This window comes from Diceros bicornis, chromosome 10, assembly GCF_020826845.1.
Source record: "Diceros bicornis minor isolate mBicDic1 chromosome 10, mDicBic1.mat.cur, whole genome shotgun sequence".
Classification (NCBI taxonomy): Eukaryota; Metazoa; Chordata; class Mammalia; order Perissodactyla; family Rhinocerotidae; genus Diceros; species Diceros bicornis.
Window position 1 is genome coordinate 31,695,631 of NC_080749.1, and position 144,179 is coordinate 31,839,809.

Genomic DNA, 144,179 nt, shown 5'->3' on the forward strand with positions numbered 1-144,179 from the left:
GAAAGGGGTGGAAATGGAAGTCGCCTCTTGCTTTTGAGGTACACCGTATTAGAAGGGTCCAAAGCAGTGCTACTTGCTTCCCACCCCCACCACCACCCCAATACCTGACAGAATTTTAAGAATTCTTGCTAAAACTGTTCTTCCAATTTTTGGTTTTTGCACCTCTGCCTTCAGGCATTAGTCTAAGTAAGGCAAATGCAACTAATAAGACACGTGTGTGTGTATCCATATTTCCTTAACCCCATTCCAGACAGCTAAGCGTTTCTTAGTGTGTCAAGTTCAGTCCAGTGATCTTTCTACCTACAGAAGGAGTTCTCTGAAGAAACTCCTCAGAGTTCTTCCAAATGGACTTCTGGTGGCCACTCCTGCCATTTTGCACAATAAATACACATCAATGGTCAAAAACGTATCAGGCAGCTGTTCATCAAACTTGGCCATAAATGCTAAATTCTCATCTCTACTCAAGTATGAGACTCCCCTTCCTACATAATATTATATTTTTTTCTCTATGAAAATGTTGGGATAAGAGGTATTCCCTATTCCTGAAATATTTTCTATCACATGTACAGATCTGAGCTACTAGTAGAAAACATCTTAAAGATCTGACCAGCAAGATAGTGTGTGGGAAGCATCTAAGTGGATGGAGTTCACATTTTAAGTCTAAACATAGGGCTTTGTTTGAATCTAGGCACTGCCATTTAGAAACGATGTAGCTTTGGACAAGTGTTTTAACTGCATTGAATCTTGGTATCTACGTTGTAAAATGTGAATAATCATAAGATTGTCCATTTTACCTAACCAACAGCATTATTGTATTAAATAATACCATACAATATTAGTCCTCCCAACAGGTAGACAAACCAAGAGACTAGTAGGGTAGGTATGAGGATAGTGATTTCCTCATGTCTTTATGTGCCTACTGTGCTAAGCCCTTGACATCCATTACTGATCATCCTCATTTATACCCTGCAAGGGAGGTATTATTAACTGCTGAGGCTTATTCTTTGCCCAAGAGCATACAGCTAGTACATGACAGAGTATTTAAGTATTTAAGCCAGATTTGCCTGATGTTAGAGCCTTCCTCTTTTCACTATATATTGCTGCTTCTACATAAATATATTCTGCTTGTTATTGGTATTTGTCTGCTGGATTCAGAGCTCTTGAAAGCAGTATCTAGGTCTTTTTTCTCAGTACCCACAGTGCTTAGAAGCACAAGGCCTGGCCAAACAAACAAACAAAAAGTTTAATAAATATCTGTTGGCTTTATGAACAAATGAATAAACAAACAATGAATTGTTTCTACTGTATTCTGAACTCTAGGCTACATAAATAATGTGACACCGTCAGTACCTTGAAATGTGAAAGGACACCCTCAACATAAACAACTGTATTAGAGTAACCACAGACTTTTTAAAACATAGCAATACTGACATTCATTGCCAGCTAGAACCAATTCCATTAATCAGAAGGAAAAAAAAAAGTTTTTACATCCTGCTGCCTGAGAAACAAAATTGATTTAATACCTTTTGAAAATTTTAAGCTATCTCAAAATCTTGGGTAAAAAAAAAAAAGTCACGCATTGGTATTTTAAACTAAAGTAAGAAATAATGTATATGTTCGTGCAGTGTCAAGGCTGTGATTTTCCAATAGTTTTGCATTCCTCTAACTAAAATGCTATCTACATCTCACAACTTATGGGTGAAAAGATTGTGCAACAAAATTGGGCAGAATCCATCACTCACAACCCATGCCAACTTGACTCACTCTCTGGAACACAGGAACTAGGTAAAATTTATGGGAAAATGTTAAAATCAGAACTGACTGCTCCTGATGCATATCTCCTAGGAGAGCTAGCTCTTTCCCCTGCGATTTCTTTAAGTCTCCAGGCAGCATGAAAGCATTTGTGTTCATCTTCTCTCTCCAGCAGGCCAAAGTCAAGGTTAGCGTTTTTGAGTAACTGCTGTACACATGCATGGAACGAGGTACTTCCTCCAATCATCACAAGAACCGTAAGAGACAGATGATCTATTCCCATTTTAAAAATGGGAACACTGAAGCTGGGAGAGCCTAAGTAACCCGATCAAGTTTGTGCATTTAGTAAACGATGGAACTGGGATTCAAACCCAGTCTGACTGATTCCAAAGCCACAGCTGCTCCTCCAGAAGGAGAAGGGATAGCTTAGCAGTACTAGAGATTTTTAAGTCATCGAATTAAAAGTAAAACATAAGGTGGAGTAAGAGAAAACAGTTGTTTAAATTTTGTTTTAGGATGAGGGATTCATGGGAGAGAATGAGAATTGGGGGGGTGGGGGGTGGAGATTATTTTTGAAGCCATTTGAAATAGGTCCACTGATTTCCAGCATTCTATATGAACTTTGGGAGAGGAGAGGGGATAAAAGTTTAAAAATGCTTTCCCAGGGGCCGGCCCCATGGCGTAGCGGTTTGGCTCACGCGCTCCGCTGCTGGCGGCTGGGGTTCGGATCCTGGGCGCGCACCGAGGCACCACTTGTCGGGCCATGCTGTGGCGGTGTCTCATGTAGAGTGAAGGAGGATGGGCATGGATGTTGGCCCGGGGCCGGTCTTCCTCGGCAAAAACAGGAGGAGGATTGGGAGGAGGATTGGCATGGATGTTGGCTCAGGGCTGATCTTCCACACCAAAAAAAAAAAAAAAAAATGCTTTCCCAAGTGCAACAGGTCTAAAAATGCATTCCTTGTTCTATACATTCTGCAATAACACAATCTTTCAGATTTCTGAAGCTCAAGCAATTGCCAGTGGCATTCAACCTGCCTATAACTTTGTGGCCTGCACAAAATGCAGAAGAAACACTGGGAAAGAAAAACTCCACTCACAGTCGAGTGCTCAACTCAGTCCTGAGAATCTCTCCTCGACATTCTTCACGCCTGACTGTTCATTGGCCTCACCCTTAGCTACTCAGCTTGCTCTGCTTTCTTCCTTTTTTGCCCCAACTCATTTTTAGGTGATATTTTCCTACTTTTCTTAGCTACAAGCTTGGCTTCTCTTGATAGTACTTATAGATTTTTATTATCTAACCCCAGTTGTGCTATTTCAAGATACCTCCCCACCTCCCTGCCTCAGTTACAAGAATCTTCTACCCTAGAATCACCTGTTCAGGCAACAATCCAGCTTTGTTCACATCAGAGACCTGAGCAAAAAGCATCTCCATGTTAATGACTTAGATCAACAGTTCTCAAACCTGGCTACATAATCATGCGGAAAACAACCTCCAAGAGTGGAGTTCAGGCATAAATACAGTGAGACCTTTCAACTACAGGACAATGCTTGTACTGTGATGACTCTTTTGAAAAGCTCCTTGAAGCTGGTGTCCTAGGGAAAACTCTCCCAACCAATGAGCCCAAGTTCTTATCTGAATTGTGTCTCTGCCTCAGGCTATTGCTCTGGCATGCCAACACACTGCATGACAAGTTCAGGGGATGACATGAAAACTTCATGGCAGTTCCTGTGTATCATTCAAAACAACCAGTTGGGTAACTGACTGGAATTTTCCATGCCAGTGGGTGATTGGTGGCCCATTGACACAGGTGCATGATGACTTCCCCTCTTGGTTAGTCCACTTGTCAGGAGGTCGGGCAGCATCTGAGGATCACCTGTCATCTGCAGAAATAAGTGATGCGAGTGTCAAATTCTACCCTTTATCCCTACAACTCCTCAGGACGTGAGTTGCAAACTCAGATACCCAAGGAGTCAAGCAGGTGATGTAAAATGGCTAAAGGGGTCCGGGGGGTGACCCTAGCTAGCTAGAGAGCCCATGCTCCACCAAGTGGGTAGATAATGCTCAGCTCCTGCTGGCTGTTGTCATGCAGGAATGTGGGCTTTATGCTGCCTCTGGATTCATCTTACTATTTTCTGCATAGTTATACACACAGATGCTTCCAATATCAACTTCTGGTGACCACAGCACCTATTTAAAAATCTGAATTTTAAAATCTAGAATTCAAAGCCCTCCATCAAATGACTCTTTCATAAATCTCGAACCTCACAATTTTTACTCTCCAATTTGGATTTCTGACGTTTTTCAAATACTCCTTCTTTCTGATTCTGCACAAGACTTGCTGATTGCTGATTTCTATCTCATTGCTTCACTTGTGTCAGTTTTCCTAGCTGATCTGATCTCTCCATTCCCCTCTATTCCGTGGATCCAGTCCTTCACCTCTTCGCTTCCTTTCCTCTTGCGTCACTATTCCTCCAACTACCCATTGTCTTCTCACTGTCCCCCAAGACCTTTCAAATGTTCTTCTCTTCCTTTTGCTCAAGTCTAAAGTTCCATTCCCTTGAAAAATACAAAGCTACCACCTAAAACTACCAAATGACCACCTCTGCCCTCTGACTTGGTAAGGAACATCATTAACATGTTATATAAAGAAAAGTTACTGGAATAAGCATACCAAAGCTCTATAACATCCTGCCCTTCATTCAGTAATGCCACAAATTTAGTCACATCCTTCATATCTGTGATATATACCACATTTTTATGTGATGTGAATGCACTTATACCCTCATCCCCAAACAACAGTGACTCAGCAAAAGTTGACAATCTCTCTGCATTAACATACAGCTCACAGACCTTTTTTTTTTTTTTTTTTTAAGCCATAAGCCTAAAGTATTACAGAGATATCAAAACATTATTTCCCTGCTTCTTGCACTTTGCATCTCTGGGAATATTTTCCCTCAACAAGGCTTGTAGAAAAGATCTTAAGAGAAAAAAATTTCTAAACACTACCTAGGCAAAATTAAAATTAAGTGATGACATTTGGATTGCCCTATTCTTCAGATCATAAGTCATCATTAAAATTGCTACAGTTTGTCTAGCTACTTGCTAAAGAAATATGGCCACTGGGGCTAGATGCTAAATCAAATAAAATTTAATATCCTTTGAAATCACCATAATTTCAGAGTAAATGTAAATGGAAAAACCATAAGTTACATTGATTAATTTGAGCATGTCCAATTTTTATAGGAAACTTTTGCTTATAACATAAGAAACAAAAAAATTTTTATCGGGGGCTGGCCTGGTGGTGTAGTGGTTAAGTTCCAGCATTCCACTTCAGCAGCCCGGGGTTCACTGGTTTGGATCCTGGGCACGGACCTACTCACCGCTCATCAAGCCATGCTGAGGCAGCGTCCCATATAGAAGGGCTACAACTCCACAACTATGATACACAACTAGGTACTGGGACTTTGGAGAGAAAAAAGAAAAAGAGGAAGATTGGCAACAGATGCTAGCACAGGGCCAATCTTCCTCAAAATAAAGAAAAAATTTATCTAAAAGTCATGAGTTGATATACATAGCATTAAGTTGATTTTTTAAGCAATAGAGTTCTAAAAACTGGATTCTGTTTTTAAGTATAATGTTACATAACTGTAGCTCTAGATCAGGTAAAACACAAAATAAACACGGAAATTTTCTTTTTTTCTTAAGGATACTATTCTTGAAGCTCATAAAATGTCTCTTTTTATTTGCTTATTTTCTGTTGATATTTTCAAAACTCTCAAATTTTCAGACCCAATTCTGCCTAGGTTTAGAAGACCACTGGACTTTTCTTAGGCTTTTCACTGCTAACCAAGAAATAAGATATATTCAATTTAATAATTTTTTTAAAAGACACACAAAAAAAATGAGCTTGACAATACATTAGGGGCTCTTCAGATTATTTGTCAAAATATTTCACCCCTATTTTTCAGACCAGTATATTAAGTTATGTAATTATTTAACTTTTTTTTTTTTTGAAGATCTCAAATAACTTTTGTGAACTTTCTATGGTGCAGTAAGATGTTTTCTCATTATAGACAGGAAAAAGCAAGAGTAACCCAGGATATTGAAATAAGTCATTGAAAGAACTGAGTTTATCTGTTTTGCCACAGGACTTCTAAGCAAGTCTGGAGTATAAAGTTTTTACTCAAATACATTAAGCATGTTTCAGATCCCTGGAGGTTTCTGAGATAGTGAATGTGTCTCAGTAATACTCAAAATAGGGCAAGCTATGTGCTCTAGGGTAAACAAGAGGCCTACAGAGAGCAAGAAAAAAGGGTTTGAGGGTAGTGTTAAGGAATGTCAGTGCAACACGACAGAATAGACTGTAGCAGATGCTTCTGGGTCTCATTATCAGCAGTTTGGGAGTTAAAAAAAAGATGCCCTACTACAACACATGCATTTACATACTCAGGTACAATCAAGAGACACTATAGAACAGTATTTCTCAAAGGCTGGTCCTCCAACCGTCTGAATCAGAATCACCTGTGCCGCTTGTCCCAGACCTACAAAATCAGAATTTCTTTGCATAGAACCCAGGAATCAGCATTTTAAAAAGCTCCCTCAAGGATTTCTAAGTGCACCAAACTTGGAAAAGCACTACAGGTACATGAAAAGATGTTCAACATCACTAATCATCAGGGAAATGCTAATCAAAACCACAATAAGATATCATTTCACACCTGTTAGAATGACTATCATCAACAAGACAAGAGATTGGTCTGGCCCGGTGGTGTAGTGGTTAAGCTCACATGCTCTGCTTCAGTGGCCCGGGGTTCTCGGCTTTGGATCCTGGGTGAGGACCTACACGCTGCTCACCAAGCCAAGTGGTAGCATCCCGCATACAAAATGGAGGAAGATTGGCACAGATATTAGCTCAGGGACAATCTTCCTCACCAAAAAATAAACAAAAAAAAAAAAAAAGACAAGAGATAAGCATTGGTGAGGATGTGGTGAAAAGGGAACCCTAGTGCACTGTTGGTAGGAATGTAAATTGGTGCAGCCACTATGGAAAACAATACGGAGGTTCCTCAGAAAATTAATAATATAACTATGATATGATCCAACAATCTCGCTTCTGGGTCTGTATCCAAAGGAAATGAAAACAGAATCTCAAAGAGATATCTGCATTCCCATGTTCATTGCAGCATTGTTCACAATAGCCAAAATATAGAAACAACTTAAGTGTCCATCAATGGAAGAATGGATAAAGAAATTTGGCATATATATACAATGGAATATTATTCAGCCATGAGAAAGAAGGAAATCCTGTTGTTTGAGACAACAGGGATGGACCTTGAGGGCTAAATGAAATAAGCCAGGCAGAGAAAGACAAATACTACCCGGTATCACTTATATGTGGAATCTAAAAAGAAAATCAAACTCATAGAAACAGAATAGAAAAGTAGTTTCCAGGGGCTGTAGGGAGAGGTTAGTAAAAGGGTACAAACTTTCAGCTATAAGAAGAATAAGGACTGAGGATCTAACCTAAAGCATTGTGACATAGTTGATAACACTGTATTGTATAACTGAAATTTGCTGAAAGAGCAGAACTTAAATGTTCTCACCAAAAAAACAAATAAATAAACATGTGAGGTGATGGATGTGTTAATTAACTAGATGATGGGGGAAGGATCCTTTCACAAGGTATACATGTGTCAAATCACCATGATGTACACTTTAAATATCTTACAATTTTATATGTCAGTGATACCTCAATCACACTGAAATTAAAAAAAAAATACTACAAGCATTGGCCTTTGGGAAACTTGGTTTGAACCTCAGCTCTCTGAGATGAAAATGGGAACAATAATAGTGCCTGCCTCTTAGGACCATTGTGAGAATTAACTAAATGAGATAATGTGTGTGAGGCACGAAAAGAAGGTTCTCCATAATTGGTGCTGTTAATATTCCACATCAGCGTCCTCCACACACAAGTACTCCCACAGACTGGCAGCTCCTGGGCCATGATAGGGATGAGAATCAGAATTCTGAGAAAGGTGTTGAGACACCTGAGTTTTCCGCCTGCTGCTGCAGGTGCTGAAGCATCCCCACAGCAGCACCATTCAATTGCCTCTTTGCAAACCAAGGTTCAATTTGACATGAATCAGGGCACTAATACATTTACAGACATACCACAAGTGATGGGCCTCTCTGCTTTGATGAATTAGGAATCAAGGCTGATTTACATAATGTTTAGAAAGCTCACAAACTTCATATTTTGTCTAAAATAATTGTGATTCTCCAAGGTTTTCCCAACTGTGCCAATTTGGCTGGAGCCATTGCTTGGATTGCCAGCCTGCATCCAGATTTCTCAGTCTAATCTTTGGCAGGATCCTACTCACTCCAGTTTCGGGACCAAGTGACTGGCAGCAGCCCAACAGCCCAAGTACGTATTCCTGCCAAATCAACACTAGCCAGGAACAGCCTTCAAGAATGTGAAACAAAAGAGACTTCAGTTCTTCCCCTCAATGCAGAACTCAACTGAGTTGGCCACCCTGCATCTGGTCAAAGGGACATCTTCACTCCTCCAGACCACTCACTCCTTCTCCTGCACGGCTAAAGATGCCCTTACAGGCAACACGGAGGCAGAGTGGAAAACATCCCATCATGCCCTGTAATTCAGATATTAAAAAGGAAGGGGAAAAAGTTGGGTCAAATTGGTTCATGTCATATAAAAATAACATCCAGTCATTGATCATTCTTTTATGTGTCTTGGTCATACAGGGATTATGTAGATGGCAGAAAGTGAAGTGCAGACTCTTGATTATTTGAATAATTGATCAGTAGTTACAGTCCAACTTATCAGTTCACTTTAAGTCCTAAATTATCTTTCTGTGCTGCCTACCTTGATCAATAGACCATAAAATTGCCAAATCCCCACTTCATTTTATAATCTATGCTAATAAATATAACTGTGGCAGCACAGTCAGTAAACGTCACAATTCTGAGCATAATTATTTCATATTGCCTCTTTCAAACATTGGAATACTAAAGATATAGATCTTTAGCCACAAGAGCTATATTAGGAAATCATCTTGATCCAGCTTCTAGCAATCTAGTCCAGCAAAGTGAAATCCAGAACAAGCACCAACAAGCCTGGAACTTAGCTATCATTAGAATACATAAGTTATTCTTTGCTTTTTTTTCAAAATATGTGGACTATTTAATCATTAACAGGGGAAAATGATATTTCCTTCTGTTTTACTACAATTCAAGTAATTTGGCAATATATTAACAACTTCTTTCCAAAGGTTTTTTTCCAGGGCTATTTTCAACATTTGACCTGAAAGATAGCATTCATATCTCAGCTCCAATAGTCTCAGATTTGACGAATTAGGTTATCTTGTTACAGGCTTAATAGTATTTTCTCCTGCATCTATTCTAAGACCCCTGCTAAGGTAGAAAAAGTTTTCTGAAACTCAACAAGGAAAAGAAGTCAGTATGAATAAATGGTATATTACATATATAGCAAATTAAATATACAAATACAGTATGTGCAAATATTAGATAGTAGATATGCATATTTTAAAATGTATGCAGATTAATTAAAAAAGAAGAGCTGTAGAAGTTTGCAATGTTTGGTTCACATCTTTGGGATTCACGGCATGAGATGCCCTCTGCCCTTTGCAGTCAGAAAAGCAAATTGTGTCTAGCCAGACAGACCATGTCAAAGCAGTGTTGAAAACACCTGAAGCTAATTATCCTAGGGGACATCAAAAGAAATACTTGGAAAATGCAAAATTTAGTCAACTTTTTCGTTTGCCACAATTCCAAGTGTGACCTCATTTTAGCACCGACTTGGCCAAATAATGATGTGCATTGAACACCTGAGACGGCCGAGGTAACCAGTCACCCAGCTGCTTTGACATCATCTTAACTCAAACACAATATGTATATTTTCAATCAATTTACTTTGGATTCATTTTTACATGGGAAACATGGTCAGTGTTCCATGAACACATTTTCAGAGGAAAGATTGCTATAAATATGATGTGATAATGACTAGAATGTTTCAGAGAAGGACAGGAGGAGAAAAGAAGACAAGTGCAAACTCTCATAAAATTTAAAATAAACTGTGAACTAAGACTTGGCATTTCATCATTTTTAAACCGAAATCTAATTAGTAAGTTCTGTCCTTTAAAAGAATGTTGCAAGCTTTTTCTTAAATAAATATTCAATTCAAGCTTTGAAAGAGTAATGCTTAAGACTTGCTATGACAATAAATTCAGCTTTCAAAATTTGAAAAAAACAATATGAGGTAAGAACAACATAGACAGATAAATAGATAGGAGATAAATTTGAGAAGTCTCATTTTAAAAACACAGGTTTTGATTCTGGATATGTATTAATTATTTATAATTTAAACCTCCTCTTTAAAAACCGATTTCAGACTTAGAAGAAAACTGTCAGTACAAAAAATGTTTTAGGTGATGAAGAAGAAAATACCTCCTAGCCTTCTAAAATAATTTCCACAACTGAGCTTTAAAATTTAGTCTTGAGTTTCCTGGAAGCAAAGCAAAAAAATAAAAAAGAAAAAGAAAGAGAGAAAAGCAATATATATACTATATACTTCTAGTTATTAATAAAGCAAACATTAGTTCTTTAAGAGAGAAAGTTTTTCCCACCAACCAAATCTGGAAGTGACTTACTTTATTAGTTTCCATGTAAGGCACAATCAAAAGATAATAGAAAAAATTTCAATGATGATTTTACAAAGAATTAAGAAATCGATATTCTCTATATTAGTGCTTGTTATATTGAGCATCAATCAAATAGAGAACTTAACAGTTAAACCTAACTCGTGGTTTTATGTCAATATAATATACTAGATCAAACCTAAGACCTTAGGAATATACATGCTCAAAGTCTGTCTCCCTTAATTACTAGCTGAATAATACTGTAAAAATTTCCTTAACTTCTCAGAGACTGTTTCACCATTTGTAAAATAAGATGATAATACCTACAATTTGAATACAATGCTTGATTTTATGATTAAATGAAATAAATCATATAACGCATCTAGCTTCTTGCCTGGTAGAAAATAAAAACTTTGCATAAACTTTCTGGTAAAAGCTCAATGAAAGATAAAACTTGGAATATAGTAAGAGATAGATGGACAGAAGGTTATTTTGACTCTTCTTGAATATCATTTGTTTCTGCAAGAAGCTATAAAATTGTCAGTTCAGGTTAAACTCTGGAAAATGCCTAGAGCATCAATATTCTGTTTGGCTAGTTGAAGGCAAAAGATTTGAGCCTTGTTTATATAATAACTATACAAGTCCAGAGATTTTTGTTTGAGTTCAGGAGCAACAAACATTTTAGGTCTTTAACCTGTAAAAGAATTCTCTTGAAAATCCACTTAGTTTTCTGTAATTATGTCAAAGCTGTACCTAATAATAAATTGATCCTTTATTTCCTCTGTATGTTCTCCCTTGGGGAGTCCTCATAAGATGGCAGGAGGGCCTTATCTAAGTGATCAAGGTAGGGATTGAGTATTCTTAACATCATCCAATTCCTGGGAATAGAGACCAGGACAGAAGCTCAATTCTGTGAACATGGACTATGGAAAGAGGAAGGTTGGTATGGATGACTTGACAAGTAGAATTCAATGCAAGGATGGGACAATATATTTTATTAATTCCGGAGTCAGTATGTTAGTATCCACTGACAGTGTAAGTATAAGCTAGGCACAGGCCTTCTATACTTAAAACAAAAAACAAAAAAAGACTCCATTCTCAAAAAATATAAAATCCAATAGAGAAAACTAGACAGTAAAATAATCTCACTTGTATTCTAAAGATAAACAGCTTACAGGAAGCAAGGTATAGTGAAAAGAATTTGAACTACAGAGAAAAAGAAAACTGTGTTCTTAACCCATTTTAGCTATCTTCTAGGATTTGGCTCAAATTGGGTTAAATCTCTGGACCTCAGTTTCCTCTTCTGTGTCTTTCAGTTCATTGCAAAAATTAAAGATGATATACACAAAGCGCTTAGTGCAGTCCTGACACACGGACAACACAATATTATTAGCTGAAAGATGCTAAAAGATGAAGAGACTGACAATTTTTGTCAAGAACTGGTAAATAACTTGAAGACTCAGTTCTATAAATACACCACCAGGATTTTGAATGTTAGTAATTCTATTTTGAGTAAAATAAATAAATACACTTATCGAAATCCATCCTCTTAAGTCCTTATTAGAGAGTAGGGACAGGGGGTTTGGCAGCACATTGAGAAGCAGGAATCAATCATCAAAAAGAATCAATGGAAATAGATTCTACATAAGAGCCTTGAGTAAAAAGAGATGGACTGAGGAAGCAGGCAGTATCCTCTTTTCATAGCCCAGGTTATGGGAAGGTACATATCACTAACACCTCACTAAGAGTTAGCTTCTGGCATCAGGGGTATTCCCAAAAGTTTAGTTTTAATTTTTGTTTTGTTTGGTTTTGTTTTTAATCCAAAACAGCTCTCAGCCTCCTGAGAATTTCTATAATGAATTTCTTATACCCAGGAAACAATTTCCGTAGCCTCTGTGAACACATGATGAGTGGGGTTAATTGGGGAGACTTGCATTGAATACATAGATTCAGAGATTCTCGATGCTCATTTGATGAAAAGTAGTGGGAAAAAATAGTCAGTGTCAACGGTGACTATACAGCATCACCCAGTCCTTTCTTTCTTGGCTTTAATCCCAATAGATTTCTGCGAAGCATCAGACCTGGGGAAAAAATTGACATGGCCCCACACCCAAAAAAACAAAACTGGCAGGCTTCTAAGGTAGAGAAGCCTTAAAATAACCCTGGGCCTGCAAGTCACCTGCAAGTTTGACTGCCAAGAGAATTGGCCCAGTTGGCATTCACATCCAGTGACCTACCAGTGAGAACACAGTGACAGAATCCTGCTGGCCTGCCTATAACTAAAGAGGTGGTTTCCATCCAGGGCATCTGCCGCATTGTTAAGCAAAACCATATGGAGAGGCATGTTTAGAGGGACTGAGGTTATTTATACTCACAATGGAATGTCCATATTGGGGTCTTAACATAGCATAGGAAATCCTCTTGTGATGCCATACCTAAAGTCCCATTTGTTCACATAGATGAGTGAAGAGTCATTTTTACCGAAAAAGTGATACTCAAATTCAGAATGCCATGATAAATTGGATCTAAGGGAAAAAGTCTAAGCTATTTTGTGACAGCAGCACTTTCCACATGTTTTATGTTAATATCTCATGCTGGCAAAGTACTTTGTCCTATTTTTTATATGATTTTTAAAGAGAAAAGTGCCCATTTTCTCTATAAGTTTTATAAAAAAAGGCCTCCTTAGACTCTCCTCTCTAAGAAATTGGGTCAATGAAGGGGAATAAAATATTAAAAGCACTTTAAGAGGAAAAGGGGCATAGCTATCCAAATTAGTGTCTTGATCATTTTATTATATCTATTATAGGTTACAGTAAATGCATAGACCTTGTAATAAATATATCTGAAAGAAAGACACCTAGTCTATGGCTATACCACCCTAAATACACCTGATCTCATCTGAAAGACACCTAAAACTTATCTGAAACTTTACTATAGATATCTTTATAATGTTTTTCCAATTATTGGAAAAGATATTGATACTTGCTATGACTGACTCATTTTCTTTTCATGAATGGTAATGAGCATATATTATTGACGATGAGCATACATTACTGCATTTTATCTATTTGTACTATCCATGCTTACCATCATCATAACTACTCCATACAGCAAAACTTACAGAGGAAGTGATCAGAAAATACTCCCTCACTTGGTCCTTCTATTGTGGAAGTGGGAATCTGGCTACATAGAGTTACTAAAACTAGCTGTCTTCCTGGGTAGCTTGCTCCCTCATTTTATTCACCTTAGAAATTTTAAGTTTGTCTGAGAGATGTGTAGAGAGGAATAAAATATTCAAGCAATAATCTTCAAGACAGGGTACACTTTTCCACCACTCTGCCTTTGCATTGTTCTTGTTTTCCTTAGTGATGACCTCCAATTTTTTCTACTCATTGAAAACGTTCACATCCTTCAAGGCTATTCTTCTTTGGAATTACAATCTGCTTTGTATGATAGTTATACGTGTATAGAACTATCTCCCTCAACTAGATTATAAACCCTCACAGAACATATCTTAGTCATCTTTCTCTGGGAGCTGAATGGATCTGGTGAGGGAAACCATAGAACGGCAGAGGCAAGCAAGCACCTTGTGCAAAAGGAAGAATCATGTTTGTGTTCACTTGACCTTTCTTGGATTATAATCCCAATGAGGTAGTTTCTGCTGATTCTGCAGTGTTTCTTATACCATTTTTTTTTAATTTTATTTATTTTTTCCCCCAAAGCCCCAGTAGATAGTTGTATGTCATAGCTGCACATCCTTCTAGTTGCTGTATGTGGGACACGGCCTCAGCATGGCCGGAGAAGTGGTGCGTCAGTGCGTGCCCGGGATCCGAACCCGGGCCGCCAGCAGTGGAGCGCACACACTTAACCACCAAGCCATGGGCCTGGCCCTCTTATACCATTTTATTCTTTAGGAATCTCAGGTAATTAAGGCTATAGACAACAAAATAAATGTGTTTAGGGTACAAATTATTAACTTCCCTTAATCTCACTCATTGTATAATAGCCAATACTTATTGAGTACTTAGTATATATAAGACACTTTCTAAGTGCTTGATATAGATTCTCATTCGAGTCTCTCACACACAAAAATGTTATGGAGTGGACACTGTTATTATCCCCTTTCACAGATGAGGAAACTGAGGATAAAATTATGTAAAGTAAAAAAGTAGTAGAAGCAGGATTAGAATCCATGTCTGTCAACTTCAAAATCCTATACATCAAAATAGTAATAAAAATCATATTACTGTGATGATTTCTAAAAATATATTCTAATAATAAAATGCACTTTAAATATTTAACTGAACTGCTTACAATCTACCAGGTGACCTAAGAAATACATATTTATCTAAAAGAAGAGAAATAGAGGGCCAGCCCAGTAGCCTAGTGGTTAAGTTTGGCACACTCTGCTTCAGCAGCCTGGGTTTGGTTTCCAGGCACAGACCTACACCACTCGTCAGTGGCCATGCTATGGTGTCAACTCACATACAAAATAGAGGAAGATTGGCATGGATGTTAGCTCAGGGTGAATCTTCCTCAGCAGAAAAAAAAAAGAGAGAGAGAGAGAGAAAGAAGAGAAATAAAAAGTATTATGAGAAGCAGAGGATTATTTTTGAACAGGTGAATCAGAGACAACTTCTCGAGAGAGGTGGAGATTATAAAGGGTAAGGAGTAAATAAAGCTATGACATTTGGGAATTGGGAATTGGGGCATTCCAGGAAAATGGAATGTAAATGCACACAAATGGAACACTGTGAAGTATGTATTTTTGAATGTCCTTGGTTCTGTCTGCAGGAGCTATGGCACTTATAAGGATAGAGAGGTCTTGAATACCATGCTAGGGAATGTGAATTGTATTCCATTGGTAATGTGGACTCATTAAGGTCAAGCTGTGCTTTAAAATGAATTGATGTGGTTTAACATAAAATAAATTGATCTAGTGGTTGTGTGAAGTTGAGTTAACACTAGGAGTGGCTGAAGGAGAGGAAATAATTTAATCCACCTCTCTAAGTAAAAATAATGAGAGTCTGGGTTGCAGCAGAGGAATGAAAGGAAGGATTACACCTTGCAGAAATGAATCCTTTAGGGCTATCTACCTAGAGTCTATTCAAAGATAATACCAGAGTTTTATCTCTAATAATTGGCAAATAAAATATTTAGTTTGAGAAGAAAATATTAAATTTATTTGGTATATGTTGAAATTAAGATGCCAACCAGAGACTCAGGACTATCTGGCCTGTTGTTGGAACTGAATTATTAGTAAGTGGTCAGGTGATTTGAGAAAAAGGAATATGAAAGTGTTCTAGGGAGAGCTGATCACTGAAATGCAGGGAATGGATTAAACAATGGCTTATACTTACACACCTTTCCTTTCTTCATCTTATTTCTATATTATTGTGTACCGAGAGTGTTTCAAAAACTAAGGTGAGGTCTTTTTTTACAAGATTTCACTAATTTTAATCCAGAAAAGAAAGAAATACATAGTCCATGTTTGGATTATAAAACACAAATATATTCTACATTCCCGATATTTAGAAAACAAAAGGAAGAGGAACCCAGCCCTATGACTTCAAAGTTCATGAAAACATATTGAAAATCATGCCTTGAGGCAACAGGAGAAAGCGTGTTAATTGATAATTTGCAGAACTCCCAGCATCAACCCACAAGTGAGGAACACTAGAGAAACAATGTGCCCTTCCATATTAATTGACTTCAATCCTTTGAGCATACTGTCTAATGAATAGATCAGGGTGAAACAGTGGACAGCTGGATACCAGAGAAGCATGTGATAGAACTGCATGACACACAGATTGATTTACAAGATCAAAAACATAGCTTAGGGGAAGAACTCTTGGAATGGATTACAGATTGGCTTGGGGACAGGAAACTATTGTCAGCCAGAGGGAAGGGACTTGGTGGCAGGCGGCTAATAAGCAGGGGCCAATCATTTGGTCTTCCCATGCATGTCTGTGAGATTTGTGTGCAGGATTTTTGGACAGTTTAAACTTCACTTGTAGAAATTGAACTGAGGTAGTAACTCTTGCTAGGTGGAAAAGAGATGATTAGAATTGTTCAGCTAGAAATAGGAATCCCAAAGGAGGCCCTTCATTGAAGCCCACTAGTTGTTTGCCCCAATCCCCAATGATATTAATACGGAAATTCAGGGTAAGCATTTAAAAACCTTTATAGCAATTTGACAGAGTATCTTACGTCTGTTGAACTTAACAATAAAAAATTTGGAGGTTTTGTTTTGTACATCTTTATTTCATTTTTCTAATTCAATTTTATCGTATTTTATACTTAAAAAATTTGTAACAGTTTGGAAGTTAAAAAAAGAACTGGTCCTTCACCACAGATTGTTTGAGAAACACTGGCGTCAAAGTACATCTTTTGGTCAGTCATTGGGATTGAGGCACTTGATTTGGGCTGAAATAACTGGGTTGAGATTTTCAAGCAAGGTATTTTTCAGGGAAATTCCCTCGGATAGCAAAAAAAGACTGATGCATTTTGAGAATCTTATGAATGAATGATTCTGATGCAGTGGGTCTTGGGCCAAGGAATCTTTATTTTTTAAAGTTCTTTGGGTGACTTTTATGATCATACTGGTTTGGAAACACATCACAAGAAGCCAACAGTGCTCTCTACATGGTGGTTCCTTTGTTCAAATCATGAAAAAAAAAGGTCTCAAAATTCTGAATCAGACAAATATGATTTTTTTTTGTGATTCTTTGCTTGAGAGCAAAGTCATAGAAGGTATCAGGCATCATATTAAAAAACATATCCCAACAATGGGGTGAGGGGAATTGTGGTGGCTGCCATCAGACTGACAAAGTGGGAGCCTGGAGGAACTTGCCAGTTGAGTTGCCTCTCACAGCCACGTCTGGGGCCTGAGAACACGAGCTCCCTACTCCAGTCTCACCCTCACACTCGTGCCCTGACGCAATGGCACTGCTCACCACCTCCCTCTTTCTTTCTTTCTTCTCCCCTTCCCATTTCCCCTTTCCTTCTGCCTCTCTTTTTCTCTTTCTCTCTTCCTACATTCCTTTCTGGTGGTCCAGCTTTTGGTTAAGATTTGGTGCTCTCAATGCAACAGCCCGGGTTCATTTCCGGGTCAGAGAACCACACCGCCATTTGCCAGTTGTCATACTGTGGCGGCTGCATGTTGCTGTGATGCTGAAAGCTGTGCCGCTGTATTTCAAACACCAGCAGGGTCACCCATGGCGGACAGGTTTCAGCGGAGCTTCCAGACTAAGAAAGACGGGGAAGAAGGACCTGACCACCCACTTCCAAGAAAATTGGCCCTGAAAACCCTATGAATAGCAGTGAAACATTGTCTGATATAGTGCCACAAGGTGAGAGGATGCCGCAAAAAGATGGGGCAGGGTTCCACTCTGCCGTACACAGGGTCACTAGGAGTCAGAATCCAGTTGAAGGCACTAACAACAAACATTTCTTTCATCCGCTTTCTTTCTTCCTTTGATTTTCTTATGGTTATCCCATCTTTCCCGCTTCCTCTTCCCCTTCTGTTTCTTCATTCTCCTTTCTTTAATTTATTCATTGACTGTTTCAATAAATATGTATTAGTACCTCCTCTGTGCAAGAGTATGTAAGAGCTGGGGATTAGAGGACAGGTCAGGCACCAGCTATGCCTTCAATCTGTTACAATGACTGCCCAGTTAATCGATGTATTGATAAAGCAGTGAACTCTTCCTCCAGTACCAGAATAATTAACTAACTCCTGTTTATTTTTTTTTTCTTTTCCTTCCTGGCCAAACACAACAAAAGTAAGCTTCTGACTCTTGTGAAGACCCACCTTTGGGACCACAGCACACCAAGAGTTAGCCCTAGATCTACTCTTATGTGTACATAAATTCTCAGTTGCTATTTGCTTTACTAGGACAGAGAGGATTTTTTTTCTTTAGCTTCTAAGCCAAGATCTTTCCCTTCTTATTCTCTTATGATAGATACCCTGAACTTCTTCACACTTTTTCCCTTCTACCTTGCCATGTCCACAATAATGGCCAGCCCCACTGCCTTGCTTTTATCCCAAGGTTGAGACCCTAAGTCTTGCAAGTTATAGCTTGAAACGGCTCTGATATATAGGCACTCATACTATGCAAATGTAAGCCCACAGATTTGTATTTCTACCTGTTTGGTTATCTATTGCTGCGTTACAAATTATCCCAAAATAAAGCAGCTTAAAACAAGAAACATGCATTATCTCATATGGTTACTGTGGCTCAGAAGCCCAGGAGCATCTTAACTGGATGGTTCTGGCTCAGGGGCTCTCACGAGGTTGCAGTCAAGATGTCAGCTGGGCTGCAATCATCTGAAGGGTTGACTGGGGCTAAAGGATGCATTTCCAAGATGGTTCAATTGCATGACTGTTGGCTGGAGACCTCAGTTTATTGCAGACTGTTGACAGGAGGCCTTCATACTTTGCTACATGAACCTCTCATAGAGCTACTTAAGTGTTCTTACCACACAGCAGCTCGCATCCCCCAAAGCAGGAGATCTGAGGAAAGTGCAAGGAGGAAACCCCAATGCCTTTTGTGACCAAGTATCAGAAGTTGTCACTCCCACTTTAATTTTTTAGATGTGAGTCACTAAATCCAAACTACACTCAAAGGGAGGCTAATTAGGCTCTGCCACCTGAAGGGAGGAATGGCAATAATAGTAAAGAATAAATGACATTTCAGTATACTTGCCTCCTTCATATGATTATACTCTATATCTCAATCACTGCCAAATCTTTTTTTTTAATCTCTTGCTTAAAATTCATTCAGTTCATATGTAATTCTAGGATCAAAATCTCATTCATCATTTGAATAATTTAATATCTTTCTCTTATGATCTCTTTATCTCTGATATAACTCCTCTTCATAAACCTATATCAACTTGACCAAAATAATCTCAGTGCTTCCACTTACTAAGAACCACAACAGCCTGCCCATCCCAGTTTTCTCATTAGCTCACCAATGCTTTGCAAATCAAATATATACAATTGCTTCTTAGAATCAAGCTTTGCCCTTAAACTAAAACTTTTATTTCCTTTTTCTCTCTCATGCCAACAAAAGAACTGTTAGCCCCTGCTTTCGTAAGTCTCAGTAAAAGCCATGATCAATCAAACTGAAGTTCAGACAAAACAGGGGCAGCCTAGGAAGTATTGTTTTAAGTCTAAAAGAGTCTCTCCTGACTGGACATCAAGTGAAAGGAGAACTATATCTGTTCTGTTGACTGATGGATGTCTAGTACCTGAAACAATGCCTGGCACACAGGGGCTCATAAACAATATTTACTAACCATAACAACAAATAAAAGTGAGTGAGTGGATAAGTGAGTTGAATGAAATATCCTCTGCAGAGTTCGCCCTCAAAGATTGTCCCTGACAAGTTTGGTGCCCACCTTCTGCCACATTTCCCAGGCTACAATACCACAACTTGTCTCTCCTGCATGTCCTCCTCTTGGGGCCAATATCTGTTTATTCATTTTCATTTACTCATTTACTCACTACTCTTTCACTGTAAAGCAGGTATGTGCAAATCCATGGACTTATTTAGGAGCCATATTATTCTCAATTAAAAAATAAATTCTCATAATTTAAATTGTGGCACCCAAGAGAAAATATATATAATATTACTGAAAATATTGGATTTGTGGTGAAAATCGTATAGGTAGTCTGAAAACCAGTTACATCACTGATACTCATACCCCAGACCCACTCAGTAACATAAACCAAATTAGAGCCTCTCTACTTTTTTCTTTCTATCCAAAAAATGAGTTTAATTCATTTGCTTAACAAAGATTTATTATGTTTTTTATGTAGATATCTAGGAATAATCAAAATAGATATGGTTACTGTTCTCCCAAGAAACTCAGTTTAGTTTTGTGGCAAGTCACACAAAAATGTATGCAATTACAACTTATTTCTCAACCAAATTAAAATTTTGGATTTAAGAAAAAAAAAAAGAAAATACGATCTGATGAAAAGAATATATAGAAAATATGTTATCTCCCCATTACAATTAACATCTCAAGATGGACTATATTGACATAAAGTTAAAACCACTGCTTAGGGGACAAGTAAAATCATTCAATGCACACTGGATGGTGACCATTTATGCTGATTATGCTCATGGTGTTAGAGGCTCTCACTTATTTAAATCTGCTGAAAACTAGTTCCATACAGCTTCAATTCATGCCAACACGATAGGATATTTGAAGGGATATCTTCTATATGGCTAAATACTATCTGGAATAATTTGAAAGTAAAAGTTAAGTATTCTGCAGTCACAAAAGGAGTTAAGTTAGCAGGATCGAAATCTTGATCATTATATAGAGAGGAGGCTGTCAAACTTCATCTAAGAATCCGAGAGTGCCCTGGCAAGACTTAGATTTCACTCTCAAAACTGATGATTTAAGGGAAGTTTAATAAAAGGGTTAGTTACAAATGGAATGGGGAAGGTATAAGAAAACATAAGGGATCATGCAGTACCCCAGAGCTGGGAGTAACAGGTGTCCTTACCCCTTAGGCCTGCAGGGGCAAGGAGAGAACTGGAGGCAGAGAGACGGTGCAGAGACGGCATCTGACAGAAGCTGTGACCTTTGGTTTACGAAAGTAACCAGTACCTAGCAAACCCACAGGAACCAGGAAATAAGTTCCCTAACTTTACTGTCCTCCCTCAGAACTCATGCTAGTGCTCCCCATTATTCAAACAGTGAGAAAGCAGAAGGGAAGGGAGACGATGACATTCATTCCAGTCAGCATCTTTAGGCACAGTGGTGGGAGAAGTGTGAAGTTGATCTGGAGTAGCAAGCAGAGGATATCCAGCAGACCACAATCACTTTCACTCCTTAACAACCACTTTGATCCTTTGCCCAGACAAGAAATTTGTCTCCCCAACAAAGTCCCATCAGCTACTTATCATGGCCACGTTCCTACCTGAAACCTAAATCATGAGCCATCACCAGTTCTTTTTTCAATGTCAGGTAGTAGGGAAGGAATAAAGGAGAAAAAGAAGCAACTAATTAACATAAAATAGAGGTGCTGCAGTCCCTGCTTCTAAAACTGGTCACAAGGTCTGTGTTAGTAGTCACAGCTGCCACTATCTATTCTTACCCTATGTCAGTATCTCAGTTGGATGAGGTTCTTTAGATAGTGAGATGATCCAAATCATTATTCTGGGGTGAATATGAATCCTTGGTGATCTTCTCTTTATTGGGTTGTCATGGCTTTCCATTGACCAGGACTACTGAGCAAGAAAAGATACTAAGAGATACCCTAGTGAGTGGTCTGGGTTCTAAATATAGTTCTCTTTGCCCTTATTGTGTAGCAGCACCCCAATTTGCCCCTAGTAATTGGTATATCTACCTCAGCCAGAATAGTGATTCCTTTCTCTGTCCTCTGATTCAGAAACATGAAGAGCCAGGAGGCAGACACAGCTTCCACCAGAGAACACAGCCATCGTTTTGGATAATGGGCACATCATGAGACCAGTCACACTTCCTTTGCTGTAAAATATGTTCTCTAGTTGGAAGCCATGTTGGGTGGAATATCATGATAAGGCAGAAATGTAAGTCAACAAATGCTAATGCTGGCCAAAGTTCTTCGAGCAGAAAAGGCAAAACTGTTCCTGAAATTTGAGAATATTCCTATGAAAACAAAGCCTTGATTTAGCCATGAGGGAAAGGATCAAATTTAATCAACTGGCTACCAGGTAGCCAGATGAATCCTCCAGGAATTGTTACTATATCAGGGCTCAATTTCAGACTCTCTTGGCAGGTGGGCAATCAACAGTGATAGTAGCAAGAAGAGCCTTGGTGAGGATATGTTGTTGAGTTTATAGGGTTTATTTTCCAAATAGTCTTATAAGATAGAAGAGATTCAGAGAAAAAGTTAAGGAAGTGCCTACCCACTCTGGCTTAACTTCTCTCCTAAAGTACGATATCCAGACACTCTAAAGTTTTCCAAGAAAGGAGATGGTGGGTCTCTTATTCAAGTAAAGGCAGTAGACAGGAAAACATACGAAGACTCAGCAGACTCCTGTCTATGAGGATAATCTCTTTGTCTTGCAAATTTTGGAGGTTATTAGTTGTCATTAAAAGAGAGGGTGAGTAGGAGATGTTGTATATCAGGTTAGTCACAATCCCTCTGACCTCCTTTCCAGCATGTGTTTCTGTGCTACAGACGTTTTCCTCTAAAACTGTGGTCCATGGAGCAGAAGTATTGGCATCACCTGTGATCCTGTTGGCACTGACCACCAGACCTACTAAATCAGAATCTGCATCTTAACAGATCTCCAGGTGATTCATATATACACATTGCATTCCGACTCCTTTAGTCTCCTTTGTAGCTAGAGTTCCTCATATGACTTACATTCTGCCAAGCAGATACACCTGTATGTGCACAAGATTTAGAGTAATAAAGTGAACAATCTCGTATAGCAGTAGTTTTCAAACTCTAGCCTGCATCAGAAACACAAATCATCAGGCCTTATCCTCAGAGCATCTGATTCAATAGGTCTGGGGTGGGGTCTGAGAATTTGCATATCTAACAAGTTACCAAGTAAGCCGATGCTGCTGCCAAGGATCACACTTTGAAAACTACTCTCAAAGGATGTGGAGAGAAGGGAACTCTCATACACTGCTGGTGGGAGTGCAAACTGGTGCAGCCACTGTGGAAAACAGTATGGAGATTCCTCAAAAAATCAAGGATAGAACTACCATATGATCCAGCTATTCCACTGTTGGGTATTTATCCAAAGAACTTGAAAACACCAATTTGTAAAGGTACATGCACCCCCTGTGTTCATTGCAGTGTTATTCACAATAGCCAAGACTTGGAAGCAACCTAAGTGCCCATCAAGGGACGAATGGATAAAGAAGATGTGGTATATATACACAATGGAATACTACTCAGCCATAAGAAACCATGAAATCCAGCCATTTGTGACAACATGGATAGACATTTCGGGTATTATGCAAAGTGAAATAAGTCAGAGGGAGAAGGTCAAATACCGTATGATTTCCCTCATTAAGTAGTAGATAATAACAACAATAAACAAACACATAGAGACAGAGATTGGATTGGTGGTTACCAGAGGGGAAGGGGGGAGGGGGAGGGCGAAAGGATTAATTTGGCACATGTGTGTGGTGATGGGTTGTAATTAGTATTTGGGTGGTGAACATGATGTAATCTATGCAGCAATAGAAGTATAATTATGTACACCTGAAATTTATACAATGATATAAACCAATGTTACTGCAATAAAAAAGAAAAAAAAAAAGAAAAAAGAAAACTACTCTCAAAAAGCCTAGTGGCAGGGGTGTTTGGTTTTTCTGAGGCCAGCAGTGGTAGGGGCACAGGCCCAGCATAACATCTTCCTGATCGTGGCAGAGGCACTGGGTTCCAAGGCCAATGGCAACAGCAGCTTCCTTAACGAGCCAGTTTTCAGTGTGATTCTGGGCATCATTCCCAGAATCTCAGCCTAGAGTCTGTACATCTAGCTCTCCCAATAATTCTGTGAACTATCATAAATCTCTTTCCAAGTAAACTTGCTGGGTCAGATACTGTTGCCTACAACTAAGAACCCTGGCCAATGGAGGTCTTAAATATGCTTAATAAAGAAATTTTAGGGACTGTATTTATTGTTGAGCTCTGTTCACCTCTTAGTTCATTCAGGCAGCAATAACAAAATACCACAAAACAATGGTATTATAACCACTAAGATGGCAGCTTATAAACAACAGAAATTGATTTCTCACAGGTCTGGAGGTTGGAAGTCCAAGATCGGAGTGCCAGCATGGATGGGTGAGGGCCTTCGTCCAGGTGAGACTTCTCATTGTATCCTCACATGGCAGAAGGGACAAGCAAAGTACCTCTTTAATAAAGGCACTCATAAGGCCCTACCTCCTAATACCATCACCTTGAAGGAAAGGATTTCAACATATGAATTTTGGGGGAATAGATTCACACCATAACACCTGGGTAGGTCAGCAGATAGAAGGAATAAGCCTTAGTCAAAAATAAAGAATATATAAAAACAGTGTCTCCTGAGTCAGATGTTTTGGGAACCTAATCAGAGTAACAGGTGACTATATGGAGCATGAGTCCAGGATAGGAGAGGAACACTCAGCATCTGGCATTATCAAGAAGGCCTAAACTCAATACTTGAGGCACGAGTAGAACCTGCATTATGTAAACCTTAACATGGTGATCAATGAAGATCACATTTTTAATATCCATTGAGAAATAGTCTCTATTGGGTATCCACACTATATCATGAAGCAGTAATGAAAGGCCTGACTTCTGATCATGTATAAACATACATTTAAAATAATCTTTCACAGAAAATGGAGCTAATAATATGTACTAAATAGACCTTCTCTTAGATGCAGGGCTTGCTACTGAGTTATAATGATACCATTAAAGAGTACTGGCTCCCCAAATACCACCAACACAGCCTGTTGATGGTTTGTTGTTGACTTCCAGGAAAAGCTGAGTTTGTTGCTTACCATGTAAGGGAAGATACCACCCTGACAGTGATTTGGCAGTGTCTCAGAGAGGCAAGATCAGAATTTATTGAGAAATTGAGAAGTTTGGGTTAAGATGGTCTTTCAGTTTGGGGGTTGGGTTGGAGACAGGGGGTTGGTTAGGGTTGGGTAAGGATCATGAAACAGCAAGGCAAGGAATTTTGAGGCAAGAGGCTCAAAGAATTTGAGGGTGCAAACTGTCTATTGAAGCTTTCCATTGAAGACTTAAAGCCAATAGCCTGGGCAAGAGTTCTATAAAATAATAAAGTTATGTTAATATAGACAGTACGCTGTGGGGGAAAGCAGTTTCAGTCTTCAGTGTCCAAGCTTTGTGTGCATGTTAGGGGGAGGGTAAATTATTTTGGTTCTCATATCCTACTAGAAAGTGAAATTCTCATATTCCACTAGAAAGTGAAATCCTTCAGGGAAGGAACCTTCTGCTACCAGTGCCTAGTAAGTACCTGGGACTCAATAAATGTTGGGAGGAAGGGAGGAGGGGAGGACGGGAGGGGAGGTGGGAGGGAGGATGAATTTACGGTGGATTTTCTTCAGTCTCATAGAAGTCTTCAAGGGTCCAGTTGGAATCAGGGGGTTACCAAATATTTTCTCATGTGGCAAGGAATTGCCACAGACAGGGAAGATTCTGGTGGTCATTGGGAGATCAAGTTGTCACTGTGTAGATCATACAATTTCAGTCTGAAAGAGCGATGGAGCTCCCTCCAAAAGTAACAATTCGGAGGGTCCCCAAGATTCAGATGTGCAGACAACCAAAGCCTGGGACAGGATTATTGTCCATCTCGGCTGAAGTCAGCACAGGGCAAATCAATATGGAGGAAAGGATGCCCTCTCTCCAAGAATGCTGCCTCCTGGCATACATTTACGATTAACATCAGCCCCACGGAGAATTAGGGGGGAAATCTTGAATCTGACTGTATTTAAATTTGAAATCACTGAAAAACCACTAAAACTGTAAGTAACTAAATGAAGTTTTCTGCTTCAGACTGAAAACGGGGCTCAATATAAAAATTAAGTCTAGTTATGGAAAGATAAAGCAAAAAATATTTTTGCATCTCTGCGGCTCATGCAATTTTTACATTGCTACACAAACATATATTTTCCCTCTCCAATAAAAAGATTAGGCTCCAAAAATCCCTGTGCCAGCAGAATTCACATTTCCAGAAAAAATAAGCCTTTAAAGGAAAAATAAGTTTGGACCACCAAGGTTGAATGAAGCTATAAAAGTTATTATAAATAGACTTTTTCATTCTTGAAAGCCAAACAATGAAGATAGCCTACTTTACGAGCATTTTCGACAACATACCTGTATATTTGTTTTGTGGCAAATAGTATACCTCTCCCCCGCCCTATACATATTGTACTCCACATAACATTAGATGCCTGTCTAGGTAGATGGATGACTCGTTGACTCTGGCCTCCTGGGTCACATGGTGACTCCAAATACACACAGTAACTTGGCTGAAAAAAGCCCTAGGCAACTTTTCTTTAAGCAACTAGGCATAACATACAGGTACATCTCAGGCCCTCATCCTACCCACTCACAGAACTTGAGCTCTGCTGGTGATAATTCCGTGCTAGAACACATGTGCCTCTCCTCATTCCAGCCAATGGGATGCAATTCTAACTTGACCTCAGCCGCTTTAATCTCTCCCAAGGCTGCATTTTAAATATCTCTCTCCTGCTCTGCCACCTGCTTTACCTCTTTTTTCTCTTTTTCAAATTCCCAACCCCTTACTCCTTCTTTTTCAAACTGTCCCCAACAGGTGTGCATCTAATCAAAGTAAGAGTCTCCTGATTGTGGAAAAGTGTACAAAAGTAAATCCGCATGTGTACAATTTCATGAAAGGGAAATTGCATTAGCTAAGGGCTTTCGTAAAGGCAATTATGTGTGAAAACCGCTACAGTAGTTCTGTGGACGAAGTGCTGGAGAAGCACTTGAAATACTTTTGAAACTTAAGCACCAGGCAGCTGGAGGCAAGAGGACAACTTCGTTGTAGTAGAAAGCGGTGCCAGGAGAATTCACAATTCCAAATAATAAGTCTCTGAGGAATAAATAAGATTGGACAACCAAGATTGTGAGTGAAACTGTGAAAGTTATTATAGCTAACTTTCAATGGAAACTGGCTCTGTGCCTATAAATCTGCTGATAAGAAAACCACAGTCAGATTAACATGTTTCATTTATTGATCCATTTATTCAACAAATATTATCAACAACCTAATATGTTCTGACATCTGTGTTGAATACTGGGAATACAAAGGCAGGCAAATACACACTCTGACCCTGCAACCATGATTCTTGAGTCTAGTTTCTCCATGCAATGACTGACTTTTGCCAACAGAAAGCAGCAGTCCGCCGAGGAAAAAAAAAAAACTGTATCTCTCTTCAATTTGTTGTGCTTTTAAAACTAAATAATCAGGTATAAAATAAAATCCAAATTTTTGTTCTCAGGATCATTTAACATTTTATAAGTTATTCCATAAGTTTTTCCTTGACACTTTTTTGTTGATATTTTAAAATTCAATTTTTAGTACGATTTAGTTTCTCTTTCAGAAAGTTTGATACTCATGAAATATCATCAGACTGCATTCTTTCCACCAATAAAGTCTAAATGCATTGCTGTTATAGGAAGGTCACAATCTTACAGTTTCTACAGGATCCATGATCTACTCCACCCATGATGTGGAGGAAACCATAGTCAGTCTTCATTGGAATTGGTTCATTCATTGATTCATACATGTATGCATGCATGCAGGAATTTATTTCAACAAATATTTGATGAACAATTATTATATGTCTGCCATTAAACTCATGAGCCATAAGGATATACAAAATAATAAGGCACAGGCTCTGCCAAATAACTACTAGACTACTACTACTATTAATGATAATAATTTACTATCAGTGCTATAAATTAGGAACAAATTACTTTTGGAAGAAGGATAGACCAGTTTTGCCAAAGTAGATTGATCAAGATTTTACAGAAGAGGAGATATTTGATCTAGTCCTCAATAAGTGCATAGTATTTTGCTCTAACACATAATTTACCTTCAAAACAGGATTTTATGGGATGTCTAGCTCCCATATTCTGAAACACTGTGTTTGCTTGTTAGTAGTCTGTTTAGTTCTACATTTCCTTTGACCTAAGCACCCCACTAGCAATAACATGTTCTTTAATTTGACTAACGTGTTGTGAAGCATGGTTTTAAACACCCCAATTTTTCCTTAGGATGAGCAACCTACAGGTGTTTTTTGGTTGACTGAACTGCTCTAATGAATACTTTGCTGTGAGTAGGTTCTGTATAAAGTTAACCAAGTCAGATCTTCCAATGTTATCTCATGGTGCCCAGAATGTCAATGGTGTTTTCTGATAGGTGGCACTACTGAAAGTAAGTCATGTGAAGGTCTAACCAACAATCCCTCCATTAATAAAGCTGGTAGAGCATTGCCCTAACTCCTCTTCAAAGGAAATGGTCGCAGTACTAGTTAGTGTTTGGAACAGAGAATTCAGTCTTAACCCCGATACTCAACACATAACCTGGAACTTGAGCTGTAAAATTGAGAACTAACATTGAAGAGCAATGGAGTGTCTAAGTGGAGCGATAGACTGGGTGATTCTAAGCTCTGGGCCTACTAGAGGGATAGTTTCTCTGGGCAAATTAACCCCAGAGAATTGGATTTTTCACTCTCACAGTATGATTTCACAAGTAAGCTGAAAAGCTACCTGCATCTGTAGGTGGTCAGGTATCCCAAGCGTTCTAAGCAGTGGGGAATGGCCAGAGGATAGAAAAATCCTAACGAGAATGGTGAAGTGAGTTTCCCCAAACCTGATAATACCTTCATCCCAGTCACGTGGTCTCATTGGCATTGGGTCATCATTGTGGGAACCTGAAGCCCATTGAAGCTTGCCCCATCAAAGGGCAACATGCTTCTTCATCTCCTTTGTCTGTTTATCATAAATTGTGCCTTAACTACAACAAAGGACTTATATTCTTTTCTACTGTCCATTAGCATTTCTCCATGGGATCACCATCAGCCTGTGACAATTGCACGGGCTATTATCTGGTTTGTTAGATAAATACAGTTGGTCTTGATTTAAAATGGTTCTACACCATTAGCTTCCAATGCTGCCACTTGCAAAATCTCTACATATGAAGACACTCCCTCCCAAAGGGCAAAATCTTCAACACTGAAAATAATATCTTATGGGCAACACAATGCCCAAGTCTTAGAGAAATGCAAATTAAATATAAGGAAAATAGACCTGAATTGAGAAACCCTACCTAATCTTTACCTTAAAGACTACCTATAAAAAGGAGGAAAGTGAATTATGTCTTACATTTTGCACATTATAAGTGTCACCCAGTGTAAGTAAGAGTTAAAAACAAAACAATAAAATAACAAATGGAGCCACCACCTCTCTATCATACGTCTTCTTGGGTGATGAGAGCACTGTTTCTGTATCACCCTTGTACCCTACAACCTTTCTAAATCCTTTCCATGAGAGCAATTCACAGGAAATAATTGGGAAGGAAAGAAGGAAAGGGGAAATGTCAATGCACATTGTACCTTAGAAGGTCTGATCCCCAGAAGTTCAGGTTATACATAGACAAAAAGAACTCTGAAAAAAGTACATGCTGAAAATAAAATTTTTCAATTTCCTCCACATCTAGTGACAAAGAATGCTGAGGAACGTGGAAGAGTAAAGGGTTTTGGTGAACAGCTAATAGTCTCTGCCTCACGTACAGCTCTGCCAGATGAATTCCAGACAGATATCAGAATTTTCTCAGGAGCTGACACATTACCGTACCCTCCTGCTATCAACCTATGAAAGGAATTTGTCCATTGTTCAAGACCGTGGCAAATGGAATTAGCACTTTGACCACCTGAATAGTATCAGGTTTAAACTGTTAGAGCAGTGTTCTCAAGCCAGTTGGGCCCAGAGCCCTCTTTTTATGACAAATAGTTTGTAGAATCCCTTTATTGTCCCAAAATTAAATTCATCTATGACATAAACCATTTACAAAAATAATTCCCCCAAATATTAATATAACGTCTTAACTGTAATATAAAATGAAAAGAATAGGAAGGTGATTTATAATAAAATTATATGTATTTCTAAATGACAATGCTCAGGTATAATAACAAGAATCCATATGAAGTAGTCAGATGTTTGTGTCTAAACTTAGAATCAGCATGAATGTGACAACTACAAATGGAGTCAGGTACAGTTGTGTTGCATTGGCAACTCAAATACCACAAACGGCGTTGCTATTGGTGATGTGATTTTCTGAAACGGTGAGCAACTCTTAATAGAAGTCTAACAAAACAAATCTCAGTCTTTTCTCAGTTTACAATATAGTTGCTTTCCTAGAAATTTCAGGGTATATTAAAACCACTCAAAAACACTTGGTGTTTAGATATAAAATGGAATTAGGTTTCAGGTTCAAATAATTCTAAGTAGATTTTTTTCATCTACATGAATTTCTGGCAAGCTATTTCAAAGTCATGTGGGATGCAGAACTGTGCTTCATTTCATGGGCACATTGCAGGACATCTTAAATCACTGACTCACACACGTTCATAGAAATGCCACCAAACATCACAACAAGCAAAGATGCACCCACAAATTTTAAAAATGCTCCAGGGCATAGTACTCCCTTGTTAAGAACTACTAAGAAAGGAAGGCAAGTGTGGTTAGTGTACAGAAAGCAGAGGAAGCTGAGGGGAAATGAGTCAGATTGGTAGAGAGTGGCAAGATTATGTTGCTGTTGTTTTTAAGTATTATGGGGAACCATCAGAAGATTTTAAAAAGGAAAAACAGGATTTAATGCATGATTTAAAAATATCACTCAGTTTCTTGTGTATAGAATGGATTATAAAGGTACAGGAGCAGAGGAATCCACAGATCAATTAGGAAGCCGTTGCAAGTAGATTTGGGAAGGTGCTAATGCCTTTACTAGGGAGGTAGAGATGGATATGGGGAAACTGGCGTATTCAGGATTTATTTTTGAGATGAAGATAAAAGAACTTATTGATAAAGTGAGATGTGGGAGGTGAGGGAAAGAGAAATCAAGAATGGTTCATAGATTTTTTAGCAACTAGGAAAATGGTGAACATTTTCTGAGATGTAAAATATTAGTGAATGAAGGGATTTTGGTGAAAAAACAAGAGTTTTGTTTTTATACATGCTGAGACGTCTACAAGATATACAAGCGCAAACATCAAGTAGGCAGTTGTATGTACTGGTCTGGAGTTCAGTGAAGTAGTGAAGGGAAGAGAATGAGTTAAGTTAGAGCAAGTACATAGACGGAGCAAACCGGCACAGTCACAGGTGGTGCCAGATATGTCTAGTAAAGGAGACTGAGAAGGAGTAACCAATGAGGGAGAAAAATATGGTATTACTAAAATCAAGAGAAGAGAAAATTCTTTAAGAAGGAGGCACATCATTGCTGAATTATGCTGAAAGGTTGAGTAAGATGAGGGTCGAGAAGTGATCATTGGTGTAGGCATCACAGAGGTTATTGGTGAGTTTTGTAAGAGCAGTTTCAATGTGGTGATGAGGTCAGAAACCCTATTGGATTGGATTAAGGAGAAAACGGGGGGATCAGGAAGTAGGAACTGCAACTACATACAACTCTTTCAAAAAGTTTTTATGTAAAACAGTGAAGGTAAACAAGGTAGAACTAGAGAGATGGGTAGGAACTTTTTTTTTAGGTGGGAAATATTTGAAAAAGTTTTTGTGCTGATAGGAATCAATCAGTAGAGAGGAAATGATGGTTATTGAAAAAAAGCAAGATATATAAAGTACTGAAAAATAAGAACTTAAATCTGAATTTAGTAGGGCTAAAGGGTATCAGATGCTGTTAATGATCTGCCCACGTCCTTTTTGCCCTCACCTCCACACGCTAAGAGCTGATTACTGGGGAAATCCTGCAACTCCGCCTAAGGATGAGTTTTCTGGACACAGGAACAAGGTTGGCCCACCTGGAGGGTAAACTGAACGTACTAGAGAGTTAATGCTCCTCAAGCAGTTTTCAACCAACAATGAGTGAGGAATTGGTAGATAAATACACCAGCTTCTTCGCTACAAAGTTAGGATGACACTGAAGCATGTTCCACACTATTCCCAGAGATTCTCCAGCAGGATTAAGCTCCAGGTGCCTTCAGTTAAGTGGTAACTTTCTCGTACACACATTTTATTGACTTCCTCCCCTTCACTATCTACTTCCCAGTCAGTGTTTCTTGGATTACAAATAAATTATTTGTAATCTGATACTTGTCTTAGGGTCTGTTTCTGGAAGAATAAAACTAAGCAAGACCCAAACGGTAAGAGTATCACATCAACATATGTATGTGATTTCAACTTTGTTAAAATGTATCATTTGAAGAAAGGTTGATATAATACAATTAATTGTTAATATTAGTTTATTTTGGGTGGTGGGTGAATCAGGGAGGATTCTTTCCATTGCACATGGCAGGAAACTCAGCCCAAAGTGGCCCTATTAAGAAATAACACTTTTGGCTTATATATCCAAAAAGAGCAGGGGGAAGAACAGGGCTTGACTCAGGATTCAAATAATGTCCTCAAGACTCAGTGTATTTCCTTATTTCAACCACATTGTTAAAATTTGGGGTCAGTCAAAAAGTGACAGGGTGGAACAACAGCTCCATTCCCTATGTCGTCTCAATCTGGAGAACCGTGGAAAAGAATGAGTCTACTTCCTTGGTAGTATAAGCAAAAGTTCTAGTATTGAAACTTGTTAGGCCTGACAAGCAGACTTGAGACATATACCCGCAGTGTAGTAATCACTGTGACCACAGGGATGAAATGTCTAGATTCCTTCAACCCCAGTAGCCCAGGTAGACTCCCATCCTTCCCTCCACAGGAGGCAGGTAACCAACACTGGTCAGCAGATTCTTCTTTGTGAAGACCTACTGATGAGGTTGGTACACATCCAGGTCTCCCTCACTCCCAAATCAAATCAGTCATCCAATTCTGTGGTCTCTATATCTCAGACAATTGTCTCTTCCTCTGTAACCCAAATGTCTATACCCTAGTCCAAGTCATTGGCATCTCTCACATGGATTAATCAGTAGCCTCCTAAAGTGGAGATACATCCTCTCTTACCAAGCCACATTTATTCTTCACAAAACACTCAGAAACTCATTCTAAAACACAAAATTGATCATGTAACCTCCTTGTTTAAATCTCTTTAAATTCCCAGTTTGCATTGTGACTATCTCTTCAATCTCATCTTGTGCTGCTTAGTTTTCCATGCTTTTACCACACTGGAGTTCTTTTGACTCCTTGAACATGCCCTACTCTTTCCTACCACAGGGCCTTTGCACAGGCTATATCTTTGTTTGGAAATCATTTCTCCTCCCCAACTCCACATCCTTCACCAGCTAACTGACCTTTAGGTCTCACTTTAAATGTTTCTGCACCAACAAGTCTTCATTGATACTGCCCATCCCCTTGCCCCTGCCCTAGAATAGGTAAAGTCTGCCTATTATACAATCCCACAGCATTCTATACTTCTTTCTAATACTTCCCACACTTGAGATGACTTAGCCTCTTCCCCTCTTAGACTACAAATTCAGTGAGGACAGGAGCTGTATCCCCAGCCTCGGAGAGAGCAGGAATTTAATACTTGAATGAACAAGTTAATGAATGAATGAAAATTCTTGCTTCTTCCTACCTTATTGAAACTGAGATCCCAGAAAATCTGTGTCCAGAAAGCTGAGAAGTGAAGTAGAATGTATAAAACATATGCTTAAATTCTTCAAAAATTATAATACAGCACAATAAAAATACTGAAAGAGAACACTTCAAAGCATAAAGCATGGCTTTCTCAGATTGTGTCAGGGGCAGGGGGGAGTGAAAGACAGGTAACTGTTTTCCACTTTTCCATATTTTGAAAATAATCTAAAATGATCATATATTATATTGGTGTTTAAAACTTTTTTTAAATGACAGAAAATTATCTATTGTTCAGATTTATAAAGAAAAAAATGTAGACTTAAGTAAGAATTTCTTATAACTCCCAGCTGGCACTCTCAGAGAGATCATCTAACTTTGGTTTTCAAACATTTTTAGCATTTGAAACCTTTTATTTTCAACCGAAATCATGTGGAAACCTGATACATAAAACAGTTACAAACAGAATTTTCTGGTTGAAACAGGATGGGAAACAGAGGCAAGCCACTGAGACTCTGTACCCACCCACCCCAACCACCACAACTACCCTCCCAGAACAGCCTTGAGATAAGTCCACAGAACTTAGGGCTATGGGCAACACAGTCTGAAAAACATGGGTCTCATTCAAAGCCGATGAGGACAACAAACCCACGCCCCATAATCTGCAAAGTGAAGCCCAAAACAGATTTGTATCCCTCAAATATATGAAGATATGGTGGGTCTGTATTTTTTAAAAATATAAATTAGTTCAAAAATACCTAATACATAGGACCTTTTGATAAGGAGAAAGGTGACTTATTTTGATTTTTAATATTTTTTAAGTTTTTCTTCCTTTTTCCATTCTCTCCTAGAACAATTCAGTTCTAAAACCATGAAGTAGGGTTGAGCATGGTAAATGTCCTTAGCAAGATGGAGGGGATGTGGCCCAGAGCAGGGTGTAAAAGCCCAAGAGGGTTGGAAGGGTACGCACGCAGGAGGCAGTGGCATCAGTGGCCTGGCGTTGGGAATTAGAGCTGAGTAGGAGAAGAATATCCACATTTGGGGTGGAGGGCAGGGCTGTCAAAGCCCAGGCAGAAGGGGCAATTGTGAGGGTAGGAGGTGGTAGCAGCAATTGGAAATAGGTTACGTAGAGGGAGGTTGATTAAATAAGTAAATATATCAAGGGGGATGGGAAGCAGATTTCTCACTGTTGGAGAATGAAACTTCAATCATGGAAAGGGAGAAAACTAGAATGAACCCTGTGATGCTAGAGAGAAATTGGAGCTGTTGGTACAAACACATGATTTCTAATAGATAGAGAAAAAAACATATATGGATATATATAGAAATAAATATAAATGAGAAGTTACGGGAACAGTAACACTCCAATAACAATGAGCACACAGAACTTTTTTCCTAAATACCATTCACCATTAAATGGAACCAGCTCCTTAGAGAAACGGCTGATTCCAGAACTAGAGCAAAAAAGTTCCCAATCAGCTTGGAACATATTTTTGTACCAGAAAGCAAAGGAGTGTTCAAAAACAGATGGTGACATGTCAAAAGGACACAGAAGATGACTTGAAAGGGTTCCCACTGGACAAATCTGGGACAATTCAAACATCAAAATAAATAATGACAATTACAAATTATAACCAGTTGAATTTATTGTTTCCAATAAATTACTGATATAAGTAAATGAATGAACGAATTGAAAATCTGATGGGAAAATGAATGAATGAATGAATAATAAGCTTTATGAGGAATAGAATATTTACATAGTTGCAAAGTATCACTCGCATAAGTAATTATTAATTACAAAAGGGAAAAGAGTAACATTACTTTAGAGAACCCTATCAGACACCATTTTTATCAAATAATCAAAGTCATATAGCATCAGTAACAGGACAAATCAAAACTGTATATACCTAACAGTATACAACGAGAAGAACACAGCATCACTGCTGCGATATTCCTGCCAAACACACATAACTTAAATCCATTCATGAGGAAACATCAGACAAACTCAAATTGAGGGGCTTCTATAAAATAAGTAGCCAGTAATCTTAAAAAGTGTCAAGATCATGGAAGTCAAGGAAAGACGAAGTAACTTTCAGATTGAAGAGGACTAAAGATTCATGACAGCAAAATGCAGGATGTGATTCTGAACTAGACCTTTTTGCTATAAAAAGACATTACTGGGAAAACCGTAAAACTTGAATGATGTCTGTGGATTATATGGTAGTCATATATCAATGTTAATTTTCTGATTTGATGATTTTATTGTGGTTATTGTAGGCACATGTTCTGGTGGTAGGAAACACACACTTAAGTATTCAGAGTTGATGGAGTGTGAGATCAGCAACTTACTCTGGAGTGATGCAGGAAAATTAAAGTTCTTCATACTCTACTTGCAAATTTTCTGTAAGTTTGAGATTGATTCAAAACTTTAAAAAAATTATAACATAGAAACACTGTCTAGGATTGGCTTTTCATTTAGGAGTACCTTGTGAACCAAATCACAATCAGATGTGAGGGTAGGCCTTTCTCTCCCACTCCTCTTGCTCTAAACCTGAGTGAGGTGCCTAATTCTCCCAATTGCTAGGTTCAGTCCCATCCTTTATATAGACTGTTTTTGTCCCTTGGCAGGGAGGATACAAGAAACCCTATTTTCCTCTTTAAAAGTTCTCTACTCCACCTTACAGGTGTTGGGAGTTCGCATCCTTGTCCTCTTGACCTGCCATCCGGAGACCGGTTTTAGGCCTGTTTTGCCCTAGCTCCCTTGGCTAAATCCTTGGCATTTAATCAATCTTTCATTTTTTCACTCAGTCAACAAAAGATAAAAAACATATTTAATGAGTACCAACTATGTACCAGACACAGGATAAGGATATAGCCAAAACCCTTCTCATGAACCCCTGCGATTGAAACTGACAGGACATATAATCCTCAGGAAAAGCTCATTTCCAAGGCCACAGTGTTACTCTTCACAAACATACACACAAACGCAAATTAGAAGGGGGGAGATAATAAAGAAAAGGGCTTATAGATTGTTATTCTCTGATGCCATTCCCATTGGAATGGACAGCACAGTTCTAGAAAATAAATGACCAGTACTTGAGCCTATTAAATTGCTGTGACTCATCCCTAAAGTGTCCCATTTGGTTTATAATGCTTCTGAATCAATTCTATTAAAAATATCATTAACACTTGCTTACATCATTTACATAATGTGAAGGGACTAAATTAAAAGAGTTGGGAACAGTCTATCTCAAGGTCTGGATTTAAGGCTATTATATGCCCCACGATTCCTCACTCTTATTGCAACATCCTCTCTGACACCAGTCAATGGGTAGGAGGAGCTGTCACCTTAAGACCCCTAAAGTGTCCCAAGCTAATGCACAATGACTTGTCTCATTCTTAAATGTTGTCATTTGTAAGCACCATATCCATGCTTCTGAATGACTTACAGACATACACATCCTTCCCCAGACTGAACTTCTCCTGAAGAATCATGGGAGCATCATTCTAGAGCAGGTTCACGCATTGGGTTCTAAATTTCTCAAGAAAATTCCACAGCCAGGGTCTTGCCTAAAGTTGTTTACACATTATGCATTAAATATTTTAATTAAAATGAGGTTTTAATTTTACTTTAAAAAATTACAACCACATAGGTGTTTAAAATACAAGAGCTGGACAATCTTGTTGTCTAGATAAGCTACACATCTATTCCACCCAGATGACACTTCTCTCTGATGCCCATAGTTACCACTGCTCTATTTAGACCATATCCCCCAAGCAGTAGGTTTCCAGTTTGACATAGTTAACCAAGTGACCACATTTTGCAACCCTTTTCCTTTGCATATATTAAATCCTTGGCTCCTGTAACTTAATCTATTTTAAAACTCAGTCACCCAAACTTGATCCTTGCCTACTCACTCTGCCGCAATAAATTGTATGCAAAATAGGCCAGAGTATGTTCTAGTTCCTAATCAAATGAGCTAGGAAATGATAGAAACTTCTGTTCTTGACTAAGTTCCTGACATTTTCGAAATATTGCAAAGCCCTCTCCTGGTAGTACCTCATATATCTATGCATATATCCCTACACATGGTGAAAGAGAATGTATTGTTAGGACCCACAGCACCAAAGGGGAAACAAACACAAATAGGTTGATGTTAATCCTTGTGGTCTCTAGGTTCTATATTTAATTCATGGTTTCACATTGCAATGAGAGTGGGGTTGGCGAAGGGAGAAAATTTTAACCTAGATATAGACAAAGAGATAATTTATATTCAATTGTAAAACTCCAGAAGGGACACTCAAAAATGAATAGGTTTATCCTGCTGCCTTCAGACGAGTGCATCATCATCACCCAACACTAAGAAGCCCATGAAGCTACGTCCCCCTTAACTCCTCACCTTCAGAGCTTGTGTTATGCTCGACTCTCTCAGGATGTTAGGAAAGTGTTAGACATGCATAGTATTTCTTGATTATATTCAATGTGTCCACTTCCCTGATAAAATGTGAAATCTTCAAGGACAGGGAGTGGGTCTGTGCCTTCTCTGCTGTACCCCCTGTACATGACTAGTGCCTGGAACAGAGTGGGTGACATGCAATGAATACTTTTTTAATGAATAGTTGACTGAATTTTTAAAAAAGCTCATGAAGGATATAGGTTAAGCTTTAACACCCTGGAAATCCAGAGATTCATTTGTATGCCCAACAAAAATAATCTCTCTTTAAATCTAACTCACTCATTTTACTAAAAATCAAAAGCAACCAGTGAAATTCTTCTCCATAAAGAAAAATCATATACATTGGAGATGCCAATTAGGTGCTGGGTGCAGATGACCATAATCCAAGCAGAGAGCTAAGTCAAGGCTGGGCTACAGATTTAGTAAACTTTCCTGTAACTCTGGTTCACCGTTCCTAGTGTGTTCCTTCCAGAGTGCCTTCTGAGAGCCTGGAGATCTCTTCCTGTTTGACAGGTCATGACTTCAGTTTTTTCCCTCTTGAGCTCCATGAAACTGCCAAAAGCCCCACACTGTTTTTCAGAGACTTTCTGGTTTGTTTTTTAAACTCTTGCTCTGCCCAGCTTAAGAATTCAACAAAAAACTCAAGAGAGAATCTGAAAGGGTTGGACTTATTTCTCTGTACTTCCCCTCTCTCCAGGATCTTGGTCCCTCAAGTCCTGGCAGCCTTCATAACCCAGTACTTTAATTTTTTTGTGTGTGTGTGAGGAAGACCAGCCCTGAGCTAACATCTATTGCCAATCCTCCTCCTTTTTTTTTTACCCCAAAGCCCCAGTAGATAGTTGTATGTCATAGTTGCACATCCTTCTAGTTGCTGTAAGTGGGACGCGGCCTCAGCGTGGCTGGAGAAGCGGTGCGTGGGTATGTGCCAGGGATCTGAACCCGGGCCACCAGTAGCGGCACGCACACACACACTTAACCGCTAAGCCACGGGGCCGGCCCTGTACTTTAATTTTTATCTCTCTTGCACTGTGACGTTATCAGTTCTGCTGGGTTCTCTGACTCTTAGCTGCAGCCCTCTGCAGGATTCTTAGCCCCCCCTCCACAGGCTAAGAATTGGTAAAGATCCCTAGGAGAAAAGCAGCTCACAAAATATCAGCTCATCTCTCAGTTACTACCTTCTTTTCTAGGAACTTGGCCCCTCAGTTGTCTCAGCTGTTCTCCAAATTCTTCCAACAGATTATTTTTATATTTTGCCCAACTTTTCTCTCATTCTCAGTGTGAGTGTTGTTCTGCCATAAGCTAATACATCATGCATTTTGGGATCTTTTTTGATGAGCTTTTTATCTGAACATTTATCATAGTTTAAAAGAATGTAACTTAAATGCAAGTTTGTAAAGGAAGTTTGTAACTCCTATTCCCATGCTTCTGTGGCATCTTATTATCTCATGTGATGTGATTTGAGTAATGTAGAAAGGGGGCGCCTGCCTCAAAGTGTTTAGTCACATACACTTGTTACTTAAGACTCAACTATAAGAAAGATGTTCAGGGCGTTGTCTCTGTTAATATACAAATATCTCTAGAAGAAGATTGGCAGTCATTAACATTGATGACGATGGACATCAGATTTTTATAAGGGGAGGAAGAAAGAGGAAAAATACGAATCTGAGTCTTGCTAAGAAGAGAATCCCAAGACCAGATTCAAGCTACAGGGTACCCAGGAAAAGGGAAAGAAAGCACAATGTGAGGAAAATACTATGAGAGGATCAAGCTTTCCTACGTCATGTCTTTCCCAGGACTGACTCTAATCTATAGGGTTATTGCACTTCTACCCAGAGTAATAAATATTAGGAAGAAGTATCATGTCCACCAAGGCTGGACACTCTTCCCAGGGGCTGATATGAAACCACTGTGTCTCCCTGCTTTGTAGAGGTCGTGTAGACCAACTAGGCCTGAGCTAGTCTCTACCTTCCTATTTTTCTCTTTAGCAGAGGAATGTTTTCATTGATCCAGTATGTTAACATTTGTTATATATTTTTTGTTTTAACCATCATGAAACCCATGATAAAGCCTTGTTCTTGAATAGAAATAGGTAACAAATATGATAGAAATAAGACTTTTGATCTTTATGTGCTCATGCTATGAGCAACATATGCTAAATCAAACAATTTCTATATGTCTCAACTTTGGACTTCGGTTTGGTTTAGACTAAAGCAAGTTCCGTTACTCATTATAAAACGGGTGTGTTTCCTGTTACCCAGGAAGTAGGATCTGGTCTGTATCAAGATGCTTCATACAGAGACAGAAAAACCACAGATCAGTGTACGTGATCAATGTTTGACATTCTACTAGCCTGTTGCAGCTGCTTCCAGCTCTGCTGGGATAAAGCACTGACACCTGTTGTTTGATGCGGTCTATGTAGGATGGACGGAGCCATGAGAGGAAAGCCACAAGGCCCAACTGCTGCAAATGCTGGGGTTTTTTTTCCAAAATGAAGTGAAGTGATTACAACCCCAGCCAGCCTTGGATCCTAATGCTAAACTTGTCCTAAAGCCAAGAGTAGCACCTATATCTCAAAGATTCACAGTTGGAAAGAAATGGAAAAATACCCCTACCAGCAATGACAGATTTCAAATTAGGGGAAAAAAAGGAAATAATCTTTATTAATCTCCTACCACATACCTGCTAGGCTCAGGGCTTATTTACACTATAACATTTAATTTTCACATTATTCCTATGATAGCTGGAGTAACATTTTTAAAAAGAGATATTTGAGGCTCTGAAAAAATTAGATCATTTATCCAAGATGATCCCACTAATGAGTGGTAGATCTGAGATTTAAACCCGGATAGTTCCAATTTCAAAGCTCATGTGCCTTTTATTATCCCATGATGCCAAGATATCCACTTGGTATCATCCTGTCTTTTGGACTTTATGAAGACCATACAACTGTGATAGCCAAATTCAATGCCTTTTAAAATCACATGGAGGCATATGTTCCTCATGTTTCACAGAGAGACAGCTCAAGACATAAATTAAAGTCTAAGCATATACTTGCCAGGGCCCTGATAATATCATCCTGGCATAAACTGACATAGTGGTGGGCCTCCTCAATTCAAGTTCTGTCAAATCCAATCACTTAATTAAAGCCCTGGGTATGATGGGAATTTCAGTAGCAGGGCACTCTAGGAGTATTCTATAAAGCAAATACAGAAATAAAACTACCAGAGAGAACCTATCAAGGCCATGATACATCTATTACCACAGCTCTCTCTCCCCAGACACCAGGCTCCCTCTGAGCCTATTATTACGTGCAAATGACCAGGCTCAGTGACTGTTATTTTTAAAAACATTACTTATCGTGCATTGTGTTCTGAAACTTGTTGACTTATTTTAATTTGCATAATTATAGTAATTTTCTCCTATGTCAATGCAGTAGGATTATATTAGGATTTTGCCTTTTATTTAAAAAAATACACAGGTTCAAAAGCAAGTTATTGTGACAAAATTTTTCACCCTTTCAGGCAGTCGAGATGCAGTAATGATGGAAAGATGCATTTTGCTAAGTTCACTCTTGGCTCTTGATTGGAAGACCCAGCAAAGTTATGAGGGACCAAAAAAGGGAGAGAGAAAAAAGGGCTTAGGATAGCAGAAGAATGTAGAAATAAAGGGAAGAAGAGCTTCTTCTTTGTAGAGCCTCTTCGGAGTGTACTTCAGTCTTTATAATAACATTTGCTTTTTTAGCAACTCAGGGAATTTGGCCATATCATCCTTATTTTACAGAAAATGAACTTACGAATAATTACTTATGGGGCCGGCCCGGTGGCTTAGAGGTTAAGTGCGCGCACTCCGCTACTGGCAGCACAGGTTTGGATCCCGGGCGCCCACCGACGCACCACTTCTCCAGCCATGCTGAGGCCACATCCCACATACAGCAACTAGAAGGATGTGCAACTATGACATACAACTATCTACTGGGGCTTTGGGGGGGGAAAAAAAGGAAGAGGATTGGCAATGGATGTTAGCTCAAGGCTGGTCTTCCTCAGCAAAAAGAGGAGGATTAGCACGGATGTTAGCTCAGGGCTGATCTTCCTCACAAAAAAAAAAAGAAAAAGAAAAAGAATAATCACTTATCTAGTTTGCCTTAGAGCCAGGTCTAACACCTAGAGCTCTCAATTCTTAGTCTGATCATGTTCTACTCCATGGAATAAGAACTTTGTCCAAGAAGATTTGCTCAAGGAAATATTCAGAGACTCCCAGGCTATTAGTTGTCCTCCTTTAGGCTGAACAGTAAATCAGGAAGCTTTCCATTTATTATTTACTATTTATTTTTATTTTTTTAAGGAAAATTGTCTATATTTTCATACCATATATTTTCACTACTTAAATTCTACTTCCCCACTTATTTCCACAGGCACACCCGGGTCTTTCTGGTATGTCTTGAAACCAAAAAGATAACAGACCTCTGGTAGAATCAAGAAAGTAGGATTCTGGACTTGGCTCCTGCCCATCATCTCATGTTCAAAGCTGCTAAAGACAAGTACAGACAGGTTGGCATAAAATTCAAGACACTCACCCTCAATTCCAAATGGGAATGAAAATAGAAGCACTTGGGTCTAGAACATGTGTATTGGTATTCTGTCCTCCTATTTCTATCCTCCTATTCTATCCTCCAATTTCTCTCCCTCCTGTCTGAAGTTCTGTGGCCTTTTAGTCAGTAAGAGAAGAAATAGACAATTGAAACAGCTCAGAAGGACATGGGAGAAGATGAGGCAGCATGAGGACACAAATGAAGCTTACTAGAGAGTAGTACTTACCAGTTAGTAAGAACTAGTATAAAGTACTAGTAGTAAGTAAGTAAGATAGCAGTACTAGGTCTACTAGTAGACTTGTAGATCAGGAGAAAGCCTTCAGCACAGGTCATCTGAGCCCCTGAACTATATTTCCAACTCTCTTCTAAACACATGAGCTGGCTCACTCATCATCCCTACATGTGCCACAGGATCCGTATCAAACTTATCCCCTTCCTCTCCCAAGTCAGCTCCTCTTTATAAATCTAAACTCCAACTCAGGTCAGAAACTACATAATTATTTTTGAATCCTCCCTTTCTCAGCTTTCCTCATCCAAACAGCAACTGTAATGTAATATAGGATCACTGGACTTAGAGTCCAAATACCTCAGTACTTCCCCTCACTACCTGTCTTCAGCCTATCTACCCCTCCCTTTCCTCATCTGTTCATTGGAGATAATACCATAGGTAGGTTGTGAGGACTAGATGAGATAATATATAAGTGCCTGTAAACACTCAAAAAATTCTATATTCTTAAAATAGGTCCTTCTTTTCATTCCAATGTCTTCACACAATATAAGCCCTTATTATAACTCACTTGGACAATTACAGTATTTTCTAGCCTAGCGGCTCCCAGGTACGTTAGTTCCAGTGTTCTTTTCCAGTATTATCTCTCACTACTGTTATTTGCATGCATATGTCCCAGTCAAAACAGCACTCACTATTATCAGGACACTCCCGTGCTTTTCTACTTCTCTGTATTTGTTCGAAGTATCCCCTTTCCATGGAACGTTCTACTTTCCCTTCTCCTCTTGGCCCATCCCAAATTTCTCCACTTCTATAAAATCTTTCTTTGATTCTCCAAAGTATGTCTGATTTGTGTCATATTCTGAGTTCATCCCACTTCAAGAATTTTGTTAGTACCTTCCTTGTAACATGATGCAATTCCTTGTGTGTTAATCACTTTATGTCAATCTTAGAACGTATGTTCTGCCTCCTGGTTTATAACTTCTTAAGATCAAGGTCTTACTTATCTTTATATGCCCAGGGTCTAACATAATGACTTCCAAACATTTTAATTGTATTCAATAAATTGTTTTTAACAAATTCTTAGTTTGAACTGGAAATACTTCCTTTAACTCTTCCTATAGTAACATAGGAACTATCAAATTGAATTGTTAATTACTCAATAGACAAAACTACAAAGCCAGTCTTGAGACGACTGAAGATTTCTCAGGTTGTCACCAAACCAAGTTTGAAAATCACTAATCTGAACCGAGGCGACTCTAAAGTAAGCTATTTTTATAGATGTAACAATAATAGTATTGACTTTAAATATGTTATTTTCAATACACACATGAGACAGAGATTATATCTGTATCGCCAATAAGAGAATTGATGCTTAGCAAGGAGGAATAATTTGCCCAAAGTGGCACAGGTAGAAAATGGTTAATTCAAGACACCAGCCAAGACTTTTTGCCTTCAGAGACTGCTCCTCTCACTATTTTGCACCTACTGTTAGAGTTTATCAACTCTACTTATGAAAACTTGAGGTCCTTCCTGGGTTTGGGAATAGGCAAAGAAAGATTAAAATATAACATTTTCTGAACCATGATATCATAATCTAGGGCTTGGCAAATTTGTTGTAAAGGACCAGATAGTAAATATTTTAGGCTTTGTGGGCCATGTGGTCTACTCAAATCTGCCATTATAGCGTGCAAGTGGCCATAGAAAATATATGATGGAATGAGCATGGCTGCATTCCAGTCATACTTTGGAAACTTTATAAAAATCAGACAATGGGCCTGATTAGGTTTGCAGGCTGTAGGTTTCATCCCCTGTTAAAATAAAGGTCCAAGTACTGTCATTGCAAAGAGGCAGGTAGTGTGCAAGAATAAAATCGTTAATTAATTAATCATTCATATTGCACTTGTATTAGATATTTAGGGCACAATGCTGCATAAAACATGGAAATTGACAAAATTATACATAATTAAAACTCCAAAACACAAGTTGTTCCCTCAACAGAAATTGAGATAATCTACTAAAACACATTTTAAAAATCTAAAAGTGTAAAACATTTTCCCCTGCAGTTGCTTGAATATAGAGTGTGCAATTAATAGATTTTAAGTCCAGAAAATAAATGAAGCCAAGTGCCTGTGACCTTTGGTTTCCACATTCTCGCTCCTGAAATAAATTGATCCGTTCCAGTGAGTGTGCACATGTAGCACCTCAGACTGGAGATGGTTCAAGGAGCTGATCTTTCATGAGAAAAGGGCTTGTGTTAGTGAACAGGAAATAAGATGACAGAAATCAGAGCACACAGTCTACCACTTGTTCTTAATAGAGATGAGTTTTGTTTTCATATAAGCTAATGGAAACCTTTGGCCAAACACGGCAGATAATGTATTTATATATAAAACCCTCATTTCCCCTTATGAGCTGGGTGAGATCATTCAGTGAGAGCTTCAGGTTGGCCATACAAATTGTGGAAAGCTCACACTACATGAGGTTTTGACTGAATAAAAGAATAGTATGCACAGTTCTTTGCTGCTCCTCTGGGAAGCCTGGCCTAACCTCTACAACAGAAGCTGTCTCCTTTAAATCTTCCCTATGCTCATGGTTCAGAATATTCATTTGCTCTGAAGTACTGCCTGATATTGGTACCCATATTTTAAGAAATGTGTCTTATTTTTATTTATTCTTTTCATTGAGGTGTAATTGACATACCACATTATATGTGTCTTATTTTTAGAATAAGATTATAACATTTGGAATGAGATATATGTGAATCTAAACCTCAATTTCACTTTTTATTAGCTTTGTGATTGTTGCCAAACTCTTCATCTTCTCTGAATCAGTTTCAGATAATAATAGCATCCATTTCACAGGTGTGTTGTTGATTCGCACTTAGAAACTTGCATAACCATCGTCATCACCACCATCATCATCAGTATTTTCATGTCTTCTCCTCTATGAAGTATTCCTCAACTCCCCAACCAGAATTCACTGTTTGCTATCTCACACAACTTTCAGAACAAATTCTTTACTTTATAGTCTTTATGCTGCATTTTAATTATCTGTTTGCTTGTCTGCTTCCCCTATTAGATCAGGGTTCCCTGAAGTTCCTCCTGAAGGAAGTTTTCAAATACAGTCATGCACCATATAACGACATTTTGTTCAACGATGGACCACACATCCGACAGTGGTTCCATAAGCACCATACAGCCTAGGTGTGTAGCAGGCTATATCATTCAGGTTTGTGTAAGTACACTCTATGATGTTTGTACAACAACAAAATCACCTAACAATGCATTTCTCAGAATGTGTCCCCATCGGTAAGCCATGCATGAATGTAGATATTAATTGAATTTTTTCTAATGATCGAGAAAATTACTCTTTGCTTACCTTTATAGACTTCAGACATAGTGTAGAGTAGCATGAATAAAGAAGACAAGTGTTATAGCAAAATAAACCCAAATAACTCAATTGAAAAATGGGAAAAGGACCTGAATAGACATTTCTCCAAAGATATATGAAAGGCCAACAGGTACATGAAAAGGTGCTCAACATCACTAACCATCAAGGAAATGCAAATTAAAACCACAATGAGATATCACCTCATGCCTGTTAGAATGGCCATCACCAAAAAGACAAGAGATAACAAACGCTGGCATGAAGGTGGAGAAAAGGGAACACTTGTACACTGGTAAATTGGTACAGCCACTATGGAAAACAGTATGGAGGATCCTCAAAAAATTAAAAACAGAACTATCATATGATCCAGTAACCCCATTTCCTGGAATATATCCAAAGGAAACAAAAACACTAACTCAAAAAGATATCTGCACCCCACGTTCATAGCAGCATTATTAACAATAGCCAAGACATGGAAACAATGTACGTATCCATCAAAGGATAAACGAATAAAAAATTTGGGGTATATATACATATATACAATGGAATATTATTCAGCCATAAAAAAAACAAGGAAATCCTACCATTTGTGACAACATGGACAGACCTTGAAGGCATTAAGCTAAGAAATAAATCAGAGAGAGAAAGACAACCACTGTGGAATCTAACTAACAAACAGACAAACTCACAGGAAAAAAGATCAGATTTGTGGTTAACAGAGGCAGAGGGTGGGGGTGGAGGACTTGGGGGAAGATGGTCAAAAGGTACAAACTTCTAGTTTAAAATAAATAAGTACTAGGGATGTAATGTACAATGTGATGACTATAGCTAACACCCATGTGTGATATATAGGACAGTTGTTAAGAGAGTAAATCCTCAAAGTTCTCATCACAAGGAGAATTTCTTTTTTTCTTTTTTCTTTTCTTCTTTCTTTTCTTCTTGTTGTACCTATATGAGAAGATTGGATGTTAGCTAAACCTATTGTGGTAACCATTTCACAATACATATAATCAAACCATCATGCTGTTGCCTTAAACTTATACAAGGATGAACACATAACAATCTCAGCCATTCAGATGACGCATAAGCAGTGTGACATGAAGGGCTCTTCTTTTTAATAGTAGCATCTTAAATGAGAGAATACAAAACAGCTTACAAAGTTCTTCCTCATATACTACCTTTTCTCAGCTTCACAGTGGATCTGATATACTTGCATGTTTATCCCCATTTTACAGATAAAGAAACTAAAGTTCAGAGAGTTAATAAATTAGTCAAGGGTATACAACAGAGTCAGAATTTGAACTTAGGACATTTGATTCTTATTATAATGACATTTCCACTGTACTGGAGCTAAAAGTACTTATGTGGACCCACTTTACATATAGATCCTTATCTCGGGCATCAAAATTTAGGCAAAAATACATACAAAATTCCTACTGTGTGTCAGGTACAGGCACTGTCCTAGGTACTGAGGAAACAAGCAAGACACAAGCTGTGCCCTCATGGACCTTACAATCTAGAAATTATGTCTTCTAGTATTTTTCACTACAAAGGTATGTTCCACTTGGATAAGGTTTCTCATCATTCTTCACCCTTTATCCTTATAGTATGATACTCTTAACTCTCACTTAGCTTATAAATTCTTAGTTCTCTACCTACCAATATCCATATCCACTTATTTATTTTTTGCCTTCAAAGTCTAGGTTGAGTATTAGCCAATTTTCTCCCTGAAGACGTACTCACCACACCAATGCCTACTATCTTTTTTCTCTGACCAAAGTCTGGAGTCTATTCCTTACAGGAAAACGTGTGATTACATGCTGCCTTGTATTATTTGATAATTTTCTATACATTGTTTCATACATCCCTGAACCTCATTAACTCAACCTACTCCCAACACAATTACCTTCATTTATTTATATCCTTGGATTGTTATTGAGGGTAGACATAAAAAAATAAAAACAGTCATATGAAGACCAACTGTATATTTGTTATAAATCCATAGATGAAAATATTATGTTGTTCAATGTTCCTTTGAAAGGTCAGTCAGGATAAATTCTTATGGGAATGTACTATCTGAGAAAATGTCACTTTTCTTTAAAAATCAGAACACTTCCTTCCAAAGGATAATAAGAATTATCTAATTACATTTTACTTTTTGCCCTAGATTCTCCAGATTTTGAGTAGTAATCCCTCCTATTTAGGATGTTTGTTTTTTCTTTTCTGGGGCTGTGAGTTTTTAAAAACAACTCAGTGACATATATATTAACATCTTTCAATTTACATGTTGGTTAGGTTCCTGGAAAGTGGCAAGTGATTCAAAAACACAAACTGAAACTTTGCATAAGAAAAAAGAAAGGAGATATACGCTGGCAGGTTAAAAAAAAAAAAAAAGTCAGTTATGCCCTCATTTTTTTCCATGTCACATCTATATGAACTGTAAATAAAGTTTATATAAATATATGAACATTAAAAATATTAATTCATGAGCAGAAACACAGTCCCTGAAAATGTCTAATAGATCTATAATAGACATAAGGCATGAGACTATTAGGAATTCTTGCATAAAAAGTATTGTACACCAAAGTGAAGCACGAAGCCAATAATGCTTATTAATTCATCTTTTTAAATGCATCTGAGAGCCTAGATTTTTAAGCACTCTTGGTGTCAGCCTTTTTTTACTTATTTATCTGTGGGCCTCCTGGTTCACATGACATTTTTCAATCATGATTTCACTTGAGTTAGGGACATAGGAGTCCATAAAGCATAATCCTAGAATACTTGAAAGGTACACATAATAACTGGAAAGGATTTTGGAAAGCCAAAAAATCACTGCATTATGATGAGAGTAATGTTACATGCTGTTGGCTTGGCCACCAAGTGATGCCCTCAAACTATACTGCCAGTGAGAAAACCCCTCACACACCCAAAATTTGGCAAGCAGTTCAAACCATGCCATTCTAAACTTAGTACACATATCTGTTAAGTACAGTACACATATCTATTAAGTACTGTTAATGTCTTTATCACTTTATTCCCATAATATGCAAATTAATCACATAAATTTATAAATTGACAAATAGGTTTGAAAACATATAAAAATAATTTTATGTTGAATCAATTTCTCAACTTCTCTAAGCCCTAATTTTCCTAATTATAAAACAGTACTAATATACATTGTTCATGGAGTTGTGAGAATCGTATGAACTAATATAGAGTGATTAGCAGAATGGCTAACATAGTAAATAATCCTGGTTAGCCATTATTATTGGCTATTTAAAAGTGACAAATGTCAATAAATAAAAGTGTTTACTAGTGTCTGCTCTGTCCCTAGCCCTTCAAGCCAGCCTTATAAATAAAAAATGCCTCTATCGGCTCATGGAGGTTAAGAATGAATACCAGTCCACATTTACTCTAACCTTATCTCTACCAAATACCAACATTCAGTACTAATGTTGAAAACTTCAACCACCAGTTAACACCCAGAGATACATGCAACTGTCTTGCAGGAATAATAATATTATAATTTTCTTGAGTGCAAACCCAATGTCTCTTTATACCCATCCTCATATACCCTTACCTCATCATTTCTAAGTTCATGGGTGTCCAATAACTGCTGATGACTTGGCTTCCTATCCATTGTACTAAGCTCTGTTATCCAGGCACAGAACTACCCTCAGGCAGTAAGGGAAAAAAAGTTCTATGCTCTCTTCTCCCAGCTCATTCGCTGGGAGATGAGAGCTGGAGTCATGAAAGATACTCACTTCAAGTCACCTACCATTCAAGCTGATCCTGCCCTAAGACAATACTATCTACTCTTAGACGTAGGTGCTCTTAGACAAAGAGAAGCTGCATGCCAATACAGGAAGGGGGAGCAGCCAGTGATGCATTTAAATGGACAGGTGTTACAGATGCCAAAAGAATACAAATGGCATTTTAAAAGCCAAAATCTCATGGGAAAGCTTTCAATTTTTCTTTTAAAATGTGGGTGATCAGTAGGGATGAATTTTAGCAATCTGCAAGTAAATTTGCAACAAATCCCTAGATGATTCTGTCTACCTTTATCTTTCATTTTTAGCTCTCAGAGTCCTAAACAGATTCAACACTATCTCCAAAGAGACCACCATTTACATGTGCACACACTCACACACACACACAGCGGTGTGCTCGAGCCAGTGAGTTCTTTCCTGAGAGAGCCAATTGTTAAACATTTAAATATTCAAGTATTTGTGAACTGGTTGGTAAACTGTTGGCAGCTGAAATTGGCCATGGTGAAAATATTTACACCACAGAAATCAGCAAACGCCATCAAGCTACCGGTTCACCAGCACATGGTGGCATACGTGCTGCTATTTATGGAATTACAGGAAGTATTCAGAACTCAGCATGGGGCCATCTATAGCAAAGCAATAGAGTAAAACATTTCCAAAAGAGGGGTCAGATAATTGAGAGAATGGCTAGATATCAAAAAAGTTAACATTTTAAAGGTAAGGTTAGGGAAATTGGACCTTGTGTATTGCTTGGACTTTAGTATAATTTTGAATGTTGCCAATGGTGGTAACTCTTTTATTTATGCTCTAGAAACCCCCTCTACATTTTGGATCAAACTGGGAGTTCTTATGTACACCTTGGATGCTTCCTGGACAAAGAAGACTAACATAAAGACTATAATGAGGGGCTGGCCCCATGGCCTAGTGGTTAAGTTTGGTGCACTCCACTTCGGCAGCCCCAGTTCAGTTTCCAAGCACGGACCTACACCTCTTGTCGGCGGCCATGCTGTGGCAGTGACCCACATACACAAAAAAGGAAGATTGGCAACAGATGTTAGCTCAGGGTTAATCTTCCACAGCAAAAAATAGGACTCATAATGATGCAAAAGTGACTAAATCATATAGGTGAAATAAATGTAGATAGCCCACGTGGTAATTCAGGGCCCAACGTGCTTCCAACAGTGATTTCATGAACCAAGTGATTGCCATCATCCCTAATACATAGACATGGAAGGGATGTCCTAAATTAATGACTCATCACAGAGTCCCTGACAGCCCTTCCTTTGTTCTGTGATCTATACATCAAAATTGATCCATTCCCTAAGAGGAGGAGGGCGACAAAATGATCTGAACACAGCTAAAGGCACTAAATTTCTCCAGATCACCATGAAGAGACAGATGGGAAGAGTAATATCAGCTGCGATTAGAATGGTGGAACTCAATTCCAAATTGCTTAGAAGAATCATCATTTCACAGTTAATGAAAACTACACATTGTACTTTCTTGCACACTTTTTAAGAAGCAATTTTTTGTGATTTTTGTCCAACTGTAGATATATCATAAGTAAATATTAAAACATCGATTAAAAGGTTCATTACTACAGTGTAAATGATGTCACAGCTAGTACAATCAACATCTTGAAACTATTTGTAAATGGAAGAACACAAACAAGTTTTGAGCATTAAGTTAATCACCACCAAAAATAATTTTGTGCACCAACCGTGTACATAGTATTGTTTTCAGAAATGCAGGCAAATGTAAGTTAAAGATGTACCTCATCTTAAAAAACAGGAAATCAGTGGGGCTGGCCCTGTGGCATAGTGGTTAAGTTCAGCGCACTGGGTTTCAACAGCCTGAGGTCTCAGGTTCAGATCCCAGGCGTGGACCTAACCACTCATCAAGCCATCCTGTGGCAGCGACCCACATACAACATAGAGGAAGACTGGCACAGATGTTAGCTCAGGGCCAATATTCCTTACCAAAAAAAAAAAAGAAAAAAATCAATATCTTAGTACATGAATATCTTACACAGATAATGTTATCAAGAAACTTATAAAGCTTCTAGAATTTACTTTTTTATTTACTGAATTTACTTTTAAGGACCAATGTTATAATACATATTCCTAGTAATGGGATAGCTGCCCACTGCTTTGTCCTTATATTATGGACAATATAACTCCTATAAACTTATGTTCTTTTAAAATTTTTTCTGAACAATGGGAAGTCCACAGTCATATTGGTGACTCACATCTAGGAAATTATACAATTGCATGGTAATCTTATCTCTTACTTTGTCTTATATTCCTGTTTATTTTTTGTTGTGTTTCATTTACTTTTGCATTTGCCAAATTTTTTCAGCTTTTTATGTTTTATCTTTCACATATAAGAATTTCTGTAAATACCTTGATACTTCTTAAATGATGCAAAATATAAATCAATAAAGCATTTGCCACATGGTTTTCTTTCATCTTTAATAATCAACAGTAAAAATAAATTTTTAATATTCGTTAGTCATTTTTATGTCTTCATTTATGATTTTACTGTTCATATCCTTTGCCTGATATCTACTGAGTGGTTATATTTTTGTTTTCTTGATGGTTTAACTGATGAGAAATAATTCTTATTTTAAGAATAATAATTTATCTTGTGATATGAATACATTTTCCAGTTTGCTACTTGCCTTTTAAATGTTTATGTTGATTTTTGTTGTAAAGAAATTTTTGAAGTCTTTTAGGAGTCAAATTTTTTTCTCTTTTAGTTATGATTTCTCCTTTTGATGTCACATTAAAAAGCCCTTTAGGGGTCGGCCTGGTGGTGCAAGTGGTTAAGTGTGCGAGCTCCACTGCGGCAGTCTGGGGTTTGGCAGTTCAGATCCCAGGTGCGTGACGACGCACTGCTTGTGGAGCTATGCTGTGGCGTTGTCCCATATAAAGTAGAGGAAGATGGGCACGGATGTTAGCTCAGGGCCAATCTTCCTCAGCAAAGAGAGGAGGATTGGCATCAGATGTTAGCTCAGGGCTGATCTTCCTCACTAAAAAAATTTAAAAAGGCCTTTATAGTGCAGTATTATATAGGTATTTACCTAGTTGTTTTAAATGAATGTTTTATACTTAATTTAATTCTTCTGAAGCTTATTTTGAATAACTTTTAAAATGTCTTACTAAATATTTCAGCACCTGTTAACCAACTATTTCATCTTTTGCCACTGACTTGATGCAACTTGCTTGTTATGTATTAGGTCTCTTTCTTGGCATTCAATTCTGTTCCTTTAACTGTTTCCATCTATTTTGGAGCTAGTGCAACTCTACTACAATTATTTTAGCTTTATAATTGGCTTCAGAATCTGGCAATATAAGTACTCCCTCTTTATTCTTCTTCTTAAAAATCTCTAGCTATTTTTTTCTTCCTATTTTTCCAAATAAATTTGAGAATTATTGTTAAGTTCTCTCCCATACACACACACACACACACACACACACACACACACACACACACCAATATTGTCTTTGGAATTGGATTAAATTTATGAGTAAGTTAGAAGGCTAGATAATATAAATGTTTATCATCCTGATAGAGATGAAAATATACTATTTCTATGGCTTCTTCCCCTAATTGGTGAAATCACAGCATATTTAGTTTGACCTGACCTGTTAAAGGACTTCCATTTCAACCAAAATTGGATTGTTGTTGTGAAGCGCCATGGTAGGAGGTGTGAGAGGAAACTTAATTAAATTTAGGTCTCTGTCCTGAAAAATCTTATGATGTAGTATAAATTCTGCATTTCAAGGGGAATAACAATAATGTTAATGGGAAAAAATACATCTTTACAGGCCTGTAGCCTACAATATTCATTCCACTAACTAGCTTGTATCTTTCTTTTCTTGATATATTCCTTCCTTCTTTCTCACACATTTGGCTTGTCAACATTCTGTATTTAAGGTGTTCACTGAGCTAACGTGTAGTTTATCATTTGAGAATGTAATCACTGATTTCATTCTCCAAAAACCATATGAAATATATTCTAATTTCTGAACTAAGATAAAAGTGATACTGAAGGTCACGTAATTCAGATTTTACTAATTTTGTTGGTTTTTTTCTGTGCAAACCTGTTTTCATAATTACATATTAAGGAACTATGAAATGTTAATATGAAATTATTTTGTGACACAATCAAATACAAAGCATTTGGTTTGGTCTGTTAAACAACTTCATGCACGTGTGTATGTGTTTTCATGCTTTATCTGGGAAAATACTAAGTTCTGTCTCAAGACCTCAGAGACTGGCAGAGTTGGGGCCTTGTGTTGCCATAATCCAGTATAAACTGTGACTATGATTGGTATGTGATTAACAACACATGGCAAGAGTTAAACAAGAAAACACACCTACCTGTATCTAGGGTATGTCTCTCATTTAAAGCAGTAGATTTTATCTTAAGTACCATGAAATGGTAAAGTTGAAAAGATCATGTACATAATTAATTAGAAATTATTCATTTCACAGACAGGAAAACAGAAGCTCCAAAATCACACTAGCCATACAAGTCTATATGAACTTGCCAGTCAAGCTCTCTGAGACTCCACTTCTCTCTCTCTAAGGAGACTTTATGAAAGTGATGGTCAATTTTAAAATATAGCAATTCTATTACATTGTATAGAAACTATGAGCATAGACATTACAATGAAAGAACTGCTCTCTCTCAACAAAAATCCTAGGAGTGAGTGAGAAACTGACTCTCAAATTCCAGTAAGAAGAGCCTGCATAGAAAGCCAGAACAAAAAGGTCTGGAATTGAGGATGAAAAACCCAAGATGGATCCTGGTAGATGAGAGCAGTTGTAGCAGATAGAGAAAACAAACCATCTGCCCCAGGCTTTAATGCTCCAGGTTTTGGTGGTGCTGGGTGGGCCACGTCATTTAAAAAGTCATAGACAGAATGGAAATAGAATGGAAAGAACAGGAAAATTTGACCAACTTTTTCTATTTTTAACAATTACCTAAGTAATACATTCTCATTTGTGAAAATTCAAACAAATCAGAAATATAAAGAGTAAGAAATCCAACTCCCATTTGTTTCTCTCCCCTTACACACCCTCCTTCCCATCTCACTCTCCTTCCTAGAGGCAATCAATTATAACAGTTTAAATACTTCATTTAACACCTTTTTTCAAGTCATTTCCCTAATGTATGGACAAATATGCAAATGTATGCTTTTTAACATAAAGGAAACCACATTATATGGGTTGCTCTGCATCTTAGCACTTTCATTTAACAATATATAATTGGTATCTTTCTAAGTCAGTTCATGAAGACGTAGCTCATTCTTTTTAATGATTGAATAATATTTTACGATATACATAAATCGCCATTCATTTAAGCATTATCCTACTTACGGAATTTCCATTTGGAGGGCCTAAAAAACAGTGCTTCAGTTACCACTCTTTTACATGCATATTTTTGCATGAGTATGAATTTCCTATAGGTTAGATACCTTGTAGAACTGCTGACTACATGCATGTTTTCATAGAGAGTCAGATGTCTCTCAAAAAAGACCATGATTACTTATAACGTCATCGCAATGTGTCAGAATATTCGGTTCCTGATGCACAATAAATCCTAAATATTATCAATATATTTAATATGTGTCAATCTTAAGGGCAAAGATTGGTATCACCTTTCTGTTTAAATTTTTAACTCCCTAATAACTAATGAATAAAGGATTTATTCATTCCTTTTATTTGTCCTATAAATTACTAACATATGTTATATGTAATGTCTTATGTGGGTTTTGATCATTTTCTTATTGATTAGTAGAAATTCTTGAAATATTTTGAGTATTAATTCCTGGGTTTTTCTGATGGACTGTTCCATTGACTGCAAAGTGTGACTGTTAATCTCTCCCTTTCCAATATTAACATCTCTAATATTTTTTCTTGCCTCATTTCACTTCCTAGGAATTTAATTTTGAAAGGTATCAATATCAGTGGACATCATCCTTTTATTTTTGCTAACTTCAATGGGTATATTTTTAATAATTCATCATTGGTTATAACGATGGCTCTAGAGTTTACAGATCCTACAGATTTTTTGTTCATACAAACACAATTCTAACTCACGTTGATGCTCTCTCTCCATACTACAGGGCTGGAAGCCTGGAAACATTTTCTAAAATCTTCTGCCCACAAGTTTCCAGTTTAGATTCCACCACTGGGAAGCACTTGTGTGAGATTTGGAAGGCAGGAAGGAAGCCAAAGCCATGATTTCTCCTCCAGCGGCAGTGGGCAGATGCTCAAGCCGTGCCAGGTATGAGGTTTTCCACTAATCCCTGGCATTCCCTCCATAGTCAGCCAACTCAGTGCAGCAGCCAGCTGTTACCAGCAGCAGTGGTTTCCAGCAGTTCCTAATCAGAATGTGGGTAGTGACTTCCTAATTTCCCAAAAACTACTGGCACACTTGAAATCTGATGGTAAGCTTTCCATAGCCTTCCATTCTCTTGCCTTGCCAACTGTGTTTCTAAAATATTTATAAGGATAAGATACAGCAAAGTGCATACTTCCATTTTGAAAGTAATCAATCTCTTATATTAAATTCCTGCTTGAAATACCTAGAACAGCTTTTGTTTCCTAGACAGAGTCCTGACTGATACACCTGTAATTATGAAGATTTCTCTTCATTTCTATCTTCTGAAAAATTTTGGTTAGAAAGGAGTATTAAATTTTACCAAATGATTTTTGGCTGCTGTGAGCATGGCATTTAATTATTTCATTTAATGAATTACGTTAATTGATTTTGTAATGTTGAACCATTCTTGCATTTCTGGGATAAAACCTACTTTAGCATGATGTATTATTCCTTTAAGATGTTGCAGGATTTGATTGGATTATACTTAGTGTTTTTTTTATTTTTCATAAGTAAAATAAATCTATGGTTTTCTTTTTTTATTATTCTTGACTGATTAACAGATATGATAGATTTATAGAATGATTTGTGATGCTTTCCGCCTTTTTCAATACTCTGAAACAATATTACTTTAGGATTCTTTTTCTGATGGTTTTGTCAAAATCACGTGTAAAACTATTTGTGCCTAATACTTTTTAAGTATAGATCATTGACTATGTTTTCTATTTTTTATGTTTATCTATATATTCAGTTATCCACCTCTTCTTGAGTCATTTTCTAACATTTATGTTCCATAAAATAAATAATATATATAGATTGTAAAATACATTCTGATATAGCCATGTAAGATTCATTTTTTTACATTTTCAAAATCTTCTCTGTAGCAGTAGCTATATTTTTTTCACTTGTGGCCAAAATATGGGTAGTTGCTTATTTTTAGCTGGACCTTTTGTTTATTTTATATGGTCTATTCAGAGAACCATCTTTTGCTTTTGTTAATCATGTCTACTACTTTGTGCTTTTGTTTCATTAATTCTCAATAATTTATTATCGATAAATTTTATTTCCTTGATTCCCACGTAATTAAGTTCTTCTTTCTCTTTGGTTATTTTGTTCAGTTTCATTTCTTACTCTAGACCATTGCTTTGAAATCTTAGTTTATTTATTTTCAACTTTTCTTATTATACAGTAAATGCAATTAAAGGTGCAAGTCAACAGAAACCAATTCCATCTATCTGCACCAACAGGGAAATTATTGAAGGGATATAAGTGACCATTAGCAAGCAAGTGAGCAAGGACTTCTAATTGCTGAAGCATGGATGTGTTTCCTCTGGGAGTGGAGCAGTTCAATGTTCTTGAGAGACAGGATTGTGCAGATAAGAATGAGGACCAAGCCAAAGTGCAAACTGACTAAGCCCTGTGACCCTGGGCAAGTCACTATACCACTCCTGAGTGTTAGTTTCCTCACTCGTAAAATGGAGGTAACAATGGCAATCTTCCTTACAAAGTTGTTGGAAGGAATCGATAAGTTTATATGTGTAAATGTTAGAGAAGAATGCCTGGAACATAGTAAAGACTCAAAAAGTGCTAAGTATTGCTAAGTCCTCCTGAAAAACTTTATTTTCTTCTATTTTCCTCCATACATACTGAGAAGGCTCCTAAGCTACTTCAAGCTCTCTTCTGCTTCCTTCTCAGGCTCAATATCCATGCTTGTAGCCCTCCATGACCTATTTTCATTTTCTGACAAAAGAAATTTCCAGTAGGTAGCCTGAAGATGTGGGCCAGAGATGAGAGGGACACAAAAATTGAGGCCATCTGTTCCAAATGTCATCTGTAATGTCCCCAGACGTTGTCCCACATTGATATTTAAAATATTGAACACAGGCACCTGGACACCTAATAATCAGAACAGGAGCAGGTCCTGAAGGCCACCTGTGTGCCAAGTATTAACCCTTGGATGCTGAGTCACGGGAAGATTCAGAGGGTTCTAAGCAAAGGTTCTGCGTGCTTGGGGCTCATGGTAGGAGATATTTATCAACTTGTAAAACACATTTTCACTATTAAAAAACTGGTACAACGGTACCTGTGCAGAGCTAAATATCAGCCCTGCTTACAACCCAGTTAGCTTCCTGGTTTACTTTCTCTGTCCTTTTGGCATCACTGGAAACATTCTTACGTCTGTAGGAGTTTTCTCCTACGCCTGTTTTCAGATACATTTTTCACAATTCCCCTTTCTCTATTGATCTGATCTCAGCTACTCTCTATTTTCCAGGCAGTTCCTCAAAGTCTCCAACCAAACCATGATATCTTTTCTTGTTTTCCATTATAATTTAAAATAGATAGGTGGATACATAGATATATACATTATTTTATAGACCTATAGGTATCTTTTTCAGTCATTTCAATGAAATTTGAGTGGAAAGGAAGATACATGCATTTAGTTCATCAACTTGATCAATACTTTTTTTTAAATTTAAGCTACTGATTATGGATTTATCTGAGAAAAATTTACTTCTACTCCATGCCTGAAAGGCCAGATGTTCAATATATTTCAATTAATTGAGTGGAGGTTCAAATTAAGATATCAATTTCAAAAGACAGTTATTCTACCTCTCTTTCCAATAATTTAACTATAAATATTAAACTAGTCAAACTATGTGATTACCTAAATTTTGTTAAACATCTTTAATACAGCAAAATATTGAGTTCTATGGAGAGCTCCTTTAAGCAATCGAAAGAGACTACACTATTAATAATGTTACAATTCTTGAAGAAACAGCTGTGTCTCAAAAGTTGTAGGGTTCTGGTGGGATTTATATCCAATGAAAAATAGACTGCCTATTGAAATGACCTATATCAGCATCCTCTGCTTCTCATGCCATATCTTATATTGACATTAAAGGAGTTTGAAAATAAAAAAGAGGGAATCCCCAGTGGAACTGGACTAGAGAGAAAGAAGTGGGGAAATCCCATCAAAGAAGAAACTCTGCACACTTATTATCATCCACTTAGATAGGCAGGAAAATCAATGGAATGATGGCAGAAAAAAAATAATACAGATTCTGATCCCAATATAAATCCAGGTCTATATACCAGTTTCTAAAGTAACATAAAAAAGTCATAGTCTGAAAACAACCAATGAGAGCCTCCACAGATATAAGGGAAATGGCAAATGATACATAAAGTAAGGAGACTGATCAGAAGCCACTCAATGGAGAATTTAATACAGTGCATATACAGAGCTCACTAGTATTCCAGATATGAAGATAATGAAAAGAGAAGAGAAGACAAGAGAAGTAGAGGAGAGAAGAGTTGATGTTAGATGTGATTGGGTTTACAGTGGTAGTTCTAACGATCTTAGCAATCAAACCAAAATTAAATTCTGGTCAAAATAGTCAATTTGATTTTTTTCAACGATGTTTTCCAGACCAAAGTTCATAACTGGTAACCAGTTCCTGGATGAGAGGAAGCATGGGTTTCATTTTTAGCATCTTCTCCAATATCATGTATACATAAGGCACAGATGAAGAGCAGGTCATGGCCAAACATTTCATTATCTCAGTCTTGTACAATTTCTTAGACTTTTGCCTCTAAGAGGTACTCTTATTATCATCATCTTGCCAGCCTCAAATGGTCCTGCCAGCAGAAGGGAACTTCAATATGTGAGTCCTGTATCTTCGTATGCAGCTAAGAGGAATACACAAAACACTCTGGGCCCTTATGTTTTAATTGGTGAGAATCAAAAGAAGCAAGAAATTAGAACACGCCAACTTTCTAATTAAGACTAGGAAATATGTGGTGTTGCTTCCTCCCACACCACTTCAAACTTTGCTAAGCAATCATGGTACTTTTTCCCACTAAGTAAAGACTCAGCCTCAGATTTCTTCTCTAAGCAGAATTCCAGGACGTCTGTTATGGGCACTCTAGGTAAAATCCTGCTTGATATCATGACATAAATGCAAATTATGTTTATGATTAAACAAATCACATCCCTATTTATATTGTAGTTTACAGTTTACAAAGGGCTTTCACTTACTTTACATCACAGTTCACAGTAACTCCAGAGGTGGGCTTTAGCTTTATTGAACAAATGAGGAAGTTCAGAGATGAATTCAAACAGCTACTAAGTGACAGAGCCAGGACTTGAACTTGAGACTTCAGTTTACAAATCCAGTGCTCTTGCTGTTTTTACTATAATCACATCTGCACACACAGACGTGCACACCTACACATTATATACATATACGTATATATACACACATATATAAAATAAGAAAAGGTAAAATGGAGACAAATTACTAGGCAATGCTACTAAAATAAGAGCAGTGATAAAACATAATACCAATTTTCATTCCTGCTGAGTTTCTTGGTGTCATTGCTGGTACTCAATCATCAAAAAAAACTTGCAGCTTGTGGGTTTTCTGGGTTTCCAGATGTCAAGTTCCTTTAAGGAGTGAACCTAATTCTATAATTCTCTACGTAGCTTGGATCTTCTAATTCTTAACCTCTGAGACAAGATCACAGTAAAGACATTTTCTCCCCATACTGACATTATCAGTGTAATCCTCAGAATTACAATTTACTAGCCATCTACTCTGTGCTCTGCATACATTGTGTTATTGCTCTCATTCTGACATAGGTGGTAGCATTCACCTCATTTGTAAGTGAGGTACCCAAAGCTGGTGTTTAGGTACCCTGTCCTATAGCTCAAACAGGACAGAGCTGGGATTTAAATTCCAATCTTGACTTCAAAGCCATCCTTTTTTCAGAATGCAATGGGGCCTCCAAAACAAGAGATAAATCAGTCAACTTAAAATAATTAATTTACACACAACACTTTCAAATTTTCCTGGTGCTTAAAACATATAGGTCTGGGAATGTTCTCCCAAGCATCACAAATAATGTCTCATACCTCTTAAGATCCTACAATGAGAAATACTTTTTCTTCTGTTTCTAGCCTGAGATGCCTTTCTTACTCATGGTCTCCTCCCCCTTCCCCATCCTCCCCAAACACACCGACACATCCTCATTTATTTATTCATCTTTCCCAAAATTTAGAAGAAAAAGGAGGGGGAGTTATTTGTATAAAAGACTAAGACAAATAAGCAAATAAATAAGTTCTTATTTTTATGTCATTCTGAGGCAGTGCTATTGGCTGAATGTTTGTGTCCCTCCAAAATGCATGTTGTAAACCTAATGGTATTAGGCGCTGGGGCCTTGGGAAGGTGATTAGGTCATGAGGGCAGAGCACTCATGAATAGGATTAGTGCCTTTATAAAAGAGACCCCAGAGAACTAGCTCCCCCCTTCCACCATGAGAAGATACAACAGGAAGTCTGCGACCTGGAAGAGGGCCCTCACTCCACTATGTTGGCACCTTGATCTCAGACTTCCAGTCTCCAAACCATGAGAAATAAATTTCTGTTGTTTGTAAGCTACCCAGTGTGTGATATTTTATTATAGCAGCCCAAATAGACTATACAGGCAGATTAGAATGACATCAACTTGCCCCAGGGATTAACTAACTGTTGAGAATAATTTTTTTTCAATATTCTGCCCTAAATATTCCTTTTCTATCTTCTCAAATCACTCTTCTTTGGCAATATCATCAAACTCATCTTTCACTCTAAGTTTAATTTGCAAATCTATAACCTGATCTCTGACACCTCCTCATGAGCTACTGTCTCACATTTTCATCTGTAATTTTATCTATCCATCTGAATTGCTCACTGATAGCTCAAACTTGAAAAATAAAAATGAACCTGCTACATTTCCTTGCTTACACACACACACATGCACACACACACACACACACACACAGACAAAGCAAATAAACAAAAGAACTCCTATTTTTGGCTGTTGTGCTATGACTTTCTCCAATATCAATGTCAATGTCATAATCATTTAGGGTTAAAATCTTGTCTTCAGCTTTGACATTTCTCATTGCTTGTGGTCAATTCTACCCCTACGATGTTTCTAAATGTACCTCTCTTCTCCATCCTCATGAAAACCACTGCATCATCAGTGGTTCATTATCTCTGACATAAACTGCTGTTATAACAGGACTCTGTGCTTCTAAGAAATCTGATTGCAACCTATTTTTGACACTGATTGCAGACTACTTTTTCCAATACGCAATCATGTTTATATCTCTGCTGCCAATAAATCTGCTTTAGTTGCCAATGTCTGAGCTCCTTTGGCTTGGCATTCAAGGCTTTTTAAAATTTAGCCCCAACCAAATTATCAGATAAATTCCTAACAATTCCCCTTTATGTATCATTTACCATCTGTGCCATCTTAAGTAAGTTATTTCAATCCCACAAGTCTCAATTTCATCTGCTTATGTGTATATATATTATTTTACATGTACCTAATTTTATATATATAGTTTTATATATAATACATAAAATACTGCTGATAATAAAATAATATTATGCACAACTTTATGATTATTAGAAAAATTAGATGGGATAAACTATCTTTTTGTGAACTGTAAAATGATTTACAAATATAAGGAATTCTGTTGACTAGGTTTGGAATAGCTTTTCACATAATGCTGCACATTCAAATCCTTCTAATAACAACTCTAGTGCTATCTATTTCACAAAGCCTTCCCTGAACCGTCTGGTTGCTAATAATCTCTTTACCTTTGATTGCCCCTTACCTAATCTTCCTTCACAGTACCTATCAAGCCTACAATACATTACTACAGTTGTTACTACAGTTATTACTGCTAGACTAGAGGAGAGCTGAGAACATGGGCTTCACAACTATACCTTTCAAAGTGTACACCAGAGGGCCTTACCCATAATAGGTGCCTACTAAATGATTAGATGTATCTGAATAAATGTATGTAGTTTATTCAGATGTGCATTTGACTACAGAATTTGCCTATCTTGTTCACCAGTAAATACCCAGTACCTAATAGTTCAAAGTACATAATAGGTTGAATGACTTATCCTAAGCTAAAACAGACAAGAAAATTTGAAGGGAAAAGTGGACCCATGAATATTTATTGAGCACTTGCCATGTGCCATTTTGGTGGTTTTAAAATATGTCTACAAATTTTTGATGCTCCTCCATCAAAAAGTAGAGTCTATTTCTCCTTTCCTTGAAAATGGCCTGGTCTTAGTGACTCTCTTCTAACAAATAGAATGAGGAAAAAGTGATAATGTGTGTCTTTCAAGGTTATGTCCTACAAGGCAACTTGGCTTCTGCCTGGCTCTCTCTCTGTCTTGCAATTCTTCCCATAGAAACAAAGCCATTATGTTGCAAAGGAGCTCAGGCCACATGGAGAAGCTACATTTGAGTGCTCCAACCACAGCCACAGCTGAGATCCCAGCTGACAGTCAACATCTACTCCCATATACGTGAAAGAATGAGCATTCAGATAATTCTAGTTCATGCCTTTACGCCTAGTGAAGAAAAGCCGTCTTCACTGAGTCCTTCCCAAACTGAAAATACATGAGCAAAATAAATGTTGCTGTTCCTTTAAGCCATTAAGTTTTAGAATGGTTTCTTACACAACTATAAGTAGCAAAAACAGATGTGTTTGTGTGTTTCTGTGTTTAAATATCTTTCTGATATTTAAAATTAGAAATTACATACACACACACATGAATAACTTATTCTATGGTCTCATAACTGATATCTGCAACATCAGTGGACACACAACAATTGGAAATATTTTATTAGAAACCAGCTGCTAAAATCTATTCAGTTGAAATTTGGAGACTAGATGTCAACAGGTGTCCCAGAATATTGACAAATGAATTCTTCACATTTATGAACCAGGAGCCCTCTCTTGCAAGTAGTCACACATCTTGATCCTCACTTCTTGAGCTGACTACCGGACAGATAAACCTCATAAGGTCAGAATTGTGCCATCCACGAGTTTATTACATTCTTAAAAAAAAAATCTCATGCTACTCTTTTATACTTGGAGGTCAGTACTCCAATTGCACTGCACATACCAGAAGTCCTGGTTTTGGAGGGGACGGTCTGCCTCAGGCCAATTTGCATTATGAATGAAAATGTCCAAGTTAAATAAGTTCTCCTCCTATGCAAAGCAGGACCTGATACATAAATAAATTGGATAGAGAATTTGTAACATTTACCTAGGATCTGATTGTTCTGATAGCCCTTAAAAACTACCTCTTTGGGAAGCTCAGTAATACCCGAAAATCTTGCCTTTTCAACAATGGCCGTGTTAAGGTAGATGGTGGCTGTTCTGGTGTAGAACCTCCAAAGTACATTTCTTTGGCCCTCAAATATCAACACCATGCCTCAAAGTGATAGGTGGAGATCAGTAGTAAGAGAGAACAAGGGAGCATACAATAAACCAGTGCTTTATTAAGATGAAGTTAATAAAAGCTAATATGTACTGGACACTTTCATATGTGAAAATTGCAGTGTATGTATTATCACAGTACCTAGAACATGTCACTCATCTAATCCAACCTATGATATAGATATTATTACTATAGTATAGATAGTATGACTGTAGCTGAGAACTTTAAATAGCTGCTCTCTCCTTCTTCTCTCCCTGTCAATAACAAAACATCGAAAATTTAGCAGAGCACGTGGTCAGCCAGAAAGGGATTTCTCAGCCTTCCTGGCTTGGTCATGTGACTAAGTCCTAGCCAATGAGATGGATGGATGGACGGACGGATAGATGGATAGGTGGGTAGCTAGACAGAAGGAAAGGAAGGAAGGGAGGGAGGAAGGAAGGAATGAGGTCAGGAGGAGAAAAAGAGAGAGAGAGGGAGGGAGGGAGAGCAAACAACTGGAATAAAATGTTAACATTTGAGGAATTTGGGTAAAGTGTATAGGAATTCTTTGTTCTATTCTTGTCCTTTTCAAAGTCTGAAATTATATTAAATAAAATATTTTTTAAAATAAATAAAATAAACATGGCAATTATAAGTCAATCACTTCTAAAAGTTAGGTACAAGCTCACTTTGTTGGGCTTATTAAAAATGGTGACACTAACATAAACAATATATACTGCCTCAAGAAAGCAGAATAAACAAAGTCTCTCTTAAGTGGTGGTTAAGAACTTGGGAACTAGAGCCAGAGTGCCCAGGTTTGAATTCTAGCTCCATTTTTTGCTAGGAAAGTTACTCAATCGCTCTGTGTCTCAATTACCTAGCTATAAAGTAGGCATCAAAAGGATGTACCACGTGGAATTACTGTGAGTATAAAATGAGTTAATACCATGCCCAGCATATGGTAAGTATTGAATAAGTATTAGCTATTATTATTATATTGTATAGTGTATGAAAGTTTAGGAAGGAAATACTATGTCTACCTGTGGAGGCAAAGATAATTTCTTTTCACAAATTCGTTAAACTGAAATGAAAGGAAGGCACACCCATCGGAATTTATAGTGAACTGAAAAGTCTGTGTTGCATGTGTAACAGAATTAAAATGTAGCAGCAGATGTTTGAAACAGAACATCTCAACTAAAAGTACTTGAGACATTTTGAGAAGCAGTTCCTGAGATTATCTTGCAAAGTAAATATGCATTATCAACCAAGATAGTTTTGGTCTCTTCTCATAGGAAAATGGATTCTTTTGAGAGATTATGGTTTATTTTTTAGCTTTACCATTTATTTTTCTGTTAAACCCTGTTTCAAGCTGATACATGCTTTCATGTAAAGATTTTTCAAATATAGGACATGTAGTGAAGCTAAGGTTAGGTGATGATGATCACCTCATGTAATGATGACTGTTAGGTGATTATTTTATAAAGCATACAATTTTTGGTTCAATCACCAACAGATGAAATTCCTCAGCTAGTTTCTTTATTGTGTTAGTCATTAGCCCATCCTAGGCAATATCCCCTTCTTTTTCCTTACTCGCCCAAAGTGATAGATCATGATTGGACTAAGCCAACCATGACCACCTGTTGACAATTTCCCCGATTCCCTTGCAGTTAGTGTTGGACATGTGACCTCTCACTGCAAATGAGATGTACAGAGATGTTCTAGGGAAACTTTTCCTTTCCTGATAAAAGGAGTCAGAAAGAGCTAACTCCTTCCCTTTCTATCTTAAACACACATGTGGTCTTTGGAGCTGCAGTACCCTTCTTGTGACTAAGAAGTGACAAGTAGAAAGGAAGAGTCAAGAGATTCTGGCCCTTTCACCATCCAGTCACTAAATCAAAGCCAGCAACCACCTACTTCCAGGCCTTTTATTGTGTAACAAGTATAAGCCCCGATTCTTTTAAGGCACTGTAAACTGGGTTGTTGTTACTTACAGCTAATCAATCCCTAATTTGTACAATACCCAATTTAAAACCTTAGGTAACATAGATCTCATACTTTTGACTGTATAATTTGTTCATCATGAAGCAGTAAATCAGGGAAGTCTTTCGATATCAAAGTTTTTAGGGGGAGATGATACTAAAATGCATAATAAATGAGACTCAGAGCTTTCAAAAACTCCTCTAGGTTTGTAGATAAGTATTTAATAGATATTGAGGAAGAAACTCTAGTGCTCTAGTATGTAGAATCGTAATTAATAATGGAGATTTATATTTTTAATGTCAAAAGAAGTTTGTAATTAGTACCAATTACAAATGCTAAGCCACAGAATTCTTGAGTCCCCTGATAACACCGCAATCCCTGAATCAGTTTGTGCCTGGTTGTGTTCTTATAATCAATTGTTTGTAAGTAATAAGAAATCAGAGTCTTAGTGCCTTTTTGGTTAATTCTTCCAAAGCCAAATCACCCCAACAAACCTAGGGATACCAGCAGCAGTAAGATACAATGAATCATATTCACTACAACATAGACTCTGAAAGTCCTAAAAATATTCCTAAATTCACAGGCAAGCACTGTTTAACTTCCAAATCCAAGATTTTTCTTCAAAAAGTGATGAAATCAATCAATATCACTTTCCATCTTTGGGAACAAAACATAATAGAAATTGTATAGCTCCAGCAAACTTAATCTCCTCCTTTATTCCTTTTGTGTGTGTGTGTGAGGAAGATTAGCCCTGAGCTAACACCTGTCGCCAATCCTCCTGTTTTTGATGAGGAAGACTGGCCCTGGGCTAACATCCATGCCCCTCTTCCTCCACTTGATATGGGATGCTGCCAAGCATGGGTTGACAAGCGGTGCCTCGGTGCGTGCTTGGAATCCGAACCTGCGAACCCCGGGCCACCGAAACGGAGTGTGCGCACTTAACCACTATGCCACTGGGCTGGCGCCCTTTATTGTTTAGTAAATGTATTTTATGGATTGTATAAATTACATCGTGGGGAAGGTAAGGGTGAGCTTCTTTGTTTCAATTTTCTTAAAAGATAATACTGCAAATTCTAATTTCGCTTTTATTTTTTCTAAATAAATTATTAATGTGTCAAATGAACACCAAATTTCTCAAGTATTTTCCCACGTTTACCTTCTGTTAATTTCATAGTTAGGATATCATGGATATATGGCATAGACTTGGAATCAGAAGCAGCAGAAATCAGATGTCATAACCCATTGGCCTCAAAGCATGTCTATATTTAAATAACAGATCAGCAAGACAGAACAGTAGGAAAAAAAGGCAGAGGATGGGGTTCAAACTGATAACTGACCATATGTAAGTATCCAGCTTCCCAAATCACAACACCAAACAACCTGACCCTCTCAGCTCTGACCTTGACTGTCATAAATATTCAGAGTCTAAGCTCGTGGGCTGGCACATGGCAGTATGATCTGACAAAGATAATGCATACTCAAGCAGGCAAGACCATCTTGTTGCCCAAGGAAGATAGTCAGTTCATTTGTATTGAAATAGTAAAAGTAGCTGGAGCTATGAGGACCTGGTCCCCCTTACCAGAGAAAAAAGGACTAGACAGTTTGGGCTTTAGCCAAGCAGTTCTGCAGAATTCCTGCAAAAACCTAGCTGTTGGAACTAGGTAAATTATAGGACTAGAGGAGAAAGGATTCAGCTTTCTAAGCACAATGATGATCAGTATATTGATAGCAGTATTATGGTAGCAAAATTAAATGCAGATCTCACCCACTGGCACCTAATAGATTACAATGCTTGGTTAAGATCAGCTGAAGGGATGCATCGAGTTGAGAATGCAGGGAGAATAACTCATAATTGTCACCTGAGCAAGGCTGGAATAGCTAGGAACTGCCATTCTGAATAAAAGCACTTAACTAAGAATTTCCTTCAGTAAATGATAGCTTGAGCATCCTCAGGATTTGTGGGTAATAAGCTATTACAATAAACAAAATCAAGTTTTACAAGTTGTACTAACTGTAGATTTCTGTCACAGACTCTGCAGAAGTGTCTCTTGCACATTCCATAATGTCTTATTCTATTAAAAATGAGTTTCTGCACCATTGGTATATGTACGTATATGTAAGTGGCTGGATGAGGAACACTTCACTTGATTAAACGTCCAAGAAGATCTTCATTCCTCCCCATGTAATTGCAAATTTCGAGTTAATCTTGAAATTACCAAATCCAAATGCAATCACGTTATCTCTCCCTCATAAACTCCTGCTTCCTTGGTGAACATTTTGATAAATCTTGAGCAAGTTTTTGAAGTCTGGCTATTCTAATGGTACAAATCCCAAGAACCGATTCAAGTTGTTTCTGTAAAGCAGTTGCCTTCCATGAATTGTTTGCTTGACTTCTTTCCAAACAAGGGACTTATTTGGTGACAAAATGATTTACAACTCAGTTCCTGAAGCATTAACTGGGTAATCATTGTGAGCAGGGTCAACAACTCTGGCAAAAAACCTTGCACCAAAATACCATATTGCAAATGTCTTTACCAATAATTAATACACTACTGCCTGAATCTACTTACTAGCTGTATTTCACATTTTTAGTTTTTGATGAGACCTCTTGTAGATACTGCAACGATCTGGGGCATTTTCCCCAGCAATTTCATGTCCTGTTGATTAATGATATCCAGATCCTTTAGGTGTTAGTTAGGACTCCTTTCACTGCAAGTGATAGAAACCCACTGAAAATTGGTCTCAGCTAAAAAAAAAAAAAAAGAGAGAGAGAGAAAGAAAAAAATGGTAAGGAAAGAGGTTAAACTAGCAGCAGACATGTCTGCATTTCATTTGAAAGGTACTCCCTTACTTTCCAGGTCATGAACTATTTTCATTGTCTTGAGATTATAAATCTTAAAGTTGACTGAGGCAGAAAAAGCCACCCTTATATAAAGCCTGCAAATAAGGCAATTCTACAATTTATTTCACTTGATAATTTTTTAAGGTTCTACATATGAGACAGTGAATTATATTGATTTTCCCACACCCGGTACACAAAAAATTATATTGTCCTGTTTATAGCATTATAGACCCATTGTTTATAGTCAAAGGTTGTGACAGTTATCTCTCTATTGCGGGCAGTTCCCTTAAAGGATCTCCTTTCCGTATTATGTTTGCCTTCCATTTAATTTTGTATGATATGAGTTTTGCTAACCCTGCAATTTGGGTCTCATTTGATTTGAATACACTTTCGTATCTTTTCCATCACCTTTCTATTTTTTTTTTTAATTTTATTTATTTATTTTCCCCCCAAAGCCCCAGTAGATAGTTGTATGTCATAGTTGCACATCTTTCTAGTTGCTGTATGTGGGACGCGGCCTCAGCATGGCTGGAGAAGCAGTGTGTCGGTGCGCGCCCGGGATCCGAACCCCGGGCCGCCAGCAGTGGAGCGCGCGCACTTAACCGCTAAGCCATGGGGCCGGCCTCTAAGTCATTTTTTAAAGCAGGTCTCTTACATTCTGTGTAGAGGTAGGTTTTGGGTTTATTTTGCTTTGTTTTTTAAACAAATCTGGTAGTCTGCTCTCTTTTTTTGGTTTTTCCTTGACCTTGGCAAGATTATTTTATTTTACTCAAACTGTCATTGTCATTCTAACAGATAACTTTGGATTTATTTCTGCCTTCTTTTCATCTTATTCTATATTTTGACACTTTTGTTCTGTATCTTTTAATAACAGGTGTGTGTTGTCATTGTTGTTTCATTTTGGTTTGTTGTTTATTCATTTGGGTCCATGAAAACCCCTTTCCTTGACACTTGCTAATTTGAAACCTGAATTATTTATTGCCTTTCAACCCCCACCCCCCCCACCCCTAGCATTCTGGTTGGCTCCTTTTGGAATTTTCATGCCAGAACATCACCATCAAAGTGTTATTGTTTTATAATGTAGCTTTTACTTCAAGAATATAACAATTATCTTCACCTTGGTAACAATAATTGCCAAATTTAACTGGATATCATTTTAAGGCTTTTAAAGGCATTTGATATACAACACATTCTTTCATACAAACCTTCAGTTTCTCAATAATGAGGCCTTTTTTTCCTACTTTTTAAACTGTGCAATATATCTTATATATTAAAAGAATGATTATAATGCACATTTTAATGATGATAAAAATAGATGATGTAAATATCCGTATACTACCCAGTTTATGCCCAAACCTGATTTTATTCCTTACCTCTTTTTGTAATTTTATCATATATATATATACGCAAGGGCACACGTGTTGTATCTACATATATATACACACACATACAGATATATGCTTTCTTAACTAATACGTTATTTAATTTTGGCTGGTTTGGACTCGTAAAATGTAAACATTCTGTATGTATCATTCTAAGATTTTTTTTTCAAAATTGGTTTTGAGATTCGTCCATGTTGTTGTGTATGGCTGTAGTTCATTAATTTACACCAAAGTAGAGAATTCTACTGGCGAAAGCACAAATCATGTATCCATTTAACTGGGGCTGGATTTGTTGTACACATGCAAATCTCCTGATACAAAGTCTGGGGTATATAGTGTATATATTTAGTTACTAGTGATTTTGCTAGTCACTGTCATTTTTATAAAATAAATCCAATTTTTTTCCAAAGGGGTTGTTCTCAATTTTTAAACCCAGTGATAATATGTGAATTCTCCCCTGGCCCCACATTCTTGTCAGCACCTGATATTGTCATACACTTTAATTACCATTCCAGGGAGTGTGAAATGGTATATCTTTGTGGTTTTAATTTGCATTTCCTTTATAATTATGAGTTTGAGAATATTTTCATATATCTATTGGCCATCATCTTTTCTCAGTGAAATAGCCATTCAAGTCCATTTGCCTGTTTTTATAAAATAACTTTTTCTTACTGATTAATAGCTGAGTTGTATATATTCATTCAGGATGCTAACTTTGTTAGCTAAATGCATTTAATATCGTTTCTGTCTTATCTTTTCACTATTTTATGGTGTCTTTAATGAACATAAATTTTTCATTTTAACCTATACAAATTTATTTATTATAATTTTTTGCTGGGGAAGATTCCCAGCCCTGAGCTAACATCGGTGCCAATCTTCCTTTATGTTGTATGTGGGTTGCCACCACAGCATGGCCAACAATGAGTGGTGTAGGTCTGTGCCCGGGAACCAAACCCAAGACACCAAAGAGGAGCATGCCAAACTTAACCACTAGGCCATGGGGCCAGCCCTCTACAAATTTATTAATTTTACCCTATGCAGTTATACTTTTTGAGTCTTATTTAAGAAATTCTTCACTATCCCAAGTCAAGAAGATACTCTCTTTTATAGTCAATGAAAGTTGTAAAGTTTTGTCATTCATATTAAAGTTCAACCCATCTGGAATTTGTGTGTGCATGTGAGGTAGAAATACATCTAAATATTTTTCTCAAAATGATCAACCAATTTTCCTGGCATCATATATTAAATTCTCCATGCTTTACCTACTTGCATTCAATGTTAGCTCTGTCATAAATTAGGCTTCCGTATATTTGTAAGTCTGTGAGTTCACCAATTTGACATTCAATTTATCTCTGCACAAATACTAAACTGTCTTCATTACTAAATTTCTATTCTTGATATCCAAAGGACAAATTCCTCTCCAGATCCTTCTTCTTCAGGAATGACTTTGCTACGTAGGGTAATTTTTACTTCCAAATAAATTTAAGTTAGGAAAGTTTCTTGTAAAAAATGTATGTTGTGATTTTTATTGGTGTCAGATTGAATTGCCAGGTTAATTTGGGGAGAATTAACATTATGAAGATATTGTCTTCCTATTTATGGCATGTTTCATTTCTCCATTTACACAAGTCTGCTCTAATGACTTTCAATAATGTTTGATTATTCTTATCACTTTCCACATTAAAGTCATTCAAAACCTTATTTTTTGTTACTAATGTAAATAATATGCTTTTAAATTAATGTTTTGGTTATCTATTATTATGAAACAAACCACCTAAAAACTTAGTCATTTAGAAACAACAATGTATTATTTCTCACGATTCTACCACGTGGGCTGGGCCAGGCTGGGTAATGTCTTTGCTCTACGTGGTATCTGCTGGAATTGGAAAGTCTAAGATGGCTCCTTCACTCATATGACTGTTGTCTCTGCTGAGATGTATGGAACAACTGGGAGCTGTATAAGCATGTCTCCCTCTCCATATGGTCTCTCCAGTGGCATGCTTGAGTTTGCTCACACCATGATGGCCTCAGGGTAGCTGGACTTCTTACATGATGGCTGGCTCCCAAGGCAAAGGAAGTGGAAGTTCTCAAAACTCTTAAAGGATACTGGAATTGACACAGCAAACTATTGTTCCATTATTTTGGACAAATCCAACTACAAATTCAGCCCAATTTCAAGGGAAAGAGAAATAGACTCCACTTCTTGATATGAGGAATGGCATGTACATATAAGGAAAGAATTGTGTACTGCCTCAGGTCACAATTCGTGTCACTCTCTCATGCTAAATATACTCACCCAGGATCCCAACATTTCATCTCACTCTGCCATCAGACTCAAGTTTTTAATGCAAGATCTTGTCATCTAAACATAGTTTATGTCCAGGAACAAATGAGGCTCCTCAGATGCAGTCCTTCGGGTGCAGAGACCTGTGAATTAAAAATTGCATATCATCTGCCCCCTAAATCCCCAATAAATAATGGTGATGCAAGAATAGGATAGGCTCTTTAGAGACTCCTGCTCAAAAAAGTGGAAAAAGGAATGAATATAACAATTTAACTGTCCCATAGCAATTCTGAAATATAGCCAGTCATGTGGTCCCAGTTCCCTCTGCTCCAAAAGCAAAGAATCTTTCTGGATTGGATCCCAATTCTGCTTCCTTGGAATATTTCTCTATGGCTCGTGGTTCTGCCCTCTGAGTCATCCTTCCTTTTCCATAAGAAATGTTCCACGTTTGCAGCTGAATAGCTTTCTTACCATGCCTGCTGCTTATGTAAGGTTGGGGATCCTAAGACTTCTTTTTATTTTTGTATTGTCTTAGTCTCTTTTCTCAGACTGGAAACACTCACTCCAATAAATTTTCTTAAAAAGTTAGTGGGTTTTCTAGGAACTTTATTTCAGTTGACTCCATTAGACAAAACTTGCACCCACAGATACTGTCTAGACAGAATGCTCTCTGCAAGTCAGAATGCTGTGAGACAATACACTAAAACTTCTTAGAAACTTTCTTGTTTGACTTAGAAGGTCTTTGAGGCACTGGTTCCAATCTTCTGGATGTTGTCAGAAAGGATGTCATAGCCATACATTTGATGTAATCTTAATTCTAGGGTACAGGTTTTACTGCCATCTCCCTGCATTTGATCTTTTTCTTGCGGCTCTTTTTATCCTGAGGACATTTTGCCAGCTGGAGAAGCTGGTAATAAGAAATAGTATAATTTCAACATGCCCTGGATTGGATTTTTTTTGTTTTAATTCTGGTGTAAACTGAGAAGTTCCTTTTCTGTTTTCTCTCTCTTTTCATGTACTTTATCATAGATAGCTTAAAAAATTCTACCTGGAAATCTCCTCTGCCAAATCTACAAGTTTATCCACTACATGTTCTTTCTTCCATGTACTGGCAGACAATGGTGCTACCAAACATTCCATCACTACATAACACAGGTTGTGTTTTTTACCAGCTTCCAACAACAATTTCCTCACTGCTAGTCACAAAGCCAATTTCATGTTTTAGGTTTTTGTTTTGGCAGCATCCCACACCTAGATACCACATCAGTTACAGTTGTCTATTGCTGCATAACAAACTACACCAAACCTAGTGGCTTAAAACACAATTTTTTTTTTTTACAAATGTATTATTTTTTATGATTCTCCAATCTGGATTGGGCTCAGCTGGGCAGTTCCTCTGCCTTATGTGACGTCTTCCAGAGCTGGAATGTCCAAGGTAACTTCTTCCCTCACATGCCTGGCCCTCAGGTGGGATGGATGGAATATCTGGCGTCTGGCTAGGCATCTCTTTCTCTCTCCACGTGGCTATATTGTGCTTTCTCAGAGCGTAGTGTCATCAGGGTAGGTTGACTTCTTACCTGGTGGCTAGCTTCTAAGTGAAAAAGAACAAGCTGCCAGCCCTCCTAAATGCTAAGTCTGGAAGTGGCATGGCATCAGTTCTACCACGTTCTACCACAAGGACAGCCCAGATTCAATGGAAGGGGAAATAGACTCCATCTCTTACTGCGAGGACCAGCATACATACTTATAGTGACTACATTTGGAAACTAACACTATTAAAATTTTCCAATTCTTGAAAGTTGATTCATGGAAATAAAGGAGCTGTTATTGAATATCTTATTCAAATTGAATATCTTATTGAATATCTTATATCAAGAAACCTTCAGAAATTCTTTTTATTTCTAATAATTTGTCTATCAGTTCATTTCAATTTTCTCTGTAGATAACCTACCTTCAGAAATTCTTTTTATTTCTAATAATTTTTCTATAAATTCTCTTCACTTTTTTGTGTAGACAATCATATCGTCTGTGGCAAGGACCTCCAATACAATCAAATCACTGTTTTGGCTTAGATTTAATTATTCACAAAATAATCCAAACTATTCATGCGTTTCTATCCTAAGTTAACTCTAGAAGTTACATTTTAGCAGTCCCTACTAATGTAAGCATGTCTGGGCCAAACATATTCTTAACAAAAATCATTTTGGAAAATAAGTATCTGCACAATATTTAGAGAAACATATTGCATTCTTAAGAGAATATCTGTACTCAAATATGATCGCTGTAAAAAGACTAAATGTAGCAATTCTAGTGTTACTCTCTGAGGCAACTGTGTTTGTGTCAGTACAGATAATCTCTGTTTTAATAATGCCTCATTTCAATATGACATAATTTGCAAATACAACGACCAAATATCTGCTTTATGTAAACCCTGATTTAAAACATGAATCAAGGATCAGAGCACTCGTGTTTCTCAACTTGCCTCCGACCCCTACCAGCTTTATGACTTGTAAACATTGCTTGACCTACAAGATTCTCAGTGTTGCCATCTTTAAAATGGAACTAATAATTATTGCCTTGTCTATGGGAGGCAATGACTATGAATATAGAATCAAAAGATTTATATAAGCGATATTTTAAATTATAAGTATCCCAAAATACATATAAAATATTATGACATTTTTGTAACATAGAATTTCTCACACAAGGACAGGATATTTCCCAGAAATATTTGTTTGCTGTCCTGTTGCCGTAATTTCCTTGAGTGCACAGTTCCAATGCATGAACTTGTCACAGTATTTTCATTGCTGACCCAGAGGAGGAGTTCTTGGAGCCTGAGATTACATTTGGGACATCTAGGAGAGCTGATGAAATCTCTGCTGTCCTTCTGTTTTCTTCCTGCTGTTGTTTGCTTTTACTGTTTTCTGTTTATATTTCAAATTCTAGTTTTTCTGTGAAAGAATTAAATGAGAATGTGTTTTATTTATTCTGATCAGATATTTTTGATATATATATTTTTAAATCAAAGGACTCAGGTCTTTCAACTATTAGAATTTTTCAGCCATTATTTCTTCCAATGATGTCTGTCCCCAATTCTCTCTCTTCTTTCTTTTTGTAATTCCTGTTAAACTTCTGTTGGACCATTTCATTAGAGCCCCTGTGATTTTTTTTTTTACCTCCTTTGATATCTCCCATCTGTTTATCTCATATCTTCCATCTGTTTATCATTCTATAATACATTCTGGTTGATTTCCTCAGATCTCTCTTCAAGTTTGATTTGCTTCTTTGCTCAAGTCTGTATTTTTGCTTTATCTTTTTTTGTTGTTATTCTTTCATGGTTTCAGTTTCCTCTTTCTCGCTAATGACAGTAAGCATATTTATTTTATATTTTTGCTCACATATTTATATAGTGTGGATTGTGACTACAATAATAATTTTCCTGAGTTTTTTGTAGCTGATGAATCTCTTTTGCCATAGTTCAACTCCTTTGTGTGGGTTATAATTGTTTAATCCTTAGCTTATTAGGGATGTCCACAAATATTCCAGTTCTCCTCTCTTTCGGGACACGGATTGTATTTCCCTGCATGCATTAAACTTAGTTGTGCTCAAATGACTCTCTTTAGACAGTAAAATGTAAAGAGAATTAACTTGGGTTGTTTACTTGTAGAAGTTTTAAAAGCCAGAACTTCATTCACCGTGTTCCCTTATTCTTTCCTTGGCCATCATATGTGTCAAGTTGGAGACTCAGTCAGCCTGAGTCCTATGAGGGCTAGAGGACAATGATGACTGAGTTCTCTACCAACCCTAGCAGGACATGCAAGGTGAGTCAGATTAAGATGACCTATCCTGACTGAATTAGCTTATCTTCACCATGGTTTGTGGGTTCCCTTTATTTCCCAGATTATGAATGGATTCTGATAGGTATTTACTTTAAGTTCAAGTTTGTATTAAAATTGTCCTGGTTATTAGCATCTCTACGGCTTTATAGTGGGGAAAGAAAGCCTTTCAATATTAGCTAATTTGACCATGTTGCTGGAGGCCAGCAATTAACCTGTTGGTCATTCAGCTTGCAATTTTAAATGCATTGCTAATAAAAGGCATAAAACATGCATATCATATGCAGTCAAATCATGCTTATTACACTGAACAAAGGAAAGAGCAGGGTACTGAATTCAAAAGAGATGCAGAGTCAAACTTCCATAATTAGGACCATTTGGGTAGATTGGTTTTGACTTGATGAACTTCTAAATAATTGTCCACTTTTAGAAAAAGGGATGTTTATTTTTAAGTGCATATGATTTTTTTCAAATTATTTAAAAGGAAATTTCTAAAAGTTCTTTGCTGAAATAATTAGCATCTTATCCTTGTAAATAAAAATCTAAAATTCTCAAAATCAGTTTATGTACGGTAAAGTTAAATTTTAACTAAGTTTAAGATTAATTATCAAAATTTCCAAAGAGATTCTTCTTGGGTAGTTTGTGTTGGAATCACCATATTCTTTTATAATAGATTTTCATTCTTCCTCTCTGATCTATTCCACCTTTTACTCCATGACTAGCACACAGTGGACACCTTGTATATAGCATCGAACTGAATTGTGTCATTTTGGGTTGGTCTTATACTACACAAAAGTAATAACTAAAGTGTGAGAGGGTTAAGTGAACATCTCAGTGGATTTTGACTAGTGGATTAGTAGAAGAGTGAAGACTGGAATACTCTCAGACATGCTCCCTTTTAAACAGGTATTTCTAAAACCACAAAGGATATATTTTCAGAATTCAACAAGTTATTTATAAGAATTTCAAAATTTCATGTCTTCATTTTGGTAATGATTTAGAAAGTTATATGAATATATTCTGAATTTTCTGAATTTCCTAACCAATTTTCTTTCACCCCGTGATTTGAGAATCAGTTTTTGCATGTATCTCATTATCAAGGTGAGGCCAACCAGTCCCTCATTAATTGTCATGAACCAATGGGACAAGAAGAAAAGCAAATGGTATTAATGATGTATTCATGCCAGGGAAGGCCAAACAGCATCACAGTGCAACAGTGATCATATAACACATTAGCATCGGCATGCCACATTCTACTAAACTAGCGCACGATTTAGTTCCATGGTCCACTGTGAGTGACCCATTTAGTTTTAGCAATCAACAGTTCTTTCACATTTAATTAATGTTGTTAATTTACCTTTTATTGGTTTTGTTTTATTAAATTTGTTAATTTGTTTAGGTTTTATAGTGGTAGAAAAGTTAGATGCATAAGAAGGTTATTGCTAGTTTAATAAATTTAAGTCAACACTGAAGGGTCAAAAGAATTATATCCTTTAAATGGAATCTATATAATACTCAAGTTTGACAAACATTGTACTATTTAAAATATCAACTCGAAACAGTCTACTGTAAATGTGTTGGAATATTTACATTCATTACCTCAGTTTTAGGTCTGATATAAATAAAATCATCAATAGACACAAGGAACAAATGTTGATTCTTTCTCTGTACTAAGGATTTCTCATGTTACTGAGGCTAAAACAGAATTGGAAAATATTCCTCCCCTATGAGGTCAGTAAATTCTAATCAGCCAGTTGTCTTTATGAATACTTTCACTTATACAAGTAGTTAATTATTGTTGGTCAAGTAAAAACAGCTTTCAGGCTGACTACCATTTAGAGTTTAAACAAAAATCCACCTTGAAAACACTGCTTTTATAAAATGTGAACATCAAGGGTATTTCTCTTTCAACTGCTGAGAAAAGTCCTTTCAAACATAAAAATGATCACTGCTGTTTGGTCATTTCAGCACTAAGATAGAGCTGGCAATCAAAGCTACTGTTAATAGTGAAGACAGCCTCGAGCGGTTAAGGGATCCAGGAGAAGGATTACTTTTTTAGGGTAAATAATACTCCCTGTGACCAGAGATTCAGACATTGAAGGCCCCATACATCAAGTTCATGGCGTCATTTACATGAAGTCTCTACCGTGAGCAGCTCTCTGACTTAGACATGAAAGAAAAAACGCTTCCCAAGCCCAGTTAAAATTCTGATTAATAGGTTGGGCAGGTACAGAGCCAAGATTTGCAATGGGCTGCAGTGGGTGCTTTGTCCAGGACCATGGATCATTTAGGATGAATAGAGCCCTCAGTGATGGAGTCAACAGCATGGCTCAGGCAGCAACTTGAAATGCAGTCTTAGGATTTGTTTGGCCCTGCAGTTGGCACCGCAGCCAGCAAACACTCCAGCTGGGCGGCAGAACCCTGGCCAGCCCTCCTCACCTGATCTGCCAAGTTTGGCAGGCGCTCTCCTTTCACTGTCCAGATTCTGAATGTGCGTGCAGTGAAGGGAAAAGATGTGATCGTGCTTCTTAAGGGTGAAGAAGTTGGAAGAGACTGGTTGTGTGTTTTCTTTTGTTTTTTAATACACTCTGGTTTAAGATAAGTCAGCCTGCGACGAAGAGACAAGCTTTGACTACAGAAAATAAAGAAGGAGTACAGCCCCAAGAAAAACAAATCTGCATAGGTGCTGTAGCAGCTGAGTATTTGCAATATTTATTTTTTGTGAAAAGGGGTGTGAGGCTTTAACAATAGAGGGAAACCATACAAGTTCAAGAGCACGGATACTCTAGCCACTGAGTCTTAGAGATACAGCTGCTGCCTGACGCTGCCACACAAAGAACCTGGTTGAAAGGCAAAATGGTTTCAGGTTTTCATGCTGTGGTCATTAGACATGTGAGCCGCTCTCTGAGCGTGTGTTGGGCCTGGGAAGCTAGGCACCTGTTGCCGGCAGAAACACAATACGCTTATTGATTTGAGAGGGCTGCATAGAGTAACCAAAGAGGACACACAAAAATCCAAAATAATAAATGGACCCATTACCCAATGACGTTGCAAAGGGGCCTCTAAAGGAAAGCCAGAGATCCAGATTACTTTATCTAATGTGGTACAAAGCAGAAAGAATTGTCTATGATCGATTTGAGGAAGGGCAGGGAGAGAAGAGGAAGGAGGGAAACAGTGCTTAATAAAAAATGGTGCTGTACTTGAGACCATCGAAAAGAACCCCTTCTGATTTATCTTCTCCCGAAGCTGCAGCAGCAGCGATTGAAGTGACTATAATAGCCCAGGAGAAATGTTGGTGCTATTAGTTGGGTGATTGATGGAAGCGCTGCCAAAACAGCTAGGGAATTTGTCAATGTGTTTTTTGAAGTTTGTAAATGATGACACTGGCAAAATGTAAACAAACTCAGCTCCAGCAGACACGTTACACAGTCCCCAAAATGAGACTTCCAGAGACTCATTTCCTGGCTTGTTCCAATTAGGAATCATCAGCTGGAATAACATGCTCTGATTTCTTAGGCCAGGGCAGATGGGTCTTTTTTAGGGTAAATAATACTCCCTGTGACCAGAGATTCAGACATTGAAGGCCCCATACATCAAGTGCAACACTCAAGATTTAAAGAAAGGCATCAAAGTAACTTGTGTTGACTCACCCAAAGGACTGGACTGCCATTTTGCTGCAGAGCACCTAGCAGAAGAAAAGCAAAAAGGCCTAGAGATATTTGTAACCCAAAGACTCAGAGTCCCATAACTCCATGACCATTGTACGAGTCACATTAATTTTTTAAATTCAGTGTTACAAACATTACAATGGTTCAGGCTCCCATCAGCTCAGTGAAGCAGAGACAAGATCCAGAAAAATGGAACAGCAAGTAAGAAGGCCTCGAGGGGTGAAGGAACAGGGTGTCTTCAAGAAAGACACTGAAGTTCAGGAGGAGAAGAATAAGATGAGGTCACGCAGCACTGTTAGACTACGTTGAGAATTTTGATGTATGTCTTTAGACAAAGCCATTGAGAGATTTTAGGCATGGAAATGACATCCTCGATTTACATTGGGAGAAGATTACTCCAGCTGAAATGCATAGAATGTATTGGGGGAGGCAAGTGTGAAGACGGGTCAGAAATGGAGTTATTGGAGTGGTCTGGCCGAGAGATGATGTTGGATTGGACCAAGAATGTAGCGGCAGGAATGGAAAGAGGAAACACATTAGAAGGACGCTTGGGAAGTAAAAATCCATAGGCCTTGATAACTGAGTAAATATGGAGAAGGAGAGGGAGGGAGGTGTCCCTCCCAGTTGTCAGGTGTTATTGTCAGTGGTATGAATGGAGGTACCATTTTTTCACACAGATAATTTTCTCAGTAAGCTGGAGAAAAGGGTCGAAATAGCAGGTCCATGGCATTACATTGCCTCGTTAATAAGAAACAACACAAAGCAGGAAAATGTAGATATTTTGAACAAAGCCCTGGACAACAGGAAATATATTGAAATATACATCACCAACATTTTTTAAATTTCCTTCAAAAACTTAGCAGCCTGGGGCAAAAGAAATATGAGATCTACAGAACCCTTTGGAGAAAGAAGGCAGGCCATGTCAACTACAACAGTGATTATTAAAAAGAACCAGAGAATCAGAAATTATATCCACAGAGGATACAGAGGGTACCCCAAAAACACAAAGTTTAACAGAGAAAAGCCAGTTTCTATGAAGCAGAACAAAGTTTTTAATTATATATTGTTCTGGAATAGTTTGTAGGGCCAGGGCTATGAAAGCAAGAGAAACAAGAACCCCTAGCTAGGTCCATTCTCAAAACAACATTCTCACTTTCCTATTCAGCAAGTGGTAAAATTAGTCTTAATTTTGTTTTTTATATTTTTAAAATATAAGTCTTCAAAAAAAATAACCTGAAGTAAGTTGTATGTTTCCTGACAAGCTAAGTCAAAATGTTTTTCTGTTTCCTAACAAGAATTTTCACATTGTAAGTTTTTAATTTCAGGAAAAACATATCTCTACAAATCTGAGAAGAATTTGCTTAAATCTCCTTCAGTGCCAGCACCTGGCTGAAATTTCCCACCTCCAGGCCACCCCATTTCCAAGGGCACATTCTACAGCCATCGGCTGACTGCGTTCCCAGCACGATCCTGGATTCAGAGCACACCAGTGCCCAAATGTCCAAGGGATTCAAAAAGAGAGATGAGCTTGTCAAGATATTTTTATTCTCACTTTGATGCTTCAGGGACTTAGTTGCTTTGGAGAAGGGACATCCAGACAGACTTCCAGCAAGGCAGTGACTGGCACTGAAAGTAACTAAGTCTGTCAAAGACTCTTTCTGTGGAAAAGCAAAAGAAAAACGTTTACCATTGAAACAAACTGAAAGCACGTCAGAGTGATTGGCAAGCTGACTCCTCAAAAGAAGAAATAATTATTGCTTGATAATGGCAGCTTACGTCAGATTTGTGCATTTTGGGGCCACTATTTGGGTAACTGCAGGCTGCCTGACATCACAGGAAGTCTTTTGTGGCTTCCAAAGCGAAACTGTGAAGTGGCTTTGGCCCTATCATTTTAACCGTGGCAGCCTCAGCAGCAGTGGCACGTAGCATGTACCTGTCACATGTCTATCCCTCCCCCCTTTAACCAGCAGACAAAGCAAGTTAAAAAGAGAGAGCCTCATGGACATGTAGTCATGGCAATTGCTATTTTTGACTAGACTAATTTTTCCAGGCATAGCAATAATCAATATTTGCACAATCTATTTCAGACAAAGTTAGCTTTTCATTTCACTGGATTCTAAACCACACCTCCCCCTCCAAAAAAACATGCAGTCCCTGCCTTCTAAAAGTTTTGAGTCCTTTACTAAATATATTTTTTCACTCCTTTGGGTTACTTCTTTTTTGTGGTCTTCTTTTGGGTTTGTTTGGGTTTTTTTCTTAAGTTTTCTCTGGGAGTGCAAAAGAGAGAGAAGAAACTTGAATGCAAATTGTTAAGGACTTGGCATAAATAAGAAATATCCAGGGAAAATGATTTGTATATAGACAGTAACTATCTCAATCTATTCGTTACATAACCCGACTCGCACATTTGTTAGTCACAGTTGTCAAAGGACATCTCCTTTTGACTCCTCCAGTCATATGGGTGTATTGACGTATTTGCTCATTAATTTAACTATTTCAATAAAAAATTAATTACTGACTACGTTCCAGGCATGGTGCAAGGTACTGAAAGACTTATTTCAAATATATATCTCTGAGTGTCTCTAGAAGATCAGAGTGTTTTATATGCTACTTTCTGAGAGAAAAAGAGGTCTGTACCAGGGAAGGATTTTCCCCTAGAATATGGAAACCATACCATCCTTTGAGGCAGACACTGCTAAGTACCTACCCAATGTCCATTCTCCCTTCTTCCTTACTAACTGAACCGATTTTAAATAGAGTAGAAATGTGCCTAGCTAAAATACCCAATTTCCCAGCCTCCTTTGCTACTAACAATGGTCACTTAACTCAGGTCTGGCCAATAAGTTGTTGCCAGAAATCTCAGGTGAGGGCCCTTTTTTTCTTGAATAAAGGGGAGTAGGGGAAAAAAACACAGTCTCTACCATCATCAGGGTCAATGCGCCAGCTTTGGGCAACCTACCGTTAGACTTCTTGAACATAAGAAAAACAAACTTCCTTTGTTTAAGGCACCATAGCAGACTGCTACTGCTGTTCTTCAAAACCATTTTCTCTTCTTCCTGAGCACACAGCTAGATTACTTTTCCCACCCTCCCTTATAGTTAAACATGGTTGTATGAGTGTGGTGAAAGGGACAAGCAGTACTACACAACTGGTCCACATAAATTTCCCTTGTGTATATCTACACGCTCTTCCTACTTCTGTTCGCTGAAAGTTGACATCCATAGCAAACTTGGAAGACACACATTGAAGGTAAGTGATAACAAAGACTCTATCAGCGTGGGTCCCTGAGTGGTCGTCAGAACCCACCACACCAAACAGGAACAAATGCTTTAGACTTTCACGTAAGAGAAAATAAACTTATAATACATTAAGACAATGAAATTTGGGGACTAATTTGTTACAACAGCTAAAATTATCCCGAATCTTAGCATTATGCTATTTCAAGTAGAATACTGCTATAACAAAACTCCAAATATTTGGCATTGGGTTAGCACTCAGGTGATGGATGGCTAGAAGGTTGGAGAACTCTGTTTTGTTTTTGCAAGATAGTTGATAAAAAGGTCTGTCTGCAAAATCTGGAAGGCAGACCAGGTGTCTACTGAGACTAGCCCCAGGGGAAGTTTAAATGGGAGAATATGTTAGCGTGTATTCATTGCTATACGCTGCTTATAGCAAGTTATTGTGAGGAAGATTGCAGCTAAGGCATAAAGTGAGTCCAGAAATTTGAAGGCTTACAAGGTTGGAAAAGCCAATGGCTGCTGAACCCTAAAAAAGTATGAAATAAAACGGAAAAAGACTTTGAGTAGATAAGGCCCATTAATTCTTAGCAATTGAACAAAAGACACAAACTGTTTCAAATGACCCCAAAACAGCCTCCATTAAATTGAGAGAAAGAGACATTAAGATGAGGATGCAGTGAAATAAATCAGACTTGAGACCTATATCTGAGAAAGACTTTGGTTGATGATTACTGGCACATGAAATTAACTTGAAAGCACATAGCACAGAAGTCTAGTGAGTTTTTTAAGGAAACGTATTACCAAAAAAATTCATGAACTTGGCCAAAAAAATGAAGGAAAGTAAAACTAGCCTATGACTGTAAAAGGAGTCTTGGCACCCCAAACTTGCACTAGCAGAGAGCATGTTGCAAAAGCTGTATTGGCCCCAAGGAAGGTAGACTTACCAATGACTCACTACATATGAACAGGGAAAATAAGAACGGCAAGTCAGGGAAGAAGACCTCAAGGGCAGATCAGGAGAAGAAGAAAACAATGAAAAAGGGAGTTCTGTCCTGAGAGTGAATCCAGGGTCTGCTCAGAAAAATCCTCCTCTGCTGGGCTGGGGGTCCTCACGATGCTTGCCCAGCAAGATTCCATTCTTGAAATGGACCACCGACCACCCACTGGGCCTCCTATTCTTCCCTTTTCTAAAGAAAATTTGTCTTGCAGTTATCCTGTTTTCATCCGGTATTGTATATCACCTGGTGGGATGAGGAGATTTTTTTTTCTTTTTTTTTTGGTTAGAGGTGGCTGGAACTCATGGAGACATATCTGTATCTGATTAAGGCAATGGCTTATCACTCAGAAATTATGGACTTCGATCTGGAGACAATAACTAAATGGTATTACTAATTTTCTTCTTTGGGGAGAGGCTGAGTATGATCTTTGAATAGAAAAAAGAATCAAAATGCTAGCTGTTTATCAAAACATGTTTCTTCTTCTCTCTACATTCCTCAGCTTACCATTAAGATGATAAAGTAAAGAAATGAATCAGACTTGAGATTTATGTTTAAGAAGCAACTTTGGAAATGGTTATTGGCCCGTAGAACCCACTTGGAAGCAAATAGGAATTTATTTCTTCTTCTTCCTATTTGTCTCAGTTTCTGTTGTCTCGGTGTGGTCATGGGAGTGAGTTCCGTTCAATGTAAGTGACCACTGACCACTTCCAAACTTGATCCAGAAAATCCCCCCACGCATTTTCCTCCATGCTCTTAGCTGATTACTGGAAACCACACGGAGAAGATGGCAGCACCTATGTCAGGGTTTCATGCTTGACATCTTTCAGTAGAGCCTCAGCCCTCAAGTCCCATGGACCGGTAACACCTACACGAGACTGATAAATGAATAAGAAATGAAGTTCTTTTGATTTAGTGACTAAAACCTTGGGGTTTATCCTAATACTAGCGTTTCCTAAACACTAACTAACATGGGAGCTAGCATTACCCTGTGCATAGTCACATAATTCCTAACTAACACTCCTTTGATGAATGAAAGCTTTTGCTCAAATCTGTTTAGAACCATAAGTAGTGATGTCTGGATAGCCTGCGTGCAGACTCGGGAGAAGCAGAAACCATGAATCTTTTCTTTTTCTCTCTTCTCTTTTACCTATTTACTTCATGTAATATACTATTTCTCCCATACTCATTTTAACTTTTATCAGTTTACAGGAATTTTCTTTGTGATTTTCCTATTATATTAGAGAGGTTGGAAAATGGTCTCAAATGCCAGTCAGAGACGTCTAGAGATTTCACTGTGACAACTCTCTCAACCCTGATGTTAAGGTCTGAGCAAGAGCAGAAGCAGAGAAAACAATCCAAAAAATAGCAGCTGCAGGAACACAGATTGGCAAGGAGACATCTGAGCAGCAGGGAGAACAATTGGATGGGACAGAAGAGATAAAAATCTGTCCAAACCCTCAAAAGAAGTTTAGAATCAGGTGGCTCCACTTGTGACAGAATGTGAGGGAAACTTAAGAAAGGCATGCTAAAGGAGTGTCTGAAATTATTATCCTTGAGGGTTTAGAGAAAATATGTGCAGCTATATGTAAACCCGCTATTAAAAGCAAAGAGCCCAGGGGAATTGGGATATGTGTTGTTCCAGAGTTCTTCACATTTAACCCACCAGGCACAAGAGGAGTTGGTAAGGATGGAGAGCTAAGTGCCTTGATAACTGCTGGATACTATACACTAACTACAGATTGATGCACAAATCTAAGCGTTTCCAGTTGCTACCACACCAGCACCACAGTCCTAGCTGACACTTACCAGGGATGGTAAAAAAAAAAAACAAAACCTCTAAACTGGATGGAGTTTGAAACAATAGAAAGGAAACTGAGTTTTTCTTTCTCTTGTTTTTTTCTTGTAGTTCAAAAATGTGACATATTTATGGAAAGGTACAGATTGTTCCTATCCAAACACAGTAGTAGTTTCTTTTCTAAAAATAAACATGGCCAATTATGTTTTAGGGAGATTTATTTTCCTTTGTCTTAGTTTTAAACAAAAACATTTTAAAGAAAGTTTTTTAAGACTTTTGAAAATTATCATAGAACAAAATCCAACATTAAATAAGACCATGGGTATTTTTGATGGTGCATTAACACTCTGCAGCTCTGTGTAAGTTTCACTCACTCTCATTCACCAAATAGTTATTGAAAACCTACCATATGACAATCACTATACCAGGTGAGGGGAAGTCGAAGGCAATTAAAATCTGGCAGGTCTCTAAGGAATTCATACTCTAATGAAAGAGACTGATCAACCTATTGATTATGGACCGGTATAAGACTTCCTGGTTTCCAAAGAGAGTTGAAACTCTTCATTTTCTACTCACCAAATAACTTAACAACTTGTTATTTTCATACCTCAATGAGGCAGTAATAACATTAACATAATAATAATAATAGCTTCTCACATCTGCTAAGCTGTAATTATGTGCCACACAGACTAATAAATGTTTTATATGGATTATTTCATCTTTATAAAAACTCTATGAGGGAGGTAAAAAAAATTTGAAATTTGTCACAATTTTTCAGATACAGCACATGAGGCACCAAAAAGTGTAATAAATTGACCAAGATCGCTTACCTAGAAAGAGGTAAAGACAGAATTTAAACTTGGGCAGTTAGAGTTTTTCCATATGGCATCCAAGTATCCTATTTAAGGCATTGCCTAGAAAGCTATGTCAAGATAGTTGAACCCCAAGAAATACACCTCATCAGTGACCTTCAAACCACCTAGGACTAGGGTGCTCACAGCCAGTCCATATCCCCAGATATTAGCACAAGTGGTGCTAGTATCTGATGCACTATTGGACGCACAATATGCATTATTGGATCTGGTGACTTGAGGAGTCCAATGAATTCCATAATTCCTCCCAAAGTTCTAGTCATTCATAAAAATTTATTAGGTGAAAGACAATGGATTAATCTTAAGATTTTTGTGCTTCCTCTGATCTGACCACTCTGGCCCAAAATCAACTCATATCCCTAAGATACAAGCAGCTCCAATCACATCCACAACCAGCCAATACTCAGAGGAAACTATCTACCAAGAGCCACTCACTTCTGATGTTTCAGCAAGTATTACTCATTCTTCTATTTATTCACTCAACAAAATTCAGTGCCTACTAAGTGCCAGGCGTTGTATAAGGCACTGAAGTTAAAACAGTTGACACAGCTCCTACCCTTGTGGAGAGCATGGTCCACCAGGAGACACAGCAGCAGATAATTCTGCGGCAATAAAATTTTATTTTGTAATTTTTCATCAACACTTATTTTAAGTTATTCACATCAACTTGCAGGATGCAAGAAGAGTTCTAAGATAATTTATTTGTGGAATTATGATAGTTTCAGATACATTTGATAGATAAATCACTATACAGAGGATAAAATGGTTTGTCTAAATGCTTCTAAAAGAAGAGAAAGTGGTAATTTTAGAACAAGTTATATGACTACTCTGAGCTACTAGATCAGAGGCAGTTATGCGACTTTAAGTTCATATGAAATTAGCAAATCTAGAAAGTTCTTTCTGAAGCCATTTCAGTAAATATTTTATATTTTTAAAATCTCAGTGAATTGAGGTTTAATTACAAGATGACTTTAGAACTTCAGATTTACAACAAAAATGGACTATTCCAACTGACTAGCAACATTGCCTTCCCCCACCCAACTAATACTTGAAATTGCATGGTTTTGAATATTTCCTTGTATTGGAACTGCTGATTTCATTACAGCCATTACCAATAAGAACTGAATCCTTAATCAGATGTTGAGTTGCTAGAAAACAGATACAACTCTCCTGGTTTCTCTAGAATTACAGTGCACAAAAAATAAAAGGGAGAGGGGGAGGTGACGATAATAGGTTTCAAGAATCTGAAAGAAACATTTTGCAAAGGACAGTGATTAAATGCTGCCTAGCCCCATAGAAGTCAGAACGAGAGAAGGAGGCTTCAAATTGCAACAGACATGATTGAAGTTAGATGCCTGAAAGAAATTGCCAGTTGCCCCGGGGAACAAAACAGTGAGCACCGCACTCAGAAACCTTGGTAAATCTCTCTGCCTTGCAAGGTCATCTCCCTGAGAAAGTTTCACTGCCTGCCAGAGACTCAGAGACGGACCACTGCTCTAAGACATCTTGGAGGTCTCTCCCAGTCCACAGAGCTATGAGAACCCTGTTTCCTAACCCGGTCACCTCATTCTCCTCTAATCAATCTGTGAACGTTGAGCACTGATTCTGAGCCCAACACTGCAGATAACACAAACAGAAGACATTGTCCCTATCATAAGGGATTTGTGGAGGCAGAACTAAGAAGCGATCAAATAAAAGCATATAACAATCAGTATAAAATAAAGTGCCACATTGGGTGATTCCACTTATAGGAAAAGGGAAAGGGAAAAGAACACCACTTACATGCCAAGCCCTTTTTATACCTTTTCTAAATTAATCCCACAACAGACTCCTAAGACTAATACTGTTTTTCCCCATTTTGAAGTTTAGGAAATTGTGGCTTAGAGGGAATATACACAAGATCATACAGCTAGGAGCAGGAAAAACTAAGAATCACACCCACATATGTCTAACTTCAAAGCTCTTCCCACCAAACCATAATAATGTGGTATTTTGGATCCTGTTAATAACATACTCTTCACAATGGAAATTGTGGCTGTACTGACCACATCATCCCTACTGTTTCCCTCAATACGAGTATCTCCAAAAACAAATGAAAATCTTTTAGAACTGTCTTCAAATGAATAAATAAATACAAAGCTTGAATTTCTATTTTCTTCTTTATGTTTTCTCTTCTAATTAATGAATAATAGTACTTCCATTTTATTATTTGTGATTTCAGAGCTTCCCAGGGAATTAGACAGATGAATTGGGGTAGGAAAACAGTACATATTAGTTCTAGGCATAGAGAGGGATGGATTTAGAGGCACTAAACCAGGAAACAAATTGGGCTTTTACAGCTCAATGTTTTAGAATGAGCTTTAAGTACTCAACAGACAAATCAAGAACCAACATTAAAAAGCCCGGAGTCAGGCACGACCTCTTGCTCCTTTTAAAATCCACATTGTGGGTTTTAAGTTTATAACACTATTTCTAATAATAGCATTTTTTAAGAGCTAAAATTTTGAGACACCATGAAGGATCAAATTGCTAACCTCCACATTATAGTCATAGCCTACAGATTTAGTAAAAAGAAATTTTTTTAAATTAAGTTTCCAATTTTTTCTCTGGGTCCACTCTGCCATGGCCTGTGTCAATCAACATTTCCTATAAACTTCAGTCAATCCCTCACCCAGCTTCACGAATGTTGTCCTATCAGCATATCAACTGCACTATTATTACTCTAATACTTTTCTTTAAAGTGATTCTCTTTCTAAACTAAATTTATTTTAAAAATGAATTTTCCATTGCAATTATAAATGACAAATTCACTTCATTTGCCAGAAATTGGAGTTTGCTATAAAAATAAATCCATAACTGTTTTTAAAATAATACATAAAATGTTGTTTTTGCACCTCCTAAAGTCATCTCGCATGCCACTAGTTGCTTGTATATCATACATTAGTAAATATGGATCTTCGTCTATGCCTCTCTTTGGTCCCACAGAACTACCCCCAGGAAACAAGAGGACACAGATGGACAGAGGACAGTGTCTTCTCTTATCTCAAGTGAGATCAGCATAGTGGATCACTTTTCCCAAGAGTGAAAGCCTAGGCATGTCTTTCAGATACTCACCAAGGTGAAAAAGAAAACAGTACTTTGATAGCCCAGAGGAATTGTTCCGCCTTTCCTTTCCTGCTGATACCTGAGCTATCACGGGTTGGTATCTGAGATGCTTTGTAAGAGGCTTGCCTCAGCCACAGGGGAAAGAGGCTATGCTGAGAGCAAAAGTCACAATCACCCTGACTCCTCACTGTGGCTGCTGATCAGGAAACAGCAGAAAAAGTCAGACCAGTCACTCCCCAGAGAGTTCCTGACAAACAATAGCTTTTCCTTTTCTAAGGTTCGATATAGCTGGAGCATATCTACTTCTAACTCCATCTCATCTGCAGCTTGGTAACTGGGTTTCCTAAACAAAATTAAGGGAAGTGTCAAGGTGAAATTGAAAGTGAAACTGGCAGCAAAGGGCAAATCTAGAGGCCTCTAATGGATTGGAAAGCCAAATGGCAATTTCGAGCTAGGTCCCTTGCCTCAGGCTGGATTAAAACAAGGCAATCACATTTCAGTCTGCTCTTTCAATGATTTTACCAATACATTAGGCATCACAAAGCTTATGTGTGAAGACAATCTTATGCTTGGTTAGAACAGGTGGTTGCCTCTACATGAGGTTTAGAATGTCCCCAAAATGCTCCCCCACCCCAAATATATCTCCCCTCATGGTTTGCCCATGTTCTTGAAGCTAAGTGGAGGCTTCTTCAGGAACAAAGCTATGAATATCACTCTTAAAGAGCAAATGCTGATCCTAAGGGCAGCCCATTAAGGCAGGTTCAGCTCACAACAGCAACCACAAATTAAATGTTGGGATTAGACATTTAGTCACCTAGAACTAGGGCTTAAAGCCATGGGACTCAGATAGGTAAATCTGGGCAAAAGTGAAGCAATGAGGAATATATCAAAATCACTTAAAAGGCTTTTCAAAATATACATGCCCAACAAACCAAGTCCCAAATATTCTGACTCCATAGACCTGGGAAGACAGTCAAGAATGTGACATGATTGGGTCAGAGACTCCTTGTGAGAATGTGAGCAGGAGACTTAAACGGGAATGAAAGACTTCTGAAGAGAAATTCCCCCTACTTTACACAAACTTGTTTGTATCTTTGAGGCAATAGTCATGGTAACAGCACAATTTCCAACTTTTATCTATTTCTGAATGAAGAGGATGTTAGAAAATATTAGCCTAAGGCATGCCTCTGCATCAGTATATCTCTTTCCTGCAGAGAGCATGCAGCACTGGGAAACACGGGCCAGCAGCTGGGAATCATGGGAATGTTCCTGCTTTGGGGATGTATTCACCCCACTTAAGAACGCTAATCTGCTCTCCAAGTCTGCTGTGCCACCTCCTGCTTTTCCTTTATTCTTACAGATATGGGAGCTCAAGGAAGACAATCTGGGAAACTCAGGTTTCAGCAAGCTATGCATATTATAAGAAGAGTGAATTCTCCCTCCCTCCCTTTGTCTCTTGCAAAATACTCCCTACTTAAATTGCAAAACTTGGAGCCAATACGTCTGCCTCTAGCTGCCTCATCATTCATAACCTTGTTATGCAAATAAAACAAAGATAAATTAAAATTCTAATTGAACCCTAATCAAACAAAGTAGCCCCCAAAAAGCATTCTTAAATGGTACTGAATTCCAGTACATGCCCATTTTGTGTTTGTTATCAGTTTTTAATCAATTCAGCTGAAGAGAAGTCGATGAACAAATGATCTGCTTGATATTTCTAATTTCCATGTATTTGGTGCTCTGCATTCTTTGTTAAAACCTCCTCAAATGATGGGAGTGGGTCAAACCAAGGCCCTTAAATGACAAAAGCAGAATCAATCAAAGTAGACAAAGTAGAGATTTAAATGGACCCACAGAGCCTTGAAGAACTGAGAAAATACCTTACAGAAACTTTGTTTATATTATTGCTGGAGGCCTGAGCAGCATCACCTCGGCTATTTCAGAGAATGTACACCTCCTCACATAAAGTCGTGCTTTTCAACCCTCTTAATCTTACCGAAAGCCTCCACAAAATGTAAATATTTATGACTCACAAGCTGCACTTCCTTCACCCTGTTCCATATTATTCTCCCACAGAACGCTGGGTTTAAGGTAGTTGCAGGGCCTCATCTCTGAGAAAAACAAGAATTTTTAAGAGTCTTACTGCGACTTGCTCCAAGAGGGCAGATGATTGTTATGAATTTCCCTCAGGAAAAGACTTGTTGAACTAAAATGTCTGAGAGAGACTTCCTATCGCATCGACTACACAGGCTTTTTTCCAGAAGCTTCTATTGATGAAATAGGAAATAGAACTAGGGAGAGACGGAAAATTATCGGATGTGTGGTATGTGGAAAAGTTCCCATGGCCAAAATCATCTCTCCTGCTGGTCCTTCAGAACTTAGACAAAAGTGCAGCCTCCAAGGAGCCCTTGTTCAGCACCCTTATGTATCAGAGATTGTGCCTAATCGAAAAGTCTGGGGAAAAAGTCAGAAGACCTGGGTTCAAGTTCCAATTCCACCCAGTTCCTGGTAGTGTTGTCCTGGACAAGTAACAGTGTCTCTAAAACAGAATAAGATTTGTTCTGCTTACTTGTCAGAGTATTTATGGGGATCCAGTGGGATAATGAGTGTAAAAGTGCTTTGAAAACATTTAAGAGATTAACAAATATTATCTAAGAAGTAGTATGCTAATAAAATCACCCAGTGGAAATATCTTTTAAAGTTTGACAATACAGAATTATCATTGCCCCACCCCATGGGCGCCATGGCTTTACACCATCATGCTAACCCATGTAGTCCATTTTGTGGAATTCACAATGCTAAAATCTTCTGCTGCCTTCTGTTCTCTTATTGAAATATATATCCAAAGAGAGTATAGAATTTGCCTGAGTATAAGATGCCTTACATGCATCCTCCTTCCATGCCTCTTTAAAAATGGCTTCCTGGAAGATTACTTTAAGATGGAAACACAGAACGTTAGAAATGTATAAATTGAAAATCTTCTTACCTGTCTGCAGCACTGTGACTGGAAAGTCCCAGAGGATAGAAAGAGTATGACAATACTGATTCTGAGCAGGGTGCCAGCCTCCCGGATAAACGATTGTTTAGCATCTATTTATGAAGCAAGCCCGTGCCCAACATTTCTAAAGAACACGAGTCAGCAGGTTTTTATGTAATTTAACCAAAGTAAAATGGAAAAAGGTACAAGCTGTATGCAAATCTGTGTCAATTTAAGGAACATAAATACTGTTATTACATCATTTTAAAGTGCTCAGAATTTTCTTTTAACCGTACAACACAGAAATAAGGAAAGAAAATGCATGTTTAAGCCAATATAATTAAAAAAGAGTAGTTTATTGACTCTCAGAATCCAAAACTGAATATGAAACACATTTCAGGCTTTGGCTGATGGTAAGAGGAAAGTCAAAACCCTGAACTCCAGGGTCACCTATTTATCTTACTTGGTTTATGCCACGGCGAGTCACCTAACTTTCCTAAGACCTACTTTCATGTCAGAGTTTTCACAAATTTGTTGAAGATCAAAGGAAATACAGGACCCTGGGCTTCTGCTTTTGACCATGATGCAATAGCCGGTATCAGACTAACTATCCTACTAGGGATAATTACACAATCTGAATAAAATAAAAAATACAACTCTTTGAAGGTATCAGCAAGCAGTTAAGGCAGCTAGGACTTGACAGGACAAGTTCCCAGAAAGAGGAGAAACATGCTGAAGTGAGTTCCATACTTGTCCCTGCAGTTTACTTGGGGAATTGGCCGATTCTCTGTATAATGAGAATAGAGGGTGAGTGGAACACAGTGGCCTGGAGCTTGCAACAGTTTCAATGGGCTGGGAACACAGAGGTTGGAGTTCAGGACCTCCAAGTTACCAGAGACTTGAGACCAAGGTCCAAGAGAAGTGAGCCCAAAATTCTGTGCCTAATTCCTCCTTAAGACATTTTCCAACTCCTAAACTGTGCATGCTCAGGTTGAGACACCAACAAATCAAATGGAAACCAACAGCTGGGAGACCGAAGAGCTGAGCAGAGGTTTCAGTTGTCTAAAGGAGACACAGGTAGGAGTTCAGGTAAACACTTCACGATTTCTACTGAGACCCCAAAAGGGCTACGCCCTAGGGGGAAAAATGTCTGTGTGCTAGGAGTAAAGGCAAACCAAAACTAGACCAGTCCTAACAAAGCCTGAAACACAGTATTGACTGGAAGAAATGATCTGCTTATACTTTATCTACCTACCAGAATAAAAATTAAATTCATGCTGGAAGTAGATATCATCCAGAGCTTCTACAATATTTTACATACAATGTTTAGTATTGAATACAAAATTACTAAATATGTCACAAAACTGGTCGAAATAATCAAAAACAAGAGAAAAAATAATCAAGAACTCAATTCATTGAACATTCTAATATTGCGATTAGCATATAGAGATTTTAAAATAGCTATAACCAATAAAACCAAGAAAATAAACAAAATATAGGAAACTTCGCAGGCAAATTCAAATGTATTTTTAAAAACTTAAATGGAAATACTGGAACTGAAAAGCGTAACTTAAGAATTCAATAGAAGGGTTTAATAAAAGAGTGGCCAAAGGAAGAGAGAATTAGTAAACTAAAAAATGTTGTTCTCAATCAAAACCCAGCAAATTATTTTACAGATATGAAAAAATTGATTCTGAAATTTATATGGAGAGGCAAAAGAGCCAGAATAGCCAACACAATATTGAAGAAAAAGAACAAACTTGGAGGACTGATGCTACCTAACTGCAAGACTTATCATAAAACTATAGTAATCAAGACAGTGTGGGATTGGCAAAAGAACAAATAGATCAATGAAACAGAATAGAGATCACAGACATAGACCCCCATAAATACTATCAACTTAGCTTTGACAAAGGGGCAAAGGCAACACAATAGAGAAAAGATAGTATCTTCGATAAATGATGTTAGAACAACTGGACATCTACATGCAAAAAAATGAATCTAGGCACAGACCTCAACACCCTTCACAAAAATTAAGTCAAAATAGATTGTAGACCTAAATGTAAAACACAAAACTATAAAACTCCTAAAAGATAACATAGGAAAAAACCTAGATGACTTGGTTTGGCAATGACTTTTTAGATATACCACCAAAGACACAAATCCATGAAAGAGATAATTGATAAGCTAGACTTCATTTAAAATTAAAAACTTCTGCTCTGCAAAAGACAACATCAAGAGAATGAGTGGCAAGCCACAGTCTGGGAGGAAACATTTGCAAAACACACATCTGATAAAGGACTGTTATCTAAAATGTACGAAGAATTCTTAAAACTCAACTAGAAGAAAACAAACAACTTGATCAAAAAAATAGGTCAAAGACCTTAACAGACACCTCACCAAAGAAGATATACAGATGGCAAATAAGCATATGAAAAAATGCTCACATCATATGTCATCAGGGAAATGCAAATTAAAACAACAATGAGATACCACTATATACCTCTTAGAATGGCCAAAATCCAGAACACTGACACCACCAAATGCTGGAGAGGACATGGAGCAACAGGAACTCTCATTTATTGCTGGTGGAAATGCAAAACGGTACAATCACCTTGGAAGAGAATTTGGTGGTTTTTACAAAACTAAACATATTCTTACCACACAATCCAGCAGTTTTGCTGATCCTTGGTAATTACCCAAAGGAATTGAAAAGTTATGTCCACACAAAAACCTGCATATGGATGCTTATAGGAGCTTTATTCATAATTGCCAAAACTTGGAAGCAACTCAGATGTTCTTCAGTATGTGAATGAATAAGTATATTGTGGTATACCCAGACATTGGAATATTATTCAGCACCACAAAGAAATGAACTATCAAGCCATGTAAAGACACGGAAGAATCTTAAATGCATATTGCTAACTGAAAGAAGTCAATCTGAGAAAGCTACATACTGTATGATTCCAACTATATGCCATTCTAGAAAACGCAAAACTATGAACACAGTAAAAAGATCAGTGGTTGCCAGAGGTAGGGTGGGGGAAGGGATGAATGGGCAGAGCACAGAGGAGTTTTAGGGCAGTGAAAATACTCTGTATGATATTATAATGACGGATATATGTCCTTACACATTTGTCCAAACCCATAGAATGTACAACACCAAGAGTGAACCCTAAGGTAAACTATGGACTTTGGGTGATTATGATGTGTCAAAGTAGGTTCATCCGTGGTAACAAATGCACCACTTTAGTGAGTGACGTCGATAATGAGGGAAGCTGTGCATGTGTGTAATCACGGGGTGTATGGGAAATCTCTGTACCTTCCTCTCAATTTTATTGTAAACCTAAAACTGCTTTCAAACAATAAAGTCTTCAAAAAAATAGGTTATTAGAAAATATACAAATTAAAGCACAGAGAGAAAATAAAAGGTGGAAAAATCAGAAAAAACATACAGCACATATGGGTAACATATTTGGAATCCCAGGAAAGGAAAGGAGAAAGAAGATGGAACAAAAGCAATATTTAATGAAATGGTAGCCAAAATTTTCCAAAACTAACCAAAGTCAGCAAGCCACAAATTTAAGAACCTTCCAAACAGGATCAATGCACAGAAAACCACACTTAGGCACATCATAGTCAAACTACTATAAATCAAAGGCAAAGAAAAAATTTTTAAAGCAGCTGGGGATGGGAGTGGGGGTTGGAGATATATCTCTCAAAGGAACAACTAGACTGATAGATGACTTCTCAATAAAAACTACCAGAACACAAAAATAGGAAGACAAATTTAAAGAGCTGGGGGAGAAAAAAAACGAAACCTGCCAACCTAGAATTCTATTTCAAAAGTAAAGGTAAATAGAATGCAGAATGTAAAAGCATTTCGTGAATGCCAAAGCACTATAGAAAAATACAAGGGAAGGAAAGCAATTGGATGCTGACTTTGAAAATCTTCATTTAGAAAAATATGCTTGTAGACGAGAGTAGTAAGTTCAATATCTTCTGGGGCAGCTTTATTTTTCTGGATAATTGCAGATTAGAACCTTGGTATGGACCAGCCTTCTTACAAAGAGGTTTCTTGAGAAATAAAAGTAGCTATTTGAGAAAGAACATGTAAATAAATTATCAAAAATCCTACACTATTGTCTTAGTTGATTCGGGCTGTTATACCAAGAATATCAGAGACTGGGTGACTTAAACAACAAACGTTTATTTCTCAGAGTTCTGGAGGCTGGGAAGTCCAAGATCAAGGCACCAGCAGATTCAGTACCTGGTGAGGGCTCACTTTCTAATTCATAGATGGCTGTCTTATTGCCGTGTCCTCACACGGCAGAAGGGGCAAAGTAGATCTCTGGGTCTCTTGTACAAAAAAGAGCACTGATCCCATTCATGAGAGCTCCACTCTCATGACCTAATCACCTCCCAAAGACCCCACCTCCTAATGCCATCACATTGGGGGTTAGGATTTCGACATATGAATTTGGGGGGGACATAACCATTCAGTCTATAGCAACTATTGCCATGGAATTGGTTTGGATATAGATAGTTCAACAAAGATGTATCACTTTTAGACACCTCAATCTACACTAAAGTTGATTTTTACTTCCCACTCCCCCACGCACACATACATTCTCTACTCACCAAATATAAGCTATAATTAGATCCAATAACTAAACAATATACAAGCATAAAAATAAAACTTCCATGGTATTACTAAAATCCTATAGGGATGATGAATGCTTTGAGGTGTAGATAATAACCATTATCTGTTTCTGAGAATCCCTCATTGATTTTTTTAACTTCTGAGTTTTCTAAGAAAAGGTGTTGCAATATAAATATTTTGATTAACAATTACTAAGTATTTGTGTCTTTATATTGAGGAAGGGCAGTAAATTGAAGACCTCCTGATTATTAAGTAGCTAACATACATCAGATAATGTGCTGAGCAAGTTACCTGAATTATATCATTTCATTCTCACAATTCTATCAAATATTATGTTTTCTATTTTAAAAGACAGAAATTGAAGCAAAGGGAATAAATATTTTAAGATTGCACAGCTAGAAAGTGACAAGGTCAACAACAGAGCACAAAAATGTTAACATTATCTATGGTTCCCAGTTAAAAATATTTAGGAAAATCGCATGCTTGATTTATTTATTAATTGATACATGATTCTTCAGTGATAGTAGGCATTTTGAATGCAAGGCTCTCAGGATGGACTGTTAATTCTTCTAGAGCAGAATGGTCCAATAGAACTTTCCGTGATAATGGAAATGTCCTATATATATGCTGTCCAATACAATAGCCATAGCTACATGTGTCTATTAAGCATTTGAAATGTGACTAGCATGACTGAGGAACTAAATTTTAAAATTTTATTTAAATTTAATTAATTTTGATTTAAATAGCCACATACAGCTAGTGGCTGCCATATTGAACAGTTGTCATTTCGAAAGCATTTGGATATCATTAAGAAAATTATTACAATATTACTCAAGAGTGCAAAATTTTATGGCTTATCAGATGTACGTGGACTGGATTGTATATTTCAAAATATACATGCCCTCAGAGGCAGTTACCAGGGCCATGTGTGTAAATAATTTTAACAGAAAGATACAAAAAGACTGAACTTTTGAAAAAATAAACCAAAAAGATTCTATACATAAGACAGTGTAAATTCTATTCGGAACCAACTCCTTTGAAATAAATAAGTCTCAGAGTTCGAGTTAGCTAGTTCATAAGAGTTATTTCTATTAGTGTTAAAAAAAATGAAAGTTTTGAAAGATGACCTTCTGTAACATAGTACTAAAAAGAAACAAAATGAAATCGTCAATGTGAAGAAAAAACAGTTCACTGGAAATATTGTATGTTTCCCAAATCACTGAGACACAGACTCAACAGGGAGCTAATCCTGAATATCTATAGAGAGATGGCCTTTGCGCTGACCTTCAGAGGGAGAAAACACTCTATAAAGATGCTCTAAGTACAAAAAAATCTGGATCTTTATTTTCATGCTGCTTCTAACTTTGTTGATTTTTTTCCAATCTAGTGAAATGTCATCAAGAGTTAGGAGATCTGTATTCTAGGTCCAGCTCTAACTCCATGATCCAAACTAGTCACATAATTTCTGTGTGTCTCAATTTACTTGCCTATGAAAAGAGATCGGCCAAATGATGTTTTAAGTTGCTTCCAGCTCTGACATTCTAGGTCTCCAATAAATGCCTCCCTTGTCCTTTAACAACTTAAGCCTAAATCAGGTTCTACAAAGCAAACTGCAGTATTGTATAATACATGAGTGCAAAGTGTGCCTGAGCTGGTATATAAAAGCTGAGTCACATCCACTCTTGTGTAAAATTTGACAACCACTTGAAACATGTTTTGAGGACAAGTCTTCACCCAGGACATATTACCAAATGTCTAGGCCCTTTTCAAACCCCTTCCTGGGATTTGAGGTGAGTGGGCAGTGTACGCCATAGAAGTGATTAGTTTACTGTTCACTCCATAAAAAGTGAGATGATGCGGTCCCCACAGTCAGTTGTTTCAGGGTCATGGCAGTTTTATCTGATAAGAACTCCGAGCTTAAACAGTGAACCTGCAATGATTTACACGCTCCCTTTCATTCCAAAACTCATTAAGTTGTTAAGCATATTGAATAGTCACTCTTCCCATACACATTAAGACCAGTGGAAACTGAACTTCCTTCTCTCCACCCAGGCACACACATAAAAATTAAACCATTTACGACTGTTTGGGGCTGATATGAAGCAATTCTTGTCCTTGATGTTGCTACCCATTCTTTGGACTGGCTCACATATTGACATCTCTTATACAATGGAACAGCGAATTTGAGGCCGTAGTTCCCTTATGACTATTAAATCTTAAAATTCCAGACTTTGAACAAAGAGTGTAGCTATAGTGCCAATTAGCAAAAATAAAAGAAACCATATCTGAATCTGTCCAAACACATGGGTCTGGAAGAGACACCCAAGGACCTTGCATGTGAAGCACTCTGAGAAAATTTACAAGGGACCTGTCCTCAAGTTGTTTTGTTTGGGAACAGAATAAGCTTGGAAATAATTACAGTGACGAAGTCAGTTTCCCCTGGACTTGATCCTTGGCATTGCCAGGAAACTTAACGCTGTTTAAAATGCTGCCAAGAACTATTGGCTAGACCCTACACAGTTCTAAAAAAAATGAAAAAAAAAAAGTCTCTATAGTCATGTAAATCCCTATTGCCTCAAACCCACAATGGCTAACAATTATTTTGCAATTGACAAGATTTTGAGCACAGTGTGTTGGAAAGGACCTACCATTTTCAGAGATCTTGGTCTCTTTATAAGTACTTGGGAGTTCTGCTAGACAATAGACTTAAGTCATTATTGCTGGACTGCTGTATGGAAACGTCAAGATATATTTATCCACTACTGTGCATTATACAGCCATGGCTACTCAGGGATGGGCAGTACAAATGGGTTTTTCTTTTCATGCTATTAATTATAAATTGGGGAAACCAGAAAACAGATCAATTAAAGCCAAGTTAGCACAGCTAAAGAAAGTGCTTGGCAATTTCCTTAAGAAAATTGTGGCAAATATGAAAATGTCAATAAACCCAAAGAGAAAGAAGCTAAATAATGAAAGATTATTTTATTATTCAATGTCCTTTCTAATGTTTAAATAATTAATAATAAAAAATATTTATTATTTCCACTATTGGTTCAAATGTTTTCTTCTGTTAAAATTGCAAGGTGCCAAATGTTTTCTTTTCATAACTTTGTTAACAACTAAAGGCTAATCTCTGTCTGGCAAGATTTGTTTCTATTGGTTTCATAACAAGGTAGCTTTGTTGTGTTTCTTCTATGTTTGAATCTGTTATCACTTTAAGTTACAATACCTCTTTGGATTCTGTTATCATCAATCACATATATTAAAATCTGATTCCTTTCTATTTTGCAAATTCACTTCTTTATGTTTGTTTAAAGACCACGATAAGGTTTTTTTCCCTTCTTGAATATGCAGACTATCATCAGAGATGGAATTTCTAGGTAGATCAGCAAGTAGTTCAAGATGCTGCTGAGTGTAGCATTATAAATAATTTACAACACATCAAATGTTTAATAATGTCTCCTAACAAAAATGAAAAATGAACTCTGCATGGCAATATACCATGCTTGATTCTAAAATAAATATAGCTATTAATGTGGGCATTTATTAGATAAAGATATCATTTCATGGCATGTTTACCTACCTCAAAAATGGGAAATTACACACCTACACCAAGGGCATATAATTATCTGTCAATAACAGAATATTTGATTTTCAAAACAGAAATGTAATAGCTAGATGTATATCCACCTATCTTTTTTCAAAAGCATTTCTTACCTCTAAAACATTGCTAATATTTTCAATATACCCATATACACCCCTCTATCCTCAGCCTCCCTCTCTGTCCAAATAGGATGAGCAGATGAAAGAGATGATAAATGCTTAATTATTATCTGAGAATTTCTTAAGAAAGTGCAGTTTGAATGAATGGGTAGATAAATTTAATAGAATGTTCGTTTCAGATGAAGGAAATGATAGATGGATCTCTGTCTAAATATTCAAGAAGTTTATCATTTGCCTTCTTCATACATTTATTTAAATCCACCCCTCATGTGAAAAAAATTTAATTTTCTCAAGTAAAACAATTTCTAAAAACTTAGTTTGCCACCCTTGGGATCCAGTTCCTGAGATAAACCTACTGAAGTTCCACTAGTCTCAATAGAAATCTTGTACCTGATACCAGTGGAGAGAGAGGCCCACAGTAACCACTTCAATTTGTACTAATCATTTGTTATGGTATGAGAGAAAAGTGTATATGTGTGTGTGTGTATGTTTCATAAGAAAAAACTATTCTTAGCCAGCCCTGATGGTCTAGTGCTTAAAGTTTGGCACCCACCGCTTCGGCAGCCCAGGTTCATTTCCTGTTCACAGAACCACACCTCCTGTCTGTCAGTTGCCATGCTGTGGTGGTGGTCCACATAGAAGAACTAGAAGGACTCACAACTAGGATATACAACCATGCACTAGGGGGCTTTGAGGAGAAAGAAAAAGAGGAAGTTTGGCAACAGGTGTTAGCTCAGGGGGAATCTTTCCCTGCAAAAAGAAAAAAAAAAAATTAAAAATTAAATGGGTAAAATTATTATAAAAAGAAAAAACTATTCCCAGCCCTATCATTTACACAGATGATACACAGTATAATATTTAATTTTATTAATAATTTACTTACTCTAGCAAAAAATGACAGAAGCTCCCCAGTGGAGATTGGAGAAACATCAGGAAGGTTGAGTGGAAATAGGTGGTAGCGATAATTGATACCAACACTATTGTTATTATGAATAAGAAAATTTTCATTCTAGGAAACATCTATTTGAAAATTCCATTCATGACAAAATTCAAAGAATAATGCCATTTAATTTTATGAATCCTCAGGAGATTATAAAAATTGCCAAGATATAATGAAGGCAGTTTGCAAAAGAAGTAGACTAATTTTACATTTAATTTCAATGCAAGAATCCTAAATAAAATGATACAAGGTAGATTTCAGTGTACATTAAAATAGTAAATGTAATCAAGTGTGTTAAAATGTTAATAAATGTATTATAATAACAAAATTCAAATAATAATATACCCAGAATGCAAGGATGGCTTAATGTTAAGAAACCTAATGATATAATTCACATTAGGAGAAAAATCACATTGTCATTGCAAAAATTAAAATAAGGAACATATTAAAATTTAATAAGTATTTCTGCTTTAAAAAAAATAAACTTAATCATTTAGAATGATATGACCTTCCTTGATGGTGACAAATATACATATTTAGAAAAAGCACATTTAATTGACATCTGCTTGATCAACTTCCAGGAATAATAACTGCTTAGCTGTCTTTCTAAAAAGGAAGTTGTTGATCATGGGTTTATGAACGCTGGTAGATAGGAGGCTGCTTCTCAATGGGCTTATCCACTTTTGTTCCAAATTGTAAGTGTATACTTAAAAAGTTCTATGTTCTAAAACTTGTTTGTACTGGTCATACTGTGCTATAACAACATAAGTAAACTAGATGCTACAACAGTCAATAAAACATAAGTGCGAAAAAAGGGTTATTGTTTCTCAGAAAATTAAATTAAATTCTTTGGAATGACCCATTAAGTGTGAACCATTTAAAAGCACTTCAGAAAATTATAATGGTTTGCGTTAAGGTCACAAAGTTTAGAAGTATTATGCAATCATATTGCTTCATAAATACCTTAAAATCACAGGTACTTAAAAAAAACGTAAATTATACACAATGTTTTATGGGTATAGTTTATGCTTTATAAAGAGAAGATGTAAAATTCTAATCGTCAGCCCATATTCAAATAAAAAGCTTTGATTCTATACAAAAGTGTGGCAAACGAATGCTTATGTTTAAGTTAAAATATGAAGTTTAAGGTATGAATAATTATTTGATGGTTCTAGGTTTTAAACTACTTTTTAAGTTAATCTACTATCCAATAGCTCTGAATACAATAAAAAGACGACGTATCATACAATATGGTAAAACATTAACTGAATTATTTTATTAAAAATCTAGAAATAAAACAATAATATCCTTCTTGAAGTTATAGTTAATATATTTACACAAAAAAATTAAGTATAGATATTAGAAAAAAATAGGAAAAATTGTCATTATTTTGAGATGTTAAAATTTTATTTATAGAAATACTAGCTAATATACTATTAAAAACTATAGAAAAATGGGAGAATTTCTTAAGGTACCAGAACAAAAAAAATATATATATATGTAAAATACAGGTACAGTCATGAATCACTTAACAACGGGAATATGTTCTGAAAAATGAATTGTTAGGCAATTTTGTCATTGTGCGAACATCATAGAGTGTACTTCCACAAACCTAGATGGTATAGCCTGGTACACACCTAGGCTATATGGTACTAATCTTAAGGGACCACCTTCATATATGTGGTCCATCGTTGACCAAAATGTTGTTATGTGGTGCATGACTGCATTATATTATATTATATGCTATATATTATATATAATACATTATAATATATTATAAATATTAAAAATCAATCATTTTTCTTTGCACAAAAAATGGCCAGTTTGAGATTATAATGGATAAGGGATCACACTAATATTGTTTTTAAGAGATTAAAAATTTAGGAATAAATTTAACAAGAAATGAGGAAATATAAGAAAGAAAACTTTGAAATTCTACAGAAGGAATGAGGAATTTCCAGTCAAACTGCAGTTCGTATTTTCAGACTTCCCACTATTCCAAACACAAAATAGTAGTATATCAAATATAAAACTGAAAAATTTCAAAAGAAAGAGCCATGTACACACATACACAGCAACACACACACACACACACACACACACACACATGTAAGCATCTTCATGGAGCAGAAATGAAACAGAAATCCAATGCAATGTAAGGGTGAAGGCTCTGGCCCACTGAGCTCCGATTCAGAAGCAAGAAGAAACAGCTAGGAATTCATATCCTCCAGCATACCAAGGACTAAAGATGCTCCGTATCAGAAAGAGGATTCGACCCAGGCTCACTTTTTGAACAGAGGATGTGGAACAAGATTCACCCACATATGAATGGACGTTCAAAGAAGTTAAAGCTGTCTTCTATCTTGGTCTAGATCTTGTAAGAAGCTGACCACCAAGCAGAGATGGAGGAAACAAACCAGCCTGGTAGCCAACACAGGGCCAAGCGGTCTTCAGCCTCGGTGACTGTACGTAGAATGTCCCCCAATGTCACCATGAGATAAAAGCTTGAGCCAACAATAAAAGACTGATTCTAGACTGTCAGTCCCAGAAGACACAGTTAAGATAAATAAAAAACCAAGAAATAGGAAATGGTAAGTACAGAGAAAGAGAAAAGAATCCAAGTTCTTTTTGGAAGAAAATAGATCTACAAATAAAAACTATAAAACACATGAGAAAAACCTGACTCTCCTCATTCACCATCCATTTACTTACATGATGTTCATCTCCAGTATACAGGTAAAGCAGGTTCAGAATTGTTAACCCACGCTTACCATGAGAAACAAATTAACCAACTAGAGTACCGTGTTTATATACTGTTCCTTTTGGTTTTAGCACTACAGTTTCCACCAAAACACCATTCTCCAAAGTCACTTGTCAGCTCTTCTTCCCTCCACTCCTCCACTGAGTGAGTTTATGTCATACGTTTGTAACAGTTAGATTCATCGTCACAACTGCATTCCTCTCTGGGATTCCTGCAACATTCTGGCTGATCATCCTTTTGTTTTTAGCCTTTCTGAATCACTTTATTTTAGGTTTTTCTCTTCTATACAGCATATATGTGGGTCTTACCCTTATAAAAATGAAAATCTTTTCCTTTCAATAGGTGAGTTAAGCCCATTCACATTTGTTGATATGATTGCTACATTTGGTCTCAATGTATTCTTACTACTTCATAGTTATATATTATTATATTGGCTATGCTTCTTTCTCTTCAAGATGTGTATTTAGAAAGATTGTATTTTTATTCTAGTGGTTACCTCTCTAATTATGAATTGTTTAATGCCCTTAGTTCCCTGTTTTCTTATTTTACTCTCCAATTTATCAGTTTTTGTTCAGTTTTAACATCCACCCACTGCCTGTAGAGCAATAAACTTTCTTTCTGTTCCTCTTCGTCATTTACTTCTCCTCCTATCCTAGTTTTATTATTTGGTTTTATCATTGACATTATATATTGCCACAATTTGTAATATTTGTGCATCAGTCTTTAGTCCTCATCTTCATCTTAGTTTTAGTCTCAGATGAACATTTATATATTATATACACACAATCGTACTTTTGCTGAAAGTTTCCCAGTAACTACTTATTTGAAAGAAGTTCATCCTCTAGTAGATTCCTCAAGAAGGGCTGATGAGTGTAGAACTCCCGATGCTCTCATGTGTTGAAAACTTTTTTTAATAGCCTTGCTATTTGAAGGACAGCTGGCTGAATATAAAATTCTTAGTTCACACATTTAAAAAAAAAGTTTATTTAAAGAATTAGTTAAGTTCTTCTCCATTTTTCCCTTCCTTTGTGTGTTGGTTTTGAAAAGTCTGATGCCAGTCTAATTCTTTGCCTTCATAAATTATTTGTTTTTTTTCTGGAGGACTGGAGGATTTTATCTTTATCTTTGAAATTTGTTTTTCTAGGATATGTCTCAGCATTTATTATTCTTGGTTAATTTTTACAGATATGTGATGAACCCATTCAATGTGTAGAATAGGTCTTTTCCTATTTCTGAAAAGTTTTTTTGGATTGTAGTTTTAAATATTCTATTTTCTTGTTCCTTTTTCAAACTGTTTTCTTCTTTATGGTTTCTGAAAATACGAATTTTATTACTTTTTTCTTGTCTTCCATTTCACTACTTGCTCTCTGACCATTTTTCTTCCTTTTGATTATATAATTTTCATTTCTTTAGTTGTTTGCCTAGTTTTTTTAGTAAATTTTTCTCTGAGCTCATTCTTGGAATGTATTATATTATTTATTGAGTTTCTTATTGTAACTTATTCTTTATTTATGCGATACTAATTTTTTTCCAGTTCTTGCCTGAGTTCAATCTCTCTTCTCAATTCTTTTTTTTGTTCATATCTGTTTTAATTTTCAAATTTCTGAATAAAGATGGTTTCTCAAATCCTCAAATGCTTGTTTGAGCATATTTAATTCTGTTTAGAGTATTGACTTAGAGTTTTCTTCTGTTTTGTGTTCATTTTTCCAGGCGGGGGATGGTTAATTTTCTCCATTGTTACGTGTGAAAGTTCATTTACTGATTTTCTGCAACATCTCTATACGAACTTCATCTTTCTTTTGTTCATTTTTATGATATTGGAGTATTTTCCAGTATTCCCATTATTAATACCATATTCTTCTGTCAGTATAGCACAGTCAAGATACTTTAGCAAGGAGTTTTTATGTTTGTTTTGTTGTCGGGGAAAGGATTGTGAGTCCTCCAATTTTGTGGTTCTTTTGTTTCTTGCACAATCCTACATTCTCCCCTACCACCTTTTTCTATTTCTCCTTAACCACCTGACTACAAAGGAGCGCTTCTCTCAGGCTTTGCCTCTTTTCTCCCCACTGAAGTTGTGCATTTTGAAGAGTGTCCATTTAAATAAAGTCTGTCCATTTAATTGCATCTTCCTTGTAAATTGGGCCTGCACCTTTAAATCACAGGAACTCTAAAGTCTCTTCTCTGTAGCTCTTGCTCTGATATCTGCAGACACTTTTGCAGGTTTTTTGTTTGTTTTTTTCCAGACTTAGGGTGGATATAATATTTTTGAGAGGACTTCCAAATCACCATTACAGCCCGTTGCTTGCCTCCCTCTTCTGTCTTCCGCAGTTTTTCTCCATCTGCCCTAGCCCACCCACCTCAAAGCCCAGGACTCCTGGGGATGAGGTGGCAGGATAAAAGAGCACTTGCTTCAATTTGGTCATTATTTGCCATTCACAGACAGTTATTTTACAGTTTTGGCGTGTTCTGTCTGCAAGTTAAGCTAAGGGCATTTTGTTTTGCACAGAATTTACTTTTCTTGTATTTTCTCATGGTTTGAGTTAGAAATTTTTGCTGGTTAGCTATGCCTCCACCATTGTCCTAAACTACATGGATATATAATAAAATTATCTTGAATATAATAAATCAGTGGTGTAAAGAAGGGAACCTTCCTAATTTATTTTTGTTGTGGTCTCAATCAAATTTCCAAAGTATTTTTTTGGGGGTTTGTTTCGGGGTATGGATTTTTAAGGGGGGGTTGGATCAGATAATCAATTTTAAAGATCACTCGGAAGAATAAATAAATAAAGTTTCTCAGGGAAATGTCTGTGGGTGGGGGACAATAATGATGAAAGACTAGCCCTATTCATATCTCAAAGATATATCATAAAGTGAATTAAAACAATGTGGTATTGATTAGACAGGCAGACCAATGAAACAGAATGGAGACTTCAGAAATAACTCAAATACATATTACATATTGGTATGTGATAAACATAACATTTAAAATCAGAGATGAAAAGAGGATTTATTTAATAAAGGGTGCTAGGACATTTGCCAGGACATATGGGTAAAAACAAAACTAGATCCCTACGTATCCCTACGTTTCAGGATAATCAAATGTCCAAACATAATGCTTAAACAAATAAAGGAATAATAGTACTATAAGAAAACATAGAAGACTGTTTTTTGTATTAGAGTGGAAAAGGCCTTGCTAAGCATGCCATAGAGTTCAGAAGATATAAAGTTACACATTGGTAAAATTGACTACATACAAATGAAGAATTTCTGCACAGCAACTAATATCATTAAAAAAGCCTATGGAAAAAAATTGGGAAAAATATTTGAAAACATGTAGTAATGGATTATTTCCTTTAATATAGAAAGATCTCTCTCAAATTGTTGAAAAGATCAACAAACCAATAGAAATGTTTACACAAGAGATGAACAAACAGTTCATAGAATAAAAAATGGTAAACTAATATAGTTAAAGATGGTCAACTCAAAATTAAACCCAAGACAAAGTTAGATACCTATGGAATTGACATTCTCTAGGATTTATTCCGTAACTCTACAATTTTCACCCTCTCTTCACTTTCTGGGTGGACGCGACCACATCCAGGACTTCAGTTAACACCTATATGCCAGCCAAATATTCATCACAGACTGTCTCTTAAGTTCCAGACCTCTACCCCTCTTTGTCCCCATATCTTAAGTCACAAAGTCTTGCCAGTTCTACCTCCTTCATATCGCCTTAAACCAGTGTTTTCCAAATAGAAGATAGCAATCCCTGAGTTAGTCATGAAATCAATTTAATAGAGTAGGGATAGCATTTTAAAAAGAAAATATTACTAAGTGAAAGAAGCCAATCTGTAAATGATAGATACTGTATGATTCCAACTATCAGACATTCTGAAAGAGGAAAAACTATGGATTCAGTAAAAAGGTCAATGGTTGCCAGAGATTAGGCAGGGGGAGGAATGAACAGGTAGAACACAGGGGATTTTTAGGACAGTGAAACTATCCTGCCTGATGCTGTAAATGTGGATACATGTGATTATAGATTTTTTTAAACCCATAGAATATGCAACACAAAGAGTGAACCCTAGTGTACACTATGGACTTTGGTTGATTAAAAAAAAATAGAGTAGTGTTATTGTAACCTCCCAAAATTCATTTGTTGAAGTCCTAACCTTCAGTAACTCAGAGTATGACTGTATTTGGAGATAAAGCCATTAAAGAGGTAATTAGGGTAAAACGAAGTCACATGGGTAGGTCCTAATCAACATGAGTGGTGTCCTTATAAGAAAAGATTAAGACACAGACTTGCAAGGAGGTTAAGAGTATGCAAAGGCATAGGGAGAAGACAGCCATCTACAAGCAGATAAGAGAGGCCTGGAACAGACCCTTCCTTCATGGCCCTGAGAACAAACCGAATCTGCCAAGACCTTGATCTCAGACTTCTAGCCTCCAGAATTGTGAGAAAACAAATTTCTTTTGTTTAAGCCACCCAGTCTGTGGTATTGTTATGGCAGCCCAAGCAAACTAGTGTAGCATGGCTTGTCATGGCATAGGTCAGAGAATAGAGTGCATCACAGGCAGTAGGAGTAAGTACTATTTAGTAAAATGTTAGTTTCAAGTGTGGGGTGTGTGTACACATGGGTGTGTACTGAGTCATGTATGTGTATTTCCTAATATAGGTCATAATTAGAAAAGTTTAGAAAATACTGATCCAAACTATCCATTCTTCCACTGCCAATATCTTAGCTCAAGCCTTCATCATTTCTTACTGGGATTACTTCAAAATTTTCCTACATGATCCCAGTGTTTACTCCTTTATTCAACAAATACTTATGGAGGAATTACTATGTGCCAGACACTGGTCAAGGACCTGGAGATATATAAACAGACCTGGTCCCTGCTTTCATTCACTCATAGTCTAATGCCTCCAGGGCCATTCTTGGCCTCTCCTATCCATTCTCCACAGCCCTGAGACTAGTCCTTCTAAAACACATATTTGATCACTCTACTCTGCTCAAGACCATCAGTGGCTTGCCAACGAGTTTTACAAAAAATGCAAACTATCCCAGCAATAAGAGATCTTTCATGATCTGGTGCCTGCCTGTAACTCTGGGCTCATCTTTCACGGCTCTCACCTGTACCCTATGTTCTAGATGTATTAAATGATGTACATTCCACCTCCCCAGATATGACGTGGTCTCTCAGACCTTTATGCCTTTGCATAAGCTTCAGTCTCTTGCCTCCTCCATGCCCTCATTCACTGGGATAACTCCCAGTTATACTTCAGCTCAGCTATAACTTAACCATCCTCCAACCCCCTGCTTCCTACTACTAGCCCCTTCTTCATCTTCTTCAAAAAGACTGACCATCCTAGTCTAAATTAGCAGCCTGACCGCATCACACTAACTGTCTATCTTTTTACCTCTTTCATTAGTTTTGTGAATTCACGGAAAGTAATAATTTTGTTTCTTTTCTTGCTTTCCCACACATTAGCATATTTACTTGTACATAAATGAATGGATAAATAGAGGATGGATGGATGGATGGACACTTACCCATTTATATGGGAATCTTTGCAGTCTTGAATGAAATTATTCATCAAAGTTTTTTGAGCAATGAACGTAATATATAATGAAAACATGCTATGCTAGTGACATACAGAGAAGAGACAAAAATTGTGGGAAAGTATAAACTGCAGTAATTGAAATAAGGGATTTCACTAGACTTTATTATGACTTAGCCTGCATTTTATGAAACATTTTACTTAAAAATTCCTATTAACAATCATTGAAATTGATTTAAATATTTTTTTTTCCCCCCAAAGCCCCAGTAGTAGATAGTTGTATGTCATAGCTGCACGTCCTTCTAGTTGCTGTATGTGGGACTCGGCCTCAGCATGGCCAGAGAAGCAGTGTGTCGGTGTGCGCCTGGGATCCGAACCCAGGCCGCCAGCAGCGGAGCGCACTCACTTAACCACTAAGCCACGGTGCCGGCCCTGATTTAAATATTTTAATGATATCTAAGAGTGAATCTGCTTGTTCTCCTGATCCCAAACTATGCAGACATGAGATTTTATTGAGGACTTTTCTCCCAAGTGCCTAAAAAACCTATTATTTCTTAAACATAACAATAAATTAGTAACATGAATAATGGAGAAGAAATTAGAAAAAAATAACTTCCAACTTGGCAAAACATCACATGTATATCATAGGTTGTAAATGTGAACTTAACAATAAAATGTAATCCATCTGGGCAGGATTTTGGTTATTAGCTAGCTAAAGGTTTCTGTTTTTATCTATCTGTTGTCATCTAAAGACTATATCCTGAAGATCACTAAAATGGAAGGAAGACTCCAAGGGCTAGTGTCAAATTTTGCTTAGGTGGCAGTCCCTTCTGATAAATCTATGCCTTCCAGATACCCACGCTTTTATACAGTGCTCATCTTACATTATTCAGCAGTGCTAAGAAAAAAAGAGGAAAGGAAAGGAAAAAGAATGAAGGAATAACAATTGTGAGTGGTCTAGCCCAGCTGCCCCTTTCTGAAACCCAAACAAATTTCTCGAGTTTTGCAACATTTATTCTTTGAAGAAAACCAAAGTGCTCTTAGCCCTGTTTTCAGAATGGAACATACGATGATCATTGTACATGTCATTTAAGCACCTACTAGATAGAGGAACTGAACCTCTAGTAGCACAAGCCACATCATCTTTTATGATTTCCCACAATTTATTAATTTTATGGATAGTTGCTGTGTAACACACCTCACTGTCTCCTCCTCTCAGAACACCAGGAAATATCTTAAATATAGAACTTAACACAGAGTTAGGAAAAGACATCTGTGCCTGAATGGGATCTATTGATGTAGTCCATAGTGATCAGCCTTCCAGGGTAGAGAGCAGAGTTGAGAAGGATAGAAAGTAGATCCGGGGGACAAACAGAAAATATCTGGTACATCATTCAAGTAAGAAAACATGTTGTATAATTCATGTAACAAATATCAGGTGTGAAGATTGCAATAGACACTGAGTATCCATGAGAGACCTAGGCATGCCAAACCTCCATCTTACTGAAAAATACTGACACCATCCGTGAATGCATGTGGCCTTGGACACACTCACTTTTATATTCTACCTCCCAGCCCTTCCTAGACTTTCAACACACAGTGAATCTTGAGCCAAATTTCCCTCCAAATCCAACCTCTCATTAGTGACTACATTTTAGAGTATATCGGTCTATTATTTCTTAACATCCTACTTCCCATGGACAAGTCTTGGGATTATCTACTGCAAATGGAATCTCTCCTCCTGAATCATTCCCCAACAGAAGCAAAAGTGCCAAGGAACCCATTCTGATCCCTGAAGGGGAAGGAGAGCTTAAAATAAGCCTTTGGCTGACAATACTATTTTATTTCTTTGCATTACTCTCTCAGTTTTCCTCTTTTTATCAATTGCTTCCCATCTCATTGGGTCCTCCACAGTAATCTCACAATAGCAATTCCACTATTATAGTGTTATTTCTTTATACAATATCTCTAATCCTCAAAACAGCATTTCAAGGTAAGTATGATTATCCCTCATTTTGCTAATGAAGAAATCAGGATTTAGAGAAGTAAATTTGTTTTCCCAAGAGTAGACTCTTTTAAAGGTCAAGATGTGTAGCCCCCTCCCATTTGTTGAGACTCCTAGTATATTTTTAAAAATCTAAATAGTTAGAATATTGTGTGGTAGAGGAAGCTTAAACGCATATTATTAAGTAAAAGAAGCCAATCTGAAAAGTCTACATACTGTATGATTTCAACTGTATGACATTCTGGAAAAGGCAAAACTTTGGAAACAGTAAAAGATCAGTGGTGGCCAGGGATGGGGTGGTGGGGAGGAAGGATTGCATAGGGGGACTTTTTTTAACGCTTCTGTATGATACTACAATGATGCATACATGCCGTTATACATTTGTCCACACCTATAGAAAATAGACCACCAAGAGTGAAACCTAATGTAAACTATAGACTTTGGATGATAATAATGTGTCAATGTAGGTTCATTAGTTGTTATAAATTTACCACTCTGGTGTGGGATGTTGACAGTAGGGGAGGCTGTGTTTGTGAGGACAGGGATTTTGCAATTTGGAAGGGGGAACTATATTTTGAAAAGGGAGAAAGAGAAAGGAAAGAAGATTTATAGGTCCTGACATGGACAAGTGGCTGACACACACACATATGATAGTCTAATTTTTTTTGCTGTTAGTGCTGTTGAGTCTATTCTGATTCCTAGCGGCCTCTGTACAGCAGAGTGGAACCCTGCCTGGTTTTTTTTGGGCCATCTTCTCACCTCCCAGCTCTGTATTAGACAATGCTCTGCTGCTATTCATAGGGTTTTCATGGCCATTTTTTTTGGAAGTGGGTGACCAGGTCCTTCTTCCTAGTCTGTCTCAGTCTGGAAGCTCTGCTGAAACCTGTCCACCATGGGTGAGCTTGCTGGTATTTGAAATACTGGTGGCATAGCTTTCAGCATCACAGCAACATGCAGCCACCACAGTATGACAATTGGTAGATGGGTGGTATGGTTCTCTAACCAGGAAATGAACCCAGGCCACAGAAGTGAGAGCACCAAATCTTAACCACTAGACCACCGGGGCTGGTGGAAGTCTAATGTTTACATTTAATATATCATTGCTTTTATGCAATAAAACAATATAGTACAATTGTGATTGCTACAAAATAATTTTAAGAATTATAAAATTATTAATTTATATTATAAATGTACTATAAAGTGTACTATATATGGTGTGGCCTTAATTTTAAAGTCTTAAAATTAAAGTTTTGTGATAGGCCACACACAATGAGCATTTATTTCTCATGTATCTACAGGTCTGTTGGGGCAGATTTGCTGATTTCGACAGGGCTCAGCTGGGCAGTTCTAAGCTGCAGTTGGATCTAGGTCTGTTACATGTGTCTTTCATCTTCTTTGGACTAGTGGGCTAGCTGGGCTATGTTGTACTCATGGCAGTGGCAGAGGCGCAAAAGCACCAGCAGAAATACAAAAAAACTCTTAAGCCTCAGATTAGTCCTGGCAACAAGGTGACTTCTGTCTGCATTCCATTAACCAAAACAGTCTTGTTGTCAGACCCAAAGTTAAGGGGCAGGAAAGTTCACTCTAAGTTTAGTGGGAAGAATTAAAAAATTACTGTGAAAGGCAGGGATATAGGAAGGAGTGAAGTATTTGAGTCCATTTATTCAACCTGCCACAAAGGCATGCTTCTTTCAATCTGATGTGTCTCTGTGACAGTGTGTATAAACTAGTTTAGAGATAAAAGTAGCAACAAAAGTCTAAATGGAGGAATGTAGCATTCTCTGGCAGTGTCCCACCCATATCCCCACTACATTCAGCTTTGAAGACTTGAGGGCTTCCTTAGAATGAGGGAGTAAGCGGGATGGGCAAGACATACCTGGGAATTAACACAACTGGAAAGAGTCCTTGAGAGGTGCAAGGCACTGAGATGTGTTTTACAAAGTTTCCCAGAATCTTCCCTAGGCTTAAACCCTAGTCGCCTGCAGTGGTAACCTGCTCATTAAAGCATCTTGTATTGCCTTTTTTCCCTTTCCCATCTTACTTCCCTCACTCCCCTAGCTGGGCTTCTCAGGACCACCACACAAATAAACTTCTTCTGCTCAAATCCTTGAAGGAGTTTCTTGATAATAAAATTCTGATCCAGACTCAGAAGCTTTAGTAGTTTTGAGTTTCCTCCCACTCACCAGGAATAGCCATGGAAAATCAGACCAAACAACCCTTTTGACCAGTACCATTCCATGGATCAACTCAAGAGATAAGATGTGCACCTTGAATTATTGACTGAGTCTGACTAGGTTGACCTACTCTTCTTCCTTGCCCAGGACTGGGGGTTTCCTGGGATTTAGGTCTTGCAATGCTAACATTGGAACAGTCCAAGGCAAACCAGGATGGTTGGTCAGCCTAATCTGACCATAACAAATAACAAAATAATAAGGCAGATATTCCTATTTTCTCCGTTTTCAAGTCTGATTATTCGTTATTGAATAAAATCTTAGATTCTTCCTGATGAAAGAAACTTAGATGTCACCTAATATAATCTCCCAGACAATGCAAAAAAAATGAAATAGGTAGATTTGTGAAGCAGCAAACACTCTAATCTCTGTTTGGATGTCTTCAGTGATGCAGAGTTCAGAGCCCTTCCCATTACTGTTTTGTAACTTGAACTATAGTCTATCTCCCCATAACCTAAAGTAATTGGCCCTAGTTACCTGGCACTATACTGAATAAGTGTAATCTTTAGTTCATATTCATAGGCAAAATTGAGTCCTTCAAATATTTGAAAACAATGGTTCTTCCTCCATCAGTATCCCCTTCTCTAGGGAAACATCTCCAGTTCTCCGATGGTGTCATATCTAGATATTTTTTCCTATTCTGGACATCTTCCTCTGGATTTATGTCCATTTATCCATGACATTCTAAAACTGAATATAATACTCTAGACACAATCTGACCTATATAGAATTCAAGGATACTAGTACCTTGCATATTCTGGATATGTTACTTATGTTACTAAACTGAAGATTGCATTAGATTTCTTGGCAACCCTGTCTCTTATTATAAGTTCATACTGAACTTGCAGTCAATTAAAACTTCTGAGATTGTTTTTCCACATAAATTATCATTAGTCTAAGACTCCTGCATTATATACTTGCAGATTTGGGTTTTTTTTAATGTAATTGCTAGACTTAAACTTCATCTGGTTGTTCTCAGCACCTTCTTCCAACTTGCTGAAAATTTTTGAGTCTTTATCAACCAACATATTATTTACACATTGTGTGTGTCAGTGTGTGTAATAATCATGTGCATATATGAAAAGTGATTTTTTTTAGCTTCTTTCAAGTCGTTGGTGAGGACTTGGATAAGAACCAGCCATGAGGCTGACCTCTATAGTATAGTTACTTCAAGATGATAATGATATGTTAATCAACACACTTTCGATATCATTGTTTAACAAGCTACAAACTTACTTAATTGTGCTATTATTCAGCTCAAATATCTCCATTTTCTCCACAAGATATAACAAGAGACTGTGAAATGCTTTACTGAAATCCAGTTGTAGTAAATCTGAGGCAGCCTAGTGAATAAATATTCCACTCACACTAGCAAAAATAAAATCAGGTTAATTTGTCATAATTGATTCGAGTACAAGATGGTTCACTTAGTGTTTCCAAATTGCTGACAGATATTAATCTTTGAAATTTGGCAACAAGAAATCAGATTCCCAGGAATTTCTAAAATCATAAGTTACTCTTAAATGCTTTCAATATTATTCATACTCTTTACTCATTATTATGGATATCTAAAACATTGTTTACTAAATAAGAAGTATTGTGTTTAATAGTAATCACAAGGAGCCGTAGTCTATAGCAAATATTTAACACTGGAAAATGCCAGCAAACACTATTGGGTAATTTTCAAATAATATAATGTGATTTCTTAGCAAAGTCACCAGCACTACTCAAAATTACTTGTTGAAATTGCCATTGTTAGGATTTATTTTGCTCCCAAAATATCATTTCTTGGAACAACACTCATAAGACTGTATACCATATAGTATGCATGTAAACATATTAATATTGATTTTATTTTTAAGAACGACAGCAGCAGACAGGACCACCGACACACAACGTGTAGAAGCATGACTGCTGCACTCAGGCATGGTCATGTCCCAGTTTCAGACATGGTGCAGAGACACAAACATTGGAAACAGCAAGGTTCTCTTTGCCATTTATCCCTCCTCATACATTCCAATACTGCTTAGCTATATTTGTTCTCTTTCCAGTTTGAAGCTTCTTCCTGACAAAGAAGGAAGCAAACAAGAGTATTGAACAGCATTTCTGTCACTGTCATCCTGGATGCACCATAAGCAGCCCCTGACTAATTCCTTCTTTTGAGAATTGTTCTAGGTTGGCATCTTTCTCAAGCCTTAGCATTTTTTGAGCTCGGTATATTCATAACATCTTTCTACAGTTTTCTGCGACAGTTTTACATTTAAACTTATTGGGGATGCCTTTCTTTTTTTTTTGTTACATGTGACCTTTAAAAATATCTGAGCTTATCTACGAACAGTTGCAATGTTTTCCTACCCCCGCCCCAACCCCTCCCCACACATCCCTTTTCTCCTCTTTGGGATCCGTGCATGGTAAATGTGAAACCAAACCGTTTTTCTAGAAATAACATATTCAAAGTGCCTGGAAGGGCAATTAGCTTGTAGTAGAAATTCAATTATCACTGCTATTGTTGTTTTGTATTTCTGCCTCATTGTAGCTTTGGTTTATTTTGAATCCTGGGCTATAAAATTATAAGTTGATGTTCCCTAAACTTTTTGAGGTATACCTTCAAGAAGGGCAAAATCAGGTCTGACAAAGTTCACTTTTCCCTTCTTTACCTATGAAGAACTTCCATCATATCACGGTCACTTCCACCCCAAATTTCCTGACACTGTTCTTTTATCAAGCTGTTTTTTCTTATTGGTTAAAATAAGCCCAGACTAGCAGTTTCTCTTAATGTTTTCTTAATTATGAAATTCATTGTCAGCCAAGAAAATTAATCATGTACCAACTCCTCTGTTTTCAGTAGGAGACTTCTAGTAATGTCCAGACAGGAAATAAAAATCTGCCACACCTTTGTATCTTGCCTCTTTACCAGTTTTGTAGTCTTTATCATGAAAACCTTATTTGCATTCTCTATCAGACCAGGCATGCTTTAATCCATTCCACAAAAATATCAGGTCTATTTTTCTCTTTATATCCTTCCCAAAATTTCTCCACCATTCATCATAACTCTACCTTGTTAAAAATGGATTATCCTACAAAAAGGGTTCTGACCACTCACCAATCCCCGAAGTGTGTTTGTGTGTGCAGGGTGGTCCCCATACCACCAAGCAATTCTCCAGCACCAGTTGGTTGTCCTACAATTCAACTCAATTCTAATACTACCTGGAGATAGCACCAGATTCCACAGGTTAAGGGCTCAGTCACACAATACCACCCTCCACTTCGGATGCCAATCGCAAGCTCGGGTTGTCATCTGTTCTGACAGAAAGACTATAAATTAGAGTTTGCCACACCCCCCTCCTTGGATTTGAATAATTTGCTACATTCGCTCACAGAACTCAGAGAAACATTTTAGTTACTAGATTACTGGTTTATCATAGAAGGCTATAACACAGGAATAGCCAGATGAAAGAGATGCATAGGGAAAGGTATGAGGAAAGGGCACAGAGCATTCATGCTCTCTCTGAGCATGCCACTCTCCCCAAATCTCCACGTGTTCACCAACTGGGAAGCTCTCTGAACCCTGTCCCTTTGGGTTTTTATGGAGGTTTCATTACATAGGCACAATTGATTAAGTCACAAACCACTGAAGATTAAACTCTATCTCAAGAACCCTCCCCTCCTTGGAAGGTGAGGGGATGGGACTGAAAGTTTCAACCCTTTAATCTCATGGTTGGCTCCACTGGCAACCAGCCCCCATCCATAGGGGTAGTCCATAAGTCACTCCATTAACATAACAGAAGGTACCTTTATGCCCTCTTCACTTAGGAAATTCCAAAAGATTTAGGAGCTCTGAGCCAGAAATGAGGACAAAAACCAAATATGTATTTCTTATTATAAATTACAATATCACATCCTCACACTACATCTTCTCTGAATAAGACATTACTTCCCATTGCCACATTATATTCCTAAATGTCTACCCATTAAGTCTAGGTGAAACATAAGAGTTTATATTCACCAATCAAAATTAAATTTTGAATTTATTTTGTTTGTCATTGGCCAACTGAGATCATAATTTTCAATTCTGATCATCCCTTATCACTAGCATGTCCTCCATCATTGTTCTTCTACCTGCAGACATATGTTGTATGCCATAACAGCTAGAACATAAAAATCTTCATTATTTCCAAGAATTTACTTCTCATCCCTACAAGTTTCAGTTTAATTTCACCTAAACAATCACTTCTTCTGGTACCCACAGTCTTTCCAATTTTCATAAATATGCACCTCATCTTTTCCAAATTATGGCCAAAAATCATCCATTCTCTGAGAAAGAAATGTTGGGATATCATGAAAAATCAAAGTCACAAAAGTCATGAAATTAACTGAAAGAAATGTTTAAAATAACTCTCCAGTTTTCTGTGATTTCAGTTTCCTATTTGTAGAATTTTCAGGTATAGTATATGGAAACAGCATTTATCTTTGGTTATATAATTGATTCCCACAAATTAAAAGTTATTAGTAATTGGTAGGCCTTATTTATTTATTCTTGCCAAGTTTTTTTCATCATATCTTAGATATTTCTCTAGAAATTACCTACCAACTAAGTATATTAAAGCTTCATACCAGGAAAATATCAATCCTCACAATTTGTTATTCCTCCCGGTCTAGGGGGCAGAGCTTTATGTCTTTGCTAGTACTTAGGAGCATTCCTCATTGTTTCAGAGATATTCAGATCCCCCTCCAGAAAGTTTGATTTATGCTCGGGATGCTACAAAGGATTTATTCTCAGGGGTCCATACACTGTTTTCTTTGAAACACTCTCCCACTTACCAACATCTTCACGATTATTTTAAATCTCCAGTTCCCACAGAAACATTTTTCTCTCCTTGTTTCCTTCTTAAACCACCTCTCCTGTCTTGTTTAAAATGACTTCACCTTCTTTAATAAGCCATAATGTACACATATATTCTCCAATCTTTACCTTCAACTTTGAACATGGAGACCAGTACACATTTAGGGCTCATATATTTGTTTCTGGCTTCAGGAAGAAAAATCTAGGCCAGTTGCTCTAAGAGATTATTCCTTACACCAGTTATCTATGGCTATGTAATCCCTTCAAAATTTGGTAGCATAAAATAACCATTTATATTTCTGACAGTTCTTTGGGTTGATTGGGCAGTTCTGCTGGTCTAGCCTGGCTCATTCCTGGGGTTACAGTCAGATAGGATGTGGAATGTCTGGAAGCAGTCTACCCAGGGTGCAGGCTATGAGGTACATTGTTTGTAGAATTTCAAAACAATAATAAAAATGACTTAAAGACTATCTGCTTTTGATTATCACCATGTGCCAGTATTTCTAAATAGTGTCAGTGATAAACTACTCCTCCTTGGAGAAAAAAATTTTTGTTGATTGTCTTAGTCTTTTGGTCCTGCTATAACAAACAACCATAGACTAGGTAACTTATAAACAACAGAAATTCATTTCTCACAGTTCTAGAGGCTAGAAGTCTGAAATCAGGGCAGGTTCTGGTAAGGACCTGCTTCTTAGTTCACAGATGACTTTCTTCTCACATTGTCCTCACGTGGCAGAGGGGCGAGAGAGCTCTCTAGGGTCTCTTTGATAAGGGCACTAATCCCATTTATGAGGGCTTCACCTTCACGACCTAATCATCTCGCAAAGGCCCCGTGTCTAAATACCAAAAGATTGGGGATTAGGTTTTAAAATAGGAATTTTGGAGGAACAGTCTATAGCATTGATCTAATTTCTAAACGATGTTGGAGTTTTTGATTTTAATAATATATACACAAGATTCAAATTAGTACATTTCATTACTTATCTTTAATAAACCTTGTATTCTACCTGGAAGTGAATTTGGAAAACTCACTACAATTGGGGCCCCAATCCAGGGTCAGCTACACGTGTTTGTTTTAGGAATAATTTCATAATGATTGGAAATTGTTCAAGCTTTCCTTGTGTGCAGTTTGTATCTCCAACCCTGTGGTATTACATATTCTTGTGTTTAAGATTTGAAATTAAAAATGATAGAATGACAGAAGAAACTCAAGTTCTGTTTCTTTGTCTTCACAAGCATGGTCCTCTGACCACTTGGAGATTTTATTTATGTAAAATGTTTTTAAAGGTGAGGTAAAGTGAGAATTGTCAGGTATAATATTCTTGTTGGTAAATACAAGCTTTAGTTCACACACAAAATATTTTACTCAATTTGAATAACATCTTTGAAATTGACATTTATTCATTATTTCACTTGCCAATTGTTTTAAAACTAAAAACTATATCAAGAAAATTATGGGGCCGGCCAGGTGGCGCAAGCAGTTAAGTGCCCATGCTCCACTGCAGCGGCCCGGGGTTTGCTGGTTCGGATCCCAGGCACGCACTGACGCACCACTTGTGCGGCCATGCTGTGGCGGCATCTCATATAAAGTGGAAGAAGATGGGCATGGATGTTAGCCCAGGGCCAGTCTTCCTCAGCAAAAAGAGGAGGATTGGCAGACGTTAGCTCAGGGCCAATCTTCCTCACAAGGAAAGAAAAAAGAAAATTACAATTATTATTGAAAATAATTTTGCCATAGAGAGGAGAAAGGTGTTAAAAGAATCCACTCTGAGTGTCCAATACTCGAGGTACTCCATTAACTGGAAAATCCAAGACATGCTCACTCATACATCTGGAGTTGGTGTCATCTGCCTGGATGCCGGATCTTCGCCACAATGCTGCTCATCCTCCAGTAGGCTAGACCGGCTTCCTCACAAGATGATCTCAGTGCAGCATTCCTAAAAGGTGAAGGTGGAAGCTGCAAGGTCTCTTAAGACCCAACAACAGAAGTAACCTAAATTTCACTTTCCCTGCATTCTGCTGGTTACAGCAAATCATACGACCAGCTCACACTCAATGGACGGGCAAAAAACTTCACCTCTGGATAGGAGGGGCTGCAAATTTTAATTATATATATATATATATATATATATATATATATATATATATATATATATATATGCTTCCCTCAGGAGGTCCTTTGTAGTGCAATTTAAAAACTCTCTAAGTAAATTGCTGTGGAAAACTCATTTATTTCCTCTTACTTTGAAAGTATTAGGTTCCTGGTGTGGTAGGAGCTCCTGGAAATACTGCCTTTCAGTCCATCTGGCTGCTCCCCTCCCTCTTTTGGGTAATTATTGCTAATTACTTGTAGGTGTTAGCAATTAATACCGATTGACCTCAGCTGTGCACCCTCAGGCTTTGGCATCAAACGTGCTCATGTCCTTAAAGACCAAATATTTTAAAAATCTCTCGCTTGCCCCTTTGACCTCTTGAGTGGTTCTTTTCAGAGCTCAATTCTAGTCAGCTTGGTGGGGCAATTAGGGTCTGTCTGTAAGATCCCCCTGGGAGAGGATTATTTTTGAAGCAATTTAGTTTGCCAGTGACAGTAGGAGATAGAACAAGAACCTAATTAATAAGAATTTGATTTGATTGTGGACCAAATCTGACCAAAGCGGGAAGGAATGTTTTTCTTCCTCTGACCTCTCATAGCCTTTTATTTTGACTCATTTTATGGCAAACTCACTTTTAACTTTTATTATGCTTACTTGTGCAATGGCAGCTCCCTCCTGGTAGACTTTGAACGCCCTGAGGGCAGGGTTCCTGGTATTCTCTACCTTGTATCTTTCACAGCATCTTAGTTTAACAACATGGTGAGCCTAGTAAACATCTACTGATGAATTAATCAAAACTTTCTCTGTGTATTACCATTCCTGATACACCAAAAGAATTTAAAGTTGAAGAGTTAGGCGTAACCCTTAACCCTCTACACCAGAGAGGTAAATATCATGATGCAAGAGCAGCTAACCCGGGTAAGCAGAAATTAAATTTGTGGACCTTGATTCTGTATTTCTATTCTCAAGGCTAATTTTTCATCTGCTTCAATGTAAGATCCTCCACAAAAGAAAATCATTATTCCATGTTTCTTGAGGTGTAAAGGAAAAACCACAAAACACACACTTTCATTTCCTGAAGTTTCCAGTAGAAGCAGGAGCATATACGACGCTTCCTCCACGGCCACCCTCTGGACCGTGGCAATGCTCATCTTTGTTCTCTTAGCCTTGTCACCTTTTCATTTCCTTCAGCTGTGTATGTCTTCCAGCCTTTGTCTGCTGCCCAGAGAATGAGTATTATCTTAATGAAGAAATGACCGCTTGAGGAAATGAAAGAGTACAATCAATCTTTTTACAAATCTATCTAATGGTTATTTGCAAAAGCAGTGAAAATACTGAAACACTTCTGGTTGTCAAGAACACAGTCAGAAAAAAAATATCCAAAGGATCCAAACTAGTGTTGTTCTGTCCAAAGTGAATTAATTACATCATTCTGTATTGCTTCGTTTAAAATTTGCTTTGTTGTTTGTTATCAGTTTCACTTGTCGATATTACCTAAATCAGTGGTTCTCACACTTTAGCTAACATTAGAACCACCCGGAGGGCTTGTCAAACCACAGACAGCTGGGCCTACTCCCAGAGTTCCTGAATCAGTAGGTCTGGGTTGGGGCTTAAAAATGAGCATTTTCGATAAACTCCCAGGTGATCTTGATATTCCTGGCTCAGAGACTACACTCTGAGAACCTCGGACTTGACGATGTACAGCTCCCCTTTGTGTATGTATGACATTCCTAACTCCAACCCCTCCTTAGAATAGCTCATGTAATTCTGGACAATTCATCACCTGGTAAAATACTTAAAACCACAGTCATTTTTAGTTGAAAAGCATCTATCATTGATAAATGCACAATGAAAAAATAAATAAACATGAATAGAAAAAATTCAAAATAAAGTGACACAATCAAATTTAAAAATTTTGTGAAACTGTAGGCCATTTCACTAATCAATATATCAAAATGATTTACTAAATACAAATTAAGTACACTTCAATAAATAAAATTAAATTATGTCCTTTGAGCTAACCAATATACTGTATAATGTTACCATATCTGAGATGGTTTCATTTTGGGGGTAGAGGCAGAGAAAGTGTCTGAAGGGGGAATATCGAGGCCAGTAATGTCCACAAATAATGTCTTTCAGGGAAGGTCCTAGGTAAAGACCAGGCACATAATGTGAAGGAAAAAGAGAAAAAAAGAATAAGTTGCCAGGTTAAGGCTTTTGCTCATAGTAAAGAGAAATATTCAAAAAAGATGGCATCTCTATGATGGTACAGAAAGTACAGGCCCCCCATCCATAGTCCTCAAACCCATGTCTTCATCCCTACCCCTCTGCAGCTTCCAAATTAGACACACACACGGTGCCCCCCTCAACACCATATTCTGTAGGCTACTATCTATCTGGTAGCCCCACTTTCTATCACAGGGCACTCTTTATTGTTTATTGAATGTTTATTCATGTTTTTTGAAGGAGAAAATGAATGACTATGTAATAGAAATAAAGAAAAGTTATAAACTTAGAAGAGGAGGGAACTGCTTTTTACTCTGGAGTAGAACAGGTGGTGTTTTGGCTAAGGATGCTCTTTACCTTTGTAGAGTTAGAAGGAGGTGACTATTGGCAGATCTGCTGTGTACAGCTATACACTATAGTACTCCAGAGGCACCATTCATATAGACAACAATGTAAATGGAAACCCCAAAACTCCTGGGGAGCATGAGATGCCTAATTAGACACAGTGGCCCTGTGGAGCACCAAAGGAGAGTAAGAGTTAGATGCTGAGGGCTGGGTCTAGGCTACAGAGGAATTCTATAGTGTGGGGATTAGAAACTAAGACTTTGGGGTAAGAGAAATTCTATCCAGTTCTTACCTGTGTGCTATGTGGAATAGATTTAACCTCTCTCAGCCACAGCTTACTCATCTGTTATGAGAGTTACATGCAATCTTGCTCATGCTACCTGTAAAATGCCAGGAAATATACCTTTCTCAACTGGTTTGACTTCTTCTCTCCATGACCTTGAACTGCTTCTGATTTCAGGCAACTGTGGGAATGTTAACTCCAGTTTATTTCTGGTCCTGGAACTAGCCCCGGCCCAACTAATTCAGCCTCTCCAAAGTTCTCTCCTGCTGTGACAATTTGGTAATTTAGGCCTCTTGTGTCACAAAGAAACATCTAATGTTAGTAGTGTGCTAGTAGATATTTAACAACCAGCTCTCTGGGGGAAAAAAAAAGAAAGAAAGAAAAGCCCTGATTTATAGTGTTTGCCAATATCTATGGTGTAAATACTCCCACTGTGCCAATTTCAAGCAACCAACCTGAAACCACTGAACACAGAGTTCAAAAGAAAACTACACCCCTGTTGGAGGGGCTCCAGCTTAGCACTACAAGGTGATTAGGAGTGTCCACCACTCCTTCCACTTAATCCTCTCTCCTGCCTCTACTTCCTCTGTCTTTTCCTCCTTTCTCTGATAATCTCCACAACTTGTTTGCCCACTTTTATCTGCCAATTCTTGGGACTTGCCAATGTCACTCAGAAATTCCATCAACTTTGCTTAGTCCTGCTGGTGGCCCCACAGCTTAAATTTCTGATCTCTACTTTATTGTTAATACATACAACCAAAAGAGTACCCAAATATTATCACCCAATGAGCTAAGAATTGACGCTGGGGCCTCACGCGAAACTTAAAACCAAAGAAGCTCTGGCTATTAAATTTGTACCTAGGATGAGCCAATAATTGCCATTTTAATGTCTTCTATTTTCATATAGGGATTACAAAATTTTCCATGGACTGCTAAAGTATGAGGAAGCAGTAATGGTAGAGAAAAGAGACCTTTGTTGGATTTAGCTCTGCAAGCCCCATGCCATGCTCAGATTTTCAATTTCAAGTTTTATATGAATATTCAATCCCTTTCAATTGCAGATGAAGCAGAAGTACCTCTTGTGGACAGGATTATTTCCAGAACAAATATTGGGCCATACCACATTCTGAAAGATTTTCCCTCTCACCAAATCTAACCTCCCCTCAACACTCTTCCAATAGCTTTTGTAATTGAGTCTATTACCTAGAATCTTCTCCCACTTCTACCCTATTTCTAGCCCCAGCCTTCCTGTTCAAAAGAAGAGTGTAAAATACCAAGTTAAGTGAGTTAAGTGAGTCTTTGACAAAGTGGGGGAGGCAGGGGCCCCTGAGAGTCATGCTACCCAAAGGGCATTGTGGGCTAGGTACCAATTCAAGGCCGCCTTTCAACTGTTTGAGAATTAATAATCAGGTACATTCATGAGAGAACAGAGTGCTCCATAGCTGCAGACCAGTGATAATGCTCTTGCAGGAAGATAGTTAAGGTGCATTTATAAGTTTTCTGCTTGGTTTCAGAGACAGAGAAACATACTTAATATGGAGCTCATCTTACTCTTAGATATGAATTGTATAATTCAACTCTCTGGAGTCTAATGCAGAGCAATTGCCTCATCTTAGTGCAGCTTCATTATATGCTCTATGCTTTAACTGTTCACCTCTCTGTTTGGGTGCTCTCAGCTCCTAATAAGAACACTTTGAAATAGAGGGATCATTGTAAAAACAACCTTGGATTTAAACTTTTGGATGGATAGTAAATCAAGGTGCGGAACCATCTCTTTAAAAAGCCACTGAATCCCTAGGAAGGCCACATAAAATGCTGTTTCAAAACAATTTTGCTTTGTGTAATACATTTTCCTTACCCTGTTTCCATTATTGAATTTTTTTAATTTAATTGGAATTGTCCTATAGACTTGCTACCTGATTTTAAAAATGCTAAATAAGATAATCTCTTTGCAGGTGTTCCCTGCTTTAAAAATATATGCAATGAAATACAATCTCACAGAACAATTAGGAAGTAATTATTTGCATTAGAAAAAGAATTATTCTGTTGTAAAAGGCTTCATGCATTTTTTAAAAATACTGTATTTCAACAGTGCAATTCAAATGTTATTGATTTACAACAATTGAAGAGAAGAAAAAAATCAAGGGGAGGAAAATAAAAACATATGAAAGATAAAAGAAACTATTTTTGGTTGGGGATAATAAATGCCACTAACAGTTGACTCAAATACCAATAATGGCATTACTGCCAAAAGATCACGTATCGCTCACCTAGACTTTTTAACCAGAGTCACTGATTAATGTGACTCAATGTTGGCTCACCTGTTCCTGAGCCAACATTGAAACGAATGAACAAGGTCAACCGACCTGCCAGGGAGGGCTAGAAAAGGTCTTCTAGCCATAGACCAATGCGCAAATGCAAGGGTAAGACTGGCCTCCTGGCTGGGATCTGGATATTCTGTCCAGGCTCAATTCCACTAAGTCCAGACACTGGCCAGGTCTCAACCTTGAAAGGGCTAACTGATCTCAGCTGTGGCCTCCAAGGTCCTGGTCCTAGACTCCTGTTGCTTTGTCCCACCTGGCACAGTAAACGTTTTCAAGAATGAGGGAAGAAACAAAGGTAGAAACAGTCAGAAGTAACGATGCTACCTCCATAGGTGAGTCCCCCTTATTGCATGCACCACTTACCTGTTCTCTTGCGTTAGTTATTCTATGTCCCCATTTCCAGGGATTTCCTTGATTGTTGGCCATTTACCACCTAATTCTAACTCTTCTCTCGGCAACTGAAGCTTTTAATTTGTATCAGCTGTATAGCTCACACATCTACCAAATATTTTCAATCTTGCTATGAACCCAATTCCTCCTGTCTCCCATACTTACCTCCTGTCCTGCCAGCTCTATGACAGGAGGCACACCTAACATATTCATTGCCCAATGCCTACTCACTGATCAGGATGAATCATAATCACGGTGATCCAATCAAGGCAATCCCACAGTCTCGAAATTTGTTCTCCATTTTTTCTTATTTGGTTCCATCTTCCTATTTCTAATCTTTGGTGCCATTTCTTATTTACAACTCCATCTATAGTAGACATATTTTATGGCACGTTCTCAGTTCATCATGATTCCTTCTTCTCCAGGAAATTTTCCACCCCTTCACACGGTCAGGAGGTTACCCCTCAGCAGTCATGTTTGAACCAAGCAGGATTGGACGCTTGATTAAAACCAGGCCAATCATAGTCTTTCCTGGGAAGTTGATATTGGAACTAGCAATGTCTTGCTTTATTGGACCTACGACATTTAAGCTCAGGAGGTAAGGACAGCATATTTCTATCACATGTCTGTAGAAAGAAAGAAACAGCAAATGTCTAGAAGGTAACCAAGATAAGAGAGAGAGAGAGGTGGATGAAGAGAGAGAGAAAAAGAATACCATAGGCTTCGCAAAGTCCTCTGTTAATATGATTGAGGTCCAGCTGATTTCCAGATCTAGGGTAAGACTCCCTTGTATCTTTATATATTCTCTAATTTTTGATTAAACTTTCCAAAGTTAGTTTCTATTACGTGGGCACAAAGAATCCTGACTAATTTACCACTCTAACCCCTCTGGTCTCTGGTTTCTCCAGCTTTTTAGCTAAAAGCTAAAAAGACTTTTAGCTTTTTCTCCATAACTCTGGATTTGAACCACTAATTATCTTCGTTGGGGCTTAACTTGGTAATATGCCCTCTCTGCACTGACCTTGAGCCTAGCTTCTGTCCCTTGCCCTGCCAGGCAGATCCCTCACCACCTATCCAATCTTGGGAAGAAAAGGGGTAGCATTTTTCCAAGACCCGGCTTTTACAGGGCACCTTTTATCATTATTATGAATGACCCAGAGTGACGGAACAGCTGCAAGACCCTGAGTCCACAGGAAAATATCCTGGGTTTGGGTTAGCAATGGATTTTTTTACTGTTCCCAATATTGTGTTACTGTTGGAGTCAAGTGACTGCCATGGTCTCCCCATTTATGTCCAGTTCTGCCCTGACCTCCCACTACTCCTCACTCTCATGCTAAGAGTTCCCCTCCCTCCCTCTTTTATAGGGTAGGACGTGAGCATCCATAATGTCCACAGGCACTGAAATAGAAAACTGCCTAACAGACCTGTTTTTCTCCAATTTTCTTACTTTCATCATTTAATAACTTTTTAAAAACCCAGGGAACTCGTACCCAAAGGAGCAACAGCTGATGGCTTTTTAGTGAACAAATTTCAACATAGTGGGTTTCATAATACTGAACATCAAGATATTAGGCATAACACAACAATTAGTATTAAGCCATAACAATTTTAACTAACAATTAGGTATTGAGCCTTCTGTCTGAAGTACTCAAAGAGTAGCATGGTCCTCAATATACCAAAGACAGGAATTCTCTCCACTTTATGGAAAAAAGATCCAGTAACAGAGTGAAGACTTTGCAGCTTTAGTCCCAGTGCTCTTTTGACATCTACTATCTCTCAGATTTTTCTCTAGTTCTTAGGTAAATCACACTGCCCCCATAATGCAGAGAATGCAGTAAACCTTGCACTGGAAACATTACTCAGAATAGGTTTCCTGTGCCTCTAGTGTCAATTCTGGGAGGGAAAGTGATATATGCGAGAAAATTGTCCCAACTTGAAAAATTCTCTTACACACAGGGAGGCACTAAGGTGGGTAGAAAGAGCATTGACCAATGAGGCAAAAGAACTAGTTACCATTCCCTGCTCCACCATTAGCCCTGTGACCTCTTAAAGCCATTTAAATTGCCGAAGTGTCTGTTTCCTCATCTATACATTGGGGATAATAATAAACACTCCTCCTTCGGGGGATTGCCATGAGGATCAAATGAAAACGAGTAGGAAAGAATTTGCCTGGCATGGAGTGATAGTGTGAGAAACCACCACTGTATAAACCCTCCTTAATTTCATCCCTTAGAACTTATTATTTGACCCTATTAGAAACTTTCTTTTTCAGTTTAACTTTATTATTTGGTTAAATCACTAACCAGAATGTCACTTTTATTCCCTCAACAGGTTGCCCCAAGCATGAGTAGAAAAACCAGACCTATCAACTAAGCCATAATGTCTGCAAAGACATGATAAAATGCTAGGGCATGAGGTAAGGCTGACACCATCCTAAAAATGGATCAGAGATGAGATAATAAACGCAAAAGAGCTCTGAAAGTATAAAGCACTAAACTACTGTGTGTCATTACTATTAATGAGGAGGGGTTGGGTTCAGTGACAGTATTTTGTGGCTGGGCCCAAGGTCACACAGTCAGACCTCAGACATTGCATAGACAGTTGCTGTTCTGACTAAGGAACGAATACCCTCTGTCATCCTCGTCCCTATATGGACCCCAAACATTACTCATGCTGCTTCATCATTCTTGTTTGAAGACTTTTGTTGATTTCTGAATGGGAATTTCTTAAAGGAATTTCCTTTCATAGCTACTTAAAAACACTGGAAAACAGCTTCCACACCTCTGGTATGTGTCATTCTGTCTGTGAGGATTCTTTAAAACTCTTTGGTTTCATTGGACTAAACATATGAGGACTAAGTAAGGCAGGGGTCAACTCCATCTTTAGAAGAAATGAAAGTAGATGATACATAACTTGGTCATAATGATTGTTGGACACAACACTAAGGCAGCCACAGCCACCAAGCAAGCAAGTGCTGGTATTCTCTGTACTTGTTTAATGAGATGATTTTATAGTGCACATAGCAATGACCCTCTCAAGGGCAGTCTTACCAGAGAAAAAATCTGAACATCCTTTCTCTAGTCTTCCCCTTATTCCCTCTCCTACCTGCCAAGCCAATACTCCTGAATCAGCATTCTTAACCATGGACTAAAGACCAAAGACTATGCAAATTCAAAACAAACTGTTTTAGGTGAATGGCTCACTGAGAACATTTTAGTTACTCATCTCATTGCTTGTCACATTTATACTAAAAGCACAAAAACAGCTAGAATATTTGTATGTTTATTGGTTTAATTTATAAAAATGACAACCACCAGTTCTAAGGGGTCTCTGTGATAAATGTTTCCCCAGCACTGAATGACAGACCTGAATAATAAAGACCTAAATGAAAAGCATCATGGAATTTGAAGGGACCTGAAAAATTACATTATCCAATCTTGACAGTTTACCAGTAAGGAAGCTGAGGTCCAGGGGAGGGAATCCCTTGCCTGTGGGCAAGCACGCAGTTTATGGTCTCATCTTGTCCACTACTCTAGTTGTTACAACATGTTGAATGTTCTCCGTGACTCCCTAAAAACAAGCGTTATTTCCAGTGCTAGCACATGACATCTTTGCTCTCTAGGTGTTCCAAAGGGAAGAAAACTAAGGAAAATCATCAGTAGAATTTTTAAAATATGTTATCCTATCCTTATATTTATGAGTCTTTAGAACAAGATGCCATCAAAATTTTAAGATGTTTTCGATAGAAGATAGCACAAGGTCATATGAATTAAAATATGCATTTATTTAATTATGAAAAATATTCATAATTAATATTAGGCAAATAGCAAAATGCAGTAAAGTATCAAAGATTTGGAGAGGGGATCATTACTCCCCCACTGTTAAGTCACAGCATGGTAAATAGGCTATTCGGAAACGAACACTCTCATAAATACATATATGCCATTCTGAGTACCCCTCCATTTCAATAACACTAATTGCCCTTTTTTTCCTTGCTGCTCCTAGCCATATTTCTTGGAAAACAACAGCTGTGTTTATTCAAATAGCAGCATACTGATGACTTGATGATAGGGTAATCTGCTGGAATTCCAAGTGTGACGGTCCCAGAGACAACTTCTCAGCACACCAGAAAAGTATCCTTTGCAGAGTACAAAGCTTTGGAAAGGAATCCCCACTTTGTTAACACGTGGGATTGGGTGTTCTTTATTTCAACTGGTTGCGACATTGAATTTCTTCCAGCAAGTATCATATTTTCTATTTCTTGCAGAATAATCTTCCCATGCATCATTATCAAAAAGTAATCTGCAACATGAACATTTTCACTCCAATAGTTTCTAAGGAAAGGGATTAAGCAGTACTTTGAACTACAATGAAAACAGCCACAAGATTCAGTTCAAAATCAGAGCAATAAATTCCACTTGTTGGTATTTTCTCTGAATCAACGGGTATTGGAAGGGATAATAATAGCTTAAGAAACCATTTACTGGAACAACAAAACAAAAAAAAATTCCAAATCTCCCTGAGAATGTAATTAATTGAAGTGCAAGACTAATCTCCAAGGGTACCAAGATGTTAAACTTCTACAAGAAGTTAGTCATCTTCTTTAACAAAGGATGCATCGCTCAAGATACATTTGCACTGAATATAACACTTATAAAGGGTATTTAGAAACGAAATAAGTTCACAAAAAATCTAACCAACAATTTTAAAGTAATGAAGTAATTGGTCTCTTTTAACAATAACATGCATAACTGAGGAAGTTTTCAACTTTGTTCCTGAGATGATGTTTATCAAACACTTAATTCTTTTCTGTAGGAGGCATTGTCGTATCAACGTAAAAAGACGGATCTACTCTATTGATAATTATATAAAAAGTAACAATAACAACTAATACATATATAACACAATAAGGACACTTTCACGTGATTAAATAAATTAGCTCTTAAAATGAAGTGGGTGATTTATTTTTTTTCATGTGGGAAACCTGAAGCACAGAAATATTGTCACTTGTCCAAGGTCATACAGCTAGTAAGGGATAGAGTTCAGATCCCAACCCAGGCCTCAGGCTCTACAATCCATGTTCTTCATCAGGACACTATACTCCTCTCAAACGAAGCACCACATGCAGAAAAAATAATACACCAAGTGTTAAAAGCCAGAGTTTACAGTTATAAATAATCTTTAAAGACATTTACATAGTATCTATACAAAAAAGGAGCATGTTAAAGGAGATTAGAGTTGGGGGACCTGCTAAGTCAGAGAATGTTTAATGTACAGATACACTTGATGTACAAGTGACTCAAAATCAATTGAGGAAGCTTATCTCCAGCAAGAAATTGGACATTTTTCATAAACACTGTTCTCTACATTTCCTTAAGAGAGAAAAGGGAAATAGGCTTCTAAAAGAGTCCATTCGGGTTGGGTTAGACTTTGAGAAGAGATTTATGTCTGCCAAAATGAGTTTTTAAAAAGATTTACAGAAATGGTTCTTCTAGATGTTTTGCTTATGTTTCGTTTTGCTGATTTTGGTTTTTAATACAGTAGAAGGCTACAGAACTAGAATGCTTTGGTGACTCCCCAAAAGGAGGTTAATTAATGGTCTCCATAACCTCGTGAGGGCAATTCTGTCTTTGGAATAAAATGGGATGAGAACTCGATTCAGCAAATGATGAAGTCATACCGTTTCTTTACTCACTCTGAATATCCCTTGGAATGTTCTCAACACCACTAAACAAAACCCAAACCTCTTTTGTGTGCATTATATCTTTACTATAGATTTCAGATGGAAATTCCAAAAACAGAATGGCAATCTCAGGCTAAAATAGCATTTAGCTAGCACTTATGACAGAATTTCTCCTAAATTTGAATGAAAATTCCTAAAAAGGCACAGAAAAATATGAAAACTTTCTCAATTGCTCTCTCTTTCTCTCTCTCCACACACACACATGCACGCACACACACACACAAGTAGGCTGTATGTCTATACATATGTAGACACATACATATATATGTGTCTATATATGTGCTTATATATAAATATATATGCATGTGCATGAGTATCTGTGTGTTTATGTGTGCATATAAAATGAGAATAATGGTAGGCACAGGAAACAAAAAAGAGAAATTAAGTCTTAGAATTATAGAAGAATTATAGAGGTAGCCAAGGAAGAAAACAGAACAAATGGAATTGAAGCAATAAGTAAAGACATAACTAAAGAAAACATTCCAGGCTTGACAAAACGTCCTAAATACAGACACACACATATATATGTACAGTTCACTATGTTCCAGGAAACATTAAGTAAAAGATATCTATATAGAGAGAAACTTTTGGGAAATATTTTCATTTCAAGAGTAAAGAAATCTCCCATAAATATCTAGAAAAAATAATATATCTTACACTCAAAGGAAGAAAACTGAAGTTAACCTCAGACTTTTTATTTCATAAACTAAATTGCAGAAGACAAAGGAACAAAATATATAGGATTTTGAAAGCAAATTCGATATCCAGAATAATCTATTTAAAATGTATAATTAATTATATCCTCATATTAAAACTCCTCAAAGATTTTCATTTCCCTTAGAACAAACTACCAAATACTAACATTGATTCACATGGTCATCCACAATTGAGCTTCTACCCACACCTTGATGTAACTCATATGTTCCACTCCTCTTCACTCTCAGTGCTCTGGTCTTTCAGACTCTTGAATTTGCCAAATGCTCGTACCTCTTTACCACCACTCATGAGTTCCCTTTACTCAGAATATTCTTCCTCCAACACTGCACTTCTACTCAAATTCCAGGTCTCAGTCTAATGTTTTTTGTGTTTGTTTGTTGTGTTTTGTTTGGTTTTAAGTAGAAGCTTTCAATGACTGCAATACTGGATCATTAGGTTTTCCCCTCTGACCTACACACTCATATATCACTCTTAATATTTTTCCTTATTATTTTTATCTCCCTTATATTTTATTTTTAATATCTGTCTTATCTAGTAAATTATAAGCTTCAAGAGAGCATGGACTACATCTATCATGTTCACTCTTGTAATTCTAATATTTAATGGTGCCAGGTACATAGTAGGTGTTTAATAAATAGTTGCTGTAGGAATGAATAAATTAATGAATAAAACACAAAGATATTCTTAAATATGCAAGAGCTTGAAAAATATATCACCTATATGCCATTCTTTTTGTGTGTGTGTGTGTGAGGAAGATCAGCTCTGAGCTAACATCCAAAGCCAATCTTCCTCTTTTTGATGAGGAAGATTGGCCCTGGGCTAACATCCATGCCCGTCTTCCTCTACTTTATATGGGAGGCCACCACAGCATGGCTTGACAAGCAGTGTGTTAGTGCGCACCTGGGATCCGAACCTGCGAACCCTCGGGCCACTGATACGGAGCATGTGCACTTAACCGCTACACCACCAGGCGAGCCCATGTGTACCACTCTTTAAGAGAGAGAAAGAGCATGTGTGTGTGCGTGCGCGCGCGTGTGTCTATATTCCAACCACTCGAAATGTTAAATTAAGAGCTCAAAACTGGAAACAATGTGGTGTAAAATGACCAAATGTGACCACTAATCAAATATCAATTCATCTTCAAAAATATCAAAAATATTTCATAATATTAAACACAAAATAAATTTGAAGTTAACAAAGATTACCAGTAATATCTGTCAGTCACAGCAGTGTGGCTGATTTTTATTTTTTGTGTGTTCTTTTATATTTACCAGATAGTCTACAATAAGCATATAATATTTTTCTAATTGAAGAAAAGCAATAGATATTGAAAAAATAACAGTTAAAAAAATATTGAGTTGGGGCCGGCCCCATGGCCTGGTGGTTAAATTCGGTGTGCTCTGTTATGGTGGCCAAGGTTCGCGGGTTTGGATCCCCGGCATAGACCTACACCACTCATCAGCTGTGCTGTGGTGGCAACCCGCATACAAAATAGAGGAAGATTGGGACAGATGTTAGCTCAAGGAGAATCTTCCTCAGCAAAAAAAAAAAAAATTAAGTCAACTGATTCCATTAGTAAATTCTTTAAAAGGTTAAAGAAGAGGTATTCTCATGTGCTACAAATATTCAAGAGATACAATTAGAAAACATATATGATTTCTGAGATGATGAAATAGAAATACTTTTTCCTATTCCTCCCACTAAGTACAACTAAACACCCTGGCTGTTATATACAAAACAGACATCAGAAGAAAGGTGGAAAGAAGAAGACAAACTGAATAGGAACTTCATGACCCAAGAAATGACACAGCGGCGAGGCCCTGGGTCTTCTTTATGCCTTATACATCTGAGAATTGAATCTTAAGAAACTGGAGACCTCAAAGAAATAATAGCTGAAAATTTTCCAAATTTTGAAAGACATATAAACCTACAGATTCAAGAAGCTGAGCAAACTCCAAACAGGAAAACAGTAAGAAATGCACACTAAGACACATCATAGTCTAGCTTCTGAAAGCAAAGACAAAGAAAAAAATCTTGAAAGTAGTGAAATAAAACAATAGCTTACTCATAAAGAAAAAAAAATTTGAATGAGAGTGGTTTTCTTATCAGAAACCATAGGTTAGAAGGAAGCAGTACATTTATTAAATACTGAAAGAAAAGACTGTAAACCAAGAATACTATATCCAGAGAAAATATCTTTCACAAATAAAAGATATCAAGACATTCTCAGGTAATGGGAAACTCAAGAGAATTTGTCTAATGCAGACCTATCCTAAAAGAATGGCTAAAGGAAGTTCTCTAAACAGAAAAGAAATGATAAAAGTAGGATCCTTGAAACATCAAGGAGATAGAAAGAAAATGGTAAACAAAAATGTGAACACAATACAGTTTCCTTCTTTTCTTCAGTTTTCTAAATTATGTTTGATGGTTGAAGCAAAACTATAACACTGTCTGATATGGTTCTAAATGTAAGTAGTGGAAATATTTAAAACAATCATTATAAACTGAGAAGGATAAAGTAACATAAATGAAGATCTAATTAACTTGAACCAGTAAAATGAAAACATCAATAGACAGTGATGTTATATAATATAATGTAATACCTGCCACAACCACTATACAAAAAAGATACACTGAGAAGCACTGTAAACAAATCAAAATAGAATTCTAAAAATGTTCAAGTATCCCATAGGAAGGCAAGAAAAAGAAAACAGAAAAAGGAAAATAAAGAGAACAAACAGAAAAAAAGTGGTAGATTTAAACTCTAACACAACAATAATTACATTAAATGTTAATGACCTAAATACAACAATTATTCAATTCACAGTGAATTAAAAAAATATAAGCCAACTGGGGGCCAGCCTGGTTATGTAGGGATCAAGTTCACATGCTCCACCTCAGTGGCCCAGGGTTCACAAGTTCAGATGCCAAGTGCAGACCTACACACCACATATCAAACCATGCTGTAGCAGGTATCCCACATATAAAGTAGAGGAAGATGGGCACGGATGTTAGCCCAGGGCCAATCTTCCTCAGCAAAAAGAGGAGGATTGCCAACAGATGTTAGCTCAGGGCTAATCTTCCTCTCCAAAAAATAATATATATATATATATAATATATATATATAATATACATATATAATATAGTTTATATTATATATAATATAGTTTATATTATATATAATATATTTTGTATTGTATATGTAATATATTTTGTGTTGTATATGTAATATATTTTGTATTGTATATGTAATATAGTTTCTATTATATAATATAGTTTGTATTATATATAATATAGTTTATATTATATATTTTATATATAGTTTATATTATATATATTATATATATAGTTTATATTATATATATATATATACACACAAACACATATATATGCCAACTGTATGCTGTCTATAGGACACTTATTTAAAATATAATTATGCAGGCAGATTGAAAGTAAAAGGATAGAAAGATATACCCTGTAAACATTAATCAAAGGAAATCAGGAGTTGCTATATTAATATCATATGAAATAGACTTCAAAGCAAAGAATATTACCAGAGATAGAGAGAGATGTTATGGAATGATAGCAGAGTCAACCCATCAAGAAGACATAGCAATCCTAAATGTATAAGCACCAAATAAGAGAACTGCAAAATATGTGAAAAATAACTGATAGAAGTAAAAACAGAAATAGACAAATACAAAATTATAGTTGGAGACTTCCACTCTCCTTTCTCAACAATTGATCAAACAACTAGGTAGAAAATCAACAAAGATTTAAAAGAATTCAACAACATGATAAACCAACAACACCTAATCAACATTTATAGAATAATCTATCTAACAACAGCAGAATAAACACTCTTTTCAAGTTTCCTTGGAACATATTCTAAGAAAAACCATATTCTGGGCTATAATACAAACCTCAAGAAATTTAAAAGAAAGAATTAAAATAGTGGATAGTGTGTTCTCTGACCACAAGTAAATCAAATCAGAAATCAATAACAGAAAGATAAGGGAAATTTCCAAACACCTGAAAATTAAACAACACACTTCTAAATAATTCAAAAGTCTCAAGAGAAATAAAATAATATATTGAACTAATGAAAATGTAACTACAGCATGACAAAATTTGTAGAACACAGCTATCACAATACTGGGAGAGAAATTTATAGTACTAAATGTATGCATTAGAAAAGAGGAAAGATCTCAAATCAACAACCTAAGCTATCACTACAGAAACCTAGAAAAAGAAAAGCAAAATAAATCAAAATAAGTAGAAGGGAGGAAATAATAAAGATAAGAACAGAAATCAATGAAATTGAAAACCAGAAAATGATAGAGAAAATCAATGAAACATAGAGCTGAATCTTTGAAAATGTCAACAGAATTGACAAACTTTTAGAAAGACTGATGAAATAAAAATAGAGAGGGCATAAATTATCAAAACTCAGGAATTAAATAGGAAATATAACTAGAGATCCTGCAGACATCAAAATGATAATAAGGAAATACTGTGAACAACACTACACACAAAATTTGACAATTTGGATGAAATGGAGCAATTCCTTAATAAATTTGAACTACAACAACCCACCCAATATGAAATAAATATTTGAATAGCCGTATAACTATAAAGGAACTTTGTTTGAAGTTTAAAACTCACCCCCAAAAAATCTCCACGCCCAGATTATTTCACTGGAGAATTCTACCAAATGTTTAAAAATGAATTAACACCAATTCTACACAATCTCTTTCAGAAAAAAAAGAATAGGAAACTTCTAAATTCATTTTATTAACTAGTATTACCCTAATATCAAAACCAAAGACAGCATAAATAAAGAAAAATACAGACCAATATCTCTCATGAATATAGATACAAGAATTTTTAACAAAGTATTAGCAGATAAAATTAAGTAATGTATAAAAAGAATTATACTCCATGGATAAAAGATATTTATTCTAAGGATGCAAGGTTGGTACAATATTTGAAAATTATCAGTGTAATACCCCATATTAACAGGCTAAAGAAGAAAAATCATAGGATTATATCAATCAATACAGAAAAAAAGCATTTGACAAAATTCAACACCAATTCATGGTATAAACTCAGGAAAACAAATAGAAGGAAACATCCTCAACTTCGTAAGCATCTATTTAAAAAAACCTAATGCTAACATCATACTTATTGTGAAAGACTGAATGTTTCCCCCCTAAGAACCAGAACAATGCAAGTATGTCTGCTTTCTACACAAGTTCTAGCTAGTGTAATAAGGCAAGAAAGGAAATAAAAAGCAGACAGATTGGAAAGGAAAAAGTATAACTGTCCCTTTTTGCAATGACATGATTGTCTATATAGAAACTCCCAGGTAATCTACAAAAAAAACCCAAAAAAATAAAAACAAAAACCACTCCTGGAACTAATAAGTGAGTTCAACAAATTTGCAATATACAAAATAAACATATGAAAATCAGTTTCCAATTAGCAGATTTGAACAACACTATGGACCAATGGACCTAACAGACATATACAGAACATTTCATCCAAGAGTAGCAGAACACACCTTCTTTTCAAGCACACACACAAAAATCTCAGGATAGATTATATGTTAGGTCACAAAAAAAGATTTAACAAATTCAAGATGATAGAAGTTATATCAAGTATCTTTTCCAACTACAATGGTATGAAACTAGAAATTAATAACAGGAGAAAAATCAGAAAATTCAGAAATACATGGAAAGTAAACAACAATCTCCTGAACAACTAATGGATCAAAGAAGAAATCAAAAGGGAAATCAAAAAAATATCTTGAAACAAATGAAAATGGAAACACAACATACCAAAACTTACAGGATACAGCAAAAGCAGTTTTAAGAAGAAAGTTTATAGTTACAAATGCAAACGTTAATAAATAAGAAAGATCTCAAATAAACAACTAAAAAATTGCACACTTCAAGGAAATATAAAATGAAACAAACTAAGCCCAAAGTTAGCAGAAGGAAGGAAATTATCAGATTAAAGTAGAAATAAATGAAATACAGAATAAGAAAACAATAGAAAAGATTAACAAAACTAAGAGTTGGTTTTTTGAAAAAATAAACAAAATTGACAAACCTTTAGCTAGACTAACCAGGAAAAAAAGAGGAGACTCAAATAAATAAAATTATAAATGGAAGAGAGGACATTACAATTAATATCACAGAAATACAAAGGATCATAAGAAACTACTCTGACCAATTAAAGCCAACAAATTAGACAACCTAGAAGAAAGGGATAAATTCCTAGAAACATAAAACCTACCAAGACTGAATCATGAAGAAATAGAAAATCTGAACAGACCAATAATAAGCCAGGAGATTGAATCAGTTATCAAAAATCTCACAACAAAGAAAAGCCCAGGACCAGAGAGTTTCACTGGTGAATTCTACCAAACATTTAAAGAAGAATTAACACCAATCCTTCTCAAGCTCTTCCAAAAAATTGAAGAGGAGGGGACACTCCCTAACTCATTTCATGAGGCCAGCATTACCAGGGCTTTGGTACCAAAGCCAGATAAGGAAACTATAAGAAAACAAAACTACAGGCCAATACCCCTGATGAATATACATATAAAAATTTTCATCAGAATACTAGCAAATTGAATTTGAAAGCACAGTGAAAGAATCATACACCATGATCAAATGGGATTTATCCCTGGGATACAAGAATGGTTCAACATATGCAAACCATAAATGTGATATGCCACATTCATAGAATAAAATAGAAAAATAATATGATCACCTCAATAGATGCAGAAAAAGCATTTGACAAAATTCAACATCCTTTCATGATAAAAAAAAACTTTCAACAAATTGGGTATAGAAGGAATGTACCTCAACATAAAAAAGGCTATTAACGACAAGCCCACAGCAACTATTATACTCAATGGTAAATGGTTGAAAACTATTTCACCAAGATTAGGAAAAAGACGAGGCTGCCCACTCTCACCACTCCTATTCAACATAGTACTATAAGTTCTAGCCAGAACGATTAGGCAAGTTAAAGAAATAAAAGGCATCCAAATTGAAAAGGAAGAAGTAAAATTGTCTCTGTTTGGAGATGACATGATTATATATATAGAAAATCCTAAAGACTCTGCCAAAAAACTGTTAGAATAAACAAATTCAGTAAAGTTGCAGGATACAAAACCAAAATATAAAGTCAGTTGCATTTCTATACTAACAACAAAGTATCTGAAAAGGAAATAAAGAAAATAATTCTATTTACAATAGCATCAAAAACAATATAAATACTTAGGAATAAATTTAACTAAGGGGGTGAAAAATCTGTACACTGAAAACTATAAGACATTGATTAAAGAAATTGAAAAACACATATATAAATGGGAAAGATATCCCATGTTCTTGGACTGGAAGAATTAATACTAAAATATCTGTACTACCCAAAGCCATCTATAGATTCAGTGAAATCTCTACCAAAATTCCAATGGCATTTTTCACAGAAATAGAACAAACAATCCTAATATCCATATTAGGAACCACAAAAGATCCCAAATAGCCAAAGCAATCCTGAGAAAGAAGAGCAAAGCTGAAGGCATCACACTTTCTAATTTCAAACTATATTACAAATCTATAGTAACCAAAACAGTATGGTACTGACATAAAAACAAACACGTAGACCAATGGAACAGAATCAAGAGCCCAGAAATAAACCTAGGCATATACAGTCAACTAATATTTGACAAGCGAGCCAAGAATACTCAGTGAGGAAATCATAGTCTCTTCAATAAGCTGTGCTGGGAAAACTGGATATTCAAATGCAAAAGAATAAAATTGGATCCCTATTTCACACCACTCACAAAAATTAATTCAAAATGGATTAAAGACTTAAACATAAGATGTGAAACCTTAAACTCCTAGAAGAAAACATAGTGAAAAAGCTCCTTGACGTTGGTCTTGGTAATGACTTCTTGGATGTGACACCAAAAACAAGCAACAAAACCAAAAGTCAACAAATGACACCACATCAAACTAAAAAGTTTCTGCACAGCAAAAGTAACAATCAACAAAATGAAAAAGCAACCTACAGAATGGGAGAAAATATTTGCAAACCACATATCTGACAAATGGTTAATATCCAAAATATATAAGGAACTCATATAACTCAATAGCAAAAAAAAAAACAAAAAACAATAATCCAATTTAAGAACTGGTAAAGGATCTGAATAGACATTTTTTCAAAGAAGACGTACAAATGGCCAACAGGTACGTGAAAAGGTGCTCAATATCACTAATAATCAGGGAAATGCAAATCAAAACCACAATGAGATATCATCCCCCACCTGTTAGAATAGCTGTTATCAAAAAGACAAGAGATAACAAGTACCGTCCAGAATGTGGAGAAAAAGGAACTGTTGTACACTGTTGATAAGAATGTAAATTTGCACAGCCAGTATGGAAAACAGTACAGAGGTTCCTCAAAAAATTAAAAATAGAACTTTCATATGATCCAGCAATCCCACTTCTGAATATATGTCCAAAGGAAACAAAATCATCTCAAAGAAATATTTGTACTCCCATGTTCATTGCAGCATTATTTACAGTAGCCAAGACACAGCAATAACCTTAGTGTCTGTCAACAGACGAATGGATAAAGAAATTGTGATATGTATACACACAATGGAATACTCAGCCATAAAAAAAGAAGGAAATTCTGCCCTTTGCAGCAATATGGATGAACCTGGAAGGCATTATGCTAAGTGAAATAAGTCAGACAGAGAAAGATAAATACTGTATGATCTCACTTATATATGAAATCTAAAAAAGCCAAACTCATAGAAACAGAGAGTAGATTGGAGGTTGTCAGGGGCCGAGAGTTGGGGGAAATGGGGAGATGATGGTCGAAGGGTACAAACTTCCAGTTACAAGATGAATAAGTTCTGGGGATCCAATGTACAGCATGGTGACTATAGTTACCAATGCTGTATTGTATGCCTGAAAGTTGTTAAGAGAATAATGTTCTCATCACACATACAATAAAATGATAACCATGTGAGGTGATGGATGTGTTAACTGACCTAATAGTGGTAATCATTTCACAATATATATGTTTATCGAATCATCACATTTTACACCTTAATGTTGTACATGTTATATGTCAATCATATCTGAATAAAGCTGGAATAAATCAATTTCTATATACTAGCAACAAACACACATGGACACTGAAACCAAAAGTACAATACCAATTACAATCATTTCCTCCAAAATGAGAAAGAGGTGTAATTATAACAGAACACGTACAGGACTCCTGTGCTACAAACTACACAATGCTGATGAAAGAAATTATAGAAGATCTAAAGAAATAGAGAGATATACTGTGTTTATGGATTAGAATATTTTACATAGTAAAGATATTAACTTTCCCCAAATTGATAACAAGTATCATGCAATTTTTATCACAATCCCAGCAAGATTGTTTGTAGATATAGACAAGAGTATTTAAAAATGTATATGGAAAGACAAAGGAACTGGAATAGCTACTAAAAGAATTTTGAGAAAGAAGAATAAAGTGAGGAA